General features: G+C 38.2%; 2 protein-coding genes across 4 annotated transcripts; one reads left to right on the top strand and one right to left on the bottom strand.

Moving 5' to 3' along the window:
• Positions 1 to 25,525: 25,525 nt before the first annotated feature.
• LOC122323142 (liprin-beta-2-like) lies at positions 25,526 to 63,325 on the top strand. 3 transcript variants are annotated; one of them, XM_043216807.1, is made up of 25 exons: positions 25,526 to 25,589; positions 28,515 to 28,738; positions 45,706 to 45,792; positions 46,246 to 46,359; positions 48,047 to 48,178; positions 50,348 to 50,503; positions 51,955 to 52,047; positions 52,266 to 52,377; positions 53,634 to 53,666; positions 54,062 to 54,123; positions 54,430 to 54,505; positions 54,951 to 55,045; positions 55,148 to 55,215; positions 55,297 to 55,339; positions 55,494 to 55,535; positions 55,751 to 55,880; positions 57,399 to 57,531; positions 57,651 to 57,770; positions 57,870 to 58,017; positions 58,661 to 58,772; positions 58,901 to 58,989; positions 59,088 to 59,210; positions 59,309 to 59,434; positions 62,456 to 62,644; positions 62,741 to 63,325. In XM_043216807.1, the coding sequence occupies exons 1-25, from the start codon at positions 25,526 to 25,528 to the stop codon at positions 62,942 to 62,944; spliced, it is 2,775 nt and encodes a 924-aa protein (XP_043072742.1). In that variant the 3' UTR covers positions 62,945 to 63,325. The 3 variants fall into 3 exon arrangements, with proteins under 3 accessions (XP_043072742.1, XP_043072743.1, XP_043072744.1); XM_043216808.1 differs by lacking the exons at positions 25,526 to 25,589; positions 28,515 to 28,738 and adding an exon at positions 43,696 to 43,879; XM_043216809.1 differs by lacking the exons at positions 25,526 to 25,589; positions 28,515 to 28,738; positions 45,706 to 45,792; positions 46,246 to 46,359 and adding an exon at positions 47,812 to 47,966.
• A 15,434-nt stretch (positions 63,326 to 78,759) lies between these two features.
• On the bottom strand, positions 78,760 to 81,802 carry LOC122362731 (serine/threonine-protein kinase pim-2-like). Its single transcript, XM_043264298.1, has 7 exons — positions 81,569 to 81,802; positions 80,597 to 80,972; positions 80,287 to 80,381; positions 80,025 to 80,072; positions 79,527 to 79,905; positions 79,161 to 79,337; positions 78,760 to 79,062 (listed from the first exon to the last, which is right to left on the bottom strand). Exons 1-7 carry the CDS (start codon positions 81,800 to 81,802, stop codon positions 78,863 to 78,865), a joined length of 1,509 nt encoding a protein of 502 aa, XP_043120233.1. The 3' UTR covers positions 78,760 to 78,862.
• Positions 81,803 to 119,732: the final 37,930 nt, after the last annotated feature.

The following is a 119,732-nucleotide window of genomic DNA, read 5'->3' as shown; positions in this document are numbered from 1 at the left end:
TGTATTTATAGATTTTTTTTTGCTTGACCTATAAACCTCGTATTGAATGTACGTGTCCAATTCAATAATGTCAGCAATGCAAGTGTGGCTAATGACGTTTTGAGTGCACTAAGATAACCTTTGTTCTCCTGCACTCTCTGCAGTATCACAGTACTGGAGGGGGAAGTCAGAGGTTCCTGTACTCCAAGGTCCCCTCCTTCACCATAGCCTGAGGGGTCCACATCCCATCTTAGAGTTAAACAATAGAAGAGAATCCATGCACAAGATGTTCTGTCCTGGGATCCAGAGGCCCAAGATCAGAGAGGCTCCAGCTGGCTGTTCCTGACACCTGAGGGAATGGCATGCCATTTTCTTTCTACCTGTGCACCTGAAAGCTCCTCTTCCACTGCATGGAATATTTGATTGTTTCAGCTGCATGCTGAGTGGTCACATTGTATGGTTATTTTGTATACTTCATGCAGAATTGGAAAAGAAAATTTAGTGGAAAGTGGAAAAGAGTATTTTTACGTTGTCTTCGGGAGTTTCGATTCCATGCAAATGTTGAACCGTCTTGGTATGTATTTTTCAATGAGTAAATAAAGTGCGTCACCAATGCTCTTAAGGATAAATGTCAATTCTTCATTTATACCTCCCACAGCGTAATAAGGAGTGTACTGGTGTGGTAAAGTTCAAGATGTTCGTTTCTTGTTTGAAAATGCTCTGTGGATTTTGTATTGGCAAGCGTCATATGGTGGTGAATCGTTTGCAGACTTTGCAAGTAAAATGTTATTTCTCATGTTGGCTTAACATCTATTTCACTACAAAACCAATCTGGAGTTATGAATTATTGAAATCACTTGCACAGTATAGGGTTGTGATGATTCCCCATCTTTAATTTAGTTTGCATACCATATGGATTAGCGCATTTTAAGTGTTTTCTTGTAATCCTACAATAACCTAAAGAAAAGGATGTTAATTACCATATTAAATAAATTTTGACAAACATTTTCATGTAAGATTTGTTTGACAAAGATATATATCTATATATATATATATATATATATATATATATATATATATATATATATATATATATATATCTAACTTTTTTTATTCTTTACATTGAATTTTTTTCTAGAATTCAAAGACATAAACCTTGTGTACAATCTGTCAGTTTAGGAATATCATATTAAGCTCATAAAGGCAACAATTGGACCACAAAAAAAAAGAACAAGCTGTTTTCTCTCAAGTATGCTCCAGAGACTACTGAAAGCCAGTTAATTTTCCTCTATCGAGTCTGACAGAAATTCTCTTTGCCTTCCTTTTGCTCAAAATAAACATTATCATTACATTCAAAGCAAACAGACATTTTGGAAGTGCTGTGTTAAGTATCACAGAAGATCATTTAACTCATGTCAGATGGCTCTGATTCATGGAGAGATTGGATTTAGACATTCATTAGTCTGTTTTGCTTTGCCTCCAATCACACTCAGTTTGTTCATATCAGAGTCCCGAGGACTTGCTTTCATCAGATACACTCCTGTTTCCTTTAGACTAGAGCAGTAGCTGGAGAATCCTTTGTCACAAAAGCAACAGGATTGAGCAAAAACCTCTGCTTCAGCATCAATCTTATCTTTATCTCATATGCTGCATTATATTCAAAGTTGGAAGTTTTCTTATTGATATCTCTGATTTCAATAACTTGTTTTCCAAAAAGTGGTGTAGTGTTAGCTTTTATTTTATAGGTGTGTTATTATGTAAGAATTACACTCTGCTAGAAAACTGTACACTGCAAGAAACAAATAATAATATGTAGATAAATATTCAATAAATAAATAAATATGTGAGCAGTTCTGCGTGACTTAAATAACATTTACTAAGTTGAAAGCCTATCTACATGTAGTGTTATATTGTGCTTTGAATTAAACAGAATCATATCATTACTGAACAATAATAATAGAAAACAATTGAACCATACAGCGTGATTAATCACAGTAGACTGTTTTATTAGGACTTTGCTATTACACTTTACAGAAAGTCCATATTGCTTGTGGCAGATTATGCAATTATTATTATTAAATTATTCTTTTGGAGTTTTAAAATTCTGCATTTGTTTAGAACAACCTGTTACAGTGTGATGTTTTGATGTGTGCATACTAAATAGAATAAACGTTTATTCAGATTTCACCATTTTTTTCTTATATAATGTATTATATATATATGCATTTCTAAAACCATTCTTTAAAGAACTTTATACACAGACATCCCGATACATTTTAACAAACCATCATTGGCACTTATTTTTTCATGCATACATACATGTGATAAAGAATCTTTTTTATTTGCCAATGTGTAATAAGCGTAGGCAGCGTAAAGTTACAATTAACATTTACTATGAATAACATAATAAGAAACACACTTTCATGTGCCCGATTTAGTCACTCAGTGTGAAATTTGCAACAGATCTGTGCATTTAAATAACTAGACTCAGAACTAGACCAGTGGAATCAAAAAATGTAACTCAGCTTAAAATGTCAAATAGATTTCTATTTGTTTTTGTTAGTTTTGTGTTCTATAAGGCACTTATTCAAGGCTTTGTCATGGGATTAACAGGTTACTCATTACTCATACACTATGACCCAGCAACAGTGCCGTTCTCTCGCTCTAGCACTCTGATCCACGTCTGTGACATTAAAAGGTCGGTGGGTCAGAGATGGCAAGTGCAGCCCAGAGACTCTTTAAAACCTCGGTGCAGTCTTGTTATGGGTAGTCATTACTGTGTTGTAGAAGTGGAGTGAAGTTGATTTTCTTCCATTATGTGTGTGTGTGTGTGTGTGTGTTGCTTACTTCACATGATCAAGAGGTTAAAATAAATGTAATTCACTGTCTGAAGCAACACTCAAATTCTAACCAAAACACTCAGACTACGATGAGTCACATTGCATTCATGCTTTCACGGGATGCTGAGTTATAAAACTATCAGTAGTGAAATAATGTGCTAAAAATGACTACTTCTACAATAAACCCGATTCAAAGTCACTTCACATTAATGGTGCTTGTTAAGGCAAACATCTGCACATTACAAATTGCTCATACGTGGGGTTTTTGTCTGTCAGCAAAAAATAATAATGATGGTGGTGGCCAAGAATAAGCAGGACAGTTGTGAGCAAAACAGTGATTTTATTCTTCCATCAAACAAGGTTTAAATTCACAGGAGCAGATATAACCAAATCCAATCAACGTAGTCAAACAGACTAACTCAAGATTAAGAAAACGACTGGAGATTAAACAGGCCTCAAAAAGAAATAAATCCACCCTGCTAACAAAGCGACAGGTAAAACCAAAAAAAAAATGGAAAAAAAGATGGAAGAACTGAGAACTGAGCTCCGACAAACTACAGACTGTCCCCAAATAACAGGTGACCTCAAGATATACCCATGTAGCCTCTACCAAACAACCAATTGACTAAATTAAAATAAACTTATAAATAAACCAATAACTTAATATTGTGTGTGTGTGTGTGTGTGTGTGTTTGTGTGTGTGTGTGTGTGTGTGTGTGTGTGTTCTTATAAATAATAAGGATTTAAAAAGTAATAAATTACTAAATAAGTCAACAACCAATAAACAGAAAGCAACTTTCATTAAATGAAACAAATAACCCACTGGTAGAGGCTAATCATGTGAGATGAGTGTAAGAATTAGTGTGTGTGTGTGTGTGTGTGTGTGTATATATATATATATACAAAATATCATAAAGTTGACTTTTTCTCACCTACAATAACAAATCCAACTAGAGGAAGAAACTGGATACAATAAATGAAGACCAAATCATGATAACTGGCCAGACAAAGTTTGGCTGTTTAATATAAGCACTGTTAGACTGTTAAAGGCTTAAATAATGTTTAGTGAAGAGATTAATACTTTGGTAAATCAAACGCGGGAAAATAATAACTATATATGGCCTAGTTGTTCATATCGTGATCTAAGAGACAAACAACTAAAAAACGGTAATGTATTTAAAATGCATTCATTTTAATATTAATCAAAACCTATTAAATGCTTGATTAAGAACTAAGCAAGAGAGTTTGACTGCAAAGATGATTTTTGAGACATATATATAGTATATATTGTTATATATATATATATATATATATATATATATATAGAAATAATTATATATATATGCAGATATATATATATATATATATATATATATATATATATACACACACACACACACACACACATACAATATGAGATTTTTTTTTTTGTAGTTGGTGTCAATCTTCTGGTTATTGAGCCTGCTGTTGACACAGTCGTGAGTGGAGGTACATTCATTATCTCGCGCCTTGACTCACAGCTATCATCTTTATTGTGCTCCTGTGTATGTGTGTGAGGCAGTTTAGTGCTCAGCCTCTCTGTTGCCAGGAAACTGAAGCCTGAGCCTCAGAGACACATGGGGGAGGGTTAGAGAACACTGGTGGAACTGGTGGAATTTTGTACCCGTTGTACTGTGAGGATAGTAGGTTTACCCGCGTGCAGGTCAAACTGTTTGTTTTGGAAAATATATTTTAGGACCATTACGACTTTTTTCATTAATGCATTTCATGACAACCACACAACTGCCATTTAACACTAACCACTTATTCTCAGACATAGTCAGAATGTTAATTTTTGTAATGTTTGTTTTTGGTTGCTACAAATCGCTTAATTATGGAAATAAAACACTCCAATATGCTCATAGCCTCCCAATTCCTGATATCACATGCTCCTTGTTTAGTATTAATAATCATTGAGTTTTGTAACTATAAAGATGAGATTCAATGAGAAACTCATTTTATTAAACTGTCAGTTGTTAACTAATGAGCTAAAATGACTACTTACAATAAAAAGGATTGAAAGTCACTTCAAATTAATGGTACTTTTTAGGCAAATGGGTCTACAATTGCACCACACATGGCTAACAATACATCAGGAGATGCTAAGGATGCTCCTCTAATCAGCTGTCCCAACAGCCTGAAGCTAAAAGCTCAAGATCAAGCAGTGTCAATGGGACACCCTTAAATGTGCAGCCTTTCATAAAGAAAGTCAATCTCTGAGGTTTCTGTATTCTCACTCTGTAGAGAGAACTTATACAGTTATACCTCTAATACAGCTATATACAGAGTATGTCATATCGAAGGAAAGGAAAGGAAAGGACGTGGTCCCAACTTTTGAAATTTACCCATGCAAAAAAAAAAAGCTAGTATGTCTTGCTGATATGAATAGCTCACATGCTCGGGGTTTGATAGTGATAAGATCACATTAGCAGTGCAAAATGAAGCATCTGGTGTGTCAGAGCATTCACAGTTTCTAGTGACGTACCTCGAAAGTGTAAGACTCAGCAGTAACTGGGGCAAAGCAGAATTTAGTGTCCTGGCTAAAGGTTTAATGCCTGATCGGTCATTAGTATGCTTCAAGATCTAGCGCACCATGTTAAATATGGTCTCCTCCAGTTCAAGTGATGGCTGAATTTTGACAATATTCATAATTAAAACTGATAACAGATTTTGAGTGTATATACATTTAGATATTTGATTGTTCTGGAAATCTCATAATTTAAATTTGTCATTTATATTATGGACCTAACATCACTCTGTTGGCAGTTTTCCAAACCATTAGCACAAACTCACTAGTTCTGATTTATATAGTGATGAAGAGTGATCATTATACCTTCAAGCAGCTACACCTCCATGCCTATAACAAAAAGTATTTGTCTCTATAATCCAAGAGCTTCATCATGTTCAATTATTGATAGACAGAAAGCAGAAGATCCCTAATGACCAGACCCCAGCAACCATTGGTACTCCAGTGTGATCTATCTCCAAATGCAGATTTGCAGAATAGTTACTAATTAATCTACTTGGAAAAAAAAAAAGAAAAAATAAATAAAATAAAATAAAATATATATATATATATATATATAATAGTTATACATACATAAGAGATCAAATGTTAAATATAAGAATTTACATTTATTAGTCACGTTAAGTTGTATCACAAACTATAAAAATAATACTTAGAAGCAAATATACAAAAAGACAAATCTTTGAGGAAAAAGATGACAGAAGACTTTAGAAAGATACATGGTAGGAAGTGTGTAAACACTATTTAACACACGCTCATTAAGGCTAGAAGGCCCTGACTGATTTGTTTCTTTTTCCTTTAAATAGTCAGACCAGATCAGTTGTTAAAACCATAAAATATCATATTGGGTTTTATTTCCCGGCCTCAGGGTTGCATCTGGCTGGAGACGCACACCCTCTCCTCAACAGAACACAGTTCAACAAAAGTTTTCAATCTTTCTCATACACACATAACTACTATGAACTTGAAACAAATTTACCAATCACATTGAGGCCTTTTAAGACAATACTAATCATTATTATTAACTTCTTATTAATCTTTTTAGATACAGTAGATGCATTTTTATAAGTATAGCAACTTGAGTTCTTTAACACTCTTTAAAAAAACCTTTTCCAGACTCTGCATAGGCCCAGTAGGGAAGGATAGGTGAAAGGGCAGATGAGCAAATTGTCTTTCCCCAGATCTTCTTCAGCGCAGATTAGAGGGTTTATTGTTTTATTTATATGTGTGCTTTGAGAGTTCCTGAGTTTCTGACCTCACAGGAATTAATTTATATGGCAATAATTTCACTCTCACAAAAGCAAACCTCAAGAACTTGTGTTGTGGAAAGATTTGTATGTGAATGTAAGCATCTTGGAGATTGATTTATATCAATCAATCCCCCAATTAGATTTGTGAAACAGTCAGTTTTATTGTAAAGCATTTTGAAATTGACCTTCTTAGTACTGGTTTCAACCTAGAAATCTAAAATTGGGCGCAAGCCCCACCATTTTTTTGGGAACCAGAAAAATAAAGGCTGTAATAGCCTGACTCTCTTTCTGGCAAAGGAACACATTCTATAATCCTGTGTCAATAAATGCAGTTTCATGAATGTTTTAATGAATGATTTCACAACCTGTAGGCCTTTATCTACAGTCCTTACATACTCACAGAGAAATATTTGGCAGTGGTTTCCATGCTGGGCAATTTTGAAAGTAGGCACTCATTTTGACACTACACTTTGTTAGGAGATGTAGAGATGTTCAGTGTCCGGAAGCATGGCAGTAGGAATCAAATGTCTGAAACCAAATGAAACACACAACCGGTAGCGGAGATTACTGCACTGATCCTGAGGTGCCAGGAAGGAGCCCCCTACTATCCGTTGGAACTTTTGATTTTTGACACATCCCCATAGTCCTGGTTGCACAACCCTCAGGACTTTCAGTTCTCAGACTCAAATGTTTTCAAATTCTTTGCTCAAATTACCCTCCACTTTTCCTTGTCAAAAAATGGCCTCCAAAATCTCCATCCACTGAATTAGCTCCATCTCTCTCTCCTCTCCACTTGCCAAGCTTGTGTGTGGTGAGCACACTGGTGCCGTTGTCCTGTGACCCATTTGCATCATGTGGATGCTACACACTGAGTGGTGATTGAAGAGAGACCCCCACATGATTGTGAAGCACTATGGGTGTACAGCAATACACAATGAAGCACTATATAAAATTCATTCATTCATTCATTCATGTATTCTTTTTAGACAAAATAACCGTCTTTCTTTTCGAGGATGCACAGCTCACCACACTCAACAGGCACGACAACTGAACATGGTGAGGAAGAAACTGGCCGAATGCTTCCTCATGTCTTTTAGGCCTAGCAAACCTGGCCCTGGTAACAAACAATTCTCACAGGGGTTTCAAAAATAGGCCAGAAGGTGACATGGAGGTATCAAGGAGCAACATCTAGTCCATCTTGTGGTCAAAGACACTCTGTAGTCATAGAGGGACCAGTGTTGCATTCATGCATTTTGATATATGCACGACAAGGCAAGGCTGAATGGAAGAACCTGATACTGGTAATCTTAACCTGAAAGCAAACCTCAGAAAGTTCCTCTGTTGTGGCAAGATTTCCCACGTGAACGTCCTTGAGATCAATCGTCACAAAACAATCCCCCAATTTGATTTAAGAAACAAAAATCTATTTGATTGTAAGCATTTTGAACTTGTATGCTCTATGAAGTTAAACCCCAAAGATCTAAAATTGGATGCAACCCCCATCATTTTGTAAACCAGAAAATAATGCCTGTAATAGCCTGACTGTCTTTCTGGCAAAGGAACATATTCTATGGCCTGTCTCCTCTCCTGGAGCATCATTGCACACCCCGCTCATTAGATAGTCGAATAAATTGTTGTCATCGGTACAAAGATGCAAGAGGAATACAGCTTACTCCTTGAACGAGATAACTCATCATGGAGATCCAGGAAATATGGGAGAGACAGGCGTTGGTATCTCTCTCCTCCCAGGCCAACCTGACAGAAACTTGTCATTGTTAGTGTCTGGGGTTCTCTTGCTCTTGTGGCCAGTCCAATTTTAAGCCAGGTCACAGGCTTAACTTGTGCCCTGAGTGGCAAGCATCTCTCATATCGATGCACTAGACATGATCTACTATTTTTATTTTTTCTCTTTCAAAAAGATAAAGGACAGTGATACACTGGACAATGCACACACATAATGCGGGTCTTGAAGACAAAGAAACAAAAGGTATATCTGTTTCTTGTCTCACGTCTGCGTGATAAAATGACATCACCCACCTTGAGTTACTAAAGGCAATTCTTGTCGTGGTGAACACATTTGCAACTGATGTGATTTTTACCATCCCAAACATAACCGACTGTGTTTTTGTAAACTTATGTGTGTTTTTACTCAGATGCCATGTGCACCCACTCTGTATGTGTTACAGATATTTATGCTCAGAAATCAGAGGTTTAAACCAACATGGCTTTTAAATGTGTGATTTCAGCACAATATATATTATAATCAAAACCATGTTTTTTGTTTGTTTTTCTTTTTTATCAGTTAAGAGCTGTAAAGACCTTCTCTAATCTTGAAAAACAGGGCAGGGTGCATCAGCTTATTTTCATCTAATACAGAGTGTGTTCTTCTTCCACTTAACATAGAGGCATTTTCAAAATTATATATTAAATGATCTGTGGTGTATTTCTAGCCTGAAACATCATAGACGTGCATTCTCGTGTGGGGACACCTGAGACTCATATTTCATATCATAAAGGGTCATAAAAGTTGCCCTTTAAGTTTTCAACTGCATCTTAATTGAAATTAATTTTTTAAAGTTATTTTATAGGCGTTCAATGTTTATTATTTCTCAAAACTAGCCAAAATTATGAGTATCATTGTTATTATTGATAATATTAATTTGTTTATACTTTCTATACAGAAGAGGCATAGTGGCGTTTCAAACCTAAAGGAAATATATATTGGTATCATCATTTTTCAAGTGATCTGGAAAATATCTGCTTATCGAATATCGATTTAATTTGATTAATTGCTCACAATACCCAGACAGACAAAACATATTGATTGCTCACATTTGACTGGAAACAATATCACAGTGAAAGAGACGTTTACTTCAATGGCTTAAAAGCTATATTTTTCTGTGAAGAAAAGAGTGAAAATGAGAATAGACAACAAGATATTGAGCTACTTGATGTTTCATGTCAGTGAAAAGCTGTACTGCAACCTACTACTCAATTGTGGATTTGAGAGATATTACTAACAGACCTATCAATGTCTGTATAAAACAAACAAACACACACACACACACACACACACACACACACACATACACACAAAATGACACTGTCGTTTCTAAAGTAATTTTTACTGGCTTCAGATCTTAAGTTTCAATTGCCATTTTGATTTTCCCTCTTTGGCCTTAGAACCTCCAATAATGAGCTGATGAGTTTATTTTTATTTTTTGCTTGAAAAATGCGCTGTTTTGATATGCCTTCAGGAACAGGTTGAGAAACACTGGATTACACTTCAGTAGCATTGGATATTACTGCACTACAGCACATTCTTTAATTGAAAAAGAAAAAAAAAACTACTATATATGCCTTCAAGAGGCATGAAAACCAACCTGGACGTACCAAGCACTGTGGCTGGGTCTTTGTAACGATGTGAAGACATAAAAGAACAGCAATAAAAATAAAACTGCATAATAACCTTTGACCTTTCACATTCAGACAGACAGAGAGATAGATTTACATTTTTACATCAACTCAATCAAATCCAAAAAGAGCTATGTAAACATATGGTGATCAGTAGCTGATGGAAGTCTAACTGTTATTTTATTTTTCAAACATTTTAACTATTACTTGTTTCTCTCAGTTTTTATTATTGCAATAGCCAAATCCATTGTCAGGTTGTACCCTAATACCAGCAAACTATCAATAACGTTCAATAAACGTCCATTAATTTTGCTGTACATATTCAGAAAACTATTCACAATATTTCTTTAAACCCATAATGTCCAAAGCTAATGGTACTCTATATAGCCCAGTGGTATGAGGTGTATAGCCTGCCATGTTATGGGTTCTGAGGACCCTTCAGGGTATGGCTCATTGATTTCCTGTACTCTGTCGGGACTATTTTAGTGCACTTCACACAAGCGAGAAGGTCAGTGACATCATACTGACAGAGTACCACAAAGTAACAGAGACAGGACACTCCAAGAGACACAGAGGCCATTTTCAGGATGATCCAGCTAATGCTAATGGGTCGATGACAAACAAGGCTTCTAAAAGGTATTTAAAAATTACAACAGAGGTTTTTGTAAGCTTGGTTTTTTTTTCAGGAACAATGTGTTTAAATGTAAAAGTGTCATTTGTAGCATTTCTGTATTTTTGTAGTAAGCCCATTTCAAGTATTTTATTTTAAACTTATCAACTGAACACTATTTTTAAATAGCTTTTTTTTACCTTTATATACAGCTAGGTTTATATATTTTTGGCATATATATTTTTAGTGCATTTTAAGTGAGAAACGACAAAACAGTACCACTCTGCGTAAAAGCAAATCGAAATGGCACAGTTGCATCAACAAATAATTTTTTATATAGTACTTTATATAGTATGTATAGTATTTGTTAACACTATTGGGTAGGTTGGATTTGGTGTAGGGCATATTTCTAACATGACAGAGAATTAACTTTTAGCAACAGTAAGCAGATATTTCAATTCAGAACGGTTGTAATAAATAGCAACATAACAAAACTGTGGTAATCGGTCTTATATTTTCTATTCAGTGGAATAAAATAAGGCTTACAATAGGTGAGTAACAATTACCTTAGTGGGTCGAGTGTAGACAGATTTTAGATGTTGTGGTGTGGTGTGGTGCGGTGCTGTTACTCACCTATTGAGAAGAAACAAAGCCACCTCTGTGTCCGGTAGCAGGCCTTCTGCTCAGTGAGTTCTCTCCAGTGCATTTTTGAACAAAAATACATATTCCTCCTTTAAAGAACAAAATCAGATGACTTTTAAGACTAGTCTAAACCTTTATGCAATTGGCCCCTGGAGTTGATTCTAAGTATGTCAATTTCGTTCGTTAGCTCTTGCTCCGAACCACATAATGTGGTCAAACAAAAAAAAAATAATGTTTAGAAGAGCACTAAGAGTGGCCAGATAAGCAATTTGGGATCAGCAACATAAAAAGGCCTGGATGCTCACAAATGATAACATCCATTCATGTGAAGAACACTCTCCAGAAGGTAGGTGTGTCACTCTCAAAAATCTATACGGGAATGTAGTGCAATATCTGGAATGGTCCAAGTCATTCTACTGATTTTTCTACTATAGTGCAATATCCTGGAATGGTCAAGTCATTCTACTGATTTTATAACCAATTGAGCATGCGTTACACTTACTAAAGACTAAACTAAAGGCAGAAAGACCCCAAAACAAACAACAACAACTGTCTGCACAGCTGGATTGTCTCTGCTGTAAAAGGCATAAATTTCAGTCTATTTTGCAGCTTATTCTGGCGTGGCATGTCAAAGAGACTCCTGTGCTATTACTTATACAAGAGATAGCATTAAAACCTTTTTGCCAGGATGTATTGTAAACTGTCTAGACACATTCATAGTGATGACAGTTAAAAGAATGATTTCACATTTGATTTGTTCTCGTGTAAAAAGGATGTTACAATATATGCCATTTCAATCAGACTTCAGAGTTTTCCATTAATTTTTCTTATATTTTCTTATGCTAATGTGGAGTGATTTTTCAGTTTGCACTGTGGCGCTATAGATGATCGAGATATTGCCTTTACTTTGAATTCCCATTTGAACTGGGTGATATTTTCCTGTCATTTTGTCAAAGTGTAATTTGGAAAAAAAGGAAAGAATAAGAAAAAATGTTAGTAAAAGTAAAGTAAATTGGGTCACTTATTACTGAAAGGTATGGCATACTGGCAAAAACACCAGCATATAAATTTATATATACATCAATTTTATATATATAGCAATCAAACAGAAAAAGTAAAAAAAAAAAAAAATGCATGGCTTGAAAATGTTACCTCGTTAGCAGGCCTTAAAACTATACAAGTCTGCAAAATGTTATCTTCATGTTCTCAAACAGCATCTGTCTCCCTCTAGAGGAAAACCACTATTGGCCAGTACATACATAATTTCTTAAAACGCTCATAGATTACTTGTTTAGATCTTCCTGGATCTAAAGCATGATATAATGTATGCATATGTAATGTGACACTTACATTATCTGTCCGATTGCTTTTGTCTTTAAATATGGTTTAAGTGTACAGATACATGCATGTACATATTTGAGAAAGTTTGTTTACATATTTAATATGTATTTATATATAATATGATATATATTTTATGTATATAGAAATATATATATATACACATGTAAATACACATAAATATTTTCAAATTATATGCTGAATGTTTCCCATTGTATCCCGAATGTTGTTTTTATAGTACGTTCTATTGCAGTGAACCAGAATAATTTCCCCTTTCCTTCATGGGACAGTCGCATGTGTGTATAGGAAAATGCATATTTTCAATTCTGCTTTGGTACTTGACACTTCTTCATTGGTCATTTTGTATGTTTAAGATAGGCTACAAGGTTGAGAAGCTTAATTAAATGTAAAATGTTTTTCTCTATTTTGCAATAGTTGAAGACTGCTTTCCTTAATTATGATATCTCGGCTTGACTGGATGCTAGACTCATGAAAAATTTTCTTTTCTCTGCTTGTTCTGTCATCTGGCACACAGCAGCTGTCCACTACGGTTTTGTAAAGGTCTAAATAGACAAGTTTTAAATTATTGTTCTGCAACCGCTGATACCACTGCTATGGCTGCTCTAACACACTCCTGATGGCCTGCCAAAATGGCGGAGTTTAGACTGAGTGATGTCAAACTCCATTGCTTTATAATGAGTCTTCCGAGGAAAAATGTCTGATCTGTTCGATCGCTGTCTCCATCCAGAGTAAAACTCTTCTGTGTGTGCAAATTTTAAAAAAATGCTGAAATAGAAAGCCTCACCTCAGCTTTGGTTGGCTCTTGTATGTCTCGTGACTGATTGCATTGCATTTTCAGTGATTAAAATATTGTTTTACCCTCTTCTTTGCATAAGAAACATTTTATGGTTTCAGAAGACTAGAATGCAACACGACTTTATAATGCTTGTCGTAGGCCTGTAATGTTTGTAATGCTACACGGCTTGTAAAGAGACATATCATGGGTCACAGGAAGGGTGGGATGTACTGGCTTGGGATGTGCATAATCAGTTATCTAAACCAATGAGTGCATTTTGGAATGGGCTTAAGACTGCAGGAGCTCTCACATGCTGTAGAGGCTCTGTAGCATTTATTGGATCAAGGCCTTTGGAACGATGAGCTGCAGTTGGGTGCTGGCTGTCCTCCTCTTGATCAGTTGGTACAGCACGCCTAGTGGTTGATCATTGTGATCCGCTTACGTGGGGTATAGTTGGGAAGCGTGATGTCATCCTTCTGTGCACTATTGACTTCCTTGTTGGAGAAGGGAGAAACAGAAAAGATATGGTGACATCAGTCCTGATGATATCTTGCTGAAGGAAGTTCCTCCCTCAGTTTGGAAACTACACCATCCAGCAAGTTCTATTTAGTGACTTTCTGTTTGTTTGTCATGCTGGTTCTTTGCTTTGCTTGATGACGGTGCATATTCCACAGCTTCCCACATATTGCCAGACATTCAGACCGTAGGCCACCGGGTGACCTCCAGGATGCTGAGGAGAGTTTTCAGACATCCAGTTTTTTAATCATTATTCTGGAGAAAAATCTACATATTTGCCCTTGCTGGCAGAAGTTGGGGCCTCTCTTGGCTTATTGTGGTCCCTGCAGTTGAAAATACCCTCTCACTAGGGGTGTAGGAGGCTTGAGCACAAAGGTAACACCACATCACTGGATCTTCAGCCATGGGAATGGGAGGCAGTCTTTTGTAGAGTTCAAACTCTAAGTTGTTCACTAAGTTTGAGATACAAGGTTTCCCAATTGGATCCTCAATCTCAACTCCCTGTTCTGACAAAATAACCTCTAAGGCATTCCTTTTTATGTGCAATGGAAGAATAGTCTCCTCCATTTTCTCACCTTCTCCTTCAAATTCCTCTTTTTCCTGTGTCTGTCATCTCATTTTCGTTTTTCGTCTCAAATTGGCCTCAGTAGTTTTCCTCCTCAGGCTGTCCCTTTGAATCTGGGACCAATTGCTGTGGCCTCATGCAGAAAGGCATAGATGTCATTATCCTGATAGAGCTGGGAGGGATTCTCCCTCACCTTCTCTTTAATGGGTATGAACTGTCCACAGGTTGCTTTTTTCTCATGACACACACAGCGTGACTGTACTCTTTTGAGTTTTGAGTCTTTTCGAGTTGAATTAACTCCTCAGCCTTATGGAAGTCCTCATCCTCCTGACGGTCCAAGTTGTCCTTGGTGATTGCTTTTTGAAGTCGTGGGTCCAAGGCTGCTGCTTGTATTGCTGGATCCTGCTCCATGAATCTCTCTATCATTAGGTAGAGCAAGTTATATCTGGTCTTAACATCAAGGATGAGGGACTGTTGGAAAGCCTGAGACAACAACAACAACAACAACAAACAACATACATTTAATTACCACTTAATTATTGAATTAAATTGTTAAATGTGTAAATTTCAAAAGAACATTTAAATTAAACAGACTTACCAAGGAGCTGCTGCTTTCCCATCAACACTGTTTTGGAAAGGGAGGACCTCATGAACCACACAACCACAATTTTGTATATTTTCTGCTAAATTCAATGCATGTGCCAAAAATCCTATTTTTAGGATAGCAACATCCATATTGCCAGCCTTATCAACAGTCACAGCTACACTGTCAGAGATCTCCTCTGCCACTACTTCACCGCTTTGAGATTGGTATGCTGCCCTGGTGTGGAGGACCTTCAGTTTTATAATGCCCTGGCTTGTGCAGTGCAGATGGTGGTCCTGACAGAGACTGGTCCACCCATCTGATGTGACTACCAGCTTTGGCAAATCCTTCTGCTCACTGATCACATTGGCCTCTTCGACGTCATACCAGAAGGGGAATTGATGTGTCACTGAGCTAACTCCTGGAGGATGGAGTACATTTGGGATTGAGTGCTTTGCACATGTCCCTTACAGTAAAAAATATATATAAACAATTAAAAAAATCTTTCATTTGTTATATATATATATATATATATATATATATATATCATTATTGAATTATTGTTGCTGTTTATTTTGTGGAGCGGTGGGATTCATATACAGCCCCTTTATAATTCGACACTTTCCTACTATATTTAATGCAACTCTGTATATATACTGACAGCTTGTTGGATTCCACTGTTGCAAAGGGATGTAGGCCTTTCACTATGAACTTGGTCAAGGCTAAGTGGTGCTCATTCAGGCATCAAGGAGCTTGTCTTTTGCTTGGACCAGATGTAGGAATAGTGGGTTGGTTCACTGTAACTGCAAAAAAAAAAAAAAAAAAAAAAAAAAAAAAAGTAAAATGCAGCTGAACAATCAGCCTTGGCTAATGTTTATTTTTTATTATGAACACATTCACATAATTTAGTTAACTTTGATTGAGATTAAAAATAATAGAGGTATGGAACCTCTTTCAATGTACACAAAAAAATCATCACTACAAATTCATTTTATGGTAAGCTCTGCATTATTATTTCTTAATAAACAGTTCATTATTATTTACCAGTGGTGTAATAGCATTTTTATTGTTGATTATTTTAATGTAATTGAATGTGTGTTTTTATTAAATTATTAACATTATTATAACACTAATTTAGAGAAACCTTATGTGATGTTTATGATGTTATTTTGGAAGACTGCTAATATACATACCTGAGGAGAAGAAGAAGAACTAGTAGCTAGGCAGTCAAAAAAAAAAATATCTCTGTCTGCACATAATGCACTTTAGAAATATATTTTTATAGATTGCTTGTACTTCAAGCTAAAATCTTGTTGCACTTAATATGCAATAAGCATTGTCTGTAACTTAGTACCGGGACTGAATAAATAATACTTAATGGATAATATCCATACCTAATGGAGAAACTAGTCATATGCTTTTTTTCAGGTGTGATGTTTTCCTAAAAAAACTCTGATCTTTAGTTCCCTTTCAGTCGGTCACTCCGAGTCACGTCGGATGACCGACGAATTGGGATCTCGCCGAGAGACCAATCTACTTCGAGTGTATCTAAACAAGCCAATTGAAGATTGGCATGCGCTAATCGCATCCAGCTGCCGCTGATCACAGCGCGTGTATAAATAAGCAGCGGGTGCAGCGCATATTCAGCTTTTCGCTTCGGAGCCGAGCGTGACTGTTCCGCTCCAAAGACGATCTACGAGTGTTGGAGATACGGCGTTTCAGCGGTGCGTTTTCCTGCGTCGAGTGGATTGCCACAATCAGGCTGCACTACCCCCCTGTTTGTGTGCAAAACGGCTATCCCCTGTTGCCGCAGCACTAAAAGAGCATTCGCGGTGCGTCTTTTTAAAGACGACGTTACGTCCTGGCAAACTCGACGCGTCTTGGAAGACAGCGTGGGTCTTGCTTCAGACTACGATACACCCGTGTGTTTCTGGATGCGGTTGTTACCTGGTGTTAGGTGATGGTCACAATCGTTGCCTCGTGTGCCTGGGCTTAGCACGCTGAGGTGGCGGTTGTGGATGAATCATTTCCTCGCGGGGAGATGGTCATCTCGGAGTGATGGGCGGGCTCTGTCGCCTTGAAAAGGAGGCGGAGCTTGTGTTTGCTCGACTTGGTTCTCATTCTGGCTGCAGACAGGTGGGCTCCATTTCGTTGTGACACAAAGCTTAAACTCTGCAACCAGTGGAGCTGCAAAAGGGGCAGTCTGGACCTCACGTGGGGTATCAGCTGTACCCTCTTGGGCTCCCCCTGATGATCAGAAGTCAATCGCTGCATCGGAAGGTGAGCCAGACATTTCTGGAAGTGAAGATCCGGTTGCTCTCTGCGTCTACCAGGCGTTGAATGTACTGGATACAGATCTAGAAATGGTGGCTATGCTTGCCCAGGCCGTCGAGGTGATCGGGATCAAGTGGAAACCTCCACTGCTTCCCGGGCCCTCGAGGCTGGACGATTGGTATTTAAGGGTGGCTTGCGCTGGTTCTCAGGGCCCCACCCTGGTACCTTTCTTCCGGAAGTGCATGAGGAGCTTACTGGGATGTGGAAAGCACCTTTCACTGCCAGAAACTGCCCCAGTGGCTCCTCCTCCTTCACCACCCTTGACAGTGGCACAGCCAGGAGTTACGGTGATCGCCCCCAGTGGGGCGGTCGGTTGGGATGCAGCTGTGTCCCAATGCCGTTTCCGCTTAGTGCGGTGATCCTGTGCTCCCCTCCGGGCCTGCAGGTACTGCGTCGGCTCTGAGCGGCAGTGCCTTGTGCGGCCTGTGGACAAGCTGCGTCTGCAGTACACGCTTTGGCGTTGTTGCAGGTTCATCAGGCCAAGGCACTGAAGGATCTGCACAGGGGTGGTCATGACCTGGAAGTTCTGAAAGAACTCTGTATCGTGATGGACCTCGCGCCACGAGCGACGAAGGTCAGCAACGCGGTCTCTGGGTTGTGCGATGGCCACTACGGTGGTCCAGAAACGCCATCTGTGGCTGTGTCTGGTCGACATGCGCGAGGTAGACAAGACACGTTCCTTGAATGCCCCCATGTCCCAGACCGCCATGGCGACGCGAGTGGAGAACTTTGCCCAGCAGTTCTCCGCTGCCCAGAAGCAGACTGAGGTAAGAAACATCCTGCCTCGGCGTTGCAGCTGCTGCCTTCACCCAGCCGCCGCCGACGGCCCACCTCAGCCAGCTCGCCGCCCGAGGGTGCCCCTGCTGCCGCCACCGCTCCCGTGCAGTCAACGCAGCAGCCCCATCTAGGCAGCACCGTGGAGCTGGCAGCAGGGCAGCCACCCAGCCTGTCCAGGCTCCTGCCAAACCTGGAGGAAAGCGCAGGTGCAAGAGGCCCTCAGATCCGGGATGGAGGAGCTGCTCTGCCGGGCAGAGAATGTTGCCGCTACCTAAAACCTCGACAAGGGCGGTTTCCTCTGTCTCTGGGTCCCCAGGGAGAGCGAGGAGTTGAGCGGGCCAGTTCCGCGCCACCACGCTCTCCTTGGGCTAATATGCAGCAGTGGGAAGACTGGGAGGACGAACCAACAGCCTACCCGCCTCACTTCTGCGGGGATGCAGGTAAGAGTTGCACACACTCAGACCCGCTTGGACCGCCACGAGGCGCCCGAGCCGGGTCCCTGCACTCGCTGCCGCATCGCCATCGCATCGCCGGTGGTTCCGCTCGAGCCGCTAGTTCGGTCTCTGGATGCCTGGTTGAATCTTCCCAGGCTATCCCGGTGGCTCCTGCGAAACCCTTCCGACTTCGGCTATATGATTCAGTTCATCCGGCGCCCCCAAGTTCAGTGGGATCCGCTATATGTCAGTGAACAATGCGTGTGCCCCTGTCTTGTGGGCGGAGATTGCTGTCCTTCTAGTGAAGGGCACGATAAAGCCGCTTCCTCCAGCCGACATGAGGTCGGGGCTTACAGCCCATACTTCATAGTGCCCAAGAAAGGCGGTGGGTTATGACCAATCTTGGATCTGTGAGTCCTGAATCGAGCACTCCCGTTCAGGATGTTGACACAGAAACGCCTATTCAGTGCGCGTCCGTCCCAGGATTGGTTGCAGCGACGACCTGAAGGACACGTACTTTCTCGTGGTGTCGATTCTTCCATGCCACAGGCCATTCCTGAGGTTGGCGTTCAAGGTCGAGCATATCAGTACAAGTCCTACCCTTCGGCTCTCCCTGTCGCCACGCGTCTTCATGCAAGTCGCGGGAAGCAGCCCTTGCTCCACTGGAGAGAGTAAGGCGTTCGCATTCTCAACCAACTGGATGACTGGCTCAGTCCCGGGCTCAGTTGTGCGAACACAGGGATCTGGTGCTACAGCACCTCAGCCAGTTGGGGTTTCAGGTCAACCAGGAGAAGAGCAAACTCTGCCCAACGCAGAGGATCTCTTTCTTGGGATGGAGCTGGATTCGATCGATCAGATGGCACACCTCACAGAGGAGCGTGCCATTCGGTGTTGAACTGCTTCAATATGTTCAAGAGCAGGATGGCGGTCCCACTGAAATATTTTCAGAGGCTCCTGGGGCATATGGCAGCGCGCCACAGTGATGCCGCTGGGACTAATCCATATGAGACCGCTTCAACATTGGCTACACGATCGAGTCCCGAGGTGGGCGTGGCAAAGTGGCACTCACGGGTTCAAATAACACCGGCCTGCCGCCAAACCTTCACCCCGTGGTCAGACCTCTCGTTCGCTTCGGGCGGAGTGCCCCTGGAGAAGGTCTCCAGGTATGCTGTGGTTTCACGGATGCCTCCACCACCGGCTGAGGGGCCACGTACAACGGGCATGCAGTGTCAGGGGTTTGGACGGGCCCTCAACTGCAATGGCACATCAACTGCCTAAAGTTGCTGGCAGTACATCTCGCCCTAGGCAGTCTCGAGAACTGCCTTCGAGGCCAGCATGTACTAGTCCGCACAGCACAACAACATACTGACCGTTGCGTGCATCAACCAACAAGGTGGTCCACGCTCCCGTCGTATGTCTAAGCAGCCCACCACCTCCTCCTCCTATGGAGTCGGAAGTTCTGAGGTCGCTTCGCCATTCACATTCCAGGAGTGTGCAACCAGGCAGCCGACGAGCTGTCGCATAGCTGCACTACCCGGAGAATGGAGACTCCATCCCCGGCGGTTCAGCTGATTGGGAACGTTTCCGAGCCACTCAGGTAGACCTGTTTGCCTCTCCAGAGACTTCCCATTGCCCACTGGCACACAGCTGGCTGCGGGGCCTTTGCAAGTATGTATTTCCCCAGTGAGCCTTCTTGCACAGACACTGTGCAAGGTCAGGGAGGACTAGGAGCAGGTCTTGCTAGTAGCACCCTACTGGTGAAGACTTGGTTCCCAGAACTTGTGCTCCTCGCGACAGCCCCTCCTTGGCGATCCTCTGAGGAAGGATCTTCTGACTCAGAGATGGGGCACCCTTGGCACCCGCGTCCAGACCTCTGGAAACTCCATGTCTGGTCCCTGGATGGGATGCGGAGGCTCTAGGTGACCTACCTCAAGAGGTAGTCGACACCATTTCTTCGGCTAGAGTGCCGTCCACGAGACAGGCCTATGCCTTGAAGTAGAGCCTGTTCTGTCGAGTGGTGTTCTTCTCAGGGTGAAGACCCGAATTGCCCTATCAGTCGTGCTTATCTTCTTGCAGCAAGGGTTGGAGCGAAGGCTGTCTCCTCCACCCTTAAAGTCTACGTGGCTGCAATCGCTGCAAATCATGACCCCATAGATGGGAGGTCTGTGGGTAAGCATGGCGGATTATCAGGTTCCTGAGGGAAGCCAGGAGGTTGAATCCTCCACGGCTCCCAACAGTACCCTCTTGGGACCTGTCTGTAGTGCTGACAGCACTGCAGTAGGCCTCCGTTGAACCCTTTGCCAGCAGTTGTGCTAAAGTTCTTTTATCTATGAAGACATTGCTCCTGCTCGCATTGGCCTCCATCAAGAGGGTAGGGGACCCGCAGGCTTTTAGGTCGACGATTCGTGCCTACAGTTTGGGCTCGGATTCCCAGGTACCACTGAGGCCACGGCCCGGCTCGTGCCCAAGGTTCCCACTACCCCCTTCAGAGACCAGGTGGTGAACCTTCAAGCGCTGCCCTGGAGAGGCAGACCCAGCCCTGACGTTGCTTGTCCCGTCCGAGCACTCGATGCTACGCTGACCGGACACAAAGCTTCAGGACCTCAGTCCAGCTCTCGTTTGTCACAGAGGCCGGCAGAAGGGGAGTGCCGCCTCCAAGCAGAGGATGGCTCACTGGATAGTGGACGCCATTACCCTAGCATACCAAGCACAGGGTATGCCCTGCCCCTTCAGGTTGCGGGCACACTCAGCAAGTGTTGCATCGTCCTGGGCGGTGGCTCGTGGCACCTCGCTGACAGATTGTAGAGCTGCGGGCTGGGCGACCCCAACACGATTGCTAGATTCTATAGCCTACGTGTGGAACCGGTATCCTCCTGTGTTCTCACCTCAAACTGGTAGAAGCACTGAGAGGCCCGGTTTCGGTCGGCTTGTTAACCCGCTCCAGAGCGTCCATACAGTAGACCCTATCGAGCTCCTCCATTCCCTCGGCAGCCAGATGTTGCGGAGCATCGGCGCCAGGCCCTCTCGATGAATCCGTGAGAAACGGTGAGGGCTGGGAGCCATGTAAAGTACCCCAAGAGGACTTTATGTGTGTATTTCCACGGCATAGCCTTAGAGCCCCCGTGTTTCCCGGCAGACCTTCTGCCCGTCTAAGAGGGTTCAATCACCTCCAATTTTCCATATGCAAACTGAAATACTGTCCATATGCGTATTCGTTCCGAGACCTCCTACGGGAAGGCTGGACTTCCACGTCCCTGTTCACTAGAACGTGGGACGTTTCCAGTGTTCCAGTCTTACGAATGGGTAGTGTTACAAAAGTAGCTGGCTTCTTGTGGTTGAGCCCGGCCTACGCCGATAGACTGAGGGCTTGTGGGCTCCCACAGGACACTGGAAGAGGCAGCGTCCATGGCGTTTTGGTAGGGATCCCAACCGTCGGTCATCCGACGTGACTCGGAGTGACCCGACTGAAAGGGAGCGTCTCTGGTTACGTATGTAACCCTCGTTCCCTGAAGAAGGGAACGGAGACGTCACGCCCCGCCGCCACGGTGCTGCACCTCTGCTGAAGGGGCCGGGTCACTAGCTCGGCTCCTCAGCGAAAACCTGAATATGCGCTGCACCGCTGCTTATTTATACACGCAGCGCTGTGATCAGCGGCAGCTGGATGCGATTAGCGCATGCCAATCTTCAATTGGCTTGTTTAGATACACTGGCGAAGTAGATTGGTCTCTCGGCGAGATCCCAACCGTCGGTCATCCGACGTGACGCCTCCGTTCCCTTCTTCAGGGAACGAGGGTTACATACGTAACCGAGACGTTCTTTCCATAGATTTTCTACTGGATTCAAGACAGGTGATTGATTAGGCTATTCTAGCAGCTACTTTCTTTTCTCTAAACCAGTTGAAATTATGTTCTTTCCATTTATGGCCCCAACAGTGCTCACTGGATCATTCAGAAGTGCAAAAATCCTTCTGTAAGCAATGACATTAGTAATTTTTGCAACAATAAGGTTGTGCAAGTCTTGAGAGAGCTCTTTGCTGTTACACATTATGAAATGTTTCTTGTGTGATATGTTGGGACATGTTAGCAGCATTAATTTTCACTAACAAGGGAAGGAATGCTTTCTAATTACTGCTAGAATTCTGCTGGTGTCTTAGTTTTTATACTGTACCTTTTTGCACTTCTCTTTATACATGTGTTCGTTTTTTATTTCTGTTTTCTTTGCATGTATGGACTGTTATTGACATCTGGTGAAAATCTCATGTGGTCATACTTTACTTTACATGTGTGTGTGTGTGTATATATATATATATATATATATATATATATATATATATATATATATATATATATATATATATATATATATATATATATATATATATATATATATACACACACACACATCGCCAATGTCCAGTACATCCCATCTCATCTCCAGCTCTTGGACCAAACACAGAATCACATTAGGGATCCAGCTATTGAGGTACTGGTCTTCCTTTTCTGACTAGTTCAACCTCCTGCTGTGTGGTGTCTAGGGCATTAGATGTGCCAAAACACACTGGTATTATATGCTCATTCATTGAGTGGCAGAGGCAATGAGACATATGACACAACAAGTGATAAATGGCCCAGACATTTAGGCGCACAATTAGAGGTGGCTGGACATCTAGCTTTTCAATGGTCAGTGTGTGCCTTTGATGGATTTCACATCTGTATCAAAGCAGCTGGGGAATCCCATGCCCAGTGCTACAGATACCACAAGCTGTTCCCCTCAGTCCAGCTCTAGGCTGAATGTGACAACAGAGACAGGGTTATTGATGTGTTCACTGGTTTCCCAGTCTCTGGACATGACTCCAGAATCATCTGACACGAAAGTATGACCATGTCCTGGCTCATACTCTTTATCGAGAGTTGTTTGACAGCCCCGGCTCATCACAGGCGAAAGAGGCCATGGACATGGAGGCACACAACACTGGAGAAAGAACTGATGCCTCTGAAACAAAATCTTATCCTTTAGGGTGAAAAGAGCCATGATCCAACTGCGTCATCTCCCACACAGCTGGTGTGTTTTTCAATTTCTACTCATGAATAATTAGTTAGAATATGTAGGTAGAATATGTAGAAAAAAATGTGTATTAATCAGAAATGGCTTATATTTGTTATAAGTTGTTTTTATGGTGTTACTTTGTCCTCCAGTCACATTTCAGAAGCAATTTCTGTTTGTTTTAGAAAAAAGCAGTGAGAAAGCGAGCACATTAAGGTTTCGAGGTTTAGAACATATGTACATTCTTGTGTACATAGAAAACATTAATAAATAAAAAGAATTTAAAAAAGAACATCTGCTGGATTTCACAAAAGAAAAAAAAAAGTAATGTAGGTTTGGAACAACATGACGGTGCATGCATAACAATAGAAGTAATTTCTGAGTGAATGTTCTCAGTTTGGAACGTGCATATGTATCCTGTTATTTGAGTATGCTTATGCTGTGCTTGCTTATTTCTGTCTGTCTCTAAACAGAATCAGACTCAGCCTCTCTCCCGTCCTCCCTCTCTCCTCACTTAAACTTGCTGCACACATGTTTTATGCCTTTCCTGCCACAGCCTATCACTGAGAGCGGTACTAGTGCAGAAACTCAGCCTTAATTCTATTGTCTCAAAAATAGCGTTGCTTTTTGTTTACAGGGTATTATGGAAAATTACTACTTGTCGCTATACTGTGGCATTCAAGAAGAGAATGGGGCATTCCCATAGCGTATTTTTTTATTGTTTGTTTGTGTAGACTGGGTGTAGTGATTTTTTTAAGGCCTCACAAATGTCAGGTGCGTGATGCTTGTTACAGTGCTAAAAATCTAAAAAGCCAGATTATTTGTTTACCAGAGTAAATACCTTAGGTTGAGTTCATGTTGACATTGCAATCTTATGCTGTGTCATTTTTATACCAGAGAAATAAGCTTCCTAACAAATGAACATGCTGTCGTGTATATTCAATCAGCAGGGATATTATAAATACAAAGAATAATTAAATACATAAATATATATATATATATATATATATATATATATATATATATATATATATATATATATATACACACACAATAAATAAATAAATAAAATCACACTGTCACCCTGCTGAGTTTACATGTGCCAGGAAGATTCATAGAAGACTCATAATGTTGAAACTGTTATAACCCATGTTATAACAGCAGGCTGTCAGCATGTTAATTATTGATCTATGAAAGACAAATATCACACTGTGCCATCATTCATTAGTCAAGTAACACTGTTATTGTTAAGCGTTAAGGTTGATATTTGAACAAACTCCTAAATCTGCTCATACTACTTGAGTGATACGTTACATTTTCATCAAATACATCAGACTTGGGCTAATGCTTTTCTAAACTACCAGACAATGAAGTAGATCACTCAAATACTTACAGTGAAATAATAATATGATTCATAGGGACAAAATGATTCTAAAGATATCTAAAGTTTCTTCGTGAAATCTAAAAATGCAGTTATAAAGTTTCATTACTTTCCACGTTATAGGTGTGCTCATTTTAAGGTTTGACCCCTGACTAACCTCTGCATACTGATGGCTTGGAAGAACGTACTTTATGTGCAAACACACTTCAGATGTGCCACACCCCTGCTGAATCTCCATTGGTCAGAAGGACCCACAGCAGACTGACTGATGGCCACATAATGAAAGAAGGCTCTAAAGCCATGAGCCACATCCATAGTGAATATAAAGGGAACATTCGCATCAACATCTGCTGTTTTTGATGACTTGAGTTGGGATTTTTTTTCTTGTGAGGGTGGATGCCTGTACTTGTCTGTGTATCTTACGGTGTTAAAGTAGAGAATCGGGTAATTTGTCAGAATGACATCAAATGTTAGCTTTATGCTGGAGGCCGCCTTAGAGCAGATGGATGACATCATAGCCGGTAAGCTCCATAATTCTAAAGATTAATTTGTCTGTTTTAGTTAATGTCTACAAGTTTTGCATATCTTTGTTCTTGTTTTGTATGGTTTTTAAAGTGTTGGTCACACGATGCATGTTCATATGGTGAATTTTGTCCGTGCATGTGTGCTTGTAGCCCCTGGGAAAAGGTATTTTCTATACAGTGTGTTACATTTAGGACTGCTCTGTTTATCAAACTTCAGGACCATCACACATCACTAGTTTAACACACAATTGTCTCTTTTAATTCAACACTAAGCAGTTAATTTAATTAAGTTAATTTAAGTAAATGGCATATATCTGTGTGTCAGATGCATTTTACTTTTTTTTTTTTTTTTTACAATTGAATTAAAATATCAAAATCAAATATGCTAAATAGGAAGTTAACCATTAAATGTATTGTCTATTTATTGGAAGATTAGAATATTACATGAACTCTCGGGAGAAATGAAGTGAAATTAAATGATATTGTTTTTTTTATTATTATTTAGGGTTTAGCTAAATAACTATTTCACTATTTTGAATGCTGTGAATTCAGACATAGAACAAGTATGCCATTTCGGATTCAACCATTCTGAGTGTCAGCTGTGTATCGTCGTACTACTCAGTGAGTTTGTCTGTGTTTGCATGTATTTATTTATTTGATGCAGAATATGCTGGTAACATGCATATGGACAGAATATGACATAGAGGGGTCTTGGGCATGGACCAACTAAAGCCCCCCTTGGTTGAAATTGGCTTACTATTTTATTCCAAATTTTCCCAGATGTGTTAACTATATCGTAAAAAAAAAAAAAAAAAAAAAAATTCAAATAGAATATGTAATGGACTATGGGGAAAGTAGGTAATATGTATTTAAAATACAATAAATGCAGTATGCAGCAATGAAAATAATAAAATTGGAAGAGTATGTGTGAGTGTTATAGCATAAATAGTTGTAATTATTATTATCATTATTAGTGTCTTACTTTTTTTAATTTTATTTTAAAAATGCATGAAAATATTATTAAGCAGCACAGTCACACTTTCAGCCCACGTTTGGACTTTGAACCCCCGGCTAACAAGCAGACTCACTGCGAGCTCGTGCAGAACTGTTCAAATATGCTACATGCAAATCATGCGCATAATAAGCCGGGCATACACTGTGCAATTTTCATCCTTTTTTGAGCCGATTTCTTACTAAAGCGACTCTTTTTTGAGTCAGGCCAAATTTCAGCTTTGTCGTGTGTCCTTTGTCCTGCAGTGTCCAGGCGGTCAGATGAGCCCCTCGTGAGAATATCTCGCAGCTGAAGCAGAGCTTCCGAGAGAACCGATGGCCCTAAACCTAAGCTTTTTCCCCTCACTGCAACTTTCAACTTTATTGAAGCAAGAAAGAAAAGAAAAAAGGGAGACCTTTAGATAAAATACTGTTATTATCACAGGAAATGTGAATCATTATCACTGAATACGATGACACAAATACGATGTCATCGTCTGGTCAAGCGCATTCGACAATCTGACCGTTCGTAATAATTTATTCTTAACACCGAAATAGCTTCTCTCTTTTTGGCCGAGAATTCAGTGCACCCCTAATTATTCACTCTCTCAACATGTATTTTAAGAAGTTGAACTCTCTCCAGCGCGTACTTGTTGGCCAATTAGAGTAGACTGTCCTTGTAGGTAGAAGTCTTTGTAAAAAAAAAAATGCGTTTGAGAAAGGTAGGGCAGGAGCTACAGTAACGTACAGTATTTAAAAAAAATAAAATAGCATAGGCTGGTTAACGTTAGGTAGGTTTTGAAGCATGGACCAGTTTAAGCTGGTCCTTAGCAAGTCATGTGCTGGTTCTATGCTATAAATCAAAAATAGCTCAGAATGCGGCATGCTCCAATCACATGTTCCTTTCATCTCTTTCTTTCTTTTGTGGCGGAATGGTACAGTTTTTGAAAGCAAAACCAAACTTTCACAAAAAGAACCCACCCTAGGAATTATCATCAGGGAACAATAAATTTGAATTATTGAACACAGGTTCGATTCCCTCATATAGAGTTAAGCAGGAGACGTGGATTAAGTATCAAAATATAAATATATATATATATATATATATATATATATATATATATATATATATATATATATATAAATATTAATATACAAATTAAATACTGTCACAGAAAACCCCGCTTCAAAACAAAAGAACAACAAATATGAAAAGATCACACTACTAAACACTCAGTGTTGCAAAGCACACAAAGAAGAACCACCACCAGGAGAAAGATCCGTCCACCCGTGTATAGCAGTGTAACCAGGATAACTTACAAGCACAAAGACAACGGCCACAGCACAAGATATCTATATAAACGAAAAGGGAGGATCCTACGGCAAAAAGACAAATCAGAAAAGACATTGTTATTCATCACTTGGTTCCCCATTCTCAATTAAGTTTAAAACACTTAACGTCTGAATATCATGCCAAATTAAATGCCTTACAGGCACAGGCTTGCCAGTCATGCCCACCGATAACACACTGGGGTACAGGGATTCGTGCCTATTTAGCGTGCAACATCGTTAACTCCACATAAGCATATTAAACAGCGTAAAAACAAGCTCCTAGGAATATACATACCTAGAAGGCGAACAGTCATCAGTCCCACTAAAGCAGCGCCAGCACCACAATGCAATGACGCACTATGATTAACAGAAACGCTTTAACAAAACCACACACGCTCATCTAACTGTTAAAAAAATAGTGTGTGCTTACCTGCAACCAGTCCACACAGACAACGGAAACGGGGAAAAAGTGGACTGACGCGACACCGGTAACGACCAATGCACCGTACTACTCCCTGATAGGTGAAGACTAATGTCAATCACTTACTCCCGTCACACTTTCTTTCTTTCACATTATCTCTTATTGACTTTGTCTTCTAGGGTCTAAGGCTGTTGTGTCAGCCGATGATGTTAACTCTCTACCAGTACAGCATACCCTTCCAGTGTGTCCTGCTCATCTCAGGGTTCTCCGACTGGCCGAAGAGCTGAAATTTGCTCTGGAAGGACAGATATGTGCAGAGGACAAGAACACCCTGCGAAGACAGATGTCCTCTGCCACAGCTCACACGCTGCTGCTGTGGCTTGACAGGAAATCAGAGATTTCAGTGAGAATTTTTATTTTATAAAACTTTTATTTTATTTTAAATACTTAGTCCTTGTAGTACCTTTTGCTATTTACAAAGCACAACTGTACACAGTACAGTTTAAAGTGTTACTCCACACCAAAATGAAAAGTTTGTCCTCCGTGCTGTTCCAAACCCGTAAAAGCTTTGTTCGTCTTCAGAACAAAATCTAAGACATTTTGGATAAAACCGGGAGGTTTCTGGCCAAGTAATGAACACTATCAAGGCCCAGAAAAGTATAAAAGACATCATCAAAATAGTACATCTGCCATCGTTCGATCTGAACATTTTAAAGCAACAGTGTTGATCAAAATGTATTTTAATGGTTTTCTGTTGAATGGTCTCACCCCCCACAGCATTTAGGCATTAGTTCAAAGTCTTTACATGCAAAATGGTTGAACAAGTTGTCATAAGATGTGAAGCATATTTCTGTACATTTCCATTAGTTTTTTCTAAATCTGTCCTGAATTGGTAAATAGCTTCCAGGTAAATCTTGACTTTCTCTAACGAAGGTGCATCTCATGAACCATCAAATGGCAAGTATATATATAGCTGGAGCACAACACAATGTCTGGCAAAACAGAGGAAGAGGCAGAAGAGGCTAAGGACATGTTCCTAATGAGATAAGAGCCACATTTATAGACCACATTCTCAGTCAGGAGGTGCAGAAAGACTGCACTGTAATTCCTACACCAGAAAAACAGTTTTCATTAAGGAGATTGTATAATGTTCACATTTCTACATTTGTTTTTTCTTTTACTTTCTGTATCACTTAATGACACGGTCTGTCAACAAATTACAGTAAAAACAGTAAACAGTAAAAGTGTAAATGTGAATCTTGCCCAGTCTCTTGCAATCAAACTCCCACGCTAAGGTATAACCTACAATAATTACAATATATAAATATTGTAAATGTAGCACATCAGAACATGCCTCCAGGGTAAACTCAGAGTAAATACTGACAACATGACTGTCTTATCCATTGACAATGACACAGGGACTTGTCTTTCTGATGCCATCTGATGTTCACTGACACAGATATTTATTTTTGAGAGATGAACTAAGGATTTTGATCAAGAGACTGGCTTTTGCAGGTAATCTATGATGTTTTGCTATTTGTACAAATTGTTTTGAGTAATGCACTTACTGTTGAATTTCAAGAATGATTTGACAAATGTACTAAAGCGACTGAGGAAAACTGTAATCTGAAGTGAAGTAAAAGTAAATTTCCTCTACTCACGGAATGGGGAGCAATGAACACTGTGTAGGGAGTGTAGCTGCCTTTTGGTTCTCACAAGCAAGAGAGACAGAGAGTTTCTGATGGGTGCTTCAAGTTCTCTCTTTATTCCGCCCGTGAAGAGCGCCATTAAATCTTAGTTGAGTAGCACAGTGAAACTACACAAAGAAACAATGAAAAACAAATAGTGAATATTAACTCATACCTCTTGTACTCCTTGCCAGCTCTCTTTATGACAAATGGCTCAAAGCGATCCATGCCACAGTAAAGGGCGCAGATACTTCGACACTCTCTTTGGGAAGTTCTGCCATGCGTTGCTCTTCTGTAAGTTATTCTTCTGTAAGAGTATTCTCAGCTCCATTTGAGTTTGATTCTGACCCTGATGACAAACCTTGGTGTGAAAATGTGACAGAATTAGCTTGGTAATGTAACTGTCTTTTGGGAGAATCACAGGATGTTTTACATCTTGACTGAATGATGACATTCTCAATCTTCCACCTACCCGAAGAAGACCTTTGTCCAAAATGGGATCTAGGCGGTACAATACACTAGCACTTGGAAGAGTTTTTCCCTTCTCAATCAATTCCCTGCTGTTTAGCTTCCTGCTAAACAAGTTTGATCACCACTCCAGCAGCCCTTTGACACTCCTCAACAGTCACATGATCACTGGGGTATTTCTGTTTTGGTCCTAGCCTTTTTATCCTTGCAACAAGGATAAAATACTCCTTTAGGAGTATCAACCAAGAAGAAAATTGACGGAAACGACTGAGAATGCCCGTACTGTCACTAACTGTTGTCAAGAACATTTGGACTGATTTAACTTTGGGATCGCCAACAAGCAGGTTAACAGAGGTGTGTTGGATTTACTTCTTGCTCCCACAGGAATTTGGGTCCAGATAACCAGATTGATGAAGGATGTCAGACATGTGTAGTCCTCTAGAGGCGTGATCAGCTGGGTTTTCTGTTGTATTTAAATAATACCACTAACCTGGATCCATATCCAGCATTACTTGCATCGGAGAAGTGATGCAGCTCTGTTCTGATGATTTTATTAAAAGCATTTGGGTGATAACATGTTGGTATAGTGACTTCCTTAAGCTTCTGAAGACCATTCTTCCAGTCCTCCCACCATGAACATAACTAATCTGGAAGCTGATCATCCCATCCTATGCCTCTTGGCACAGTTCTTGCAAGATGCTCTTTCCTGTAGAATAAATGGTGCAAAAAAATCAGAGTGGGTCATACAGGGAGGCAATAACAGACAAGATACCATGGTGAGTTGATGGTCTTTGAAGTTAATGTTGAAGTTGAAAGTGTCATCCTTTGTTGACCACTGAATACCAAGTACTTGACCCGTCTGTGTTGCTTCAAGATGTAAGTCAAAGGGCTTGGATGCAATAAACCTTTCTGATGTGTCTATGCAGCAGTGAACTTGCTCCTCAGAGTTGAATTTATGAAGCCCTTAGCCTCCACATTTACACAGCGCTTGAGCATCAGCGATTAGTTCTTTGGCTTTATCAGCTGATCGAATACTAGTTAACCCATCATCTACATAGACGTTCCTTTCAGCAAACTCTGCTGCTAATGGCTGATTGACTTTGTGCTGCCGTGCCAGATACTTCAGACCAAAATTAGTGCATCCAGGAGATGATGTAGCGCCCGAAGAGATGGACTGCCACACGGTAGTCTTGAGGCTCTTTATCTAAGTCTCCACCCTCCCACCATAGAAACCTTGGATAATTACGTTCATCTGGGGAGACAAGGAACTGGTGAAACATCTTTTCTATGTCGCAAGTGACTGCGACTTGTTCTTTTCTGAAGCAGAGTTAATTAAGTCAGGCCCAGTCAGAAGAGTGTTGTTTAAAGATATACCTTGAAACTTGGTGTGGAATGTACCATGGTGTGGAATGTACCATACAGTCTCTCCTTCGGGTAGTACTGGGGCTGGTTCAGCATCACCTTTGTTAATGATCTCCTCCATTGAAGGCCTTGTAGTGCTCAGAATATTGTTTGTTAGACTTGAGCCTTTTCTTCAGATGCTGTAAACAGGCGACTGCCAACCTTTTGTTATTTGGCAGTGACGGTTGGCCGCTACATTTGAAAAGGAGAGGAAGCTCATAATGTCCATTTTCCCTCTGTTTGATATTGGCACCGAGATGCTGTATGAAACAAACGTCCTCCTGAGATACACTTTTATCCTGATAGCCTTTCTTGTTGAAATCTGACTTAAGAATTCTCAAAATATTGTTGGGCGATGGGACAAGTATTTCTTTAACTGCAACTCTATGAACGAAACTCTGATTTCCCTGTCTGTCTAGGTGTGGATTAGAGAGGTCTATAATACTCCAGCCAAGCTCAGTTCTTTGAGCAAAGGGTTCATTTTTACCAACTATTATGACTTCAAGGGGAGCTAGAGCTGATGAACAATCAAATCCTATTAAAAGTCTGACTTCACAGTTCTGAAGTGGCGGTAAATGATTGGCCAGATGTTTGAGGTGAGGCCATTGCAATGCTGTTGTCTTGTTTGGAATATAGGATTTGTCAACTGAATGAAGTCTCTAGTATATACTTGCTGTAATTGAATTGAGTTTGCTGCTAGAACCCAATGAACTTGCAGACCACAAACCCTTTTACTTCCAGTGATTGTGTCTACAGCTGTCATGGTGTTGAGCCTAAGTTGCACTGGTTGAGTGATTGCATTTAAGTCATCAAGAAGATCATTCAAATTGAACGTTGAGTCACTTTGCGTGTCCAGTAGAGCATAAGTAAGTACTTCTCTTTGTGGCTCTTCCACTGAAGAAATGAGGACTGGCACAATACTTGAAGTAGCAGAAGAACTTTGTGTAAGTGCATGGGCCATGACTTTGTGCACTTCCTGGTTGAACCTCTACAGATATTTTCCTTAATTCTTTCGGAGGCACTTTATCTCTTTCTTCGTGCAAGCAGGTTGGGTGAATTTGGCCACATGTTCCACATTTGTGTCGTCTTCTACAGTCTTTAATGATATGACCCTTTCTGAGACACCCAAAGCAGAGATGATTTTCTTGAATGAAGGTCAATCTTCAATGGTTCTCTCTGCAAATGCAGGACATAGGGAAACGCTGTCTTTACAGACAAAGCATGATACCTTTAACTTTTAGAGCTGAAATCTTTCACATCAGCCTTCGTACTGAGAGTCTTAGCTTGCTTGGGAAACCTTTCATCCTGGTTTCCTTTTGCATGAACTCTGTAAAATGCTTAAAACTTGGATAGTCCCCTGATGCATCTAGCTTTTCCACCACAATTCGATTCCACTTGCGCACTATCCATTCAAGACGTTTCTTTAGTAACTTTTTATTTTTCTTACAGTCATTTACATGGAAATCGTTTCAACACATCCTTGCAGGAAGTCTGTGAAGTCTCGTAGGGTAACAGGGTCATTTACCCCAATTTTGGGCCATCTCATCATCTTATCTCGAAAAGCCTTTTGCAGTATAAATTAATTTCCATACCTATCCTGCAGGACCTTCCATGCGCCTTGAATTTCTGTAGAAATATACCTCCACTGCTTTATGAGTGGAGGTATTGGAACACATTTTCCAATCTACAATTTCAAAGGATCGCCAGCAAAGATTGTGGGTTCAGGAATGGGCAGTCGATGTGCTCTTAGTGAGTCTGCTATAGCTTGATCTAGACCAGATGTCTGGGAATTATGCTCCACACAGGAAGCTTGTTGAGGCAAGAACGATTCGGCTTCTAGATTTAGTTGAAATTTAGGCATATCCGTGGATAGCCAGTATGAGTGCTAAAGTCTATTTCTTCATTACTGCATTGAATGATGCCTTCAAGATCGTTGTATACTCTTCACACGAGCTGCTGCTACTTTTACTTCTTTGTCTACTTGCAACTGATGTAACTGATGTTTCCTTTCCTCGTCTAGCTTTATCTGCATTTCAATCTCCCGTTGCTTTATTTCCATAAGCAGTTTAGCTTCCAGTCAAACTCCATTTTATTTAGTTTCTTTTGTTGATCATGGATTTCTTGCATAGCTTTAGCTTGCTCTTGTTTTGCTGCAAGTTCTGCCTCTGCATCAGCTCATTTACTTGAGATCTTGGAGGTCTTTGATTGATTACCTGATCCATGCGATGACTCTGAAATTATTGTATTTGTTTTTGTGCATCCAAAGATGGATCCACACTCAAAAAAATTATTCTTGTCAATACTTGAAATGAAGCAAACAATTTATGTATATGTAAAAAAACTATAAAATAACTATTATTATTACAATTACGCTTCCTCAACATGAACGTAATGGATCTGAAACCAACCTGGTCCAATTAAATAAACTATACCTAATTTGTTGCAATAAAGCGTGAATGCAGATGTTGCGCATCTGCATTTTAGATTAAAACACTGAAGGCGGCAAGTCGACTAGGCATGACGGAGACTCAACGGTAGCAAGGAAGAATTAATGAAGAACTGACGAGGAGATTATACAAGGTAAGATATTTTCTTCATTCATAATTGATGCAGACTTAAACATAAACGATTAGATTTTTTGATGTAATCGATATTCACTGTCACTGTAACTGCACTTTTTGGTGAATGAACTAAGTTAACGTTAGATATTTTCCGCCCTTGCTAACGTGTAACGTTACTATCGCTTGAGTATGTGTAGCATTTTTGCATTTAACTTTAAGCAGATTACGCATGCATGTTTTTATCTCGACACACGTTCACTTTGCAAACAGAACATCATTAATTATCTGCAACTTGAATCATTTTAAGATATGTGGTCGACTATATTCATCTTTTTGGCAAGACTGCGTGTGTATGACTTAAAAATAATAGATTAGCCACATTATGTTTTGTGTTTCTATAAATATGTTTTACAAATATGATGAATAGTTGTACAAACACACTCGACACTAATGTGTAAAAGTTTGTAGGATCGTGTCATGTTAAAGTCGTGTCCAGGAAGTGGAACGTGCAGTCTTTTCATGTAACATCATGTAATTTTTATGTCGTTTTTAATTTTATAGAAACATCGTAGTGACATCATTCCACATAGAATCTGATTAAGGTCAATATATATATTGTAATAACACTAAACTTAACTCATTTAATTTTCTTAATCTAAAGTGTTCATCTTTTGTCTCTTTTGTATTTAGTTATATGAGTATACAAAAATTGGCAAAGTTGTGATTTCATTAAAAAACTCAAATTATATGTCATCTTTACTATTTCAGAGACCTCATCATTGTGACGTTCCACATTCTCTCCAGTTTGGGGCACTCACTTAATTACAGTAAGTGTTGTTTTATTTAACTAAATATAGTGTGTTCATACACACAAAAAAATGGTAAAAGTGTTAATGTTCTCACATTCTTTTTTTTTTTTTTTTTTACTTTTAGGTATGTGAGTCTTGTGAATGTGGCAATGTAAAGTGTGTGGCACAGAAGTATCCAGTAGGTGTGAGTTATTGAAACATTCTAAGCTCAAACATGGACATTTTGGGGCTAGGTTCAGGAATCCTTGTGCATACAGTAATTCTCCTTGCACTTTTAAATCATGGAATATCCTCCTAAGTCATATATACCGTGCCCACGGTGATCAGTCATCTTCAAAACAACATCAGTTAGCCACATATTCATGTCTCAACATGCATTGAGTCAAATGAAAGGTTACTTCAGTCAACTAAATGAACATTTGCGTAAACATGAAACTGGAGGGACATTGAACATTTTTGAGACATGAATATCTTAAAAGACATATTTCTACAAACTGACGGCACTAATTGCACTATAAAAGAGACTGCACTTTCCTGCTTTCTGTAGCTCTGAAACTTTTGATAAAGGAGATGTTACCCATATTTATGTTGAGTCCAGGAAGTGAACTTATGTGATTACTAATTTTTTCAGTAGCATTGTGACAGTCCTGGTTAGCTCTCCAGTTCTTGGCCTTTGTTACAGTAGTTTCTTATTTATCATGTCCCACTGTAATTCTGCTTCGGAGTGCTAAAATATAGTTCTAAAAAGTGGAATGCTACTTATTCCACCACCCAATCACAGGTCTTGAAGCCATGGCTGAGGAGATCTTTAGGTATGCAGCAGCATACCCTCTGCTGTGAGTAAGACAAGTTTTGCAGACTTAAATGCTGAAATGTGAAAACCTGTTGCATGTATAAAAAAAAGTGTATAAAAAGTGTATATATTTGAAGTAAAAGAACTGCTTTTCTTTTTTCTCATATTTTATTTCATTGCACTTTCTCTAAAGGTCCTTGTTGTTTTAATTGTTTTAACAGAAGGGACCATTTATATATGTGTTTTGTGTTATAGATCAGGAGAAAGCACATTGTTTATCATACTATGCAATGATATTACAGTGTTACCTTGAAAATGTGAAATTAATGTTTGATGTTTAAGTATGGTTCCTTGCTGATCCCTGTTACTTGTAGGCACACAAAACTTTAAAGTAAAAAACTAAAAACATAACCACTGGAAGGCTGTGTTAGGATTCATAAAACTTTAGAAAACAGTTGGCTTTATTTGTTAAGCACTGCAGTATGTCTTCTATTTTTTGGTCAGATCGCATGTTACTTTTGACTGATGGAGAGATTACAATAAATGTTTGAAAATGCAATTTGTTTTGACTATTTAATACAATTAAAACAATGTAAGGTGACTATATAAAGCAAGTAACAATAACTTATTGAAAATAAATAAAGTTTATGTATTAAACAAGCGTGTGGTAAGCAGGAGAGCACACAACGAGTATAAATGAAAATAAAGCGTTTTAATCTACTCCGATGATGAAATAAACAATATAAATACAGGCAGGTAGACCGACAGATAGGACAACACCACACGCAAATAAAGACGAGATCGGACAAACGGAACTGAAAACACAGGACTTAAATACTTTACGGAATTACTTAATAAACAAGACACAGGTGTAAACGCTGAGACAATTAACTAAAAGTAGGTCAAACGGAACACATGGCACACGACAAAACAATAACAAAGTCCAGAGAACGTGACATAAAGCAGTTCTCATAAAATTTTATTAATTTACATTAACTGAACATGAAGGGGTGAAGCTTAAACAAATGTTAATTTTTGCATTTAATTTATGTGATTTAATTGGATGGAAAATTGACATCCAATTGAATTACATAAGTTTTAACTTTTGGGGTTAAATATTTTTTTTGAGTGCATATTCATCCTTATTTAGCACTTGTCTTTCTTTCACAAGTTCTTCATTGTAACCTCCATGTATCATTTCCAGACGTTTACTCACAAGATCACTGATCTCAGCAGTCAGTGCAGCACAAGTGTCCATACGATTGACATGGTCTGGGGAGGTAGCATGGTTATATAATATTGGTTCATAGTGCTGATAAACTGAATCATGTTGGCTTTGAACGTCTTGCTGCATTCTTTCAAGATTCTCACGTGAACAGAACAATTTTATTCTTGATCTAGTCTCTTTTGCAAGCCCCTTCCAGCTGTTATAAGGACTGGTAGAAAGCTTTTCCTTGTTTCTTGGCTTCCTGTTCACGCATCTCTAGACCCTTTTCGTTTAAGCTTCTTTCACGTGAGCTTGATCTGACTTGCTGCACAGGTATGTTGCTTATTTCTACTGCTGGGATTGACATCTCACCTTCTTGATCGACTGTATGCACAACAGTATCTTCTTCCATGACCTCCTCTGCTTTTACAACTCAGGGACAAACTTCGTCAATGAATGATACCACTCTTACCAGACCTAGAGTATGTAAGCGTGCAAAGAATATTAGCAAGCAGGAACAGTACAAAAGCAAACAGCAGTCTATAACGTTCAAAGATTAGGTTTCTATAGAAATCACCAGAAGATTTCCATTTTTACAAAGTGTTGTTAACGTTGACACTGACTGTAGCTCTTTGAATGCTCAATAGATTCAAGTTTCTTTAAGAAATGCTTAAATTTAATAAATGTATTTTACATTTTTCTAACTATGAAATAAATGACGTGTGTTGTACAGCATTAATTATTTCTTTCAACTTTAAAGTCCTTTGTTATTTAAATATTCAATGTCCATAAAATATTCTCTTTTCCTTCTGAGCCATGCAACTTACAAAGTTCAGGGTGAATGGATCCAGTCATTCAAGAACAGTTACACCGACATCTTCCGAACTTGCTCGTTAAGCCTTTTGATGACGTCACGACCACCAGCGGCTTGCCCGCGTGCTAATGGTGCTAATGCTAACCAAGCACTTTAGCGTTGAGTTTCCGTGAAGAAGACGACCGCGATGTAATAGATGCGCGCTTCCTTTAAGCATCGAGTTTCACTGTAGCTGCCTTTTGATTCTCACAAGCAAGAGAGACAGAGAGTTTCAGAGAGTAGCACAGTGAAACTACACAAAGAAACAATGAAAAACAAATACATATACAGGAAATACGATAAATAAAGTTCACGTTTACAAAGAAACAAAAAAAAATTAAATAATAAAGACGGTAGAAACAACCTTTAAATAAAGCAGAGCTTATATGAACTTGAAGAACTGACGAAATACAAAATATAAGTCAACTTTACATACCTCATAGCTAAAACCTGCTACTTCCAGCTTAGAGAGAATTGCCAAAGTTTTACCGTGAGGATGTATTGCAAATGTTATTCACCAATTCTGACTCTGAAGGGAAATATTTGCCTTTAATAACTGCATCCTCCAGTACAGTCCTTTGTAGTGCAATGGTGCCTCAGTGCAAGGCAAGAGTGTTCATAAAGCACAAACAAGTGATCATTTTGACCCTTTTCCAAACGTGGATAGGGGTGACAGGGGTAAATGAGGAGAAATAGAGCTGGAAATAGCACTAGCTTTTTGCATCCAGTCAGAGTGGCTCCAGATTCAGTGTCCGAAAAAGGTGAGAGAGGCTGCAGTAAAAGTGTCTGTGCTGTGCGTGGGAGAGCAATATCTATTATTTCCCAAATATTAATCAAAATGTAGACTACTGTTCACATGTGTTTTACTAGTAGAAATGTAGTAATGATTTAGTTTTTTATTCAGTTTTATTGTTGGTTTCCTCTTTTCTGATAATTTGAAATTAGGATAAAAATACAAATAAAAAAACATGCAAATAAATTCAAGCAACAATTCAAGATCCTGAATATTAAAAGAATTCAAGAGCCTATGCTGTGATTTCATTGTCTTGTTTCAGTTGTTACTTTAGATTGCCCTCTTGGATTTTAACCACGGACTATTTACTTTTGTTTTGTGAATGTTTTGCTGCCTAACCATTGCTCGTTTCTGGATTACGCCTCTTTTCTGCCCTGGATATTAAGGATGTTTAGACATTGCCTGTTTGACCAAAGCTTGCACTTGGATCTACAACACTTGCCGTTACAAAATACTCCATATGCCTGCCAAGCCAGAGCCTGCTCACATCAAGTCTCCCAAATGATCAACTGCTCACAAGATGGCTGCCACAACTGGTTCCCCAACCAAAATGGCTGCCATGCCTGCATGCCACGTCATAGCTGTCGCCAAGATTTTCCCAAGGGATTTTTTGGGGGAGGGGCTATAGAACCCGGTGAATGCAGAGCTTGGACGAGGACTGAAAGGACTGTTTCCCAGTGTGTTGGACCCACCTCTGATCAGTGACAGCTGCAGGCACCCTGGTGACATCAGTGCTCTCAAGCCCTGTCATCGTAGAGGTCCTGCCATCCTCTGCTGCCCTTCCCATAATGAAGGTTGCCATTGAGGCCTCACTGAGGCCTCTCCTATTCAGGATTGTACTCCAGTGCCTCCAGAGGTGTTGTTCTCAGCCGTAGAACTTCTGGAGAGGGTGGCATCCACGACTCCCGAGGTCATGGCACCCAATTCCTGATCTCACAGTCTGTCCAGTTAAGGACACAGAGGCCACCTATGAACTCACTGCCTGACCTGTCAGTTATGAACTCACGGTCTGTCCAATTGCTACCACGGAGGCTGCTCATGAACTCATGGTCTGTCCTGCCATGGCTAAGGAGGCTGTACACAGGCTTCTTGCCCTGCCTGCACTGCAATGACTCCTTGGCCTACTGGCACCACCATGGCACCCTGCCCCATGTCCCCCATGGTTCCACTGTCTGCCACTGCTCCATAGCCCAGGTCCTCCATGTTTCCACAATCTGTCACTACCCCGTAAATCCATGATCACTACCATGACAGTCCTCCCCACCCCTTGACCTTCGCAGATTTCTGTATTGTTTTTACTGAGAGCCGGGAGTCGCTCCTTAGGGGAAGGGGGGTTATGTAAAGCCAGGCCATCAGAGGGAGCTCTCACCTCTGCTCTGACTGTCTTCACTCCCTTTGTTTCCTCTCCAGTGGCCAAACGGAAGACGCAAAGTATTGTTTAGCTGTTGTAGACTCTACCAAGCCTTGTTTTCATTGTCTTGTTTCAGTTGTTACTTTAGATTGTCCTCTTGGATTTTGTTTCTGGAGTATTGTTGTTTTGTGAATATTTTGCTGCCAGCCCTGACCATTGTACTGTATGTTTCTGGATTATACTTCTGTTTTGCCCTGGATATTACTGTTTTCTGATGTTTATACCTGATTGATGTTTTTATAACTTTCATCGAAGTCAGCATTATGCATGAATTAAGTTTATTGTGTCTTTAAACAAAAAGAAAACTGCAGATGATTCCATTCTGAGCTTAAGAAGGTTCTGATAGGTTAATTGATTCCACTTGAGTTAACTGGTTGTACACTGGTGGTTGCATATAAAGGCACACCTCAAACACAGAGCCTCTTTCTTTGGCATCATGGGAAAATCAAGAGAAATCAACTAAGACATAGGAAAAGAATTGTGGACCTCCACAAGCGTAGCTCATCCTTAGGTGCAATTTCCAGATACCTGAAGGTCCCACTTTTGTTCAGACAATAATACGCAAATATAAAAAAAAACATCTCACCGCCTGCGGCATCACCCTGGCTCTTCGGCTCTCTGCCTCCGCCTCAGTCTCCTCCACCACCTGCTCCACCCTGTCGGTTAGCCCCATGGAGTCGACGACCATTTCTCCTCCATGGCTCCTCCCTCCATCATGGCTGGGTTCTGGGTCCTCTGGATCTCCTCCTGCTCCGGACTCCTCCTGTCTCCTCCCTGGCTCCTCCCTCCATCTGCACCTTCCTGGCTTACTTTTAGTTAATTGTATAATTTGTCGTCAGCTGTGTCTTTTTAGTTTAGTCAGTTCCCGTTTGTATTTAAGTTCCAGTTTGATTCTGTTTAATAGTCGGTTCTCGTCATCAATGTTTTAATGTGGTTTAGTTTATCTGCCTACCTGCCCTTGGTATTATTTCTGTATATGTGCATAATTAAAATCGTTAACTTTATATTCTCGTCAAGTGCTCCTTTTCTATAAACCACAGCGTGACAGAAGATCGGACCGTACAACAGTACAAAAAGTTTATAGAGGTGTGTTTTCCCCTTTTTTTTAATTTTTGCCCTAATGTTTTCGCCATTCGTGGACCCTAATTTTCTTGTCCTCCTGCTGGAGCAGAATGATCGCTCTCTCAAGGGTTATACGAAGGACATTCTTGCCTTGGCACATGGCTCGCGATACCCGGACAGCTTCCTGTGCTCAATTCACTTTCGCGGAATCAACACCTCCACACAAGCGAAGCTGTCTGGGGGTGGCCCTGAAGAGAGCCTCGCTGCTTATATCGCCTGTTGTGCAATTCGTCGGTGATCATTCAGCTCAAGGACAACGACACCAGCCTCACTCAGGATCCAGAGCCCAGCCCACCATCTTACCATGTCGCAGAGCCACAGCCTCAGCCCACCGTTGACACAGTTGCAGAGTCAGGCACGACCATGGAGCCATCGCCAAAGAGAGCGACAGAGCCGTGGAGCACTATCGGACCTGAGCCGACTGCAACAGACCAGGTGCGTGGGCTGGCAACAGAGCTCGCCACGGTGGAGACAGCCGAATACAGCTAGAGCGTGGAGTGGAGCTACACCCATGATAATGTATCTGGGGCTGCTGGATCTGCAAAAAGAGCTGGATGTGAAACTAGAATTAGACCTGGCACCTCCCCTGTATCCTGAGTTCCTGGTTCCATCCCGCCTTGCTAAATGCCCGCTGGTTCGGCCCCGCCATCCTGAATGTCCGCTGGTTCCATGCAGCTGTCCTGAATGGTGCCTCCCTCCAGTACCCATGCCACGGTTGCTCCCTCCAGAGCCCGCGCAGCTAGCGCAGCCTCCAGTGTCTACATGTCAAGTTTTCCCACTTTCCCATCCTTACCATCCGCCGTCGATGGTTCCCAGCAGCCCCTATGCTCATCCTCAACTCACCATCTGGTACTTGCCACGGGTCTGCCGGTCTCTGTCGGGTCTCTCCGTCACCTCTGGATTCCTCTCCCCCTGCTTTGCCTCGTCCCTCCATCCCTTCGGCTCTGTCAGGCTCCTCCATCCCTCCGGCTCCACCTCAGTCCTCTGGCTCCGCCGTGTCCTTCTTGTCCCCTGTCTCCGCATCGGTCGCCGAAACCTGCAGCATCGTCTAGGTCCTCCAGCGCCTCGGTGTCACCCTGGCTCTTCTGCTCTTCAGCTCTCCGCCTCAGTCTCCTCCACCACCTGCTGTTTAATGGTGGTTTAATGTGGTTTAGTTTATCTGCCTACCTACCCAAGGTATTATTTCTGTATATGTGCATAATTAAAATTTAACTTTAACTTTATATTCTCGAGTGCTCCTTTTCTCTAAACCACAGCATGACACATGTCCTGTGGTCTGACGAAATAAAAATATTTGGAGGAAAAAGGGTGAAGCTTTGAAGCCTCAAAACACCATCCCCTTGAAGTATGGTGGTAGTAGTATAATGTTGTGGGGTACCTTCGCTGCAGAAGGGACTGGTGCACTTTAATAACTGGTGCACAAAATAGATGCCATCATGAGAAAATAAAAATTATGTGGAAGCAACATCTGAAGATGTCAGCCAGGAAGTTAAAGCTTGGATGCAAATGAGTATTCCAAGTGGACAATGACCCTAAACATACCAAATTAGTTACAAAGTGGTTTAAGGACAACAAAGTCAAGGTACTAGAGTGGCCATCACAAAGCCCTAATATTAATCCCATAGAAAATTTGTGGGCAGCACTGAAAAGGTTAGTGCGAGCAAGAAGACCTACAAACCTGACCCAGTTACACCAGTTCTGTCAAGAGGAGTGACAGAATATAAGCAGCTATTCTTTATTCTTTATTTTTTAAACATATATAATCCTATATAATCCTCCTCCCTCTTTCTCATTGTGCATGCCATTATGGTAAATTCATAACATAACATAACATAACATAAATGTATGAAGGATTGTCAACAGGGTTTTGACACTGTCACACGTCTAATGCAGACTGTTACCAGTTACTGTTACCAGTTTTCAAGTAAACATTGCGGCCTCTCTGAGGGGCACTGCACCTCTGAAGCATACACCTCATGCAATCCTTGCATACTCACTTTCTCTCTTCTTGTGTGTGAAAGTATTTCCCCTACAGAAAGCCCCTAAATACAGCACTTGTTAAAAAAGCAAGGGAGGGGGGGTGGTATAAGTTTAGAAACAAAAAGAAAAATGGTTTGGCAGAGGAAAAAAGAGTGGAGGAGGAGAGTAAAGGAGGAGAAAAGGGAGGGAAAAAACCCGAGGGCAGCTGGCAGGAGTGAAGCCTGATATTACAGACCGCTGCTCCAAACCAGATGCTCAGGAACCTAAACCAAAGGCTACTCAGACTAAAGACAAAGAAGAGAAAGAACTCACAGTTTTTACATGAAGGATGAAAAGAGACATTTACTCTCCTTATGTCTGAGATAGTTATAATGCTATGAGACTTAAAGATCTTATAATGGCCCTGCAAAATGGAATGGGACGTTGATTTTTACAAACATTTTGCATGGCTCAAGAAGGTAAGCATGAGATTTTTTAGTTGCTGAATCTGTGCAATAATACCTAATGTGAAATGCATGAGACATTCAATGTGTCTGCATGGAATTAAGGGTTTTTGATGGATTTTGAGCGGCATATACTGGAGGACAGATTATTTACCTTTGATTTAAGCATGCAATATGTTTTTCATGAGATAATGTGCAGAATTATGAGGATTGTATGCTAAAATGAAATCTAATTAGCAAATATATACAATGTTGCAGATACTTATAGTTGTGTATATTCTGTATAACAGCACATGTGCTAGTGTAAAATGGACTGCATTCAATTGTTTCATAGACAGTTCACATAACGGGGTGCACTTTCAAATGGGAACTTCTACACTACATTTAATGAGACACTATAAAACAAATACACTAATCATGACTAGTGTCTGAAGCTTGTGTCTAAACACAGCAAGAGTAGTCTAACCTAGTCTAAACCTGCTAGTATAATTACACTGTTAACACCTACATATAATACCAAACCTGCACATAAACCCCTCCTCAATAGCACCTAAAAGTGTGCAGTATGATATGACCAGAGTCCTTTCTGAGGGAACCAAGGTTACACTCACCAAGTTGCTCTTTAAATCTTGTCCTGGAGATCAACTGTAAAGTTGAACTCCAACTTTTTCACCCACACACAAATCAAAGTCTTTAGGATAATTAGAACATTTCAGATACATTGAAATAACTTAAAAAACTTAAAATAGTTTGTTTAGTAAACTGAAGTATTTCATTTGTTACTTAAATTAAGATTAAGTATCTTCAAGTTAAATAAAACTGAAATGGAATGCATGTAAATTTTGCATTACTGTGGAACTCCAGGTTCAATATAATGAACTTTTATGTACATTACTCAAAATTCTTTATTTGTTTTATAGGACACAAATGTCATCTCCAATTCCAGTCAGACAGATCTACACTGTATTAAAAAAAAAAATCTTTTGTTACCTCCCTGACTTAAAATTTTTAGTGTAGTCAACTTGAAATTTTAAGTTACTTATTTTTAAGTTGCTAATTTAAGTGACAACTGGAATATTTTAGTTTACTAGCTTTTGAAGTCCTTTAGAAGTGTTTGAGAATCAATGGTCAGTGTGTGGAAGTTGGTTAAAATGCATTTTCCAGGACAGTAGGTCTGCAGAAACAGATTTGAAGTAACACAAATAGCTATTAGACTTTAGACTTAGTAGTATAATTGCTTAAACTGAAGTCTGTTTTTTAATTCCCTGTTCAGTGCTGCATACTTTTTTTTTATTGCTACCTCTTGCCATATACTCACAAAATCCAAACACATTGTATTTAAAAACAGTTTATATGCCTGTGAATCTATATAGAACATTTAAATGAACATCAAAACAATTTAATTAAACATCAAAACAACCATTTTTGTCCTTTGAAATTTGACATAACGCAGACCATTATGCACAGTTTTACATTATATTACAGAGCATATATTCAGATGCAAATCTTCCTAGCACGTTCACAGTATTTCACACATCACTGACATATTCCACAGAGTTTTTGAGCTTTACTGCTTGTGCACCAAAACCTTATTATCAAAATAAACCTCTTAGGAAATTCCTCTCTAAAACCTGAGGTGGGCTGGGTGTAGTGAAATTTAGCCACAGACCTGTGACATATTCAACAGATATGAAATCATACAGGGTGCTGAGAAACTATAAACAGACGTTTACAGTACGCAATTGTAACAGTAGCTGTGGGCTTTACGTTTCATGATTTACAGTGTTTCACTTTCTTCTGCGCTGACTGTAAACATAACTCTAACCACCTGTGAACCACAGGTCAATGTGCAAGGCTCAGGCAATGGTGAGAGCTACCAGGAGCGACTGTCTCGTCTAGAAGGAGATAAAGAGTCTCTTGTGTTACAGGTAAAATGTGGGAAATTTCTTACAGTTATTTGTTAAATGTGCATCTACACAGCATGGTTTGTTTCAATAAATTTGATGAAGACATTTTGCAAAATCAGTAAAAGTGTTCCTAGCCAAGTCAGTACAATAGAATTGTGATGTTTCATGGGAACAGACAGGGCTTTACGGATTAGTCCTGTTCTGGCTTGTTGGGTTTTTGACAGTAACTACACGTAGGTGCTTCCTGATCAACTGGGTTGACAAGAATATTGCTTTAATTTGTTTGAAACTCTGAATGACCCAATGTTTATGCATATGTGTATTCAGTCTAATTCAGAATAGAATAATGAGTGCGATTAGACTGTGAGTAATTTATACTTTACTCTCAGAGCTAGGAGCAACTTGTATGAGAAGTACAACGGATAAAGATGATGTACCTCAAATGAACAAACTTAATTTAAACCTGTTTCTCAGGTGAGTGTGCTGACAGATCAGGTGGAGGCTCAGGGAGAGAAGATCAGAGACCTGGAGAATTCTCTTGGGGAATATCAGCACAAGCTCAACTCCACTGAGGAGATGCTTCAACAGGTATTGGTAATATTTATTAACAAAAAATACATTTAAATTATTTTCATTGTCTTATTTAAAAAGCAACCAATGCTGATTCCTGATGCACAAAATGTAAAGAGCACTAAAATGTTTACACGTTTACATCATTAGTCATCTTGTTTATCCAGCTTTGCTTTACACTGACTGAGAAAGCAAGGACTTTTTGATTGGTTCATTGAGTTTAAATGACTGGTCATGCATTAAAGAGTCACTTTTTTGATAGTAATCCTATTTTCAGAGACCTGAGACAAATCTATAGATCTGAATAGTAACTTGACATTGGGCATTTGTGACTCAGAAAATCTAAAAATCTGGTTTCTCTAACTTTAGTCTTTAAACGGATATTATTTTAAACGGTCTATACTGTAGGAAACCAGCTCAAATTAACAGAAAAACCTGCGCCTGATGTGTCTCAGAAGCAAATTTGGCCTCTGTGTGAAAATTCCTTGGTGGGATTCCAGGAGACTCACATCACATCACCTTGGCGACTTAAATATTTAAGTAGCTGTGGCATTCCAGAGTCGAATTGAAATTGAGTCAAAATACAGCGTTGTATGAAAGTAAGTGAGAGAAGGAAAGTAGTCTTGAAGTTTTGCCATTTCAGTAGACCTGGTACAAACATTTGGACCATTTATCAAGATAAAATCTTTCAAAACATGGTAAGACACCTGTACTTATCCATACCATTTTCAAGGACAAAATTCTGCTGCTTGTAAATCTCATTTTCCTCAAAGCTAATTGCATATTTCTGTTTAACTTGCCTTTGAAAGCCCTTTAGTTGATTAAATCTCCAGACATCAGATGGGAAGATTTTCAGGGCATGTGCCTGTGGTCATTGAGGTTTTGGCCTTCAAAGGCAAATCCTATTCCAGTGACATGGGCCTAATATTTTCCATATGGCGTCTTTGAAAGACTCAGAACTCACATAAAACTTCTCAGCACAAGCTACTGACATTTTGAAATGGTCTTTTGGGCTTCTGTGTTGTGAAATGGATTCCTGTTCAGTGTCTGAGTTTAACCATCAAGATCAAAGAAGACAAGACCAAGGGTTCTGAGTTTTATGGCAAGAAAGCAACCACTTATTCAGTTAATTTGCACTGAAAAAAAAAATAAAAAATCAACCAGTCTATTGTAATCAGGGCTGTAGCTGCTGGTGGCATGTTCAAAATGAGCATTTAGGTGATCTTTACTTAGAGTTGATGTGTATTTGTATTTAATTCTCTTTACATGGGAAAATACTGCTTCACTTGGGTATGTTGTGCTAAATAAATCTTAAGTATACACTTTCTGATTTTTAAATATTTGCTGTAATCCAGGTTCCATAAATATGCATTTCGTTTTCTTTATTTTATTTTTTAGCTTTGATTTTGTGTTGGTGTTTTAACACCCATTCTGTTTACTATACTCAAACGTAATGCACTCTTCCCACAACGATCAGAACACTCAAGCTCTGTCCCATGCTCTCTCTCATGTGTCAGTCCCTGCGAGACAAGTGTGTAAATATAGCCCTCATAACCTGTGTATATTTAGCCATTGTGGGACAGCAAAGTACATGGATTTTGAACGGACTTTGTGCCTCCTTAAGAGTACAGTTCCTTAGTTTCCTTTATTTGTGTGCGTAGGTGCATGCGTGTGTGTGTTTACATTTGTGTGTGGACTCTCATAGGAGCTTCTGAACAGGAGTTCTATAGAGACACAGAAACTGGGCTTGATGGAGGAAGTGTCCTGTCTAAAAGTGAAGCTGGGGAACATGGAAGAGAAACACATCAAGAGTGCTGAGAGACAACATAAAGCTGAGGTAAAAATCTTACTATTATGGTACCAGTTTTTGAACTCAAGAACGCAATATTAACAGTAAGTTTAACAATCTTTTATACAAAGACTTGTATCTTACAGTATTGCAGACTGTGCTATGTATTTAAAAAAAAAACTGCTGCTGTTTGGACTCACGTTAAATAAATTGCGTCTAGTTTACAGCGTGCTATTTTCATGTAATTGCTATGTTCGGAGCAACTACAGGACATAACTGGTTGATCTAAACTATACCTTTTCTCTGACATTACGATTTGCTGGCGTAATCTGTGTGTGTTTGTGTGGTTGCGTACCTTTCATTTAACCATTATGGGCCTCATGCAGTACAAGCAGAACAAATTTTTGTGTAATGATCTTGAGCAGCCTAGTCTAAATGACAGAGTGTTTTTAGCAGGAATAGAGTGTTAAGAATGACCTCAGCGTGATGTCTGACAACTGCTGGGCTTCACATAGTTAAAGAATGGCACCAATCCACTCGTGAGCATTCCAGTAGCATGCCATTCTCTCTCTGTCGCTCTCTCTCGCTCGCTCACACATGAGGTCCTGGCTTTCTACCTGCTATAGATAGGCCAGTTTACCATCTAGTTTACCATGCTGTTGGTGTCACATGGCACCTCACATGAACGTTCTGTCATCCACGTGCTGGAGATCTTTTACTGTGAAAGGTGCTACAGGAGTCTGTGTTTGACAGGTTATTATTATTATTAAGAATAATAATATTTCATGATTTTTATTATTATAAACAGCGTGGCTGTATTTGGTTTTGAAAGTTACAGTTATTTTTGTCACAACTTTCAGTGCTTGGCATACTAAAAATGAAGTGGTTATTATAGGTTGTGAAGCCATATGGTTAACACAGGAAAGCCAAGTTCCTCATCTAACGACAGCTTTATGCATTAAATTGTAAGTTAACCTGATATGTTTTTAAAGATTAGTACCCAGACGATGAAGTTATTTCAAACACCACATTGGAAACTGGTTTGTGTTCAAATCATGATTACCCACACAGCATATCCTGGAAAAGAAATTTAGTTACTTGGCTCTTTAACAAAAACTCTTATATTTGAGACCTTGGCTTGTGTGAAATGGGTCAGTGAGATATTTAGTCATCTAAAAGTATATTTCAGAAAGCCCAGGCAGAGCAGACAGCATGTTTTCTCATTGTGGTTTGTTTAAAAGGCTAGTAGATGTTGAATGATGTTCATAAATGATCATGAAATGTTCCATTGTATTAAATCAACAGAGTGTCCTGTAAAAGCAAAATAAAAGACACACTATTTGTAAAAAAAAAAATGTTAAAAAATTACTTGCTCTCCTGATTATGCATTACTTTTTAATAGTTTTGGTTATTGAGTACTCGCCTTGTTAAAAAAATAAAAATAATACACAGTTTTTTATTGGTGATATTTTAGTTTGGGGACCAATTCTTACTGTTAAATAACTACAGAACTACACTGCCCCAATAAACTCCTAATTTGCTTATTAATAGTAAGTAGTAGTTAGGTTTAAGTACAGAGTATGAGATAAAATGTGATAATAAATAATGAGACATTGATATGTGTTTTATAAGTACTGTTAAACAGCCAGTATGAAAGTATGCTGCATGCTAATAAGCAACTAGTTAAAAGTGAGAACGGTTTTTTGAAAGCTAATTTTTTGTTTTTAATGTGACATTTAGGAACATAGCATTGTTATATTCTTTAGTATGTTTGAGTTTCTTAGTTTGTTTAAAGAAAACGAATCCAACATACAAAAACACACTGGTGAACCATTCTAATTTCTACTTTGTCCCCATAATATACAAAAAAATGCTGCAATGACTTGAAAAACAACTTGCAGAAACTGTATGTAAAAGGTAAATTCGGCAAAATATCTGAAACTTATATTTAAATTATGAATATGTTGTTTTTCGTGTTACCATGCATGATTGATAATGGCTGGGAAGAAAAAAGCACACGAGGAAAGGATATATCAGAGGGTACATCTAAAAAACACAAAGAAGACAAATGATTAAAGTGATATAATTATTCAAGCTACCTGAAGAACACAGACAGGAGGAAACCACCGCATGTCATCTGCTTCCCATAATTCATTCTTTCCGCTTTCTCTTACCTTCTTTTATCTGTTCTTCCCTATTGTTATTCCTTTCTGACAGAGTGTAGTGAATCTGATTAGCGAGCTTCAGGAGCAGATGTGTAGGATTCGGCAGGAGATCTCTAGTAAGATTCAAGAAAAGCCAGCGGAGATGGTCCCAGAGGAAGGTTGTGGTGGTGAGCCAGCACATGCCTCTCTGACTGATCCAAAGCCAGCGGTGGGTCTGAGACCTGAACACACTTAAACACTATGGAACTGTGGTCACTGTGGAATAGAAAGTGTAGGCACCTTATTGTATCTGACAGGTTTAAAGACAGGCATTAAAAACATTGTTTATGCTTATGAATTGGTGCACAAATTGGTAATATTTTTTTGACAGTCCATTTTAGATATTCCGCTGACTATAAGTAACTTTGTAAATTCATGTCAGCTTTCAGTCACTAAGAGTATTGGTAGACTGCCTGCTTAATGTCTGCTAAAACTGTATTTGATTGTATAATACTCTAAAGAGAGTTATTGAGCATGTGGTTGCAAAAATTGCATATATTCAGTAAAATGCCTGAACATTTGAACATTTTGTATACAATGTTTAGAATGAACTGTTTTCAGGCATTGTGTTTTTGCTTACATTTTACCCTGCTTAAAAAAAACATTGTAAACTAGCCTAGGCTGGTTGACTGGTCTTAGCTGGTTTAAGCTGGAAGTAGCTGGTTTTAGTTGGTCTCCCAGCCTGACCAGCAAAAACCAGCCTGGCAGACTGAAAATGTGAAAATAAACACTTTAAAATGCCTGCTGACCAGCTTAAACCAGCTAAGACCATACTGGGAAACCGGTTAAAACCAGTCAGCCAAGGTTTTAGCAGTTTTTTCAGCAGGGTGGAACCACAAAGTATCATAAACTGTGTAACTGAATTAGTCCGTGCTTTGTTATTGTTGTTTTTAAAATGCATATTCTTTTCAGACAAATTATTACTATGTTCTAGATTTACAAAATCCCATATCATTCTTTCCCAATGCCATCTTAAAAGTACATTTTTAGATTGAGCAGTCCTGTTTTTGTATAATGTAATTCTACATCTAAAATTAAACTATTAAACTAATTTTAAATCAAATTAATGGTTTATACACTAGCATACGTTTAAGAAGTTCTGGGAAGGTCTTGATTGGTAGTGCATAAACATATATTTTTAATGAAGATTTGAATGCGACTTAGTTTCTGTATCTCTAGTTTTTTGGGCTGTGGTTACGTCTAAATTGCTTGAAAAAAAACAAAAAACAAAACGTTTTCTATTGTTTAACAGAAGGGTGCCCAATCCTGTTCCTGGAGATCCACCTTCCTGAAAAGTTCTGTTTCTACCCTACTGTACTCAAACATACCTGAACCAGCTAATTAAGACAGGTGTTTTGATGTAAGGTTGAACCAGGCTCTACTGGAGTCACAGCTGGTTCTAAAAGTAGTACTCGAAGCAGGATCTATTTGTAACAATATTGAACTTTATTAAACAAAACTTAATCAGACTTGAACATACAGTACATGTGACACCCAGAAGATATTTCTCCAGAAGCAGGATTAGACAACCCTGCTGAAATTGACCATGGTAAACCAATGTTTTACAATCTATATTTATAATTTTGCACTTTTGATTTTGGTGTGTGTATTATTATACAGAGCCTGCTTCAGGAGCTCAAGATGCTCAAACATAGAGTTGATGAGCTGGAACAGGAGAAGATGCAGTATGAGCAGAAGCTCAAGGTGACACAGGTACTGCTACACAAATGTAATTGTAAAGCTGTTTTTCACAGACTATCTTCTAGTGTAGCTCATGTTGTGGTCAACTGTGGACAATGTAGAAAAGTTTCTGCTTTCTGTAATGTCCTTTTAATACTCTTGTAAACATACTATGACTTATTTTTAATGCTAATTATTCTAATGAATTATTTTTGGCTATACATCATAATAAAGTGTTTCCACTTTCTCAGGCAGAGATCATGAGTTTACAGCAGCTGTTGAGCTGTAAGAACTCTGAGATAGAGAGTCTACAGGCTCAGCTGCTCTCCAGAGCTCCAGTGTCTGTAGACAGCGCAGAAAGAGGTACTGCTTTCTCTCTCAAATCCATCTAAAGACCTGCCCTGATGCAGTCAATACTAATGTTAAAGGCAATTTAGCTCATTGTATTTTTCACAGCTGTGTCTACTTAGTTGTTAGTGTTAATTAGAGATAGACTGATATTTACCCATTTGAGATATTTGTCCCACAGCTCTGTGCACTTGGCTAAGTAGTAAAAGTATTAGTTCAATCATGACAACTTTCAGAACATTTTAGCTTAGTGATTGATATGACAATGTTATTTTTTTTAGTCTTGATGGAAAAGATCTGCTACACTGCTGCTGAATTGCTGAGTTCTTGCTGAGTGTGACGTTGTGATTAACCAGATTTTAAAAAACTGTTTATAATTTTGTGAAGTTGAGGCTTACTTGTACATCAGTGTCATTCGTCTATCATTTCCTATGATTTTAGGTATTACTCATGGGTGAGGTTAGGTTTAGGTGTATGATATGGATAAAATAAAATCTTTGGATTAACATTTGGAACACATAGAACTCAGCAATATCAGGACATGCGCTGTTGGTTATTGGTGTAGTTGTAGATTATTGCTGCTGCTTCAACAAGTACAGGAACTTGCTACTGCCAATGCATATGGCGACACAGTGCCATGAGTATTTAAGACATACTGCTGCTGCACAAATAGCATAAAAGTAACCTGTAGCAGATCTATAAAGCTGGAACTGGGGAAGGTGGAGGGTTTCAGAAAAAAACTATGAAAGCATGCTGCAGGCTGCAGGCTGTTTGTCCGACTAATTACAGACAGCGAGAGTTCAGGAAATGCATGCATTCAGTTTTTTTTTGCATATGGATATTGTTGGTTGGTTGAAGTAGTAGGTAAAGCATAACTAAGTGACTTACTGCTTCTGCAGAGGTTCTAAAGAGCATGGCTGATGTTGCAGACTTTATAGAATATACCTTATTAATGGGGGAGAAGGAAATATAGTGCATGCAGTGACAGCACAAAATTTCAGGAGCACATTCTCATTATTCTTGCATTATTCTTCCCCTTTGAGCTGTTATAGTGGCACTGAAAATTACACATTTAGCCTTTACATTTTATCTGCATTACCCTGGCCATTAGCTTCCTTGCTTTTTAGATTTTGCCATTAGTGATTGACTGATATGTATTTTTCAAAGGCTAATGTCAACAGCTGCTATTAGTAATTGCCATATGTGTATTTTATGTGGTGTCGAAATTAACAATGCTTCTTTTTCCCTTACTACCATTCACTCACCATTAGAGGAGATATACAGAAGGAGACTTAACACCAAACGTAAGCTTGTTTATATTCCAGAAATTCACATAATTTGCTAGAAAGATAAATGCAGAATTCATCTGCGTACATAAAACCAATCTCTGCATTTGATTGCGCAAGTTCTCACTTGTTTCATTGTTTTATGTGACCCTATAAACCCATGCCTGTGTAAGTGTCTTGTGAACTGGTGACTCTAAAATAAAGCCATAACCATTTATTGCTCCGCTTGGCTTTCCTTGGAAAAGTAAAAGTAAAAATTTTCCATGACTGTATACTTTAATTATTTTCAAAGTAGTAGATTTTAAATATTTGTGAGGTTTATGAAAATTCTAGACTGTAGTTACTCGACACTGTAAACATTCCTACAGGTCTTGAATTTATGCATGGTTGTCCCATAAATTGTCTGTCAACAGATCAGGAGCTACAAAGGCTGAAGACAGGAATGGAATCGCTTATTGCATCAAATGATGAAAAGGTAGGATTTAACGTCTTTAATCGTTAAAACAACAATATATAAATAACACATAAAATCCATAATTGTTATAATTGTTATGGCCACTAATAAAAATTCCAAATTATAGTTTACTGTGTCAACACTCTCTCCTCATCATTTACATCATTTTAAGCACACTGGACCCTTTGTTCTTCACACTGCCTTTATGTTTATGGACCTAAGTCAGAACCAGACATGTGCCAAATACTTATAGAACCTGTGGCAGAGACTGCCTTATGTGGCATATGATCTCATTTATTATTTGGTGTTTTTTGTCTGTTTTTCCAGGATCGTCGAATAGAAGAGCTCACTCTCCTCCTCAGCAAGTTCAGACAAATGAATGACATCATGACTTTAATACAAGGTAAATTCTTAAACATTACAACATTTATTTATTTAAGCCTTAGTTGTTGTGCGTCTTTTGTGTGAATGACTCATTTTGTACTTTAATCAATGCACTTGATTTGTGTAGACTAACTAAAGATATACTTAAGTACTTTGGGTATACTTTATTAAATATCTTGCATTTAAAGGCTGATATTATTAAAAGTGTATAAAATCGTCATCATCAGTAATGCATGATATTAGGGTTATACAATAAATATATATATATATATATATTAATATATAATATATATTATACAATAAAGATTTTATATATTTTGAATATTTCGTAATCAGTAAGTCTTGAGAAATATGTCAGTGTTACTAGATTTTAATTATACTTTTTATGAACTAAATGTAGTTTAAATATATTTCTTTTTTTTCAAGAGTATAGCTTAATGATACCTAAATTGTGCCTTCCTCAGACCCAGAAGTCAAGTCAGCAGAGATAAAAAGCGAAGATGGAAAACAGAACGGGACTCTAAAGATGAAGACTTTAACACATAAATCTCATGCTGAGGTGTGTGTGTGTGTGTGTAGATTCAGGAGTATGAGTGGCTGATGAAACTTACATTTCCTGAGTGTATCTGAACTTATTTTTTTTTTTTTGTCTCTGATAAAGTTGACCTTTAGTAGCTCATCCCCTCTGCTGTTTTCTTCAGTTTCTTCTCAGAAAGATGCAAACCTCAGGTAACAGCATCTGTACAAGCAAACCTCATTTCAAACAGTAGAATACGTGTCACATATAACTATTGATGTTATTTTCTTCAGGTCCATCAGCATGGAAGAATTTGAAGGCGGCTCAGCACAAAAGGTTAGCACAAAACAACCAGTTTAATTTATTTGCAGTTGATAGCTAATGTAGAATTATTTATTTACGTTTTGTGTGTATGTGTGGTTTACACAGAGCTTAAAAAATTATGTTTAAATTCTGAAGGTTCTTTCTTGTGATGTACTCTATTTTTTAGGCTGTGGATGGAAAACTGGTAGAGCCTGTTCTTTCAGAGGAGGTATAGAAATCATTGTCTTAAGTTATTAATCTGTTATCATATTTACTCCTAATCTTCTAGGTAAATTAAAACTAAATAAGTCAGCATAACTGAATTTATGGCCATGTTGTTATTGGCAGTGGTTTAATGTTCAAGCTTTTGAAGATTAAACACGTATTAAAGATGTCTGCAGCACCCAGCATTACTTACACTTCACTTCTCACCCATTTGTATAGACTCAACCAGCTGATAACAAACATTCGACACTCCCGACAGTGTTGAGTCACCCAGAAAAGGGAGAGAGTGAGTCGAGTGACACATCAGATCAGAGGACGTTAGAGAACAAGGATGAAGACATCGACCTTAGTATGATATCCTTTCATAGTATCTTGTCCTGCTGCTGATTCTTTTAAGCCTATTGTAATAATTTAGTATTTACATTTCGAAGGTACATGAAGTCTGGTCCATATTGGACCTTTTTCTAAGAACTGATGTAAAATGAAGTTACCAACCATGTTGACTTTTTATGCAAATTTTATTTACATAAATTTGAAATTGTGCAGGATATTGATTTTCAATTGAATCTCTATTCAAGTCATATTAATTGCAAATGCCAGAGGTATATTTGTATATATTAAAACAAAAATCCCTGCCCTGCTTGTTTGTGTCATTTATGTGCTTGCTCTCTCTGGGCATACACACCCATAGCTGATTTAACATATAAAAAATAAAAATGTGTATATATATATAGATATATATATTATATATATATATATATATATATATATACTGTATATTTTTTTCTCCACACTATTTTGGAGCAAAACCACTTCTACCATTCATAAAACCCATGCCTTTGATTGACTCTAATGAAAGGGCCTCCATCAGGAGCCAAAGCTATCATATGGGCCCCACCTGTTCAGGACCCACCCTGTAACTGAAGCTTGACTGAAGGGAGGCAAATCATTGCCAGATGCCCAAACATGCTTTGACAAGCAGGGAGACTGGAGACAGGCCTATGAAAACCTGCTCTGTTAGTCTCTGATGCTTCATTAGCACAGCTGCTTTCATTACACTCATTTAAATCTCTAACAATGAGCTAATAGTACTGAAGACAAAAAACAAAAACAGTGAACAGAGAGTCCTTTGTCTCTGGTAACTGCATGTACGTTTCACGTGTGTAAATCATAACTAAAACTGTGAAATACGGCGGAATGCCACAATCAAATCCTTTCTCCCTGTTCCACCATTTTGGACTTTTAAAAGAAATATTCCAGTTTATTTTTAGCAGTGTGCCACTCCTGTGTTGTTCTGTATCTGATTACTGCAGAAAATAAATTCAATCCTTCTAGTTTGTAAAAAGGAATTGAGAAAAAAATAGATACATATACCATAGCACTTAAACATTAACAGATGTTAACATGGGATTGGACTCTTACCTTGTCTGTGAAAAACAGTTTCCAGTCTTTGAACATATGCTTTTGTCACTTGTGCGAGAAGCTATGTAATTCATTTTCATTAATGAAGTAGTTAATCACACTTTACGAAATTACTCTACATCGAAACAACTCTGATAAATTACATTTACTGCATTATGAAACATAAGAATGCATAAAACCATGCATGTATCATTAATTAATTTATTCTCGGTGTAAGTCTATATGATTTTTATGTTGTGTTTCTGTTTGCTGAGGTACTAAGTAAATGAAAACATACACATTCATGCATTCATATGCAAAATTAAAGCCCATTGTATAATGAACATTAGATTTTCGTTTTTTGATATACCAAAATAGCATTATGTTACTGGTTTATGATACTTGCCATTCTGAAATAAGTACTAACTTTTTGTTTGTACGATTATTATTTCTTTTTCCCCCAAAGGAATTACAGAGAAAATGAAGAACACGACCAATTCTGACCTTTCTTCGGTGTCTTCTGGAGTTGATTCTGGCCAGCAGTCTCCTGTGTTACAAGAAAATGTCAAAAATAGCAGCATACGCAAACTTTGGGGAAAGTGAGTAGATTATGACCAAGGGCAATTGCAACATTAAATGATAAAAATGCTAGTTACTTTCCTGTTTCTGTGTGCAACCAATGAACAACAAGCATCTGACTGTATGTGTCTGTATTGAGGATGAAGAGGACTGGTGTACTGTCAGATGACATTGAGCCCACTCAGTTTAAAAGAGGAGGCTTCAGGGCCACAGCAGGGCCTCGGCTAACACGGACCCCGGATTCTGGACGCTCATCCCGGTAAAGTTTCCTTCATAAACAGACAGGGCCAGATGTGCAATAAACTTTGAAAGGATAAAAACAGTTATTAATCTGATCTTATTATCTTGTCATCATTAGCGCACACACACCTTTCTCTAAATGGACGACAGAGCAGGTGTGTGGTTGGCTGGAGGACATTGGTTTGATGCAATATGTCAGTTTGGCACGTCAGTGGGTGGATAGCGGACAAACCCTCCTCTCTGCCACTCCGCAGGAGCTTGAGAAGGTATCATTTTATATTTTGGTTATGTTGCTGCCTATGGGTAATGTTAGTAAGAGGGTGACACTTTACAATAAGGGTACATGAATAATTTACTAATTCATTGCATATTAACTATTAAAGGTGTTTACTAATTATGAACAAAGAGCTATTTTTAACTGTGAGTGGAGTCCTACGGATTCATGCATGAATAACAGCAGCCTTAACTACATGTTAGTACATGTTTGATAGTTAATGCATTAATTCACATCTCTCTCCCTCTTTCATATATATATATATATATATATATATATATATATATATATATATATATATATATATATATATATATATATATATATATATATATATGAAACATGCATGAAACTTTATGACTCTTTGATAGCTCTTTGTTAGTTCATAATTATTTAACATCTTTAATAATCATTAGCAAGTGATAAATTAAGTTTTAATTTAGGAATCGGTACATCATTATTCATGTACCCTTATTAAAGTGTTACCAGTAAGAGTATATTCTGCATGATATAAAATTGTTTTGTTTTTATATCATTTATTATTTTTTTGTACAACCACAAACATGTACTGTTCTGCATAAAAGCCTCACTAAAAGAGTACAGTTTACATGACTCGTATGCACTGTTTTCAACAGGAGATTTGTATTAAACATCCTCTGCACAGAAAAAAGCTGCAACTGGCTCTCAGAGCTTTTAGTAACAAGACGATGGAGAAATCTTCAGAACTGGATCACATCTGGGTCACACGTACGTACTACTACTACTAATACAATTTTCTAGGTTTGAAGGAAATACAACAAATTGCTATTTGAAAGAGAAAAAGAAAAGAAAAAACTGACAGTGTTGAAATAAATGCATGTGTTTTCCATCTGAAGGTTGGCTGGATGATGTCGGTTTACCACAGTACAAAGATCAGTTCTATGAAAGCAAGGTTGATGGCCGCATGCTACAGTACCTAACAGTGGTAAAAGTTACCTCGATCCCTGTCGTAAAAATGCAGTGTAACTATATATTTGAAAAATGTATGTTGACCCTTTAGAAACTGATTTTCTTTTCTCACAGAACGATCTCTTGTTCTTGAAAGTCACCAGTCAGCTCCATCATCTGAGCATTAAATGTGCCATCCATGTTCTCCACGTTAACAAGTTTAACCCAAACTGCCTGAGACGCAGGCCAGGAGATGAAGTAAGACAAATTACTGATTAAAAACTCACCATTTCTCACCAAAGCTTGGAACACTGAAAGACTATATTTCGATTGATTGATTGATCAAACGATTGCAGAATAAGACATCTCCCTCTGAGGTGGTGCAGTGGTCCAACCATCGTGTGATGGAGTGGTTGAGGTCGGTGGATTTGGCTGAATACGCTCCAAACCTCAGAGGCAGTGGCGTTCACGGAGGCCTTATTGTGAGTCCGCTTTCACTTGTCATTAAAATACTACTACTAATGAGTTTCAACATCCCCACACATTAAATGCACTCTGTATGTCATGTATATAACAGAATTTCCCAATCCAGCAAGTGAAATAATTTCTAATATACTGCAGTCTCTACATTAACATCTATTGGTTAAAAGCTGATGCAACACTTTATTTAGGACTGAAAAACCTGTCCTATCCAAATGAACAATATTTGAATCTAGGGTGGATTAGCTCAAAAAAAAAACTATATATAAAATTACAACTAATTATAATTATGTAAGCTGAAAGAAGCAACTGTAGAATTCATATTACATTCAACTGATTAATTAATATTACATTTCATCTATTCATCCAACAAACATTCAATGTATTTCATATCAACAAAAAAGAAAAAAAATTGTAGCAAGATCTGGAATCATTTAAAGGCGTCATATGATGTTGCTAAAAAGAACATTGTTTTGTGTATTTGGTGTAATGCAATGTGTTTATGCAATTTAAGGTTTAAAAGACACAATATTTTCTACATACTGTACATCATTCCTGAAAGAGGTCAATATGTACAAAACTCATTGTTCTAAAAATATTTGGTATTAAGCATCCAGTGGGGACATAATTACCAATTATAATGACTTAGTACTGTTTTTTATGCGTCATGTTGCAGTGTTGTGTAAACAACAACAAACAAGAAGCACTACTCTACACTACTCAAAACTTACGTTTGAATAGTAAGTAGCAGGTTCTTTTAATAAGAAAACTTAACTTACTTGAAGGGTGTTAGTCAGAAGTGCCAGACTGTCCTTGCAGATTTGTAATTTCTTTGCTTTATAGTCTCTGTGCACAACTAGCATAGGCTGTTCTTCAGGTTTGGGAATAAGTCCCCCTTAAATACGCTAAACACACTTTAATATTTGGGTTAAACTGTTTTAAATACTACTTAAAAACTGATTTCTAGTTATCAGTTTATGAGCCACAAACAAGTAGTTTCACTTTTACAACGAAACATTGTCTCCAGAACATGGCACCGGCAGCAACACTACTCCTAGAATAATAGCTCTGCCGTAAACATCAAAATAAACCCACACGGTGACGTAGAGATGTGGGGGCCTGTTTTAGCAAGTTGTTTTAGGAGGTGGGGGACAAGTCATAACTTTCATAAAGAATATCTCTTTGGTTTGAAACTTTAGTCTTTGCAGCGCTAGGGATCTTAGGAACAGCTTGTAACACTCCAAAGAGAAAGGAAAAGTTGAAATCCAATCGTATAACCCCTTTAAGTGACTTTGATCTACAAGCAGAATCTGAACTGGAGAACTCATATATTGTGCACAAAGTTTAATGATGTTAAAATGTTATTTTATTATGGGTTATGAATGGTTCATGTTTCGGTTTTGGTAGTCCCCGACAATAGGTTGACATGCATGCAAGGTCAAAAAGCATTTACTTTTAACTTATTTGCAAACCTATTTTCTCAATGATTCATTTTTAAATAACAACCCTTCTTTGCATAGTGCTGTTCATTGGTGCGATTGATCATATTTTCATTAATTTAAAGGTTTGACTAAGATTTAATAAAAGAAGTCCTTTTTCTGTCCGTAGCATGTGTCTGTTTTGAAGAGTGAAACTCTTTGTGAATTCCACTGGGCCATAAAACCTGTATTAATCATTTAATCTGTTATTGCTGCTATGATAACCACAGACATACTATCCCTCTGGTTGTTAACTGTGGTTTTGCACAATATTTCGTTAGACCAGCTTTAGCTTTGATTATGCATTTGCAATCATTTCGATAAGCTTCTATAATGTCACAACATTTATTCCTGTCCAGAGCTGCATTTATTTTTCACCAAGATCTGGTTTGAGGACTGCTTAAAGTCTTCTCCAGAATGTCCTAAAAAAATTCTCAGTTGCGTCTGGACTCTATGGTGGCCAATCTATGTGTGAAAAATATTTCTCATGCTCCCTGAACCACTCTTTTACAATCTGAACCCAATGAATCCTGGCATTGTCATCTTGGAATATGCCCTTGCCATCAGGGAAGAAGAAATCCATTACTGGTATAACAAGGTCATTCAGTATATTCAGGTAGCCAGCTGACTTCATTCTTGATCTTTCTTGGGTTAGAAGGAAGAGATGGACAGCTTCTAGATTCATTGTATTGTATTTATTGAATCTGTCATAACAAGTGAGCCAAGGACAAAGAGGCAGGTAATTTATACAAAACAAAAGGTAATCCAAATAGGGATAATAGCAAGAGAAACCATGTGATAGCAAATGTTACTAGACAACAAACGAATTGAAAGAGGACAAGATAGAGAAAGGGAGAAACAAAAGGCATCCGTAAGAAATTCCATAAGTGCTTATGTGAGAATTTCTCATTATTTTTTAATAACTTATTCCATTTATTTTGCAGTTAGGGCTACAAACTACTTGCAAACTACAATATTGAAAAATGGGTTAAGCACTTGTGAAACAGTGCTTTCAAAAATAATGCTGTGGGTAGTTTTTAATCAACGAACTTTCAATTGCATCCAATCAACTTTAAAATGCTAAAAGTTTAGGGTACACATGCAGTTTTTAAGGTAGTTTGTTTGGGTGATACCGTTTTGTCTGTAGATTCATGCACAGTTGGTTCTGTTTCTGGATTGAACAGTTTTTGTTGAACAGTTACATTAGCACATTATTGCAGGACAGAGTTGAAGACAAATACACAATTACTCATAGGAACGGATCATTTTTTATTGGCTAACTTTCTGCTGAAATGCTGCTCCTCAATCCCTATTTGATATTTTACTAAAAGGCTAACAAAGCATGATTTGTTTGTTTTTAAGATGCTTATTTTAGTGTCACAAGCTAGTAACTATTTTATGTATGATGTGTATGTATTTTAAGTTGCATCTAAGTTGATCACATTAAACAAATGGATTTTACTTCCGCTGTAACATTACAAATAAATAGCATGACTATTTGAGGTGAAATATACGTAATATATAAGTTGACTGTATTTCCTTCAGATTCTGGAACCTCGCTTTCAGTCAGAGACCTTGGCCATGCTGCTCAACATCCCACCACAGAAAACCCTACTCAGACGCCACCTTGCCACAAACTTTAACTCACTGGTGGGACCTCAGGCCCAGCAGGAGAAACAGGAGTTTGGCAATGCCAGTGGGCATTCACCACTTACCACCACTGCCAAAGTCAGGGTATGATATTATAAACAAAATGATCTATTTTATTCTATATATAAGTTGCAAGTATCATTTTGTCATGTTGTATTTTTATTCATTTCTCTGTCTTAGCCAAAAAAGCTTGGTTTTACTCATTTCCGACAAATAAGAAAGCTAAGAATGGATGAATCAGCTGATTATATTTGCCCCATGGACACAGGGACCCCACCAGCACTAAGTGGGACATCAAAGCAGGCTTATGGAAGCTTCAGGGGTATCAGCCCCATCCTGGCCAGAGACTCAGACAGACTGGAGCAAGTTGGGTCTAAAAACTGATTTATTGCGTCCTCAATTTAGCCTTTCTTAGCCAAACAATGCCGTGCTTAACACCATAAACTGCCAGAACTGCTGTAACTCCACTCTGCTTCCTGAAGAACCTCAGCATTAACACTAACAATCAGGAGAAGCCCTGAACTGATTTCTCAGTGCATCATTTGGAATTGCTGGATATGACTCACCGTGGTCTCTAAACATTGGACATTTTATTATTATTATAATTATTATTGTTGTTGTTATCTGTTTTAAGGTAGTTTCAATGCTGAAATTTGCTGACAAGTTGATATGAATTTTCTGATTTTATTTCTTTAAAAGAATTATTTATTCCTATCGCTGGCAGAAAAAAAAATGAAATGACCAATAAACTGCTTCTTTACTTTTCTCTTTATTTCATTTTAAAAACAGATCCTATGAAAACACTCTAGTAAAACATGTATGCCATATTGAAATGAATCATTATAAGTTAAGCCAGAAACATGTACTGTTCTAACGTGAATACACAGAAACAAATAATGCAATATTGAAGTTCTAGTAACTAAATGAACAACAAATGTCTCACTCAAGATGTGTCACTGGTTGATGCTATGAGAACACCCCCGAGATGCAGAGTTTCTCTAAAGCCTGTAAAGAAACTAGGAATGGCAAAGTATCAGTGTTTTATGTCCAGTACTGCAATGTTTAATATCTGCTTTTTAAACAGTTTGCAATATCTACACACTACCTAATTGTAAATACTGTATGCACACATACACACTTATAGATTCAGAAGACTTGGAATGCATTGCTTTAAACCAGGGGTCACCAGAGTTTGCTAATTAAACACACCTGAACCAGGTCTTACTATGTCTACTAGGTTAGTTCCTTCAAAGCGTCCTAGGTGTATTTGACTTTCTTCTTTTACAATGGGAGTAAAGTTGGTGTTTATTGTCAAAAGTTCAGAAGACATGAAATAAAGTGTATGAAATAAAGTAGCATCCATAATAAAATGCCCCACATGGCTCCAGGGGGTGAAATAAGGCCCCCCTGTAGCAATTCAATGCATTTTTGTAAGATAAATATCCATATTTCAAATGTAATAAACAGTTTTCTCTCACTTCAGCTGACTGTGGTAAGCAGAACCTGGACCTGAGACCTTGTCTTGAGAAAAAATATTTCAAAATCTGGGATGTGCACTGTGCACAAGGACATGCATTTTGACACACCAAAGTGGTTTCCATATGATTATGGACTAATAGGATCTAAACAGAAGACAACCATGTCTACAGAGTCTAATTGTGCTCCTAAAAACACAGTCTTCTGTTTGAAAGGTATGCATTAAATGTGCAAGGCACTAAGACTGAGCAAAAAGAAAGTACTTAAAATTAAGCATTGTCTCCCAAAGTCTATCTATCTATCTATCTATCTATCTATCTATCTATCTATCTATCTATCTATCTATCTATCTATCTATCTATCTGTCTGTCTGTCTGTCTGTCTGTCTGTCTGTCTGCCTGTCTATCTATCTATCTACTGACCAATAGAGCAATCCCTGTACATATCCTTCTGCACATCTTCAGTACCATGCAAACTGGCATGGTGTGCACCATCCTGGTCAGGAACCAAGTAGGACTTGCCAATCATGGTGGAGCTGCTGGGTTGACGGGCCAAAGCGGAGACAAGGGATCCTCCAGCCACACACAATGCCAATGGAGACTGGTAGAGATGTGGTGAAAACATACCACTGACGGTAGGAGGAAACTGATAGCCAGTGCTTTAAGGAATGGCGTTTGCTGCCAACACACACTAAATGGTGAGTCCCATTTTAAGGAGCACAGTAGGATAGAAAGCATTGCATAACCTTAATAAATCAACAACATGTTAGACCCTATACCATCCAAGCCGCTATTAGAGTTGCTTCCAGAAATCATAATGTCACAAGGAATACAGAAGCCGTGAATAAACAAAACCGTCTTTTATTCTATTCAACACACAGAGTAAATCCACACTTTTGTGAGATTTGTGAGAATCTTGACTTTTAGGGCAAAATTCATGGACAGTGCTTCAGTTTTTTTGTTTTCGTCAATTTACTTTCGCTCCACATTTGATTAGTTTGAGTGCACACTTTCTAGTTACTGGTCTAGTTACAGGTGGTTTTGATATTACTTTTATCTAAACCAATAGATCGCACAAAATGGATTTTCTAGATGCACATGTATATTTGTCTGATCTGACACAATTCCAAAGCAGTGCAAAGTTGATTCTGTGCTTGATCTGATCTTTTATTTATTTAATTTTAGGTTGTGGATTTAAGTAGCAAATGAAAAAATTACTGCACATTTTGAAGCAAAATTTTTATGATTTTCAGTTTTGTGTAAGAATAATGTTAAAGTATGGTTTAGTTTAATAAGTAGCTGACTGGAAAATGTAATTATACAACATTATAAAACATTATAAGAATGTTTAAGCAAATTATGTTATTTTTGTAGCGTCACAAAACTGATCACGAGCCACTGATGTCACATGGACTGTTTTACTACATTTCTGGACCTGAGAACATTTCAGTTGCATTGCTCTGATTTCATCAAAATATCTTAATTTGTGTTCTGAAGATGAACAAAGGTCTTACGGGTGTGGAACAACATGAGGGTGAGTAAATAATTACAGAATTAAAATTTTGGAGTGAACTAATAATTTAATGATTGGGTGTGAAGAGACTTATTGAGAGATATCGCGCATTTAAATAATATATATCCTGTGTGTCTGTAATGGGCTAGTTGTTTTTGCATTCAAGTTTCTTTTGTGACTCATTTGGGGTGTTGTGTGTGTCAAGTTATGATTTCCTCATGTTTATTTTTGTTTGGATCTGTATTGAATTGAACCGCTATTGAGTATGTGTGTGTCTGTGCGTTCTTTGTCTTTGAAAATCAACATTTTATAATGAGCCCTGCATTGCGCAGCCTCATGCTGAATTCGTTCAGGCCCTGCCACATGGCTGTGATGAAATGCTGCCTCCATCTGGGGGAAAATATCCATTTCTTAAAAAAGCAGGGATGCTGGATAGTGTCAGGCTGTAGGAAATGGGAGTTTGTGCTAATCTTACTAAACAAAAATTAGCTTTTCAAACTGAACAACATTAAAAAACGAAAGCACAACGTTATTTTGTAATCTGTCTAATCATAATTTTCCGGTGAAGTCATTAGTGCCATAAATTTAGCACAAGGCTGCAAACAAAGTTATTGTTATTAACAATAAAGCAGGTTTTATTATATTTATTATATATTTCATTATTTGACTCTAAAACAACAATGGAACAAAATTTCCAAAAGAAAAAAAGCAAGTTAAACTTATGAAGGACTTGGTAGCAGTCAGTAAATGGAGCTCCTTTGAATAGTTTATCTCATTCTGCAAAGATGATCTTCCAGTCTCGCTTTAGCACTGTAGGCCTCTTACATTAGAGGCATTGCAGTTTATTGTACTGGCCAGATCCGCAGTCCTCCTGTACCAGGACTATGGACTGTCCATGCAAGTGGGCAGGATTTCACTTGCCCTTTTTAGTGTCACTTTTTACTCAAAAAATTCAATACAACTCTGGGGCCAAATATGGACACATTTGGGTTGTTTAACCCAATGAGAGCCTGAAAAGAGCTTACATTTTAGTTAAGGAGACACATAACAGAATGAAAACAGTATCACACCACACTTGCACAAGCACTCAACAAATGCAGTACACATACGATATATTTTGTTATAAGAGATTAACATTTTTCTGGAGTTATAAAAAATGCAGGGCAAACTTATCATCTATAGTGGTTCTCATTACACAGTTTAATTAAATACAGAGAGAGAGAGAGAGAGAGAGAAAGAGCATTTTAATTACCTGAGTCTGTATGTCTACCAAAAGTAAATTGGATCAGCATCTGTACTAACAGCAAAACTGTTATGTTCATCTGCTCCAACAACAGTGCCATAAATATCACATAGCTTGCATTAACTATTTTACTGATAAAATCATCATAGTAGTGATAGTAGTTTCTATGCATGTGAGTTTCATGTGGGTGAGCGTGCTGTATGTACGAAGGGACAGAGGAAGAAAAAGAGTGTTCTTTCCCTAAAGGGGTCATCGAATGCAAAATTCATGTTACAAGTTGTCTAAACATGCATGTGTGTTGGAAGTGTGTGTACACATCCGTTCTGTAATGATAAAAATCCACCCAGTGCCTCAAATCAGGCTGTTCTGAGATCAAAATGAGTTCTGCACAGACCCCTCCCACAATAGTTGATTAACAAGACTATCTTACCTTAGACCTGCCCTGAGTGAGCTGTCATCGGTCTGCCACTGTGACGATTGCGGTGCAGGGGAAGACAAGAACATCTCCAGTTAAGTGTTTGAGGTGTTTTGTTGGATGGAATCCCCGATCTGCCTAAATGCAGTTTTTTTTTGCAAATCTCCTTTCTTATTAATGTGCTAGTTAGCCAGTATTGCAGTTTAAAATCTGCTTTTCACCCCACGGAAGAGAAGGGCAGGGTCAGCAGAACTCATTGGCATTCAAAGCAACATGGACTAGAATAGCTTGATGAAAACAGAGCTGATTTTGAGGGGTTTTTTTTTACACTACCATTGAGAAATTTTAACCAGTATATTACTGGACTTTCATTTAGACCCTAAAAATCATATAAACTTGTGGAAAATAAATAAAACATAATTTTGTAGCAAAAATAAGTAAATAATTTGTGTTTGTATCCTACTGTTTACTTTATTTTGCCTGTTGTGATTGTGGGTTTTTGTTCTTTTGCTTTTGTAAGCTGGAAGAACCTTTGAATTAAATTATTTGGCAAAGTGATACAGAACTGTAATGTGGTCAAGACCTGCCAGGAACTACTGTAACCGTGTGGTAAAAATAATCACTCACATTAGAATGCTGATTAGCCAATCAGATTCAAGCATTCAGCAGCCCCATAATAGGCTATAAAATTAAATATTCTCAGCTTAAATAAAGCCATGTTAAAGTGCCCGTATTATGCCACGTGTAAGCATTCTAATATTATTTTGGGAGTCTTTTACAAAAAAGTTTTCTGTTTTCTCAAAATATGTGTTTAGTATCCCCTCATTTTGCCCAATCTGTTGTGATTGGTCTATAGCACACAGCAGTCGTCAGTAAAATTATGTGTCTGTGGACGGGGTCAAGCTGTTCGAGGCCGGCCAACGTACAACATAGGCTGGAATTATGCAAATGTGTTATGCCATAACGTGTAGCCGTCATAGAAAAAAAATAAAATTACTAATGACTCATTTAGGCTGTATATGTATGTTGGATGAGACCAAGACAAAGAAATTAGATTCTTCTATCCAAGGCTCTAAGGGTGTACACCTGGCCTCTCATGCATTTTATCTGTTGACCAGGTGTAAATGCCCTCTGAAATGCTTTCAAGACAAATAAAAGATAAATAAAGATAGATCACATTTTTTTAAACCTCTTCAGAAGGTCATCTTGGACACATTCCAGATAAAACTGTACATGTGTAAATGCATCTGATTTTTTAAACTACATTTGGAAATGTTACTCCTCCCAAAATGTTATAATAATTTGTGAGAGGCATTATGACATCGCCAGATCGACTGCCCTTTGTTATCGCATCGTCACCTGAACACTTCCAAAATCGTATGGTAACTGAAGTCACTGAGGGTCTGGATGGAGTGGTCTGTCACATGGACGATGTACTAGTGTGGGGGCATTCTCAAGAGGAGCATGATACACGCCTTCACGCGGTGCTGCAAAAGATGGAAAATCCTGGCGTTACCCTCAACTTAGACAATGCTACACGGATCACCGCGCAACCTTCTGCAAATTAAACAAAGTAAATTGCTCAACACACAGTCATCTTTCTTAAAAGTGATAATGCTGCTCTCTCTCCTGTTGAGCTCTTTGATCTGATGATTAATAAAATGCAGCACATATCTGTTGCTTTTGTTGATGTGAACTTAAAATTTGTGTATAGCATGGGAATTGAAAGTCAGATTTATATCCATTTTGTTGCTAAATGTAAATATAACTGTTAACAATTCAGATAGATATCTGAAAACCCATTAGGTTACCAGTTGTAAACAGGTTCTAAATGACCACTGACAACTGAAACAGCTTACAACTGGAATAGCTTTTACTGCTATAATTTAATTTGACACATAATTTTACTGATGACTGCTGTGTGCTGGACTTCCATCAAACACAATAAAACCTCTACAATTGATTCAGAATGCAGCGGCACGGCTGGTCTTCAATGAGCCCAAAAGAGTTACACCTCTCTTTATCTCCTTACATTGGCTCCCAATTGCAGCTCGCATCAAGTTCAAGGCACTGATGTAGATGTAGATGTAGATGCACATATAGAACAACCACAGACTCAGCACCGGTCTACTTCCACTCACTATTACAAATCTACGCGCCCTCTAGAAGTCTGAGATCTGCTAGCGAGCGACGCCTCGTGGTACCATCTCAAAGAGGCTTGAAATCACTCTCCAGAACTTTCTCGTTCTCTGTTCCTGGCTGGTGGAACGATCTTCCCATACATATCCGGAATGCTGGATCTCTGTCAATCTTTAAGAAACAGCTGAAAACTCACCTCTTTCAGCAATACTTGACCTCATCTTAAAAAAAAAATAAAAATAAAAATAAAAATCATTTTCACTTCTCCTTCCCCTTGTTTATTCCTTCCCTTTCTGGCTTGTACTAATTTGAACACTGCCTGTGACTTGGTGTTACAAGCACTTACTCTGTTTGTTTGTCTCTCAATAAATGAATCGCTTGATGTACTCTCAATTGTAATTCGCTTTGGATAAAAGCGTCTGTAAAATGACTAAATGTAAATGTAAATGTAAATAGCTGAGGGGAAGTGCTGCCCCCTTTTGAAAAAATAAAATAAAAGAAAGAAAGAAAAACAGCAAAAGGACCAGCATAAATCAGCATGCCATCTTCAAAAAATACCTTTTTTTATCAAAAAAAAAAAAAAAAAAAAAAGCCACAGACCTCAGAGTAGGAAACATGCCAGTAAATGTTTGGCTATCTGGATCTCCTCTTAACATTATATGCTGTAATGTTTTGCAATAAATTTAACAGCTGTTTGGTTGCAAGCTTGAATACCCTTTATGAGCTTTTCCTCAACACCAAAACAATCTGTTGCTCACCTCAATTATTATGCAGTCAAAACATGGATAGAAAAAATTATGTTTAAGCCAGAATAACATAGAGCCCTTGCACCATTAGCCATCTACCTCTTTTTTTGCCTAGGATCAGACAAACAGATCCTTTCTGGAGCTATTTATGAAGTCCTAGCAGATACTTTTAAAAGTGGAAAGCTTGGATAGTTTTGAAAGCAGCTTAACTGCTATGGGTGTAGCAACTTCATATTCATCATGTTCAGCATTTTCAGCATACTGTCACATTTTACTCAACATGGAGGTACGTGTTACAGTGTTCTCACTTTCAATTGTTTATTACCTTTTAATTGTTATTGAAGTGGTGTATTTGTTACTGAACATGTTGTTTTTAGCATCCAGCATATTACTAAGTTGATGTTAAGCAGCTGCGATAATGCTAAACCTGAAGCAGGGATCAGTTGTGTTTAGAGCGCTTTATGCCTTCAACAGTTGTAGTAGTGTTTGCTGACCAGTGTTGTCAAGTTCATGTTTTACTCTCAGAATTGGAATTACTCAGAATTACTTTAACCCTGTTGCTGCAAGTTGTTTTTCTTGTCTGCAGATCTTACTCCCAGAACCCTCAAAATGCGATTGGCCTAGTTTTGAGTAGCAATTTTCAAGTCAAGTAGAGTTTTATTGTTATTTCTGCTACGTGTAGACAAATAGTGAAATGAGATGTGGGAGATATTTTTTATTGCAGTTCAATGCTCAGTAAACATTATTATAGTGCAATGCTCAAGTAGACATATTATCTTATTGCGTCTTTGTAATAGGGAGTGTTTACATAAAGTGTCTAGTGTGCATATAGTGGGATGAGTGCCTTACTACAGGTGGTTTGTATAGCCCACTCACCTGTGTGTAGTACACTCAGAACTGCACATAGGATAATTCTCAACCGTTATTAATGAGTTGGGGAGAGGGGGGCTGAGGTGTTCATGGTTTCAGAGGAGGACAGGGAGATTGAAATAAAGAACTCTCACAGCCTGGCGAAAAAAGCTGTTGAGCAGTCAGACAGAGTGAGTCTTCTTGATACTCCGTTGTCTTCTACCTGATGGCAGGAGCTGGAAGAGGTTGTGGGAGGGGTGGGTGGGGTCATTCATGAAGGCTTGCTTAAGGCCTTGCTGAAGAATTGTGCAAGGAAAATGTCCAGGTTGGAGGGGAGAGGGGCACAGATGATCTTTGTGGCAGTGTTCACTGGTTTTGCGGTCAAATAAATTAATACAGGTTTTGAAATATAAGAGGATGAGTCATTAGTGTTCCCTTTCAAAAGCTACATTCGCTGCTGTATGAGAATGTCTTTTGTTTGACCGGTTGTTGAAGCATGTGTGTCAAACATGCCAAAGTTTGGCTCTTATAACCTCGGCCAGGTCACTTCATTACGCGCACCTGGAGGCTATAAATAAGCATGAAACGGAATGTCTTCAATGACCGTATTGTGTGCGTGTGTGTGAGTGAAAGCAAAGCGAAAGAAAAAAAAAAAGAGAAAGCAGAAAACGTTTGAAATTAAAAGTTTTCTTAAGAAAAAATTACAAATAAAAAAAAGAAAAGAAAGATCATTGTTAAAGTTAAAAAGCAACTACAACGCATGGAGAGTTTGGGGGTCATAAGCAGGGTTGAAGAACCCGACTGAGTGGTGTGCAGGTGTTGTTATAGTGCCTAAAAAGTCCAGCGACCCACGAATCTGAGTTGACTTAACAAAGCTAAATGAATCGGTGCGAAGGGAAAAATACATTCTTCCCTCTGTTGAACAGACCCTCGGACTGTTAGCGAGAGCTACTGTTTTTAGTAAGCTCGATGCAAACATGGGATTTTGCCAAATCCCTCTAGCTGAGCAGTCCGCCAAGCTGACAACTTTCATAACACCGTTTGGGCGGTACTACTTCAATCGACTGCCCTTTGTTATCGCATCGGCACCTGAACACTTCCAAAATCGTATGGTAACTGAAGTCACTGAGGGTCTGGATGGAGTGTTCTGTCACATGGACGATGTACTAGTGTGGGGGCATTCTCAAGAGGAGCATGATACACGCCTTCACGCAGTGCTGCAAAAGATGGAAAATGCTGGCGTTACCCTCAACTTAGACAAATGTGCCTTATCACAGCATGAAGTAAAGTTTCTCGGACATATTATCTCAGACTCAGGAGTGCAACCAGACCCAGCTAAGACTGCTGCCGTTCAAAAGATGCCTGAGCCATTAAACATCAGCGAGCTCAGGAGCTTTCTTGGGATAGTCAACCAGTTGGGAAAATTTATCCCCCATCTGGCTGAAAAAGATAAACCTCTCAGGGATCTTCTGTCCAAGAAAAACAGTTGGTTCTGGGGGGGAAGCGCAAGTCAAAGCTTTTCAAGATCTTGTCATCTGCACCAGTACTGACTCTGTACGATGCAAATAAGCTAATCAAAGTATCCGCAGATGCATCATCGTATGGACTGGGTGCAGTCCTACTGCAACGAGAGGGTGACGACTGGAGGCCTGTTGCCTATGCATCGCGGTCTTTAACCCCTGTTGAGCAAAGATATGCGCAGGTAGAAAAGGAGGCCCTTGAGCTGACCTGGGCATGTGAGAGATTTCGGGACTTTTTGATTGGCCAACACTTTTTGATGGAAACTGACCATAAACCCTTACTGAGTCTTTTAGGTGGTCAGGAACTGGACGCCTTACCTCCCCGCATCCAACGCTTCCGGATGAGATTGATGCGCTATTCATACGAGATGTCACATGTTCCTGGGAAGATCCTCTGGACTGCAGACACTCTGTCACGGGCCCCACTGCCTGCCGTCAAAGAGAACACGGATGATGAGCTCATGGAGAGCACTAACATTTATGTGGACAACATCGTGGAGCATCTTCCGGCAAGCCAATCATTCCTGGACAACCTGAGAGAACTCCTCAAATCAGACAGTGTGTGCACAAATGTCATGAGAATGTGTCAAGAAGGGTGGCCCGAGTCTGGTCGTTGCACTGGGGCTGAGAAACTCTACTGGTCTGAACAAGCTTACCTGTCAGTCCACGATGGTCTTCTTCTAAAAGGTACAAGACTTGTTATTCCCTCTGCATTGCGGAATGATGTCCTCGCAAGGCTGCACGAAGGACTCCAAGGAGTGGCTAAATGCAGGGAATGTGCACGGCAGAGTGTGTGGTGGCCAGGACTTAGTCAGCAATTGAACGAGCTGGTCTTGAAATGCCACGCCTGCATCAAAGAGCGCACCAATCACACTGAACCGTTGATCCCAACAGAGTTTCCTGACAGGCCCTGGCAAAAGCTGGGAACAGATCTGTTTGTCTTGAAAGGGAAAACATATCTTTTAGTTGTGGATTACTACTCTCTGTATGTTGAGGTGGCAAACCTTTCACTCACCAGCTCTGCAGATGTTATTATGCACCTGAAATCTATTTTCGCACGTCACGCCATTCCAGAGACTGTAGTGAACGACAACGGGCCACAATTTTCATCCAGCACTTTCACAGAATTCGCAGCTACTTACGGATTCAAACATGTTACCAGCAGTCCAAAGCATCCACGTAGCAATCGAGAGGCTGAACGGGCTGTACATACTGTAAAACAACTTTTTAAAAAAACACAGGATCCTTACCTTGCTTTACTGTCGTACAGATCAACTCCTTTGCACAATGGGTACAGCCCAGCCCAGCTGCTAATGGGACGCCGTCTTCGAACCACTGTGCCAACTCTTCCCAGTTTGCTGGATCCTTCCTTACCTGATGGCACCACTGTACATGCTCGGGAAAATGAGAAAAGAAGTGCAGATATGAGATGTTTCAATAAACGCCATCGGGTGCAAGACCTCCACAAGCTCTCACCTGGTGATCAGGTGTGGATCATGGATCAAAAGGTGTCAGGAACTGTGGTGAGAAAACATTTCATGCCACATTCTTATCAGGTGGATGTGCCTCAAGGTGCTGTTCGTAGGAACCGTCATTTCCTCATTCCTATGAATACAAAGGAGGGTGATTGTGGCACAATAGCTGGTTCCCAGTTGACCAAGAATATCACAGAGACAAAAGCACTTTTGGCCCCTCAAACATGTCCTGCCAGTCCCAAAGGAGCAGTAACCAGAACCAAATCTGGGAGAGCAGTTGTGAAACCTAAAAAGCTGGATTTATAGTAATTTTGTTGTAGTCTTTAAAGACAGTTTTCACAGTGACAAGAGCCCCCGAACAAGAGGGGGAGAGGTGTAATTGGTGGTAATATGTTGTTCATAACCTCAGATGTGAACACTTTTTAAGGCAGTGTTCATCATTATAAAACATGTTGGTTTACATTGTTGTGCTGTGTTCTAAGGATCTCTGGTAAGAGCAATATACCAGTTATCTTTTTGTTTCATTGTTTTCTCTTTGTTAAAAAGGGAGATGTGGGATAATCTATGTAGTGAAGCTACATATTAATGTTCCACAGTTGGAGTCCCCGATACTGTTTCGGTCCAGCAGGGGGCACGGTGAGGGAGAACAATAAAGGAGGGCTAAGTTGAAAGTCATGAAGAGTTCGTGTGCTGTTTTACTCACGTTATACACTAGATAACACGACAATCATGACAGACAATAGGCATTGCCTACCGCTGTGTGAGCGTCAGCTCCCCGATAACGATCTTCACACTTTCTGCTTCGAAGTGCTTGGGGGAAGAGGACGTGGTCAGCACCGTTGCCACTAGGTTCCAGGAGGCAAAACACCACGATGAGGCGTTTGTGAGGTTTCTTCCCCGCCGTGCTAAAGAGTCAGGACTGTCGGCCACCCAGTCCCGACCAGGTCCGGTCACTTTGAGGCGTGAAGCCCAAAAGGAGAGTGTGGTGAGTCGGGCTCCCCCTCGTAGGGATTGGGAAACGGCTCACAGCGCTTCACAATCCGCCTCAAAGAGACCGGACCTGTGGACAGTCATTTCTGAATGATTCTGGAGTTTCTGCAAGAGAAATTGTCCTCTTGCATATGCCCTAGTACTCTCAGAACTTCTGATTGATGGGGTTTCCGCGGGAAAGCATCCTCTAGTCGCTCACTTCATTCATGGAGCTAAGCGGTTAAAGCCGGCTATCAGAGCAACAGTACCATCATGGGATTTGGCCGTTGTGCTCGAGGGACTGGCTGGCACCCCTTTTTAACCATTAGAATCAGCGCCAGACAGGTTTCTGACGCTAAAGATGTTTTTTTTCTGATGGCCGTTATTTCTCTGAAGAGAGTTTTTTTGAAGAGAGTGATTTGCAGGCTCAGTTGGTTTCGCCATCCTGCCTAGAATTTGTGCCTGGGCTGGACAAAACTATTTTGCATCTTCACTCTAATTATCTTCCTATGGCGCAATTCTCGACCATAAATCCGGTCCTTCTTGAAGCCTTCTGTCTCCCACCATTCACTACACCGGAGAAGGAGAAAATTAACTTACTGTGTCCAGTACGTGCTCTACAGATTTACATCCACCGCACTAGCGGTACAAGTCAGAGCAGCTCTTTATATGCCATGGGGGCCATAACCAGGAGGCGGCTGCCACTAGACAAACCACATTGGGTAAGGGATGCTATTGCCCTAGCCTACAAGGCGCGTAGCCAAACTTTGCCTCTAGGAATCAGGGCCCAGTCAACCGGGGGGTTGCATCTTCAATGGCTTTTGCAAGAGGTGCACCCTTGCAGCAAGTGTGTGATGCAGCAGGATGGTCTTCTCCACACACATTTGTTAGATTTTATAGTCTGGATGTCCATGCTACTCTGGGCTCTCATGTCCTTGAGTCAACATCCCAAGATCATGAGAAAATTTTTTTTTTTTTTCTCAAGCTCTCCCCCGTAACACACGCATTGCCTCTGAAATGCACACCAATTTCGCGCACAAGCCAATTCTTCACTCAGGAAGAAATGTGTCATAGCAGCAGTAGCATCTGAACAACAGCGGGAGAGAACTGCGAGCTTGCCGGACAGAATGTGTCACCAGGGGCGAAGAAGAGAAGCACAGTCCGCCCCCTTGAAAGGCTGATACCACTCCCCATTCTGCTATAATGACACCCTACTTGTGCACAAAATCATACAGGGTATGTTTCTGTATTAACAAAGGTTTCTTAAATCGATCTCAGTGTAGCCTGTCAAAATTTGTTCTTTATGGTGTTCTATCTATAATGAACAGCAGTGCCTTTTTTAAACGGGAGGGAGGACGAGCACGAAATGGACACACCCACAGCGAGCTAGCCTCTAACTCCATGCACGGTGGATAACGCTGGATTGTAAATGAATACAATATTAAATGGTAAAGTTGAAAATCTTCTTTGTAAAATGAGACAACGTACAACCATTTAGCCCAAAGTATGATGAAAAAGAACATTTTTGAATTTATGAATGACTGATCTCTCAAAAGTAGGAAAATATTGACCCCTAGAGGACACTTTGCCTCCCTTTAATTAAATATTAATACCTTTTTTTCTTGAGTGATCTAAGGAAAATATTTTTATTTTGTGTTTACTGCTTTTTAGAGGAATCAAATGAAACCATAGGAAGGACGATGAACCAAATAGATCTCAAATAACAGACTTTCAAAAAAAAAAACCTTTGCTTTTAATGACGCAATTTTTTATTATTTATTTGTGTTTATCACAAAATCATGAAAAAGTAATGTAATATATATATATATATATATATATATATATATATATATATATATATATATATATATATATATATATATATATATATCTGAGATATCAACCTCAAATTTGGAAATTGTTTAGCATTTCAAAAAATAAAAATAAATAAATAAAATAAATTTAAATAAATTATATAATATATATATATATATATATATATATATATATATATATATATATATAATAGAATATAAATATATTTTTATATATATATATATATATATATATATATAAAACGAGACTTTAAGTCTGTTCTCCCAACCTTCACATTGACAGTGTTGGACAGAAATTGACAAATGTTTGTCTAATAGACCTATGAGTAACTTTTTAATTAGTGGTGCTTGCCTTTTAAGGCGAAGCACACTATTACTATTCCTCATACTTATTCTTACTTATTATTATTGTAGATTCCACTCAAATTTCGGCGCGTAACTAGTCCCGCAGTTTTTGCCACACACCCATAAAACGGGCGTCAAATCGTGCGGGGTATTGTGGAAAGATGTGCTATGACTTTTAAAATCGATCGGGCGCACGTTTTTCGTACACCGGGCGAAAAATCCCATAGACTTAACATTGCGACCGACTTTGACGGATCGTAGCTCAGAGCGAGAATATCGCACAAACTTGTAAATCACCAGATCTGAAGACTTTATCAAGCTGAGCGAGAACATACCCCACAGTGGGGTATAAGTTTTACCCCTGGGGGGCAAGAGACCCCCAAACTTGCCCCATTGACATAGTATGGTGAGGGAAACAAGCGCATGTGTTTTTCCTACTATGGTAATTTACATAGGAATTTCACAAATCTAAATAACTTTGCATTAAAATGTCAATATGTACACTTTAAGTACTGACATGTAACTTTAAGGTACCAAAATGAATCCTTTGGGTACAAACATGTATCTTTTGAAAAGGTACCGTCCCAGTGACACATTTTGTACCTTTATTTTTAAGAGATACTGTTTAGAGAGATACTTTGTTCAGATACTGGCTGCATTAAGTGTGAAGGACACCTGATACCCTATAAAGGGGCGCTTAACTGTATCCCCAATATTGCTGTTAAGAGTTTTATTTTTATTTTATTTAATTTTTATTTGGTTTTATAAGATTTTATTGTTACAATTGCCTTCCGTGAGGCTTTATTTGAAATGTTATGCAAAGCCTGTGGAAAACATGATTTATATCAACCTTTCTTTTATGCGGCGTTGGCATGTTCTCCCTAATTCTTGCGCTTTAAAAACGAATGTTCATGGACAGTAAACAGCAAGCAAGGATCTATTGCTGTAATTGTGTGCACTGTTTCAGTCTGATTCAGTCTAACTTTATACAATATCATTTTTCCTTCAGTTCTTGAGGTTCTTTTTTAATTAGGCAAATTTTGTATGTACTGTTGCATTATAATTTGTGACTGTTTATTTCTCTTCACTAAGCTAGTATTTATTTATACTATTTATTCATTGATAAAATCAGTATAACAAGTTAAACAAAAAAAAAACCCACAACAAATTCCAAGATCTGTTTGTATTCTACATATATACAATATTCTTAGTAAGAACTGATGATTTGATGATTTGAGACTGATGATTGACACAAAAGTGATATTTTTTCAAAATCTTTATTTCAAATCTTCAAATAAAGTAAACTTATCTCATCTATTATATATGTCTTTCCTATGTCTATCCTATTTATCTACCTTATACTGTATGTATATATCTTATTTTATCTTACATATCTATCCTATTTTAACTTATGTCTGTCTTATCTCTACCTTGTTTATCTTATCTAATGTCTATCTATCCTATTCTATCTTATATATCATCATTATATACATCTAGCTTTTCCTATATTTCTATATTATGTCTATCCTGTCTTATATCTGCTTTATCTTTATCTACCGTGTATGTATTTCTTATATTTATCTTATATGTCTATCCTATCCTATCTTATCTATCATCATTATATATCTAGCTTACGTCTATCCTGTCTTATATCTATCTTATCTCTATCTACTGTATATACATTTCTTATATTTGTCTTATATGTCTATCCTATCTTATCTTATATGTCTACGTAACTAGGGTATCTATTTATCTATCTTATCTAATTATACTTTCTATTAAACAGCTCTGGGCTGAGGACCGGAACAGCCCTGAATATTTCCATCAGGGTACATTTCTCCACTTCTGTGAATTTCTGGGGGCTGGAAGCAGCACTGGTTTCCTGTCACACTGAACCAGTCGTGGAGACTGAGGTTCTTCAGCTCAATCCGCTGCTTCGGGTCAAGCTGCAGACAGCGACAAATAATATCGCAGCATTCTGTGCAGATAAAAGAGAAAGATTATTACCTCAAATTTACATGGAATATTTATTTTGTATGCTTCAGATGTATACATGTCCTTTGCTGAAGATCTCACCTTTTGATAAGCCATCTTTGGTCCAGGTGTTACTGCAGATCTTTTCCAGGTCACGTGTCTTTGGGAAATCCCCACACAGCAAGGCAAACAAGACGATCCCCAAAGACCACACTGTGGCTGGTTCTCCGTGGTACTGGCCGCTCACCAGGTATTCAGGAGGGCAGTACTCTCTTGTGCCTGGAGAAGAGATTTTGTTCCCATTAACACTGAATTTTAACTATATATTCAGTATTGTGCAAGAAATAATTTGATGCTCTTTGATTCACGACAGTGGATCCCATTTCTGTATGCTTCATGAGAGAGCTTGATTCACCCAGAGTCTGGGGTGAACGGCCCTCAACTCATCACTTAAGAGGTCATACATACCAGCAAAGGATGTGTACGCCGCATCGGTGAGAAAATCACCGCACCCAAAGTCAATCAATTTGACTCTGAGTGTGTCCGGGTTGATGAGGATGTTTTCCATCTTAATATCCCTGTGCAACACTCCCCGTCTGCAGCAGGTCTGGGCTGCGAATGTTACCTGCTGCATGATGACCCGTGCCACGTCTTCTTTAAGGGTCACCACTTGCCGGAGGAGAAACCAGTTCAGTTCCTCACAGGGCATGGGCCGCTCCATCACCAACATGTAGTGGTCAGCCTCCACCCGCCAGTCCAGAAGCTGGATGATTTCCTTCACCGTAGGGCCTTCGTTTGCCAGAATCAACAGAGCGACCTCCAGAGGAAGAGGCTTGGAACAGCCGTCCTAGAAGAAAGACAGTTGTTATGATGGTTAGACGGGTAAAGGACTTAATTCCTGGACAAACCGTTAACAATTGAAAACGGTGACTGAGAGAAGAAACAGCGAGAGCACAGCCGGCTTACAATGACGATGAACCTGTTGTTCCAGTTGGAGACAAACTTTATCACCACCTAATCAAAAAACAAGAAAAGAAAGATTTACAAATTATTTGTGAGCAGAGTTCACACCATTTTAGTGGTACACTAAGAGGGTTTGCAAAGGTGAGACAGAGAAATAATAGTTAATGTATAATATATATATATATATATATATATATATATATATATATATATATATATATATATATATATATATATATAATATAATAGTAATGCATATTGATACCTGTAGGCCATCATCCAAACGAGTCGCTGCATAAACGGTACCAAAGCCTCCTTCACCCAGCTGACTGCCGATTTCATAACAGCATGAATTTATGTCTGTTAGAAGATAATTAAAAGATGCAGATACAATCAGTCAATCAGTGACAGCATGTACTTTATCTAAAAAACTTTTCTCATTTATACATCAATTAATATACTACACTGAATAGATGCCCCTTAAATATTCAAGTAAATGTAGCGGTCATTGTGAAATATAAAATATATGTAAAATGTATATGTTGGATTACTGTATGTTAAGTTAGCAAACTGACCAATAAATCTTGACCCATTCTGCGGCTGGCTTGACTGAGGTGGCACAGTGTACTCTGTCTGAGAGACTCTAGCTTCAGGAGCATCAACACTACAGTCAGACATGTCACAGCAAGTTGAAAGGAAGTCATCGGTACTGTCGGACATGAGAGAGACTGAAGCTTGGCAGAAGTAATTGCTACAGCTGGACATGGCAGACACTGTATCCTGGAGGATGTCATCACTACTGTCGGATGTGGCACACAAAAAAGCTTCAGGGATGCAGTCACTACAGCTGGACATGGCAGACACTGTATCCTGGAGGATGTCATCACTATTGTCGGATGTGGCACACAAAAAAACTTCAGGGATGCCGTCACTACAGCTGGACACAGACAGCTGGACATGTGGAACAGACTGTAGACTGAAGGAAGTCTTCACTAGCAGCTGGATGTGGAGACAGACTGTAGACTGAAGACTGAAGGAAGTCTTCACTACAGCTGGACGTGGAACAGACTGTAGACTGAAGGAAGTCTTCACTACAGCTCGATGTGGAACAGACTGTAGACTGAAGGAAGTCTTCACTACAGCTGGACGTGGAACAGACTGTAGACTGAAGGACGTCTTCACTACAGCTGGACGTGGAACAGACTGTAGACTGAAGGAAGTCTTCACTACAGCTGGACGTGGAACAGACTGTAGACTGAAGGAAGTCTTCACTACAGCTGGACGTGGAACAGACTGTAGACTGAAGGAAGTCCTCACTACAGCACGATGTGGAACAGACTGTAGACTGAAGGAAGTCCTCACTACAGCTCGATGTGGAACAGACTGTAGACTGAAGGAAGTCTTCACAACAGCTGGACGTGGAACGGAGACGGACTACAATTGGACGTGTCACTGACTGTAGACTGAAGGACGTCTTCACTACAATTGGACGTGTCACTGACTGTAGACTGAAGGACGTCTTCACTACAGCTGGACGTGGAACAGACTGTAGTTTCGTGGATGTCATCACTAAAGTCAGGTGCAACTGGAGTTTGGATGGAGTCGAACGTAACACTGTTGAGAGCACGGAGGACATCAGCACTCCATTCAGACAAATCACCAAGTATATCTTGAAAGTCATCACTCCAGTCATCATCATCGACTTGAGTTTGACCGGTGATTGGTCCTTCCAGTGTTAGGTCTTCGCTCTGGTCATTATCGACTTCAAGGAGACCACTCATAGGTTCCTCTTGTGACAGGTCTTCACTCCAGTCATCATCGGCTTCTCCATCTAAAGGGAGGAATAATATGAACCAAATGATTGTTTCATTCAGATAATATTAAAAATGTAATAAATATATTCATGGATTCCCATATTAGGCCTACTGCAACTGAGCTTAAATGATGAAAGAAGTTTTTGGACTCATTGCTTTCTATATTTCTTTTTTTGTTGTTGCTCAAATATCATTTACGGCATTCGAATATTACTTGGTAATTCACAGATTACTATGTAAATTTATGACTAGATCCTTTCAGACATTAAATTGATTTAAACCTCATCTAATATTCACCTCTTGATGTAAGGAATTTCAGCTTTTGTGTAAAAACATGATAAACGTGAACTTGTGACAACTGTTTAATGTACTTTTTTTGTTGAATGTATTTTAATCTAGATGACAAGTTGCAGAACATGTAATAAAGTTTGTTATTCTCATAAAATTGAAATTAATTTACCATCACAACTCCTCAGAGGTGGTACATCACTCTGGTCTGTATTTTCCTCTTCACCTGAGTGGTTGTTGGTGACTTTTTCCCTCTCTCTCAGGAGTAAAGCAATTACTCCGAGTAAAGAAAAAAGTACCATTTTTAAAAAAATGTATATTTATATATTTAGTGCTGGATGCAAGAAGTGCAAAATTATAAACACTAGAAAGCAAGGAGCAAACTATTCAACTATCAACGAATCGCAAGTGATTTTTTAATGTCACTCAAAACGATCTTTTTCAAACATGCACTGTGATGTCACAAAACAAAGAACGTTCTAAAAGTTCGCGCAGATGGTTCTTGTTGATTGGTCCAATTTGAATTGTAGGCGGGGCTTCTGTGTAGCCGGAATAATAGTTTGCGTGTCTTGTAATGTGCTTTTTGAAAGCGAAATAAAACAGGTTTGTTCGGGAAAGGATCAAATCATGCTGTTTGTTTGCTGAATCAGTTCTATTAATCTTGCACATCCAGTCGTTTACAGGTAAGAATGATCTAATATTGGCATGTAACGTATTTTTCGCTATAGGCTGATCTGCAATGTAAATGTATGATAGCGTTAAAATCTCTCATAATTTGAGTCTGATGAGTCTTGGCATTGTCATCCTGGAATATGATCATGAGAACGTCTGTCCACATAGTTATTTGAGAAATTATTGTCCGTCATGGTCGTTTCAGTTAGGGTTAAAAATTGTTGCACAACTTACCACATTAAACAATATTGCAATAATGATACAGTTTTAAAATCTTAACTATTTGCTAATTTAAATCCAGGTGGCCAGGCAGTGCACACACACACACACACACACACACACACACACACACACACACACACACACACAAACCTAAAATCTAAATTATTCAGCCCCATAGAATTGTAAAACACCTTAAATGTCGGGAAAAGCACTATATAAATGTAACAAATTATTAGTGGTGCTTGCCTTTTAAGGCGAAGCACACTATTACTATTCCTCATACTTATTCTTACTTATTATTATTATAGATTCCACTCAAATTTCGGCGCGTAACTAGTCCCGCAGTTTTTGCCACACACCCATGAAACGGGCGTCAAATCGTGCGGGGTATTGTGGAAAGATGTGCTATGACTTTTAAAATCGATCGGGCGCACGTTTTTCGTACACCGGGCGAAAAATCCCATAGACTTAACATTGCGACCGACTTTGACGGATCGTAGCTCAGAGCGAGAATATCGCACAAACTTGTAAATCACCAGATCTGAAGACTTTATCAAGCTGAGCGAGAACATACCCCACAGTGGGGTATAAGTTTTACCCTTGGGGGGCAAGAGACCCCCAAACTTGCTCCATTGACATAGTATGGTGAGGGAAATAAGCACATGTGTTTTTCCTACTATGGTAATTTACATAGGAATTTTACAAATCTAAATAACTTTGCATTAAAATGTCATGGAGACGTGGGGGTGGGCTCCTTTTACTCAGCTAGCCAATCAAAGTCTCTGAATCGCTTTAAAGGTGTCAAGCCACGCCCTAGCAACCATTTAGAGCACCCTAGCAACAGATCCCATAGACTGCCATTATAATGGTTCAGATGGGTATGTTTGGATCAGAGCGTCATAGAGACATGGGGGTGGGCTCGTTTGACTCAGGGCAGCAAACGGCCAATCATGAACTACTTCAGCTGTTCATAGCCACGCCCTAGCAACCATTATCGATGACCTTAGCAACCAAAATCCAAACTTGCATATCTTCAAAACAGAACGTCACAGAGACATGGATGAGGGTGCGATTGACTCAGGGCAGCAAACAGCCAATCCTGAGTCACCATAGACGTCTCCTATCCACGCCTTAGCAACCATTATCAAACACCCTAGCAACCACAACTCAAACAGGCATATCTTACAATCGGAAAGTCATAAAGACATGGGGGTTGGTTTGTATCATTCATAGTGACAAGTGTATCATCATTGTCAGCTACCAAGCTGCTTCTTAGCAACCAACCAATTTACCCTAGCAACCGAGGGCGAGTTTTGCCACGGCAAGCACCACTCACATTTTCTTCGGTACATAAATTCAATTCAACAAAATAAATATCTTTGAATATGATGTAACTCACAGTCTGTACATTTGATCCCAGATTAGGACAAAATTTGCTTGCTGTGCAATTTTACGACAATTCAGTGACAAGCAAGTTTAGCTTTCTTGTTATTACGATGTAGACTTTAATACATTTAACATTTAATACATTTAAGCTAACATTCATTAATATCTGAATCTTATCTGAATGTTTTTTTTTTTTTGCTCGTCCATTCTAAGCTCTGTTTTTAAAAAGTGTGCATGTGCAATAATGACTGGGAACCCTGGAGTATAACATAAAAGATGAATCAAAGAGCAAATAAAGCATAATAACAGTGAACGAAAATAGTAAGTTAGTCAATAGGTGCCATGTTCAGTACAGCAGCATTTCTAATCACTTAAATAGCATAAGCTTTTCCTCCAACACATGCATTGCCAATTCCTAATAAAGCACATCAAATAGTATCCAATTCCCTGGTAAAAACAGCTCCACTGTACTGGCCATGTGTACAAAATCTGACCTGTCCTGTCATAATATGCTTTATTTGGACATTTACATATACCCTGCTGCGTGTAGCCATTTTAATTAACCATTCACAAAGAGCTTGATTAACCTGTGATCTGGCCATTCAGAACTGCTATATGCACTTATTTACACCAATCAGGCTTAAAAATATGACTACTGACAGGTGAAGTGAATAATACTGATTATAATGACATCTGTAAGTGGGTGGGGTGTATAGAGGTTGGTTCCGAGCAGAATTTGGTCAATTCATATGAGCCTGTTTTCAAAGCATTTCTAACAAACACTCATCGGCATCAAAATGGATGGATTGGACAAGTGTGATATTCAAAATGTGTACTGTTGGTGTGTCTCCTGGAAGCACCGCTGGTGGTGGTGGGGTCACGTAATGAGACCGATCACTCCTGGTTTGCTCCATTTCATTTCCATCGTTCTGTGTAAACATAAATCCTGAAAGAATCATTAATTCACATTAAAGTGATTTCTTGACAGACATCTACAAGGAAAAGAGATTCAGAATTTGAACTCCTTTGGTGTAAACCTAATCAAACCTCTTCTCTGAAGAAAAGCTGTAAAGCTAAGGGCAAATGTGTATTTTTGTTTGTTTTTAGAGGTTTCATCGTGTATATGAACATACTCAATACTTTAAATGGGGACGCATGATTTGTTTTGATTCAGAAGCATGCCATGTCTCCTGTTAAAATATGTTTATTTTTATTGTTATTGCTTATAATTTATTGATTACCAGCAAAATGCAAGATTAAAAGCAGCTGTATTAGTTGTTTTTCTTACTCTCAGTAAAAAGAACATTTTCTACTGACGCACTCTTTAAATAACACAAAAAATTTTGCGACTTTAGACCAGGTTTGAGTTGGTCAATGCCGCAGTCCATTTTAACCTATTATAAACCATTCTGGCACTACATTAAATAAAGAGGAATTTGGGTGTCACTTTATTTTGATGGTCCCTTTAACACATTTTCTTGACTATAACAGTTAACAGATAGTTGTTATGTTGACATATAGGTGCAAAGTTATTTACTATCAACAAAATGTTCAAAAGGGACCATCAAAATAAAGTGTTACCTAACATCGAAGCAGTGTTGAAGTAGATTCACACTACAAGTGATAATTATCATGACATCTGCTGTTAGAAAGAACTCATGAATAATCTTCTGAAATTGAAATTCTGAAATTGAAAAATGTATCATGCACCCACTGCAAGATTTTAATCAATTATAGTCATAGTAATGGATTCTTCTGTTAAAGTAATAATTTAATGCTGTCTTAAAATATATATATATATATATATTATTATTTTTTTTTAATTTATTTATTTATTTATTTATTTTTTAAAGATATTGGTTCTAAATCATAATTAGCTGCTTATACAGTACAGGTTTAAGATATCAACACTCATTACTCTACTGCGACAACCAAGGAAACTGAATATTACAAAGGTTAATCAAATCACTAAAATAAAATGAAACAAATATACAAATAGATCTGAATAACTAGTACTGTCACAATGCATGATTTGATAATTGCATGTCACGTAAAAAAAAAAAAAAGTATGTAATGATGTATGTTCCTTATAAATTATCTATGGCTGATCAATATTGCGTATGTGGATGTTTAGCTGTTAAAAATATAACATTTAATACTAAATACTAAATGAAAAGATTACTTCAGTAAAATGATCTGATCATCCTAATACAATAATCATCACAGCTGAGTTGTTCTGTTTGTTAAATGACCTATATATTTGGTCCTGTATTATGTTCAAAGACTTTTTTTTAGCAGAATATGCATACAGTACAAATTATAACAAAGTGAACGCTGAAGAGCATTACTAATAACAGATCCTGTGTTTTATTAATAATCTGTCAAGAGGTGGTGCTGTTGTCCGTGTGAAGAAACATTAGATGATGAACTGGGCAATCAACATTCATGTTCTCTGTCCTTCACAGCAATATATATTACTCTAGACAAACAAATCTCACAAATTTTATATTTTGTACGAAATTAACACATAAATACTAACGTTTATTTCTTGCAATTTGTTTCTTACTGTCAGCCATTTTGATCAGATTACTTCTCATTCTTAATGTAATTGACAATTGTGTACATTAACAGTAGTTAAAGTAATATTTATGCATTAGACATAGCTTACTGAGGTGTTCATTGTGACTTTTTTCTCACCTTACGTTAATAAAATAAGCTAACCATGTCGTGAATGCTTCCGCACAGTGCTTGCCTGCAGGAGCATTTACAGTCAATATAGACGTGGGTATTCGTTTGGCATACCACTCACAGTGCATTATGGGTAGGCTATTCTCTAAATGCTGAGTGTACATCACTTAAACACTTGTTATAGCAGTGCATTATGGATTTTAATGAGTGCACTCAATAATGTCCACTACAGTTTCAGACATCTCTACAAAATGGATGTCTCCTCAAATAAGTGCACCATAAGGGAATAACGTGACGATTTTGGACACAGCCATGGACTTGGAAAATTGATTATGGCCATTTTACCATCCTATGGCTCCAGAAATGTCATATTTTGTTTAGGTTAAAATATATTGTATATTAGTTCTGCTGACTAGCCATGTTGGATGGTGTTTCTGACCGTAGCGCTAATAAGAAAGTATGTGCCATCTGATATTATTGTTGTGTATTACCTTCGAATACCATCACGTTTACACATCAGTAGATTCTTTCAGATACAGTCTTCTATAGTATTCCCACCCATTCAGCCCATAAAAAAAGGTGGGCAGTCTTGTTTACAGTAGTGCGTGCAGGCTAATTTCAGTAATGTGGTTTTGTGCCCATTGCTTGGCATTTTAATGACGGTTATTTATGCCATCCTTCCATATAAGTGGCTAGAAGAAGTTGCAGCGCAAAGAGAAAGGGCTTTGTGAATGACACCACAATTTGCTGTGTGATATCTATTGTTTTAATTAGGTGAAAGCCAAAGTGACATTTATTGGTTTCAGAGTTACTTGCTAATGGATATTGGAAGTGCGGCGGAAGTACAAGTAAAATATTACAAGTAAAAACATTGCTGAAATTACATAAATAATTTGTAAATGCATTGTTAATGAGTATATATTATTTTACTCCGAGACTGTCCATTCCCATTTAGTAATAACTCATTTAGCTTTATGTAGGAGGCTATTTGGTGCCAAAATGGCACTCTCGTGAGTCAAAGCATAGTAGTTAGTGTGGGATTCACAGTTGGTTTTGCTTCAGGACCTAGATTTTTATATTGAAGATGAAGTAGTAATCCAAAACGGTACCATTTATGTGTGAATTACAAATGTGCATGACATCAATTTCCTTCATTTGTGTAAGAGGTTTACACAGATTAAAATTGCAGTGCTAATATTGTGTGTAAATCTGAGCAAAAGTGGCTGTGAAAAAAAAACTGCATTGTTTACACTTTTTATCTTTCATTTGAAAAATTACTATAATTACTGGCACCCAGGAAATTCTTAAATATATTAAATGAAACTAAAAAATGAGATGGCGTTGATGAACAGCTGGATAAAAAGTACTCCATGTGTACAATGAAATATGTATTTTTGACTTGGTGGGCCTATATTTCTGCTGGGGGTCCTGGGCATCTTGTTTAGAAACATGGCATCATCAAAATTCAATAAGTGACTGACTCTGTGACACTGACTCTTATAATGGGCCGTGTTTGGATCTTCTATTGGGACAAATCCAAAAACAAACCTCAAAATCAACACACTGAGGAGTCACTGAGCATGAAATGAAGCTTTTGCCACTGCTGTCCCAGTCCTCTGACCTGAACCTTGTAGAAAATGAGTGAGGTTAACTGAAGAGAAGAAGCAACGATATAAAGCTGGCATTATAAAGAATCTGGAGAGATTCTGCATGAAGGTACGGTGTCTGATCTCTTATCAGGTATTCCCCAAACTCTTCAGGCTTTACAAGACAAAAATCAGAGCTGGGGAACGGTTGCAATAACCGGGTGCCAATAATCACGGCCAATATGAACTAGAAAAAGCATTTATTTCACAATGAGTTTTTCCCCTCACTTTCAGTTTTTTTACTTCAATGATAGGTTGATTACAATACAGACGTGAATTTTTGTGTATAACTCCTTTTTTACACGTGTCTGTCTAACCTCAAAACATTTCTGACTAAGGTTGATGTGATAGGAAATAAAGGTAACAATGGGCTATGTTTCTCTCTCTCTCTCTCTCTCTCTTTTCACACGTTCAGATGTTGGAAGCTTATGTCTATCAGTGGTGTTAAGGAGCTATTACTGCCTTTTAGTAATGCTTGCCCGTCTATAGCAGGATGTCAGGGTGCTAATGTCTTATAAGCAGTAGTAATAGGGCTGCTTGTCTTAGAAAGGACTGCTAATAAGAAAATAAAACTTGCAAGGTTTTTCCGTTTTATATCCCGATTTCTTTTCAAAAAGCATTTAGAATTTATATTAACACTTCTCACTAAAAATAAACGGGTGAATATGACATGTACCAGCTATAAAAACACTTGGAAAAAATAAAAACTAATGAAGTATGAACATTTCTAATTCAATAACTAGTGCCTTTCAGTTGAATTAGCCGCACTAACCTTCATTTCTCTCGTTGACTCAGAGAGTAAACAGCCTCAGAGGAAACGGCCTCATTTTTGACCTTGCCACAGTCTTTTGAAAAGTACAGTCCCTAAGACCTCAAAGTTCTTGGCAAACTTGCTCACCATCTCGCTGCTAATAAATATCATAAGGTGAGAGTCCCAGCTGGGGAGGCCGGCAGGAGAAAAGCGGTTTTATCCCTCGGTCGGACCATTCGCTCTGACAGCCTGTGGGGTCATGGAGGCTAGAGACTAACCTGCCAAGTTCCTCAGACAGGGCCTGTTAGGTGAATACACTCTGTTATTGTGACCTGTAGCACGCGTGTTTGCTCAGCTGCTGCCACTTTTACATCCTGCCGTGTTAGGTGCTCTCATAGAAGCTCTTGGGTGGAGATACATTTTTGTTGATGTTTCAAGAGACTTCTGTGGGAATGTGGTACTATGACAGATCCAACAGAAAAATATTTTACCTACAGCGAATTTGAAAGATGAAGGTACATAGTATCTGGAAGTCTATGTGGAGAATTAACGGTGACCATGGTTTTGCCATGTAGGATGTGTCTCTGGATCAGCGTCTTTTGCCGGTCCAGGAACAACATTCTTGCGAAGCAAACATAGTTCTAACCCCATCTCAAATTCCAACCATAATCCGAACTTTTAACTACCCATAAAATCAGACGAATACGATGGGCTGTTATTCAAGCTCCAACCCCAGCCCAAAGGCTGCGTTTTATCTGAAGTCATGTGGGTGTTCACATTTTTATATTTACCACTTCTGATATTGAAGCTCTTTCACCTAATGTGTATAGTGTACTATGAAAACAATCAATTTGTTGGAATTGGAAGGGGCTTAAGATTCTTAGCACCTAAACTGTGAAAGAGCAATTCAAGTTTTGTTTCTAAATCCGATGTCTGACTGCAAGGTTAAACTTAAGCTGGATGGTAGGTAAATAGGAAGCGTAAGCCAAATTGTATAATCTGATTGATTATTTATTTTATAAAGTTTTTTCTTGGACAAACAAGGATCTTGATATATTAAAATCTCTGGTAACACTTTATTTTAAAGTGTCATAATACAGAGTAATGACCTAATCAGCTAGTAGCGGTAGCCATTGTACTTACATGAAAAAAAATCTACTTATCAACTGTCCCGTAATTTATTTACATGGCAAGTACATTTTCTTTTGTGTAAGTACAACAACTACTACTAAGTACTTACTAGGTAATTACTCTGTGTTATGAACACCTTAAACACTTTGCTCCCAAATCGCTCATCAATTGATTGTTTTTTTCTTTCTGGGACATACAAGGATGTCTATATTAAAATCTCTTATTTAGATAATTGATGGTAAGCAAGCAGAATAGCACTGTACAGAACATTTCGTATGCTTTTATAAGGTAATCAGAGTACATTTACAAAGGTCATTTTGAGCAGATTTGAACTTTTTTTATTCTAGTCTTCGTCTTTAACATGAGCATGAATAACATGAGCTATAGTATAAGCCCATGTTGGGACTCAAAATCAGCATATACAGTGGAATTCTGTTGGGACTCATCTAGAATGTTCTGAAGCACACGGAATAGATGGTGCAGATGAGAAAATACTCTTTGTATGTAATGGGGTGGTACCAAGGGTCATTGAAATGTAATGGTCCAGAGTTTCAAGGATTTGGACGTTGTTCAAAGCGCTCACTCTCTATATCTTGTTCTTTCCCATGGGTTCTAAACGATGGATCGGGTTTATTTTGAACTCAGTCTTGTAGGACCTTACTTGTGCGATATGAGTTTGATTGCACAAAGCCAGGGTCAGTGGACTAGAGAGTGATTCACTGTGTGTGACTTCAGTGTTTTCGCTATGATGGTAATCACAGCCGTTTCTAGGGCATATGAGCCATGTTTAAAGAAACATCTAAATGAATTAAACGTTGTTTTTTCTCTCCAGGTTCTGTTTTCACTCCAGTGTACATTTATAGCAAATTGAATTTGTTCGATTTGTGCATGGGGCAGCCAGTATTAGGTCTGTATGTTGTGTTTGTATCATATCTTGAGCAGAAAATATATATAATGTATGGGAAGGGCATGGAACACACACACACACACACAGTCTAAAACATGCTACATCATATATTAAATTATAAACTGTTAGTGGTTGTTTAAGAGAAAGACTTTTGAATACCTCACCAATCAGTGTGCTGTATTTTTACAGCTGATAAATCACTCACAAATAATAAGAAAGCCAATAAATGAAATATTGTCTATGCACTTTTGGTGCCCGATTCAGTATTATATAAAATCTAATGCAGAAATATTACTGCAGGCATTCACCTCAGATGCTTACGTGATTCATAGGTAGCCAGTTGTTGTTGTTTTTGGTTGATTAAATTTCAGGTTGTAAATGGCTGTGATTAAAGAATTTGTTCAATGCAAGCCGAGCAAGAGAGCAGAACCGTGACACTGGAAAAACATCTGGCCAATATTTCAGAGGGCCCAAAAATAATCGGCAAAGTAAAACATAACTAATCGCAACATTCAAGGGAAATTAAAGGCTAAAAACCGGTCTCTGAAGAATCGGCACTTAATTACAGCATGATTACCATAATCATGCATGCTAATGGAGACGCTAATGAATCACTGTTGTTGGAAGACGAGCCACATCTATAACTGTACTAGACTGATACATGTTTTGTTGTTTCAATCAAGCTTGTGTAATGCGTCTCCCATAAAAACGATTTCATCAATCACTTTAATGGTCACAAACACTTGATCCTGTATTTCGCAGACTGACACTTTATAAATGTCTTGGTTGCATTTGACGAACAACAAATATGCCAGTTCTGTCATGTGTCATACAGCGCAAGACAGAGCTGTATATTATTCAGGTTTATGAGCGACAGACTTGCAGTATTGTGTCTGTTCCAGCAAGGGGCATTGATGTCCAACAATACACAATACAATATGATTTGTTTGGATGAGAACAGTTACACTATGAAACTGACTTTTTTTGTACCAAAATATATTTTCGGCACAGCGTTATAAGTAGATCACGGGACAAAAGGTTTAGCTGTCAGCATCTAGTGAAAAAAGTTTGTTTCCCTACACTTTTCTTAGTAAAAACAAAAATAACATATATGGGAGGTAGAGAATAAACACTCTAGTATTAAAGATGCGTTTTTAACATTAGTCAGCTCTATCAATGACTGCAAGCGGTGAGGAACATTACAACACAATTTGGCAGGCCACTACACATACTTATTAAAAAAATAAGGAAATATTAACAGGAAATATTACATGTAATACTGTGTGTTCACGAGGTCTGGAGAATATCATAGTTTTAAATGTGAAAGCTGGAAGGCGACCATGTTTTTTTTTTTGGTGTTGTCAGCAACTAAATGAATTTAATAGACTGTGACCATAGGAAAGAATCCAGTTTGGATGTGATCTTAGAGTTTATTCATAAATAGGTTGCAGAAAAAAACTATATACAGTATTTACGCATAATTTGAATTTCTGTGATGTCATCTGTTGGTGCTTATTCAAAATGCAATTCAAGTATAACAACTACATCCCATCTTCAGTAAATTTCCATGTTGCATTGGTTCTTTTCTCCGTACTTGACTCGCGTATTGGTTTTGGTTGTGTTCTGATGAAAGTTGATTTATTTGATCATATTGAGTGCACAGCGACAGTGAAACTGAAAACCATATGTTTCAAATCAACACGTTCCTTTGTGCTTTGGCCCTTCGCTGTATGTGTGCTAGAATGGAATCGAAATGTTCTGCAGTCTTGATGATTAACAAAGCGATCACTGGAAAAAAAAAAAAAAAAAATGTTGTGGACTGGGGTTTTATTGTGGAGCATTTTAATAGAATAAAATGATCCAAAAATGAAAATGTTGTCGTTAAACGACATGCTGTTACAAACCACTATTGCTTGTTTCATTTTTATTTTTGGATATTAAAGAGTCATTTTACATGCAACAGAATACCAGGAAATGTCAAGCCCTATTACAAAGAAAGAAAAAAAAGACACTTTATATTAGATGGCCTTATTATAAGTACAAAGTATAGTATTAACCTGTCCCTAACCTTACCGGTATCCCGCCTCAATAGTAGCAAAAGTGTTTTCCAATACAGTATGAACATAATAAGCACATTGTACTTATTTTATGTAAGTTCATAAAAGCTAAGGCAACCTACTATAACGTGTTACCCAAAGTACTTATGTTCATATAATGTTGCAAAATACCTGCTACTGGTTAGGGACAGGTTTGTATCTTAAAAACATGCATGCACACAATAAGTGCATTGTACCAAATTATTAATTTACATTTAGTACAAGGCCACCCAATTGTATACTACATCTCCTCCTCAAGTCTAAAAGAAGATTGATATTTAAACCTGCATGCATTTTATTTCAAAGTTTCTGCAACTCTCAGTGCTTCTACAGACGTGCTTTGAATCCTCACTTTATCTCATCAATGCTTTTTCGTTTTAGCATGTTAATGTCTGATCCAGAGGTCACAGGCTACAGATTAGACAATGCGAGAAGGACTGCATTAGCCAATACCGTGTCTGTCTTTCTCTCTGTCGCTGTTGTGTTGGGTGTTATTGGCAGAGCAGGCAATTTCATTATTGCCAATTTCAGCGGTTTCAGAGATGCATTTTGGGTATCGCTACTGAAAAAGGATCAGACTGGACACTAAAAGAACAGAATTTTAAAAATATGCATATTAAAATACATCTTCTTTTGACCACACGAGAATAAGTAAGGCAAGCGGTGCTACACAAGTCTGAAGCACATTGTAACTTTTTTAATAAATTATTAAATTAACAATTATTAGAAACATTATTTACTATTTAATAATGATTATCAACTCAATTTTTGAGTTTTTCCTATTTAGTAGCTATTCTATAAATACAAAATAAGTGTAACAAGCTCTTTATTCAGGTTCACTTTTACCACACCCAAAGTTAGTTCTCTTTGTTTTCAGGGCCTTGAGAAAAGACGGCATATTGAGTATTGTGTCAGAGGCTAAATGTGGCCCCTAATTTCCTCAGACCGGCTATAGGGACATTTGCATTATTGATGAGGCGTTCCTGTCACCTCAAACATAGACTATTTAAGGAAGAATAATTTTATGCAAACTGCGTATTGATGTACTAATGATCAATTGGCCTCTGCAAGGATATTAATATGCAATTGTTGCGGTGTGATGTGCATTCCAGTTATCGTTTTTACATTTATATTATAGGTATAATACAAAAATGAAGGATATTTTCAAATGTTACAAAACGAATACATTAAATGGCCATATTGTTCGCCCTGGCTTTTCGGTTGTTTTGTTGGTTTTCTTTTGTATAACATTTATAGAACAGATTTTCTCCTGCCTGTTCTGTATTCTTTATCAAAGGATTTTCATTTACTGTAATATTCTTGTACACAAAAGCTAGGTAAACATGTAGTGCGATTATAATGATGTAGTGACCAATCTGCATCTAAGACTTGAACTATCTTTTTTTTATCATTTTGGTTAATGAGCAGTATATTTGCATAATGTGCATGTTGTAGAAAAAAAAAGTGCCTTAGACGAATTTACAAATTTCTTAAGACCTCTGCATTCAAAGTCATCTGCTAGACCTTTGGGTGTTAAAAGACAGTAATCAATAAATCAATCCTGTTTGTTGCTCAAACAGTGATGCAAATAATATCAGACAGAGGAGCCATTGTTTAACAAAGTCCTCCAATCAAGGCACTGATGAGATTACCAATTGCAGTGAAATGGTAGTTGGTAAATGGACCAAAGCTTTTGCATTTTTAAAATAGTTGCAATATAAGATTTATGGCTAATTATATTGTACTGTGACAGTTATTATAGTTTCTTGATAACTGTTTTGTTCTGTGAAAAACAAAGCAAAACAGCGTTTTTTTGGGGACTGGCCAGGATATGGACAACTATAAACGGTTTAAGTCATTAGATATTAAGACATTCAAAATCTCTTTACTAAATATATATATATATATATATATATATATATATATATATATATATATATATATATATATATATATATATATATATATATAATGTTTCTACACAAGATATGGGCAATTACATTACAATGCATTACAAATTACATTGTGTTAATAATTAATATTGATTAACAACATGTCCTTACTATAGGGTTAGGCAGAGGGTTCAGTTGCCTGCAATTATGCATAAATTACTGTTATTACCATGATAACACTAACTGCACGTAATGTGTCCATTTCATTTTGATTTATTGAAATATCGTTTTGAAAGATTAACAGTACTATTTTGGGTGACCGTTTAATAGCCAGTTTAAATATGAGATGTGAAGAGAATCATGGCTTTACTGTACATGTAGAAAAACAGGCTCTCTTATCTTTATAAGTAGATGATTCACTAAATAAACATGATAAGCAAAATGTACACCAGCTGTGATTAAGAGCTGATAGAACCCCTGGAGACTGCTGAAAACTTCTAGAGGGGTCATTGCAGAGGGGTGGGGGGGATCTTCTTAACATAATCTGCAATTATAGATTTAAGAAATATCTTGATCATTTATGATCTGCCATGTGAGCATGATTACAGTGTAGATCAGGTAGATCTATAAAGCAATAAAGGCAAAGATAAGAGTGCAGGTGTGATTTGGTGTCCTCCTGAAGTAATGATAACAATATATGTATGTTCTTTACAGTACCTTCTCAGTTGTGTCCTTTACAGTACCTTCTCAGTGTCTTTAATATTTTGAGTCTCAAGAAACAAACTATATTAAAAAATAAATAAATAAATAAACAATAATAATATACTCACCATCATGTCAATACTATGTCAAAGATTCTTTAAAACACTCATAAGCTTTTTATGTGATTTCTAGAAACTTGGTATATAACACACAAAACACATTTTCAAAGCTTTAATTTATAAACAAACTACGCTATATATTATTCATTTAATAACAAACATAAATATATAACTTCAAATGGAAAAAAAAAAAAAAAACCTTTTTACAAGGAACCCTACATATGACTTAAAGGAATAGTTTACCCAAAAATGTAAACGCTGTCATGATTTCCTCACCCTCAAGAAATCCCAAACCTGTATGGATTTCTTTGTTCTGCCGAGCACAAAAGAAAAAGTTTGTAACCAGGCTGCTTTGCATCAGAAAAAGTCAATGGTGATTCAAAATAGCCTGCTTACGATCTCATTTTCAAAATATCTTCCTTTGAATTTGGCAGAACAGAGAGATTCATACAGGTTTGGAACTACTTGAGGGTGAGTAAATGATGACTGCATTTTCATTTTTCTGTGAACTATTCATTTCAGATTATTTAGGCTGGTATAAGAGAAAGTATTGTTACATTACAGCTCAAGGCTGGACCTTATGGCACTCTAGCGGTCTAGAAGAAGAATATTGTAGCCGTAGTTACTTCTCTCTGTTTATGCCTGTGGTGAATCACGCAGGTACCAGGGTACTCCATAGCGGTACGTACCCGAAACAGTCTAAATAGTCAGAATATACAGTAAAAAAGTTATTATAGGTGTACCGTAGTGATTCAGTACAAGCCAAAAACACGGTTTGACAAAAACTGGATTCGTGGTGTATTTGCTCATTAGCTTGCTCATTTTGTAAATTGCGAACACAAAAAGGTTAGAGACTGCAGCTTAAAATAAAACAATAAAAATCAACAAAAAAACCCACAATGCATGCATTTGTTATACACATTGATTTCAAAATTAGTTTTGCACAGTCGAACGTACCCAGATTCTTAATATTCTTATCAGTCTCTGCAATATCAGATGATATGTTGATTTATACCGTTAACTGTCCTTCAATCAGTGCAGAGATAACAGTAAGGAACAAGCACGGTATATTATGTAATGTTTCCTTAGAAGGATTACATGTGAAAAACAGGTTCAGTTGTACTGATGATCATTATTATTGATGCATTATGTAATGGATGAACGACTGAACCCTAATATGCAGAATATCAAGACTCAGTATGGATGCTTTCATGAGGCTTTATGCTCTTACAGTTCTGCAGCCATACCATTAAGCAATTTTTTCTTCATTTTTTTTTTTACTCTGTGACCCTTGTTGCATTACAGTGTACATATATTAGGTTTTTTTTAAACAAATTTATATGAGCAATCCAGCAGCAATATGTGTCACAGAGAGGCCATGGACTCTGCTGCCATTCGCAGTTAAATATTTCTCAATGTTCTAAAACTTTATTTTCCTCCGGTGTTTATAGCACGTTAGATAGCAGGGTTTAATTGAAGAGAAAACATGCTATAAAGCCATAAACCTCACGGCAACTACTGCCAATTCTAAGAATGCTGTAAAATGCATATCTTCATGTCTCGTCTATTAACTTGATATAACAACGTCATGTCAACTTTGGACCCGAATCACTGTGAAAACTGAATCTTACCCGACTCAACCCAGAGTCAACTGGTTCATGAATATTCAGTCATTTATTGGTCATGTGTTAATCCATGAAATTTAAAGGAGATTTTGTGGGAATTAAATTCAATTAAAAAAGATGAATTCACAAGACATTTTAGTAAATGTTATATATTTAGGCTTTAAAAAAATGGCACAACGAATGGCCAATTCTTCAACATTATGCATATGATTATTAAAAGTAAACATAAATACTGTTCCTTCACCAAAACAAATAAATAAATAAATAAAATATAGCAGCTTTTTTTTATCATATTGTAAATGCTATAAATATATGATAACAAACAAATAATTAGTTTGTGTTTCAGAATGCAACAGGGAAAAAAAAACATTTTCACACACCCGGGCGTGATTACTGCCACATCTGTTCATAATCAAGAAATCCCTTAAATAGGATCTACCTGACAAAGTGAAGTATAGAACAAAAGATCTTCAAAAGCCTCATGTTGAGATTCAAAGAACAAACAAGAAAGAAAGTACAGTAATCGAGATCTATCAGTCTGCAAAAGGTTATAAACCATTTCTAAATCTTTCGGACCCCATCGAACCACAGTGAGAGCCATTATCCACAAATGGCGAGATCATGGAACGGTAGTGAATCTTCCCAGGAGTGGCCAGCTGACCAAAATTACCCCAAGAGTGCAGCGGTGACTCATTCAGTAGGTCGCAAAAGACCCCACAACAACATCCAAAGAACAGCAGGCCTCACTTGCCTCAGTTAAGGTCAGTGTTCAGGACTCCATCATAAGAGAGTGGGCAAAAATGGCCTGCATGGCAGAGGCAAGAATCCAAAACCCCATCCATTACAGATTGGAGGAAAAAAAAAACCTTGGGATAAACAAGGCTCAGTCCAGGCCAGTTGTCCTCTTGCCAGAAGCTCAGCACTTAATTTCCAGTTCAATTTTAAACGCAGCTATGTCAGATTGTGCAAAGGACTCTTAGTGTGTGTGTGCATCTGGTTCGGTGATCACTCTGGTCGTCATCTCTGGGTGCTGATCCAACATCCGATGTGGATACCAACTGAGAAACAGAATAAGAAAAACACAGACTAATATTAACCCAGATGCTTAGATGCCTAGGTGTTCCCAGTTCTAATTAATGCAGCCTAACAATCCTTCAATGTATTTGAATAATAGAAGTGTATTAGTGTGTTATGTCCAGAGCTTGGGTGCTAAATAGAAGAAGGATCTGCCGCCCGCAGTCGATTTTGATATTCTAGTTATTGCAAGTAACACAGCATTTAAAAACTGCATGTTGTGTTTACTTGTGTTACCTTTTTATTTACATTCGTTTGATAATCTAAAGCATTAAATTGTGACAAAACAAATCAGGAAGTGGAGGCCAACAGTTTTTCACTGTAAATATAAAAGTACACAAGTAAATATTAAGCAAACAATAACACATGATTGCAGTCATGAGTAATGAGTTGTAGCGGGACCTGCCATTTTGAAATATCTAATTTCTCAGACACAAACAACAGCGACCACAAGTAATAAATAAATAAATACATACATAAATAAAATTAAAATAATGACTAAAATAATTATAAGGAGATTCTGGAGGATAGGGAGCGGGGACATATATTACAATGAAATAATAATACGATGCAAAAATTCAATCTTATTTCTATCTATCACTTTCTTGTTGATGTTCAATGATAATTAATAAAACGCATAACTGAATCTTGGAAAATTAATATTGTGTGCCATAGACAAGAGTGCAACAAGTCCATCAGGCATTCTAAATGTCAGCAGTGATGTCCTCATAGACCAGCCTAAATGAGCAAATAAAAGAGATGACTGACCCATCTACAGCTAAGAGCGAGAACATCACATGGGATCACCTTGAACTTTGGCATCTTCATTTTTTTTAATAGCACTACCAGCAGAGTCACATTTCACTGCATACTCTTAGTCACGTTTAAAAATAATTAACTGCGTTCGACAGATAGCAAGAATAAAACGCCCGCCAGTGAGCTGATTAATAGACTGATAGACTGATAACTATAGCTGTGAACTTTTATGAATGAAGCTGAGTGGATAAAGGATGGAAAATGTGAGCAGTGCATGCCTGTGTGAAACTCAACACCACATTACAAGATGTTACCACGTTACTACGTGGTTAGTAAAGTTTTACTGAGTGGTTATTAGCACATTGATGGTGGGGTGCCATAGTGTTTTCAGTGGTTGCTAGGGCACAATTAGGTGGTTGCTAGGATGTTCTGGTTGGTTGCTCAAGCATTGCTTGATGGTTACTGACAGGCCCAAGGTACTCTGTGGACTCTAGGTTTTAACTTAAATTCATGGAACTGTTTGGTTGATTTATTTATTGTTTTACACGCTATGTTTGCAGAATGCATTTGCAAAATGTAGAAACCTTTTATAATTAATATGACTGAGATGAACTATAGTTCCAAATATGGTTCATCTAACAAAGAAGAGAAGTCCTTCTGCTTTGACAAGAATTCACCTTTTGCTCATAAAACACAAGTAACACGTCTCATGTCACCGGACATTATGGCAAATCATAGTGTTAGGTAATAAAATTTAATATGATAGCTCCATAAACCAAGATGTCTTTGTGTTTCCTTCTTCGGTAATCGAGACGTCAATGACCTTAGTGTAGATGATGTATTTTACAATACAACTTTTACTGTCTGCTGAAATGAGTTATAGATATAATGAGAGAAATTAAACAGCAATCCAGTAGCAGTAGCAAGACCCGGGGATAGGCAGGTAACTTATTTAATGGCAAATATAGACAATATTATAAAAAGCGGCTTCTGGACAGTATATTTTACATTAAATTAAATCACCGTTTGATTTTAATAGATGCTTTTGTGTTACATTACAATATTTGCCTAGACCCTAAACTGTGTACCTTGTGACTTTTTAATTTGCCAATTATAAATGTGTTTGGTATAGATTTTAAGGTGCTACCTTACAAAAGACGGCACCATTATAATGGATTAGGACCCCAGGGAACACTGCAGTATTGAATAACTAAATAACATGATTTATGATTATGCTAAAGAAATGCAACACATTTCCCAAACATTAAACCCACATGGGATTTTCCCTTTCCGGGGCCATGTCAATAATTAGGTCAAACCTTTTTAAAATTCCGTATTATTTTAATTTAAAATATGATGGTGCACCATGCTTTTATTGTGAAAGAAATCCTTCGAACATGGTAATTTTTTTTTTTTTTTTATTTGCAAAAACACATATGTTGTACTGTTTAAAGCTTTAGCAACCCACATCACCATCATAGCCTCATGAGTTTTGCACAGCCAAGCACCACATTTTACCATGCTATATATATTGAGGTGGCCCCAGCATAGGGTTGGAGTCCCCCTTGTTGTCATGGCAGTGGCATGGAAGTGATGGCATATTATAGGACTACACTCTTTGTTCAAGATATTTAGGAAAGTAGAGACATGATGTTTTGTTGGGAGAGAGATTGAATTGTTAAAAAAAAAAAAAATCAGCAAGAGGTTCTTTGCAGTCTGTCTAAATTTAGGCTCTAGCTCATGAAATGGAGATTTCCCAGACTCTTTCTCCATATTAAGTAGACTCTACGTAGAGTAACGGGAGAAAATGAGGCTCAAAGCAAGCGTTCTCATGTTTTCCCTTTTTCTGGCAGGCCGTCACACACAGGAGCGTACAGCGCACTGACAGGTCCAACACCTCCTTAGAGTTGGAGGGAGATTTGGGCCATCACCGTCTGTGACAGCAGAGATTAACAGCGTAATCCCATCTGAGAGCTGTGGGCATTCTCTTAACAAGAGTACATTCAACACATTTTACTGCTGTGTTAATGAATGTGTTAATGGAAGACCTTTTAAGTTTCCTAAATTATTTCAGGTCAGTTTTTTTTTCCTCTTTCTTGCTTCCATCCGTCGAGCCCATTTGAAGTGAACAATTAGCTAAATAGCAGTTGTGCTGAACACGACAAAAATGAACAGTTCTCTTAATTCAGGTTGTGTTTTTTTTATTCCTGTGCAGTGCAAATGAGATTGAGATTTAAGTAGAGAATCCTCTGCAATCTTATCTGACTTGTTTCTGTCAGATTGTTAAGACTCTCGTTTCTTTGAACATCTCACAGAAATCTGGGAAAAGTGTCTGCACTTTATAGTATCTTTGCGATTATTTGTTAAAGTCATTATGTCCGATTACGCACAAATTTCTGCCTTAAGAAACTTGAACCTCCCATAGCGATTCATCTGTCATGCCATGCTGCACTGATAAATCTAGTTCCTGGCATAATCATTTTTTATAAAGTTAGGGTTAGTTATGGTTCCAGATGTTGAATTCCTAATATAATGTTACAACTTGTGTATGCCGAGCTACTGTGTTTATCACTGCATAGACCAATATGAGGCGTATGTGACATTTTTGGTGAAATGGATATATATAAATCAAATAAAAGCTCCTAACGAGCTCTCTTTCTACTGGCAGAAGTACTGTCTTCCATGAGTGTACAAATTTATATTATATAAAATTGAAATCAACACACAAAGTCGGATCAAACTATGATAGAATTTTAGCTCTGCTGTAAAGTCCACCATTCACCATTAATGCCAGGAATTCAGTTTTAATGAGGAAATGTACCATTTTGTTCTTTTTATTTGGTTGAAGTAATAACGCAACCTAGATTATGCTATATTATAAAGCTCTTCCATGTCAAACTCTGTCAAAAAACACTTTTTTTATGATCCCTTTATATTAGGTGGCCTTATTAGTACTATATAGTCATATAAAAAAATGCAATGCACATATTGTGCATTGTTCATATTGCAAAATCCTTTTTTTCTGCTATTGAGGTAGGATACTGGACAGGTTTGATGGTATGGGTAGGTTTAAGGGTGGGTAAAGATGTGAGGAATGGGTCAACAGTGTAATTATAATTGTTAAACGACAGAAATTTATTACAGACGTAATTGCATATAAGTACATTGCATAAACTTGCATGTACACAATAAGTGCATTGTACCAAATGATTAATTGAAATGTAAGTGCATAGTAGTTAAGGCCAACATAAAGCAGAATCAGATCTTATTACTTGCAGTAGCACTGTTAAAAATAAATGATTTTTTTTTTAGCTAAAATCACTGTTTACTGTGATATATATCATGCTCTTGATCTTTGACACTGAGCTTTTTTGTGACTGCATAGCCATATCAGCAGCACCAGTGAGTATCATGTGATGCAGGAGATAACACAGATGTCTCTCAATTTAAATTTAAAGCTCTTTATTGTCATTGTATGAGTACAACAAGTTCTTTTCTTTAAGGCCTTTGTGTTAAATATACAAAACACATAAAGAGGTAAATATAAGTATATAGCAAATGTTGTAAATGTAAAATAAAGTTTTATTATACAGTATACAAAGTAAAACTATGCAACATAAAAAATGGGTCCCACTTTTTGTTACGTTGCCTAAATTAATAATTTGGCACAATGAGCTTATTGTTTACATACATGTTTTACATTGTACCTTGTGTTTTTTGAAAAATACCTACATGTAGTTACATCTGTAATTAATTTACGTTTATAATTACACTGTTGACCATCCCTTACACCTTAACCAACCTTAAACCTACCCATACCACGAAACCTGTACAATACAATGTGACCACAATAAGGAAAAATGTACTCATTTTTTAATGTAAGTGCATAGTAGTTAAGACCACCTAATATAAAGAGTGACCAAGAATATACATGTATGTATGTGTGTACACACACACACACACACACACAAATGTAAATACATATAATAGTACAACAATTAAATTATTAATACATATTTGCCTGAATACTATTAGATATATTAATACTAATATGATACTAATAAAAACGTAAATACACAAATTGGTTAAAGTAAACTTATTACATTGCATTTTAATCTGTTTTTTTGATCTTTGCTAAATCATGCAATTTAACCTTTCAGCCCTTGTTAGTTAATTTCATAACTGTTTAGATAGAGGTCTAGTCTCATGGTCTTAATCTTGCAATGTGACCCTAAAGATCAATGGGAGATAATGAATAATAGGGATTTTAAGCATGAAAAGACCAGTGAAGCACATGAACAACTGCTTGATTCCCAGTTAGACCCTGGAAGATTCTGGATTGTTTTCGGAGAAAAAAAAAATAAATTAGTGGAATTTCCCCATACTGCATACCCAAAGTTATCATATCAGTGATTACTAATGCCACACTAAAGAAATAATGTAAAAATGAATAGACCATAAAATGGATTAAAAAAAAAAAAAAAAACATTTGAATGGGCTCAAAGCAATATCTAAACCTAAACCTCTAATGGAACTTTTAAGCATGCATATGTTTGTATTATTGCGTTTTTTATATTCTTTTTTCCCACAATATTTGTATAATGTTACTAAACAGATTTAGTCAAGGTAAGGTCACTTAGTTAGAATTCACATTCTAATCTCATTCTTTAAAATGCTACAATTTCATGGTAATCTGCTGTGAAACAACATTGAGAAGGTTATCTATTTTGAATGAAATCACGTGGAGATTACAGGCCCCTCTCTCTAGCTGGATTACTCTGACATTGACTGATGAAATATCTCCTGACGCCAGTGCTCGAAGGGTGTCGGAAAAACAACCCTTTCTCTGGAAGAGCCTTTCTCTCAAACCTTCAGGCAGTCTCACCTCCATCCACAAAACCCCTCTGTACATTAATTAAAGTCCTGAGGCAGGCGGCACACGGAGCCTCAACTGCGGATTAGTGGATTATGATCTAGGGAGGGTCTCTGTCGCCATGGAACAGTTCCTTTAGTGACGGGTATTTCTCTGAGTCCCACTGGCACCTCACTAAATTAAGATCTACTAAAGAGGGATTGAGTATTGTATCCTATTCTGCAGGGGGTATAGAAACAAGAAGAAAAGAGGCCAGAACGACGGTCCAAGAGACAGGAATGAGAAAAGAGAAACTGTATAAAAACCTCAGTAAACTAGATGCTTATATCATTCATTTGGAAGGCCTCTAAAGTGAAAAAGCAACAGAACTGGTTATGTTTTATTAAAGGTTAGGAGCATAACACTAGTTTGACAGAATTATAAAAGTAACGTTTGCACCCCTATTTTCATGGGATTTTTTTGAGATGAAACAATATGAAAAGTGAAGCCGTATCATAATTAAAGGGACCAAAATGATAATAATAATGTAGTCACACACACTGAAATCAGATTAATATTGAAACACAATAAAATAACAAATACAGTTTGCTGCACTATGCACTTTTTGTTTAAACATTTAAACATGTTTTTTTTTGCATAATAACATTAATAATGGTGATATTTTAAACAAATAAAAATAAGTAAATAAATAATGAAAATAATAATGAAAATATATTTTTTTAAATAGGTTTTTGCCTAATTAAATGAATAAACAAACCTTCAGTTTCAGCCTTTAAATCATTTTTATGAAAATTACCAGTCAAAATGATAAATTATAGGCAATTCAGATGCTCTTTTATCATTCTGCATAGTCTTCCTAGTTACCTGTATGTAGGTGCTTAGATTTGAATCTTCTGTTTTTCATCCACCATTTGGGACAGCAATTTGGCCCAATGTTCTAAACAAGAATGTCAAATGAAAATTAAATCCACTGTGTGACAGCAGGTGGCACTTATGGACCAGAAGAAATAAAGCTGTTTCACAGTAACCACTGTAAACATAGCAGAGTTGTGCTCTTAAACGCTACTTTATTAGGCATTACACAGAGGGAAGATGAAAACCAAACGCTATCAAAACTTTTTTTTTTATAGCGTTTGGACAGTTCCCCCTTTTAAACAAAAAAAAAAAAAAGTATGTCACGTTCGCAATGCTGTGTGAAGTAATGCTGGATGCGTTTCACCAGTAACCCGATGCCATTAATTAAAAGCAATGGCATTTGGAACGGTGAAAATTGGAACCTCTCCAAATTACAAAGACTTTATGTCTAGAAAAACCAAGCCATTGTTTTACCATGCATAAAACATTTTCTATCAACCGGAATCGCCAGCTGATCTAATATTAGCCTTGCCACTATAAGCAGAAATGCTTAGAATAATAGCAGCTCCACAGGAGAGACAGACTCTAATAAAGAGGGAGGTGTCAAACTCCTGCAACTACTCTCTGTGTGGCCCACAGACACTCTGGCGATACACATGCACTCAAGCTTTTACACAAAAACACATAAAACATTTATTCTTTCATGGGATTATGGTGTGGACGCTCCGGTGTCCCACTGAGATAAGTGAAACAGAAATAGCTCGTGAGCATTCATTAGTGTGGGGATCCCTGCGTAACATTTACTACAGATGTTCCCTAACTGCCTAGAATAAGCCTGCAGGGAACTAAACTCAGAAGGTGAGCTGCTGCTGACCTCGGTTTACCCAGGAGAACCTCTTGAATGCAAAGAAATGAATATTTTGATGAATATAAATAACTCTCTTCGTTGGTACAGAACGTTGCAAATACATAAAAATCACTAAAGACCGCAGTGTTGAAATTCCAGAAATTTACTTTTTAAATTTATAAACTACTCTAATGTCATTAATTGAAACTAAAAGTAAGATACAGAGGAAAAAATATATATTTTAAAGGAGACATTTTTCATTAGAGAGTGCAGGCTAAAGATTTGTTCTCAGTTAATGCTTCTGGTTGAAAATAATATTTATCCAGGGTTTGACCTCTTTAATAACGGAGTGACATCGGTTTTGCTTTTAACTTGTCAGATCTTAATGGTTAATCAAGATTCTTTGCTGTTATTAGTCTGTAATGTTGAATGGATTGCAAAAAAACCTTTACTTGTTCTCTTACTTTGAAATGTATTTTTCTTAACTAAGGTTTAACGGATCCATTTCTATTTTTTAATTAATTTCTGAACAGCTGTTCAAGCATTTGCATTATACAAAGCATTACCGTCTGTAGAGTTCCAAATTAGTCAGTTATGATGTTTCATTATAGTTGGCATAAATGGCATGGGCAATAGCCGACCATTGCACTCAGGATTTGGAAAAGAGCCCATACAACCTGTGACTGTGTCATACTGCAATGCTGGTGTTCTTATCTGCGGTCAGTGTGACATTAAAGCATAAAAAAAAAAACCCTGCCTGCTGACCTTTACCATTTATCCTGTTATGACAAAATAATACTTTGCAAATTAGCACACTGTACTTACATGGTCTGCAATTAGTTACTTGTGAATTTTTAATTCTTGCACATTAATCTCCGAAGTTCTCCGTGGCCCAGGCCAAAATTAAATCAAAGAGACACAGCGCACTTGTAATATAGCGTGAGATATTTGCTCATTCAGAGTGAGTTTGGCATTATTCATGACTTGGTGCACTTTGATGTTAGTTGAAGGGAGAGGTCACTAGAATCTCATCTACAGCTAAATTGAACAATTTATTAAAACATTTAATCTTGATTACATTTTCTATTTTTATTTATTTTATAAATTATACTGTATTTGTTATATGTGTTTTACTGGTTTCAGTAGTTTGTGTAAATTACACATAGTAAAAGACTTAAAAGACTCAATTACTATTATTATTATCATATGTGTATATATATATATGCACAGTATATAATGATTCATTCTCAACAACGCCTTATATGCTTTTACATCCACTGATTTTATAAATGTCCTTGCTTTGTTTCTGGACCTATGGGACATTTCAGATGCTGTCTATGTGAAATCTCCCAGAGTTCCTCAAAAATATCTTAATTTGTGTTCCGACGATGAAAGGTTTTACAGGTTTGGAACATCATGAGGGTGAGTAATAAATGACAGAATATTAATTTTTGGGTGAACTCTTTAATCCAAGCATTACAATTTCTTTGTAAAACAGGACGAGGCTCCCAGCCGAAGCTTTCATGGAAGGACAAAGTGTCATGCCTAATATGTTACAGTTATGCCATTAGCAGCAGTGTGCATATGAAACAGACAGCGGGGTTCTTCTCATCAAGCAAAAGTAAAGAGAGCATTTAAGCTAGACTTTTCACAATGTGTGCTTTCGTAGACCTTCCATCACCACGGTGGATAATATCACGGAGGCCCACACGAAGAAATCTCTCTCGAACGGATGAGTCCTGTTAAAATATTCATGCATATGTTCATAGGGCATTGTGGGAACGCAGTGGAGGGCAGGTGAGGTGCCACCTCATAATTCTGTGGTTTCATAGACGCAATATACCTTCTCTTACAGCGTATGGAAAATAAATATTATAATGAGCTGTTTATCCAACTTCATGCGCACATCTGGCCAATACAGTTAAAAAACAAGCGGGTAAATTTATAGCATGCCTGACAGTGCTCCGAATGGGCAGCGTTCCCACTCAACACACCCACACATGTGGGCCATTATTTGCGAGGAAACGACATTAACGTTGGGGTTTTATTTCAGGGAAGCGTGGCAAAACACAATGGTTTGTTAGCAAGAGCCGGCAATAACTGGCAGCTTTCTGTCATGAGCCGAACATTTCCTACTGTTTGCTCTTTCACACTTTATCGCGTTGTCCCATGGCCAACCTGTGATGCGTTAAGCTGGATGGATAGATAGAGATGCAGATAAGCACTAGAGCACTTAGCTCACTCTAAGTACTCTGCCTCCATTTCCTCTTGGGCTTGTTATCTTTGGTTTTGGTGTGAAGTGTACATTGGAGGTTATATCTTTCCAAGACCTGTTGTGGCTGCTGTTAACGCACCGTGAACAGTCCCGTATGTAATGACCAAAAATTGAAATGATTTGAGAATTGCTTCGCGAATTATACTCATAAATACACGCACTGCACAATATATGTGGGTCTATAATAAGCATTTTAATTATTTCCATCGAAATACAATTGGGTGAACTGGCAGTGGGGGATATTTTCAAAAGTGAAAAACTGACCGTAGCATTGTTTTTCAGAAAAACACAAGTATAAGTTAACTTAGCATGTTTCCTAGATATCTGCAAACGTTTTGTCAGCTTTTTTATTTTTTTTTTATTTTAGTGAGTCAAAAAATTACATATAGTCCCTTTATAACAACATTTTTGAAACCACAAAATTTATAAAAAAAATACATCTTTGAATGTATAATCACACAATGACAGTAAACCAAAGTGAAGGAAGGAAATAAACCAGACTATGCCTGAATTAATGTACATGACAAGGTATAAAAGGACAAAGTAGCACTTTGGAACCACATGGAAATGGTGACAAGTTTGGTCAAAGATCTCTATCACCACAGAGCACAAGGAGAATTAGCATGCACATCACATGAATGGCTGAATCTGTCTCAGATGGCATGTCATTTTCATGACGACCCAGTTAAAACAGGCAATTGAGAGGTAAGGCCCAAATCCAGGAACTGGCATGCTGTCTGGGCACCATCAGATGACGTTATAGTCTCGTTATACTCCCTAGATGCGCGTGGCCACTGCGTTCCAGTGGGATGGAGGTTTAGTCCTGTCACTGCGTGGTCAACCTAGCAAGAAGTCCCCTCCAGCAAGACATACTCCTTCATCATAGCTTGGAAAGGGATACTCCCATTTAGACTTACCAATGAGTCGTAGTGGTCTGGAAAGAACCTTTTTTTAATAGATGAGCATTTTATAACAGCTCTTGTGCCATTCTTGGTCTGCCCAAATAAAAGGATCCAGTTTCTTTCCTGAAAATGGGAATGATGTGTAGTGTGAGGTTTTCCAAGGAAACATCTACTTCATGCATGTCAGTGTTGTCACAGAGAATAGAATTTCACCACCGCAAAAAAGAGACATTCAGCGTAAAGTGGGTTTTTTGCCAAAAACCCATCAGAACTTAAAGAACCATCTCCAAAGAAATAGTAATAAGAAATTTTAAGCTTTTTAAATTGTGTGCATATTTTAGAAAAAAATTTAAATTAATAAAAAAAAACTTGCCATTACTTTTTTCCTCTGTACTACTTTAAATAAAGAGATTAAAATATTGGGAATACTTTTAAGTTGAACTTTAACTGTCTTTGTTTATTTTGGCAAATCTTTCAATTTTGATTTGCACATCTTTAACAGAATCTGAATGTCTTTTTCCACACCAGCTAATAACCCTTTGGCTTAGCTCTGCACAAAGTATGTATAACAAATAGATAACAAATATATATTATATATATATGTATATATATATATATATATATATATATATATATATATATATATATATATATACACACCACAAACAAAGAAGTGCTTGACCTGTCACTGGTACACTCTTAATTCCTCTGAGTATGCTTTAAACATGTCTTCTACAATAAAGGGATGTTTTTGACATACCTTTTAATGACTAAATGTCAGAATGGGTTTAATGAGTGTAAAGGATCAACTAGTAATGGTCATTCATAAGTGAAAGACACGGCAGCATGTTCTTATTGTGGGTGCATGTCCCACCAATAGATAAACAACTATTACATATTAACAAAGCAAGAAAGGCTTTACCTCCAGAGATTGTCCTTTACTACATGTTTTTGCGCACTTTTTTAATGCTGTGTGTTGCATGAATGAATAAATATAAATTGTATATTCTTATGGGTAGATCTCTCTCTCTCTCTCTCTCTCTCTCTCTCTTGCTATTTATCTCCATTATTAAAATGAACATTGAACCATATCCAGTGAATGCATATTGCATTTTTGCTTTTATATTTCAAATACCCATACAACAATTGGACATTAAATATTAATCCATTAATATGGAATTTTATGTAGGTGCTGTGCAGATACTTTAACACATTTTGACCTTGAATTCCACACAACCAGGGCTCAGATGGTAAAATGAAAGATGATTTGCATGTGTGCTGAAGAACATGTTGACACCCCAGAGTAAATAATTTTCTTTGGCAAGCAAAAAAAAAAAAAAAAAAAAAAAAGAAAGGATTAACATATCTGGACTTAACTTATTTGATCCTGTGAGAATCATCAATATTAAATAGTAAGAGTGTGAAAGTGCTGACAGGGGTTTTCAGTGGAAGGACTAACTACTATGTTTTAAGACTCCAGATAAAGAGGTGCTACTCAGAATTTTAAAAGAACATAATGAGTGTTTTACTCCAGTGTGTAGTTTTGAATGATTTATTTCACAACATACGGTCCCCATTACATGTTCTAATATCATTCTGTTTATCATTCCTATTTATATATTAATTTAAGGGAGCAGAAATCAGTTTTTTAAATCATTTTTAAATCATCAGATCTCATTTAAACATCTAGGTCATATACAATTTGGGTGTTTATATGTTTAATTAAAGGAGACACAGTGAGATTTGTTTTTGATTTGTCAGGACAATCATACATTGGTGTTAAATGACCCCAGGAGACACTATATATAGTGATCAATTGATTTTTATATATATATATATATATATATATATATATATATATATATATATATATATATATATATATATATATATATATATAATAAATCGATTCAGAAAATGTGTTAATCACACAGTTATGGACTACAATTAATCACAAATTTTAAATAGTAGGGTTTACCTGTAAATGTGTTGCAATACAGAAATAAAAGACAAACCAGTTTAAGGAAACTTTTCACACCTCTGCCAGGTATGAGACATAATCCTTTATTATTATTTTATAAAAAAAAAAATTCTGTTTATATTTAGCTATTAACAGCCTTTATACTAGCAATAAAACATTTACTAAGCCACATCGCTTTAATCCCAGTACACATTTACCCAAGAATTATCAAAAGTATTCCTAAATAAATACAACAAACATTTTCTTGAGACCTTACATGCGGTATTATGAAATAATGCATTATGAGGAAGAACTGCACCTGTTCTGCATTAGCTGCATTAGAGCTAACATTAGCATCATGCCACATAAAATGTCTCAGTAACGTATGTTACCCTCGTTCCCTGAAGAAGGGAATGGAGACGTCACATCAGATATGACCGATGAATTGGGATCTAGCTGCGAGAGACCAATCTACTTTGAGTTTATTAAAACATGCCAATGAACATTGGCATCCAGCTGCCGCTGATCACATCGCGAGTATAAATGAGCAGCGGGTGCAGCGCATAGACAAGGTTTTCCCCTCAGTGGAGCTACAGCACTGTGACAACGGGATGTGATGTCTCCATTCCCTTCTTCAGGGAACGAGGGTTACATACGTAACCGAGACATTCCCTTTCAGTCGGTCACTCTGAGTCACGTCAGATATGATCGATGAATTGGGATTCCTACCAAAATACCATGGAGGCTGCCTCTTCCAGTGTCCTGTGGGAGCACAAGCCCCCTCAGTCTATTGGCGTAGACCAGGGCTCTACCACAAGAAGCCAGCTACTATCATCAGCCAGTGTTGAAGCGGTCTCATATGAAGGTGCCATATGTCCGAGGAGCCTCTGAAAATACTTCAGTAGGGCCGACGTCCTGCTCTTGAACAAATTCAAACTGTTCTTTTGCCCTATGTACCAATTGTCCAGCCTCAAGGGTTCGGGACATGTGGAGGTTTCCACTAGAGCCTCATCCTCTCAGTGGCATGGGCAAGCTTAGCCACCAGTTCTGGATCCATATCACCAGTGCCGCACCAGACAGATCTTCATCTCCACAACATTCAGACTGCCCTCCGATGCAGCAATCAACATCCTGTCATTGGGGGAGCTCCAAAGGATACAGCTGCACCCACAAGAAAGGTCCAGGCTGTCCAGACTGCGGAGTGCTGGTGGAAGGAGTAGCCCTCGAGTTAGAGGTCCTCACCGTCACTGTAAGACCAGTCTGTCCTCCACCAGAGGCAGTATTCACCCTGCCGCTCCCAGCAGTTGGAGCCCTAGACCTCGGCAGAGGAACAGGTACTCTGCCCCTTTGCAGGAAACGAAGTTTGGTCTGCAACTCCGCGTTGGTCATTTTCCCACAGTGGGAGCATGAGTCATCCACGGAGGCCACCTCAGCATGCTTAAGGCTCAGACACGTGAGGCAGCGATCATGACCATCACCTGGCACAAGGTAAACCAGAAATGCATGGGTGGAAGGGGATCTTGCAGATGCATCTTTAAAAAGACGTTCCACCCGTGAGCTAGCTCTTTTAGTGCTGAGGCAAACAGGAGATGGCCACTTTGCTCACAACAGGGAGGTAGTGCAGCCTGATGTGACAATCCACTAGACACTGGGAATGACCTCCACTGAATCGCCATAGCGTCAGTCACTTGTAGAAGTAGGAATGGAGCAGAAAGTGTCATGCTCTGCTCTGAAGCGAATAGCGGAATATGCATGGCATCCGCTGCTCATTTATACTTGCGCTGTGATCAATGGCAGCTGGAAGCAATTAGCGCATGCCATTGTTCATTGGCTAGTTTTAATACACTCAAAGTAGTTTGGTCTCTCGATGCGAGATCCCGATTCGTTGGTCATATCCGACATGACTAGAAGTGACCGACTGAAAGGGTACAATTATGAGATTAACAGTACACTTACCCCAATTTATTTTAAACCACCATCGAGTGTAATACCTTTTTATTACAAATTATAACAAATTAGCATTTCAGATGTTATGCATTCATTAATATGAAAATATCCAAATCCAAATCACATATAAACCATATTGTACTGTGATCGTGTATATTATCTTATAGCAGCTGTTGTCATGTTTCTGCTGTGTAAAAACTTTAACATGTAAGCTCTGCCTGAACCTCATGTTGTTTGTGATGGTTCAACCTCTCAGTTCTTACGTTGCCAGGCATACATTCTGAATATAATGCACATTAGGGTGACAGGAATGAGAGAAGAGCAGATTCATGTGCAAGCTTTTATTTACAAACACAGTCAGACATAAGCAGGGTCAAACATCAATAATCGGATCCGTCGAGGACAAGACACAAGAGAATTCTATATATTCTATATATATATATATAATATAAAGGCTCCGGGGAGGAAGACTTGGTTGTGTTGGCAGCTGAAGGTGGCATTGCTATGCTATGTGGTCCGCAGAGAGTGTCAGGATGCAATGGAAAGCTCTACTTCCATCCTCAATCCCCTCTATGGTAGAGTAGATCGTGGGTATGTGAAGGTAACCACCCAGTTGAGTGGGCTATTATGATGCATATGATGTACAGGTGGCTTTTGCCTCAGGCATGATGAAGGAATGACATACATTGACAGACCCTGCCCTATGGCTGACTGCATCCACCTAGACCGGCAATAAAAATGCAGGAAAAGGGTGCAGCCTGTATCTGCCCCTGCAAGGCCTGTGAAGCATCAAAGCACTCAGTAGCATCCCTGAGATGGGATCCAGAGATGCAGGATCCTGCTCTTCAGGAGATGATAAGTGCACCACTCGTTCCCCTGGAAATAAGCGATTCAGTTCGCCAGGCATCATCACAGTTCAGGGGCATCCAGTTCTCCTCAGGCTTAGGGGCAGAGATCAAAGTATAACTGGCGAAGGACGCAAATGCCAGTCCCTCTAGTCAACATTAAGTCAAAGGATGAGCATATCAGTACAAGAACCTACCCTTTAAGCTCCCCCTGTCACCTTGTGTCTTCATAAAAGTCATAGAGGCAGCCCTTTTTCACTTGAGGGAAGCAGGCATTTGCATTCTCAACTACCTCAACGAGATTTGCGTTAACCGGGAACAGAGCAAACTTTCCAATTTGCAGAGAATCTCTTTCCTTCATTCAAAGACAGGAGAGCCATTCCACTGAAGGCTAAATAAGGCTCCAGAGCATATGGCATCTGCAGCTTACCTATGTCAATGTAATAAAAATGTGTGAGGGTTCACATATTGAACCGGTGTTTCGGCGCCATTCAGTAGACAGTTCTCTTCGAAACTGCAGCAAAATGAACAGTCAGGTACATAAAAACAGCATTGCACAAAGTGCTTAAAGGTACATATTATTATGAGACCAGTTGATATTTTATTCTGCTTGAACTGTGGTGCTATAGTCATCTGTTATGACACATTAAACAGACTCAAATTGCTAGGGTCAAGGGTCAATTCACAGGCATCATGCTGATAGGTTATTAAAATTACATTGGTATAATATATATATAAATAAATTGACACCTTAGACCTGAAAAGAACTCCAGAAATCGGCCCGTAAAATTGTGGAAAAGTGAAGTCACTAAAAAAGGGAATGGGTGAGCAGAGGTCATTAGACATGGGCCCAAAAGTTGTTTTTCACAAGGTAAAAAGGATGTTGTTTTACACTGCTATAAAAAAAAAATCAATTAAAAAAATCAATTAAATAAAATAAATTTAAAATATGTTATAGATCCTAAAGAATCATACCAACTTGTGGCCAATGGGTATCTTTATTAATAATCATTTATAATTCAGATTTTGGCCTGTAATATTTGATTAAAATAAGCAAAGCAAGCAAGCAGGAAAGAAAACCAGTATTGTATGTTTGACAGTGACTAAACCTAAAGCAGTTGCTAAATAATTCATTTTCTCTCACTAATGTGCAATCAACATAAAGTAATTTTTATTTCATCGTAAAACTAATATAATGCATTATAAGGCAATGAATGCTTGCTGCCTTTTTGATCCTATTTATAGTGTAGGAAATTAAACTGCATTGTAATTTAGTTTTTTTATTATTGTTATTTATTATTATTATTAATATTATTATTATTCATTAATGCATTTCAATAGTGCAAAAGTACTTTTGGTAACTAGTTTTAAGATCTTTCCAGTTTTGTTGCCAACTGATTCTTTTTAAGGAGATGAGAGATGCAGGCATTGCTAAAAAAAAAGCTGGACAGACACTGGCAATGGCGCACACTCGCTCTGAATGCCATTAATTGCCAGTCTTTCTCTCCATGACGGGTTCTTCCAAAGGAACCCTTTTTTTCTCTCCCTTTCTGAATAGCCAGCCTGCAGGGTTGATAGTGAGCCGGCTGGCGCTTCCTTTTGCCTGCGGTCATAGGAAAAGCCACGCAGTAGCCGCATAACGACTAGTGTCTGAGAGCAGGGCTAATTTTTTATGTTTTTTCCTTTTACTTCTGCGTGTTTTTTTTTTCTTACAGACTACAAGTGAACGCAATGCCTTCTGCGTGTCCCATTTGAAGATGATAATTTGAGTTCCTAAAGCTGCTTGTAAATTACATAAAAAGTCTGAAATTACATTCAGTCTTTCAAATGTAAGATGTGGAAACAAGATGTAAAAAGGCATAAGTTGGCTGGGCTAAAAAAAAGTGAGATGATGCATTGAACATATAAAAACAACAACAAAGAAAACAGATGCATTAAACAAACAATACATACATGCAAGTATACATACATACATAACTCTCAAGATAACCTCTGCTAACTTAAGTTAGTGACTAAATGTGCATTTTAAAATAGTTTTTTCTTTGCGTGGACAAATAATGGAATGACAATAAGAGATGTCATCCTAGTTAAAATAAAAAAATAAATACAAATTTATTATAGTAATTTCCATTGTTATAAAAGCAATACATGAATATGAATTGTGAGCTCAAGTGGGTAGACATTGTCTCAGTGAATTATTGAACTTGACTTAGTCTGGCCACACACTAGACAATTTTTAAATCTTAATTAATTTCAAAACCATTGTAGACCATAGTTATTTTTTTCTGTTGGAGCGCTGAATGATTTGGCAAAAACAGCATGTCCATCAGGCATGTCTGAAAAAGTTTTGATTGAGTAACTTGTAGATCCATGCTGCTCACTGAAACATATCCTCTCCTTAGCTATGATATGTTTAGAAGTTACAGTTTCAAAATAGCACTGGCAAGATTTTAGCAAAGCTCTAGAGCCATAATTCAATTCCTCTTAATTTTTCTAGGCCTAAAGCCCCTTTGGTTGCTTCAGGCCTTGCCAGGAATGTGGCATTAATTCCTAGTTCATCATGTACCTTCTCACATCTGCTTGATTTACTGCTGTCATCTTTTAGCACAAAGACGGGAGGGGTGTTTAATGTGACAGCAAAAAGAAAATACTGAGACATCTCAAGCCATGTGTAGGACCCAATCTGAATGCCACGCTCAATGTAAAAATGTCATGTTAATTTTCCATTTATGAATTCTTTTTTTTTTTTAGCTTGTTTTTTGCTTTGAGGTTTGTAAGGAGCTGAACTGACTTGAGATGAAAGATTAGATCAATTCCAGGGCAACATAATTTGTTGTGCATGCAAAATAAATAATTCTATATAATCCCATTTAATCAATCGTGTAAATGACTTTGCGTATTCATATAAGTTTCAGATCTTTAAGGAATTGAGAACTGCTTAATGTCTGAACCATTAATTATCAACTAGTATGTTTAACTGACTGACTATCATAATGCCAGTTCTACAGAGGGATTAAAGTGCAAAAGGAGGACGCAGAACAGGCAGAGGACAGGAAACCAATGGAAATGACAGGAAAGACAAGGGTGAAGATGATGGTGCCTCCCAGAAAAAAGGCAGAAGCAAAAGAAGCCAGGTGAGGACCTGAGTGTAAGGTGGAGTTAAGGGAGGGATGAGCCATAGCCATAGCGATGCCCTTGATGACACTATAAGAATGGAGATGAAGATGGAGCTGCTGGAGGTGGAGACCCAAGTGAAGTTGAGGAGAGGTGGAGCCAGAGTGGCACCACAGCCCTGGAGGGCCATGGTTATTGAGGCTGAGGAGGGGAACCAGAAGATAGAGGTGGCGTTGGTGTAGCAGAGAACAAAGGAGAAAAAGGCCCTCGATGGAGTCAGAAGGATGAGAGACAAGGTAACTGCAGAGGTGTGGAATCCCATAGTGGAAGCAGAGCGATGACTGACCAAGGATGAGGGAGCCTTGTGGAACCATGGGATGACAGGCCACGATGGAGATGAGGGCACAAACAGTCAAGCCAGAGCCAATGGGCTGTAGGCCCATGTGGAATCTGGGGCAAATGCATTAGGCAGAGACTGCTAAGTCTAAGGAGAAGCTGGAGACTGAAAGGCCTAAGGTGAATCAAAGCACCTGGATGGAGCTGACTGAGCATGGACTGACAGGAACCAGAGGAGGCAAGGCCAAGAATCAGGCAGGGTCTAAAAGAGGCAGTAAAGCTGGGTGGTCTACAAAATTAAAGAATAAGAATATTCAAGAGACACAGAGCTTGAAGGTTTTTTTGAGGCCAGCATCAGACTCTTTCTTGAAATGAGGACATCAGCTTGGAATGACATGAGTAAATGCTGACACAATTTACATTGTTGGGTAAACTATCCCTGTTTCATTTGAAACCCAACCCAACAACAGGAAATGTTAAACTATGCTATAAGCTTTAAGATTTCCATGTTAGTTGTTATTGTAGTTGTTTATGTTTTAGCATAAATACATCAAATTCAACAGAATTTCGACAGCACTGTTCAGAAACTCCACATTTACCAAAGACCAGGATGTACAAAAAATCATTCATACTGAGACAATAAGTAGGTTTCTGTGGTCTCTTTGTAAGATAGACAGTGTGTTAGTGGAAGCTGATGTGCAATTTTGTTGTGCATATCAGCAGGGTCTTTTTGACGCATTTTCTTTTTTTTTCTTCTCTTATAGAGCGTCGCTCCATGAGTTACAGGATGTCAAAGTTGATGTTTGTATCTATTGATTTACTAACAAGCGTGACCACACAGAAAGTACCTTGTGGGCTTGGTGTGGTAGTGTCAAATTATCCCACAACCATGACAGGAAATAAGCATTTCTCATAGATGATAAAGCTCTTCATTTCGCTTACTGTAGTTGCTGAATAGAGCTGGGAGATTCTACAACAGAATTGGTCCTGTAAGCACTCTGGTATCTTGGATCTAGGTTTAGTTTTATTATGAAGATTGACAGGCAAGCTTTCTAAGAGAAAGTAAATGAAGATGATACACGAACATAATGACCGTGTTAAGGTACTCTAAAAAAGCAAGCTTTTTTTTTTTTTTTTTTTTTTTTTTTTTTTTTTACAGAAATATTATTTTGAGATCAAATGACATTTATCCACAAAGCCAATTATCAAATATATTTTACCAATATCAAATTATATTTTTAAGTTTAGATTTTTTGATTTTCTGCAAAAAAAAAAAGTATAAAGAAATAATATTTTTTAATTTATTTAATTTATTATTAGAGTTGCCATTTGGTTATAAGCAACCAGAAAACCAAGCAACAATCAAGCAGAAAAATGTTCTGATAAATAAATAGTGGTAGGAAGGAGCCATTCAAACTTTGGTTTAGGGAACAATTTGCAACATCAGCTTACTATTAACTAAGTTGCTGCTTATTAATAGTTAGTGGGGCACTTGTTAGGTTTAGGTATGGGATTATGGTAGTATTAAGGGATCCAAAATAAGATCAATCAGAGTAAAATACTGATATGCATGTCATAAGTACTAATAAAGGGCCTACATGCTAGTAATAAGATGCACATTTAAAATCAACTACTTCACAGTGAGGATTGGCCCCTAAACCAAGTTTATAGTGATAACATGTTTTTGCTTTAAAAAATGCAAGATTCTTTGAGTGGAATGTGTAAAATGCAATGTGTTAACTAGAGTGCCGCATTTTTATAACACCTTATCATGAGAGAGATGGGTGCAATGATCAAATGTTTTTACATAGTGAAACAATGGAAAAGTAGTGCTGTACACTTCCTTAGAGAAATTCATGGTTTTGCTAGAAGTGGTGAAGTTCATATATTAAAGTTTCAAAAATCCTGATTTTAACTGCATGTTACTTCGTGTTATTGATTTACCACATTGTACTATTTGGTGCATTTTAAATTTGGACAGAGCACAA

The sequence above is a fragment of the Puntigrus tetrazona genome, chromosome 18 (genome assembly GCF_018831695.1).
Source record: "Puntigrus tetrazona isolate hp1 chromosome 18, ASM1883169v1, whole genome shotgun sequence".
In the NCBI taxonomy this organism is placed as follows: Eukaryota; Metazoa; Chordata; class Actinopteri; order Cypriniformes; family Cyprinidae; genus Puntigrus; species Puntigrus tetrazona.
Note: the sequence above shows the minus strand (reverse complement) of the source record. Positions and strands in the feature narration are given on the sequence as shown.

Excerpts from the sequence above, each read along its gene's own strand:
- LOC122362731 (XM_043264298.1), bottom strand. The coding sequence starts at position 81,802 with ATGAGTGGTCTCCTTGAAGTCGATAATGACCAGAGCGAAGACCTAACA. Across the intron at positions 80,973-81,568 it reads ATGACATCCACGAAACTACA|CTGTCTGTGTCCAGCTGTAG; the intron begins GTCTGTTCCACG and ends CCACATGTCCAG. Across the intron at positions 79,906-80,024 it reads ACAACAGGTTCATCGTCATT|GACGGCTGTTCCAAGCCTCT; the intron begins GTAAGCCGGCTG and ends TCTTTCTTCTAG.
- LOC122323142 (XM_043216807.1), top strand. The coding sequence starts at position 25,526 with ATGACATCAAATGTTAGCTTTATGCTGGAGGCCGCCTTAGAGCAGATG. Across the intron at positions 50,504-51,954 it reads TGACTGATCCAAAGCCAGCG|AGCCTGCTTCAGGAGCTCAA; the intron begins GTGGGTCTGAGA and ends ATTATTATACAG. Across the intron at positions 53,667-54,061 it reads AAGGAGACTTAACACCAAAC|ATCAGGAGCTACAAAGGCTG; the intron begins GTAAGCTTGTTT and ends GTCTGTCAACAG.